The 144179-nt window shown below is 45.5% G+C and overlaps 3 protein-coding genes, 1 long non-coding RNA gene and 8 other non-coding genes across 13 annotated transcripts; 3 read left to right on the top strand and 9 right to left on the bottom strand.

The window, feature by feature from the left end:
* The first annotated feature begins 46246 nt into the window (after positions 1-46246).
* On the top strand, positions 46247-77811 carry LOC141173159 (tubby protein-like). Its single transcript, XM_073657794.1, has 15 exons — positions 46247-46504; positions 52926-52961; positions 55846-55897; positions 56968-57130; positions 58765-58878; positions 60656-60766; positions 62277-62375; positions 62665-62826; positions 66829-66950; positions 67224-67400; positions 72065-72177; positions 72958-73072; positions 74418-74516; positions 75746-75917; positions 76482-77811. Exons 1-15 carry the CDS (start codon positions 46497-46499, stop codon positions 76613-76615), a joined length of 1677 nt encoding a protein of 558 aa, XP_073513895.1. The 5' UTR covers positions 46247-46496; the 3' UTR covers positions 76616-77811.
* Positions 77812-78289: 478 nt separating this feature from the next.
* Positions 78290-91129, top strand: LOC141172351 (trans-1,2-dihydrobenzene-1,2-diol dehydrogenase-like). Its single transcript, XM_073656468.1, has 7 exons — positions 78290-78422; positions 82385-82496; positions 83507-83670; positions 89099-89351; positions 89431-89555; positions 90520-90670; positions 90753-91129. The coding sequence occupies exons 1-7, from the start codon at positions 78333-78335 to the stop codon at positions 90860-90862; spliced, it is 1005 nt and encodes a 334-aa protein (XP_073512569.1). The 5' UTR covers positions 78290-78332; the 3' UTR covers positions 90863-91129.
* Positions 91130-98122: 6993 nt separating this feature from the next.
* Positions 98123-111798, top strand: LOC141172350 (trans-1,2-dihydrobenzene-1,2-diol dehydrogenase-like). The gene is made up of 7 exons (XM_073656467.1): positions 98123-98340; positions 102408-102519; positions 106007-106170; positions 106395-106647; positions 109234-109358; positions 109967-110117; positions 111653-111798. The coding sequence occupies exons 1-7, from the start codon at positions 98251-98253 to the stop codon at positions 111751-111753; spliced, it is 996 nt and encodes a 331-aa protein (XP_073512568.1). The 5' UTR covers positions 98123-98250; the 3' UTR covers positions 111754-111798.
* A 1695-nt stretch (positions 111799-113493) lies between these two features.
* LOC141172352 (uncharacterized) lies at positions 113494-118614 on the bottom strand. 2 transcript variants are annotated; one of them, XR_012252459.1, is made up of 10 exons: positions 118521-118614; positions 116699-116745; positions 116451-116511; positions 115483-115521; positions 115229-115288; positions 114741-114773; positions 114313-114386; positions 113978-114165; positions 113816-113863; positions 113494-113630 (listed from the first exon to the last, which is right to left on the bottom strand). It is a non-coding gene; the product is annotated as an uncharacterized lncRNA (long non-coding RNA). The 2 variants fall into 2 exon arrangements; XR_012252458.1 differs by lacking the exon at positions 113978-114165 and having other exon boundaries at positions 118521-118610.
* LOC141173268 (small nucleolar RNA SNORD34) lies at positions 113697-113772 on the bottom strand. Its single transcript, XR_012252628.1, has one exon. It is a non-coding gene; the product is annotated as a small nucleolar RNA SNORD34 (small nucleolar RNA).
* Positions 113940-114008, bottom strand: LOC141173277 (small nucleolar RNA SNORD50). The gene has a single exon (XR_012252636.1). It is a non-coding gene; the product is annotated as a small nucleolar RNA SNORD50 (small nucleolar RNA).
* On the bottom strand, positions 114451-114542 carry LOC141173272 (small nucleolar RNA SNORD35). Its single transcript, XR_012252632.1, has one exon. It is a non-coding gene; the product is annotated as a small nucleolar RNA SNORD35 (small nucleolar RNA).
* LOC141173276 (small nucleolar RNA SNORD50) lies at positions 115042-115111 on the bottom strand. The gene has a single exon (XR_012252635.1). It is a non-coding gene; the product is annotated as a small nucleolar RNA SNORD50 (small nucleolar RNA).
* Positions 115349-115436, bottom strand: LOC141173271 (small nucleolar RNA SNORD35). The gene has a single exon (XR_012252631.1). It is a non-coding gene; the product is annotated as a small nucleolar RNA SNORD35 (small nucleolar RNA).
* LOC141173274 (small nucleolar RNA SNORD50) lies at positions 116161-116232 on the bottom strand. Its single transcript, XR_012252633.1, has one exon. It is a non-coding gene; the product is annotated as a small nucleolar RNA SNORD50 (small nucleolar RNA).
* LOC141173270 (small nucleolar RNA SNORD35) lies at positions 116570-116657 on the bottom strand. The gene has a single exon (XR_012252630.1). It is a non-coding gene; the product is annotated as a small nucleolar RNA SNORD35 (small nucleolar RNA).
* On the bottom strand, positions 117313-117384 carry LOC141173275 (small nucleolar RNA SNORD50). Its single transcript, XR_012252634.1, has one exon. It is a non-coding gene; the product is annotated as a small nucleolar RNA SNORD50 (small nucleolar RNA).
* Positions 118615-144179: the final 25565 nt, after the last annotated feature.

The following is a 144179-nucleotide window of genomic DNA, read 5'->3' as shown; positions in this document are numbered from 1 at the left end:
AGTTAGAACTGTAAGATTCACTACGTGAACCACTGGTGTTTTGTGGAAAAGCACATGTACACTGCGTTCCAAATTATTATGCAAAAAGTGTTTAGGAGTGATAAGGGAAGAATTTGTTTGTTTGTCAGTTAAACTCATTGATGGTGATGTGTGTCAGGGCTCTTTATATCACTGTAAGCAATTGCAGACACCTGTGCTAATTAGTTTGGCAGGTGTGTCCAATGAAAGGCAAGACTACTTAAGAAGGCTCTCTCACATTATTAAGCAGCCTACATTTTCTGCCAAAATGGGAAAGAAAAAGGATGTGTCGGCTGCTGAGAAGCAACAAATTGTGGAGTGTTTAGGTCAAGGCATGACTACAATCAACATTGTGCGATGATCAGGATGAAGTGTCTTGGCAATCAAGAAGTATGTAGCTGATTCACAGTACACACGTGTGCGTGCTGATAAGGGCAAATTGAGGACTCTTTCCTACAGGCAATTACGTCAGGCTGAAAGAGCAGCGGCCAAAAAGCCTTGTCATAGCAGCAGACAAGTTTTTGAAGCTGCTTGTGCCTCCAACGTCCCCCGAACAACAAGATGCAGGGTCCTTCAGAGGTTTGCAGCTGTGCATACGCCATCCTGTCGACCTCCTCTATCCACTTCACACAAGCAGAAACGGCTCCAGTGGGCCAAACATTACATGAAGACTGATTTCAAAACAGTTTTGTTCACGGATGAGTGCCGTGCAGCGCTCGATGGTCCAGATGGATGGAGTGGAGGATGGCTGGTTGATGGACACCCCACGCAAACACGGCTACAGCGCCAACAAGGAGGAGGTGGAGTAATGTTTTGGGCTGGAATCATGGGGAGAGAGATTGTCGGCCCCTTTAGGATCCCTGAAGGCGCTAAAGATGAACTCCATAATGTATGTGGATTTTCTCAAACAGCACTTCCTGCCATGGTTCAAGAAGAAGAACCGTGTATTTCACAGCAAGATCATTTTTCTGCATGATAATGCACCATCTCATGCTGCACATAAAACATCTGCATCTCTGGCTGATATGGGCATAAAAGGGGACAAACTTATGGTGTGACCCCCATGCTCCCCTGACCTGTACCCCATTCAGAACCTTTGGAGCATCATTAAAAGGAGTGTCTATGATGGCGGGAGGCAGTTCACATCTAAGCAACAGCTCTGGGAGGGTATTCTGTCCTCATGCAAAACAACTGAAGCAGAAACCATCCAAAACCTGACAAATTCAATGGACGAGAGAGTTCAGAAGCTCCTTTCGAACAAGGGGTCCTATGTGAAAATGTAACATCACCTAGAATAAAGTTTTGAGTTGAAAACTGTTTGATTTCAGTTTCTAACAACCTGCTAATGCTTATAATTTCAAAAATGACCATTTTTTTGGTCTTTATTAAAATGAAAAGGTTGATCGAAAAGTTTGGGGGATCTAAGAGTGTGGCAACCCAGTAGTCATGATTACTTCGAATTCTGACAATATGAGGGTCATGCTGCAGGTAGTGCAGCAAGAAGGCACTTATGTGTCTTGCGCATCTCGGAGCCCCAAAATTATTTTCCGGGCTAGATGCAGCTAAAAATTATTTTAAATTTTAAATCTGGTGAAGCTTTAGTATAGATAGCCTAATAGGATCAGTGCTGCACACTGCTACAAAGCCCAAATTATTTTCCAGTCAAGATACAGATAAACATGATTAGTAATTTGAAAGCTTAAAACGGTTGGTAGGGTGATTTTAACCAATCATCAAGCTTTTACTCTCCCCAGGATGACACAGGGGTAGAAAAGTCGCTTCGGATCCATGATTTGTTCATCTTTATGAACGTGAGTCTGTCTACATTATCAGTGGAGAGCCGCGTGCGCTTATCTGTCAGCACACCACCAGCAGCGCTGAACACACGTTCAGACAGAACGCTGGCTGCGGGGCATGACAAGATCTCCAAGGCGTAAGTGGCTAGCTCCGGCCATTTATCCAGATTGGAAGCCCAAAAAGAGCAAGGGTCCAGTGACACAGTCGTGGCTTCAATGTTTACTTGGAGATACTCCTGTACCATCGTCTCTAGGCGTTGACTATGTGTCAGACTTCTTGTCTCCTGTGGCCTTGCAAAGGATGGGCTAAAAAAGTGGTGAAATGATTCCGCAAAATTGATGTTACCAGCAGATACTGTGGTTCTGTTACGGTTTGAGTGCTGAACACTTGACGGTCCCACGGTTGGCAAGTTGGAACTGTGAGATTCACTACGTGTACCACTGGTATTTTGTGGAAAAGCACATGTAAGATTCTGCAACAGTCTCTGCTGATACTCCTGCATGCGTGCATCCCTTTCTATGGCAGGAATAATTTCTGCAAATTTACTTTTGTACCGGGGATCTAACAGTGTGGCAACCCAGTAGTCAGGATTATTTCTAATTCTCACAATTCAAGGGTCATGTTGCAGGTAGTGCAGCAAGAAGGCACTCATGTGTGTTGCGCATCCAGGAGCACCAAGTCCCTGTTGTGTTGGTGGCGAGGTAACAATCATGCTTCCTTCCTCTGTCCTCTCCCCCCAACCTCGCACAACAGAAATGTGATCGTCCTCCACTTCTTCCTGGGCTCCTGCACCTTCCTCACTAGTTTGGCTGCTACCATGCGCCCTGGTAAAACCATCTCCCCCACCCTCACATGCCTGCCGCCTTGGTGCTGCCGACCGTCTGGACCTTGCAGATGTTAGCCCTTCCGCATACAACTCCTCCTCCTCTACTTCCTCCACCTCCTCTTGTGCCACCACCTGACTCCGAATTCTGTTTAACATGTGCTCCAGCATGTAAATCACCGGGATAGTCATGCTGATAATGGCATCGTCAGCACTAAACATCTTCGTCGCCATTTCAAAACTGTGCAGAAGGGTGCATAGATCCCTGATCTGAGACCACTCCTCCAGCGTGATTTGCCCCACCTCTGAATCTCGTTGGCCCAGGCTATACGTCAGAACGTATTGCACCAGGGCTTGTCGGTGCTGCCACAGTCGCTGCAACATGTGCAGAGTTGAATTCCACCGGGTAGGCACATCGCATTTTAGCCGGTGAAGTGGCAGGCCCAACGACTTCTAAAGAGATGTAAGTCGCTGAGCTGCGGGATGCGAACGGCGGAAGTGAGCACACAGCGACCGTGCCCTCTGCAGAAGGCCATCTAGTCTGGGATAGTGGGCTAAAAATTGCTGGACAACCAGGTTCAACACGTGAGCCATATGACGCGCCCCTGGGCCTGTGTCGCGCTGCGTTGCGCACGCGGGAGCTTACCCGGAGCCGGATCTCTTGAGGGTTGTAGTCTCGTGGCGGTGATCCGGTCCGTGCCCAGGGAGTCAGACTAAGTGGCGCTGTATTAGCGGTAGATGTTGGACGACTACGCCACCCGTTGAGTGCAGCTAAGGAGCTGCTGCTGCAGGGCAGACCGCTGAGGCCGGTGGTAGGATTGTGCAGCGTGATAGTATAACCCCCAACGGGAGGGGTATGGCCTCAGGGCAGCCGACGTGGATGATGGGGGAAGCAGGAACCACTCGGAGACGGTACGGTGTAGTTCCGGGTCTTTACTGGTGACAAAGATAGACCCTCCCGGAGTACTGGCTAGCGATTGGGGCCTGGTCAGTCCTCGAGCAGATGGGATCTCCCCTGGCCAGGCGGAGTTGTAGGCCTCCCAAACTAACGATACTCTTCTGGCTACCTTGCTAGAGGCGGGTATAAGTAGCCCACGTCCCTGAGTGTACCGTGTGGTGCTCACCCGTATGGCCGGTGACTCGGGGCCTTCTAGTAGCTTCCGCTCCACGACGGCGGTGCTGGTCCCACGCGTGTGACCGTGCCTTCGGGTTTCTGGGCCAGAGGACCTGAAATCCCCTGCCGGTCGGTTTCTGCTGCTGGGTAAGATTAGTCCCCACAGCCTCGGACGCCGGGTCCGGTGATAACTTCTCAGTCAGGGCGAGCTCTGCAGCTGCCAGCCCCTGACTCCTTGTAACACTGCTCCCACAGAGCTCCTGTTGTTCTTTTCCCATAGCTGCTTAGCTGCTTCTCTTCTCTGTCTCTACTTCTGGCATGGCCCAGGAGCTGGGCCCAGCCGGAGCCACAGCTCCCTGTCAGCCCTCCTGGCTGAACTCTCCCTTTGAACTTCCCAACCCTGCCTCAGCCCCAGGTTTATATAGGGGAAGTCCTTCCCCTCCCAGGACTGGGCAGGAGGTGTGGCATGCATAGGATTCCTGACCAAGAGACCTCCCACCTGCTCTCAGACATAACATTGCATTACTGTGGAAACCAGACCCCTGGGGTGCCACACATACAAGGCACGTGTGTGACATTGCCCCGGCGAAGGGCCGCACCCAGGTTTGCAGCATTGTCGCACACGGCCTTCCCTGGTTTCAGGTCCAGTGGAGACAACCATTCATGAAATTGGTTCTCCAGAGCTGACCACAACTCCTCAGCTGTGTGACTCACATTTCCCAGACATTTCAATGTAAAAACCGCCTGATGACGTTGAGCCCTACTGCCAGCATAGTAAGGAGGTGTGCAGGATCCCTTCTGCGCAGTTAGAAAGCTTGTGGCATGACCAGACAGGCTTTGGGTGCAGGTGGAAGACCGAGAGGAGGTTGAGGAGGCAGAAGCAGTGGAGGACCTTTGACATAAAGAGGATTGACGCACAACTCGTGGGGACGGCAAGACTTGGACAGCAGCCCCTTGTCCTGCTGTCACCATAGTTACCCAGTGCCCAGTCAGCGACATGTAACGCCCCTGTCCATGCCTACTCGTCCAAGTGTCTGTGGTGAAATGCACCCTGTCACACACAGAGTTTCTCAAAGAAGCGGTGATGTTGTGTGCGACATGCTGGTGGAGCGCAGGCACACCTTTCTTTGAGAAGTAGTGCCGACTGGGCATCTGGTACTGGGGCACTGCGACGGACATAAGGTCTCGAAAATCCTCTGTGTCCACCAGGCGGAAAGGCAGCATTTCTGTAGCCAAGAGCTTGCAGATGGTGAAATTCAACCTCTTAGCTTTCTCATGGCTAGGAGGAAATGGTCTTTTACTTGTCCACATCTGAGGGACCGAGGGCTGGCTATTGTGCTTAGACGGGGTTGATAAGGGTGTCCCCGGCAAACTGCCGGTCTGTGAGGAAGATGCAGGCGGACATGTTAGGTTGCCTTGATCCAAAGGTGGTGCTATCGATGTCGGACAGCGCTCAACACCAGCTGGTGTTCCCACCTCCACAGAAAATGATGACCTGCCAATCACGCTGGCTGTTGCGGGTAAAGAGGTGGCAGGTCTGCGCCCCAAAACAGGTGTGACTGCTGTCCCCCCAGTCACAGAGGATGAAGAGGCCGCGGATGCACAAGATATGGCAGACGGTGGTTGGCCCGGCCGGCTAGGCCGCATTGTAGCACACTGAGCTTCCCACTGCAACTTATGCTTCATGTCCATGTGCCGGTTCATGCATGAAGTACTCAAACTATGTATTTTTTGGCCTCTACTTAGCTTTTGCTGACAAATGTTACAGATAACACGAGTTGGGTCATCTTTATCGATCTGAAAAAATGCCCAGGCTATGCAAGGCTTAGCACCCATGCGACCTGAAGAGCCACCACGACTTGTGGTGAGAGGCAGAGTTGTGTTTGAGGATGCAGTTGTTGACGTGCTTCCAGTACTACGTCTCTGTCCAGGAAGGCGCAACCTGACCTCGTCGTCACTAGCATCTTCCTCCACCTCCTCTGCTGACCTCATCTCTTGGCTGACTGTGGGTTGACAGTAAGTGGGATCTCCAACCTCATCATCATCACCCTGTGTGTTATCACACCCGTCGTCCTCAGAGCCAACCTGTTCCTGCCCTGACAAAAAACTAAAGTTGTCGCTCCAATCAGGTATTTGAGTCTTATCATCGTCTTCCTCATTGTCTCCACCAACAGGAGTTACAGTTTGGGAATGAGGGTCTACATTATGGTCAGAACCTTCTGCGTCTGGTCCTGGATCCGACTCATAAAGATTCTGGGCATCAGTGCAGATCATTTCCTCGTCTGGATTCACAGAAGCGCTGGAGTCGACCTCTGATTCCCAGGCTATAGTATGAGAAAACAGCTCTGCAGACTCAACCATCTGTTCTACCTCATACTCAGACGGGCAGCTGGAGATTTGGGAGCTGTGAGGAAGCAAGTGCGATTTGGTGACACCTTTGAGGACTGGAGTATTTGTGATGTTGAAGTTGATGTGGAGGAGAGCCCACTTAAAGGAGCACTTGATATCCGTTGAAGCACCTGCTGTTTTTGTGCCTCATCTGGAATTTGTAACGATTGGCGTGGCCGTAAGAAAGGGATCTTATCACATTGTCCGCTAAAAGAAGTAGACATTTTAGTTTGGCTGGAAGATGGTCTTTCTTCTGCAGATGTTACTGTTGCTTTAACACCTACCCCACGGACACAACCTTTTTTCCCCTTCCCAACACGCCTATTCCCCTTTCCACCAGCAGCAGGCCTTTTTCCACTCATTTTGGTGGTTAACTAATTCACAACTCTGGAGTTGTTTGCACAAAAAAACAATGGATGGTAACCGAGCAGAGCTGAGTGGCCAAACTGTGGTATTAGGCCAAAACTATTGGCTGGGTTAGATGCAGAAAAAAATTATATTCAATTTGCAACCTGATGGAGGTCAGTATAGATGGACTAATACAACAAGTCCCACACACAGCTAGAAGCCCAATATTATTTCAGAGGTAGATGCAGAAAAAAATATATTCAGTTTGCAACCTGGTGGAGGTCAGTATAGGTGGACTAATAGAACAAGTCCCACACACTGCTAGAAGGCCAAATATTTTTTCAGAGCTAGATGCAGAAAAAAATTATATTCAGTTTGCAACCTGATGGAGGTCAGTATAGATGGATTAATAGAACAAGACTCACACACAGCTAGAAGCCCAATATTTTTTCAGAGCTAGATGCAGAAAAAAATTATATTCAGTTTGCAACCTGATGGAGGTCAGTATAGATGGATTAATAGAACAAGACCCACACACAGCTAGAAGCCCAATATTTTTTCAGAGCTAGATGCAGAAAAAAATTATATTCAGTTTGCAACCTGATGGAGGTCAGTATAGATGGATTAATAGAACAAGACCCACACACAGCTAGAAGCCCAATATTTTTTAAGAGGTAGATGCAGAAAAAAATATATTCAGTTTGCAACCTGATGGAGGTCAGTATAGATGGACTAATACAACAAGTCCCACACACAGCTAGAAGCCCAATATTTTTTCAGAGGTAGATGCAGAAAAAAATATATTCAGTTTGCAACCTGATGGAGGTCAGTATAGGTGGACTAATAGAACAAGTCCCACACACTGCTAGAAGGCCAAATATTTTTTCAGAGCTAGATGCAGAAAAAAATTATATTCAGTTTGCAACCTGATGGAGGTCAGTATAGATGGATTAATAGAACAAGACCCACACACAGCTAGAAGCCCAATATTTTTTCAGAGCTAGATGCAGAAAAAAATTATATTCAGTTTGCAACCTGATGGAGGTCAGTATAGATGGATTAATAGAACAAGACCCACACACAGCTAGAAGCCCAATATTTTTTCAGAGCTAGATGCAGAAAAAAATTATATTCAGTTTGCAACCTGATGGAGGTCAGTATAGATGGATTAATAGAACAAGACCCACACACAGCTAGAAGCCCAATATTTTTTCAGAGCTAGATGCAGAAAAAAATTATATTCAGTTTGCAACCTGATGGAGGTCAGTATAGATGGATTAATAGAACAAGACCCACACACAGCTAGACGCCCAATATTTTTTCAGAGGTAGATGCAGAAAAAAATATATTCAGTTTGCAACCTGATGGAGGTCAGTATAGATGGACTAATACAACAAGTCCCACACACAGCTAGAAGCCCAATATTTTTTCAGAGGTAGATGCAGAAAAAAATATATTCAGTTTGCAACCTGATGGAGGTCAGTATAGGTGGACTAATAGAACAAGTCCCACACACTGCTAGAAGGCCAAATATTTTTTCAGAGCTAGATGCAGAAAAAAATTATATTCAGTTTGCAACCTGATGGAGGTCAGTATAGATGGATTAATAGAACAAGACCCACACACAGCTAGAAGCCCAATATTTTTTCAGAGCTAGATGCAGAAAAAAATTATATTCAATTTGCAACCTGATGGAGGTCAGTATAGATGGATTAATAGAACAAGACCCACACACAGCTAGAAGCCCAATATTTTTTCAGAGCTAGATGCAGAAAAAAATTATATTCAGTTTGCAACCTGATGGAGGTCAGTATAGATGGATTAATAGAACAAGACCCACACACAGCTAGAAGCCCAATATTTTTTCAGAGCTAGATGCAGAAAAAAATTTGATTCAGTTTGCAACCTGATGGAGGTCAGTATAGATGGACTAATAGAATGATGCTATGCCCAAAAGATTTTACTTCACTAGGTGCAGTAAAAAAATTGGTATTCTATACACAGGTGGTATATCTTGCAACACAGATAGGCTACTCCACTGACTAACACACTCTGCAATAGGCCAAAAAGGATTAGCTTTGCTAGATTCAGCCAAATGCTGTGAAAAAAACTTGCACAGCACTGGCACAGACCTGCCTGGCAAAAACTGATAGGAACTGATGTAACCTAGTCCTGAAAAGGACTCCAATTACAATTAGTCTTTACTCCCACAACCTATCTATTTAAGAGCACAGACCTGCCTGATAAAAGTCGTAGGAAATGCTGTAACCTAGTCCTTAAAAGGACTGCAATCACAACTATTCCCTACTCCCAAGCTATCTGTATATTTGTGCGAAAATTGGCTTGAAATTAACAAGGTATAGCGCATACAGCAACAGCGGTGCCGTCTAACACGCAGCTGCAGCAGTGAGAAAATGGTGGCGACGGGGTGCCCAAACTTTTTCATATGACTGTATCCTATTATATATTTGGATGTCCGGTCCTTTGTTTTTCTTGTTGACAATATTGTAACTGTGCATTTTTGGCTGCCACTCTGGCCCAAGAACCAACAAAAATACAACCAATTAACTTAAAGTGAATGTGTCACTGGGTTTTTTCTACCCCATCTGAGAGCAAAATGATGTATGGGGCAGAGATTCCAATGATATATCACTTACTGGGCTGCTGCAGTTTTTATGAAATCACAGTTTTCCCTGCAGCAGATCTGGCAGAGCTCAAAATGCGCAACTCTGCATAACCCCGCCCACTCCACTGATTGGCAGATTTCTGTGTACACTGTGCATAGGCAGAAAGCTGCCAATCAGTGGTGGGGGCGGGTTATATAGAGCTCATGAATATGGAGGACTACCTGGCAGCAGGTTTACTAGTCTTCTAATGATAATTTCCTATTGAAAAAACAGTGATTTAATCAAAACTACAGCAAGCTGCCCAGTAAGTGACACATCATTGAAACAAAGTCTCTACATTATGCTGCTCTCAGATTCGGTAGCAAAAACCTGATGACAGATTCCCTTTAAGTTATTAATAAAAAAAGACTAGACAAGTTTAGTTGGGATAAAGAATAGGTTACTTAAAACATAAATAAATAATTCAATAAATATTAAAAACCATGGAATAAATTAATCAGTCCTTAATCAAGTAAATAATCAACTGTGACTATCAAAAATAGACCAAGTCCTCCCAGCCTTAGCCAACTGATAGGCATCGCAACAAAAAGAGGGTGGGTGGCCAACGCTGGTGACTTGCTGTGCATGGACTATCCCGGACTTTGGTGAAACTGGGCTTTTATGCAGAAATATTCCCGTGCTAGCATTAGTTCTCCCATCAGGATAAAGATGCATCTTCCTGCACAAACAACAGAATCTTCTAAAACTTGCTGGTAGAGGATCACAGCTGAGACAACAGTGACTCTCAAATGATAAGTACCATTGCCAAAAAGAGTAGGAGGAGAAATTAGAACAGAAAGGGGAGCAGAAATACAGCCAAAGTATAGCCAAAATTCTTAAATACAGAACAAATATTGTAATGGGCCTGTAAGTTAAACTACAGTATGTGTTCCCCACGCTAACCTCTCTGGGGGGCCCTGCCTTGACATTAGTGTCTTACCAGATGTTGTTCCTTTTAAACCAGTGCCCCCACTGAAGAAGCTACGGCGTCGTCGGGGTTAACTTTACCATCCCTCCTCTGATCAACTTATTGAATTACTATATGTGAGTAGTCTCCACTGGCTTTAATGTTTTGTCATAACACACCCTATATGTAGCTACACTATATGCACAGCCTTAGTAATTAGTACATTTAATATGCATTAGCCTGATGCCTTTATACCTTGTACTTATCTGCTGACTTACTTATAGCATATAGGGGCTATATGCTCCAATATTTGAACTTCTGTTTGTAAAATATTCTTGTGTTGTGCTGCTACTTTGATGCTAATCTTTCCACATACTTAAAACAACCCCCCCTTTTTGCACTTGCACTTTACTTTGTTTCAGGGGAGTTCTATATGCATTTTTCATTCACGGATTAATTGGCAACAGCACTTTATAATAGGGTTCGTGCAATATTGGATCTATGAATCAAAATTGCCATGGATGGGCTAATTTTCATGTACTAATATAGCTATGTTGGAGGTTTGGTTGTTGTAATATTTGAAGGCACCTGTTTTTTATATAAAAATATATATTTTAAAACTATTGAAATAAATTATATTGATTTTATATGTGTCTATTTATCTTCCTTTAAACTTGGCCTATACAGCTTGAGTTTTTTTTTTTTTGTTTAAAATTACTCTGGGAGTGATAACCTTGACCTTGTTGAGCTATACCAGATGTTGTTCCTTATCTGAATGATCTGTTCATACTAGGTTTTGGCCTATTTGACACTACAGACGAAGGACCACCTATTACCAGGTCCTAGAGGGTCCTGTTCCAACTTCTACTACCTCATCTGAAAGAATCCACTTATTGAGTTGGATTTATACTACTTAAATACAAGGACTTCTATATGTGCCTACTCTAAGGAGAGCAGGATTGACAATGACAGATTGTGTTGCCCCACCAAGCTCTCGAATTCCACAGAACACAATATAGCTAGCTGGCTTTTCCGGTCATTGATTTGCACATATAGGAACTCTGTCATTGAATCTTCTCTTATGGCTGAAATTGGTCCTATGAAATGCTTCATATCCTTTACTCTTCCAATATCTGAGGTGGCTACAATACAGGAGACCATGGTCTTACTCGCTTCCTCTCAGTTGCCTCTGGGACCAACATCTTTCCCTGCTACAGCTTCTGACCTAGTGAATAATATTGGCCTCACTATGTAAACACCTGATATGCCCAACCAAATCCATCATCCAATTCCTATAAAAAATAGCAAAGGACCTATCATGGGTGTGTCAGGTGTAATAGACAGTCGCTCTGGATCTGACTGTAGAAGGTCACGGAGTTTGTCATTACAGACGTCTTCTTAATCCTTTTTCCTTTAAGACGCAGCGCCGATCTCTCTCCTGCTGCTGATTGACACACCCTTGCCTGGTAGTTAAAAATACTCAGTTTGCTCCAGGGAATCGCCGCTGATACTTCTATGTACCTTTGTGCAGGCTTGGAGCACTAGTGGTCGGCTACCTTCTTCTCTGGTGCCCTAGGAGGACAGAGGGCGTTACTCCTCTGGTGCCTGCTTAAGCTAAGTTTATCCCCTTTGTTTGTCTACCTTGTTGTCTTTAGTTTGTAGTGGGGCCTCACCAGTGCTCACCCTTCCCTCTCCCTATCTAGGGCCAATCTCTAGGGACATCCAGGGCTTAGGGTCCTGCTCGGCAATATGTGTGGAACCTACATAGGGACGGTAGGGTAGGCAGGGTGATATTTGATCTGCCTATGGGTCTCCACTCCCCCTTTCCCTAGTGTTTGGGCTTCCTCCCTGTCTTCCCTTCATGTTGCACTTTGTCTTCCCCACACCTTGTGTGACAGGACCTCTCCAACATTTAGCAATGGAAGACTGGGACTGGAACATACTAAACTTACTAAACAGGACATAGAAGGAAGATTGAAGCATCTCACAAAAAGGCATGGTAACCTAAAGAGAAATAAAAAATGTGAGTCAAAAAGTTGCTGATATAGACGAGGAACAAGACCACATGTCAAAGATTCTGGAGTTACACTAGACAGTCTTTCAGAAGCGTTCTTCACAAATTGCAGATATCGTCATACAACTCGATGATAACGAATATAGACACAGGAGGAACAGCCTTTTATTTAGAGGGCTATCAGAAGAAATTGGACCAGCACAATTTGAGGAGTGGGCACAGAAGTATTTTTGGTGACCTACCGCAGAGAACAAACTTTTGTATGCTGATATTTCCTCGAGTGTGTTCCTTGAGGATTATGGATGTGTGTCCCTTGCAGTGAATGCTGCTGACCACCATCTTTCCTGGACTACCGCAGAGAACTTCTCACCCAATTGAAAAAGAAGTCATAGATCTCTTTGCCCAAAACCTACCGACCTATCCATTTCTACAAGTAAAAAAGAACAATAGTGCTCCTCTAAGTGAGTATATCTCACAATAATAAGGTGACATGAAAACAGAGACAATTGCTCACCTGTAGGAGTTGTATTAGGGTTTAGGCACAACTCTAATGAAGCATATTAGATGCTTTCCTAGCTAAACCTCTTCATTATGATCCATGGTCCGCCAGTAAGATAAAAGTGGCATAATGGGGTAGCTGGGTGCCAGGAACGGTGGAAGATGGATAAGTATTGCCTGTGGAAACAAACAAAAATATTGTAATGATAACAGGCAACAAATTTCAAAAGTGGACTGCTATCTTCATCAGCCCCCATGAAGAAAGGCCCCTGTGATGATACAGCCTAAAATCTTAATTATGCCAGACAAGAACAGCATATCTTTATTTTTATGTTGACTCTTTAATCTGTGTTCTTCTTTAGTTGGTTAACACAAACTATTATTTATATAACCCTGAATGTTATTTTCTCTTTGATTCTGAAACAATAATGTGTATTTACAAGAGACCCTCTGATACAAACTATGTAAATAGATTAGCTAGAACAATGAATGTTTGCTACATATGTTAAATACCATTGTAGGGTGTTTGCCAGTCAATCTTGGGGGATGAGCTGTGGATACGCAAGCCCCGTGGAATAATATCATCCCTAATTCTTAACCTGTGAATGTGGACTTTAAAGGGCAACTGTAACTATTATAAAGGACATGTGTTTCTGTAGCAGTGAGGCTTGGGACAGAGAATCAAGAAACATCAGAAAGACTTTAAAAGGAGAATGAGAGACATCCTTCAGGATAGCAGATGGATTGCATGGCATCCAAAGAGAAACAGATTTGAATTCTATATGATTCTAGCCTAAGTGTACCAGCCCTGACTGGAAAGATTCAAATGTGCTCCATTAACCATCAGAGAGAAATGTATACATTATGGAGAGTCCAGGAGAGGATGAAGAAGTAGCCTGGCCCCATGGATATGTTGTTTTAGGGTTGCTAGGATGGACCCACTGGCCGCCTAGAACCCATGGAGACATTTGCAGTTGCCAGGAGGGACCCATCGGTCGCCTGGCCCCATGGAAACTCTCAGAGAGGCCAGATTTGGACCCTCGGGTCTCCTGGTCTTGTCCCTCGATGGACTGCTATCTTCCTAAGCTTACCGCTACAATCTCTCTGTGGGGGCCCACCAGAAGCGGGGGGCCACTGGTTGAGGTAGTCAGCCACGGAAGTCTCCAAAGACACGACTGTTCTCTCCCAGGCGGGCGGAGAAGGAAGGGTGAAACTGTGTAATGTTGTACCATATTGGGTATTTGCTGGGACTGTTCTGTGTGTTTATTGTCTGCTTTGTGGTTCAATAAAGTATTGCCATGCTGTTTTACCCTCACCCTGTGTTGTCTGAGTAGCGTTACGTCCACAGAAGACCCCGGGTCTTCACAGCCCCCAAGAAATGTGGGTCGCACAAATGATCAGTCTCCTGTAGACCACATGAACTGAACATTAAGATCCTCTCACAATTGTACAAGACCCCTGCAAAATTACATCAAATGTTCCAGGGGTGGGCAATTAATTTTCCCGAGGGGCCACATGAGAGACGGTGACTGTGGAGGCTGAACCAATAGGCTGAAATTAATTCTGCTCAATATTAATATCAATATATTAATTATAATTATTATATTAAGAATAATTATATTAATATTAATTGTATCACTTAATATTGGGCAAAATTAAGTGTGATGACATCCCCCTATATACCGTTTGAACCCGAATACAGCCCCTTCTATATATCGTATGAGCCCCCCACAGCCCCTAATATACCGGAAGATCCCCTACACTGCCTCACTATATACAGCATGAGCCCCATAAAGCCTCACTATATACAGCATAAGCCCCACACAGCCTCCCTATATACAAATGAGCCCCACAAAGCCTCCTTATATACAACATGAGCCCCACACAGCCTCTCTATATACAGCATGAGCCCCACACAGCCTCCCCATATACAGTATGAGCCCCACACAGCCTCTTATCTACAGCATGGGCCCCACACAGCCTCTTAGCTAAAGCATGAGCCCCACACAGCCAGCCTCCCTATGTACAGAATTAGCCCCACACAGCCTCCCCATATTTAGCATAAGCCCCATACAGCCTCCCCATATACAGCATGAGCCCCACACAACCTCCCCATATACAGCATGAGACCCACACAACCTCCCCATATACTGCATGAGCCCCACACAACCTCCTCATATACAGCATGACCCCCACACAGCCTCCCCATGTCCAGCATGAGAGCCCCACAGCCTCCTCATGTCCATCATGGGAGCCCCACAGCCTCCCCATGTCCAGCATGAGAGACCCACAGCCTCCCCATGTCCAACATGAGAGACCCACAGCCTCCCCAGGTCCAGCATGAGAGCCCCACAGCCTCCCCATGTCCATCATGAGAGCCCTACAGCCTCCCCATGTCCAGCATGAGAGACCCACAGCCTCCCCATGTCCAGCATTAGAGCCCCACACAACCTCCCCATGTACAGCATGACCCCCACACGGCCTCCCCATGTCCATCATGGGAGCCCCACACCCTCCCCATGTCCAGCATGAGAGACCCACAGCCTCCCCATGTCCAACATGAGAGACCCACAGCCTCCCCATGTCCAGCATTAGAGCCCCACAGCCTCCCCATGTCCATCATGAGAGCCCCACAGCCTCCCCATATCCAGCATGAGAGACCCATAGCCTCCTCATGTCCAGCCAAACACCACATACACATGAAAAAAAAAGAACAGCACATACTCACCTCGGTCCCGTTCCCCCGGCGCTCTGCCTCTGCTCCTGTCTCTGGTGCACTGACTCTCCCCAGTACATAGCTGATGCAATGAGATGATGTCATCTCGTCAGCTGTTTCACATGCTGATTGGTGGAGGAAGTGGTTGGAGGCCCCTCCTCCACCAATGCAGTCAGTGCGGATGGAGACAGCGGGCAAGCAAGCGGCCGGGTGTGGGAGGGCACGATGTGATCCATGTGACACGCCCCCTGGGCCGTGGAGTACTCGGCAGCCGGGCCTCTGGTTGCTAACGGATATCACGGTAGCTGGCCCGGTCCGTGACCCAGGGCGGTCAGTAAAAGTGGGGGATAGTTTATAGGGGATTTGGAAAGTGTTCGTGACGCCACCCGTGGAATGCGGCTAAGGGGTGCCGCCGCTGCGGAGCAGTCCTCTGGAGCTGGTGTTACGGCAGCAGGGATGGTGTGGCTCTCCACAGGTAGAGCTAGCTCCAGGGCAGCGTGGGGTGTAATGGATGGTGGAGCAGGGGAGAGACAGCAGGACGGTCCCGGAGGAAAGACCGATACTCACACGGGGGTAAGCTTCAGTACCTTTACTGGTGATGTTGCAGGCACGGTCCAGGGTACTCCAGGCGAAGGGCACACTTTTGGACTCTCCCCAGTGAGCGGGTATAGGGCCTCCTGATCCGTTGCTTTATTCTCTAAGCTTCTGACCTGCCTGGAGCTAGGCCTAGCTTGGTTACTGTCTCTCTTTGCACCTGCTGACCTGGTGGTAGGACCTTCTCTTTGGAGATCACTCTCCCTGGACGCTGGGACCTCCATGACTCCTAGCCCTGGTACTGTAGTCAGTGTTTGGTGAACCAGGGACCTGTAGTCCTCGAGGGGTTCCGGTGGTTCCTACTGGGTATAAAAGGTCCCTGTAGGCGTGGACCCGGTGTCCGATATATATATATCGGGGTGAGCCTGGTATGCTCTTCTGCCCCCTCGCTACTTCTTCCTTCTCCTCTCGCCTTTGGCCCACTCAAGGCCCTCACTAGGCCTTCACACGTGCTGTAGGCCTTGGCTCGCCTAAGCACAGCAGCCAGCACGCTGCCTCTTCGCTGCTCTCTGAGCGTCAGCACACTCTCTGCTCAACTCTGAGCTCTGTCCCTCTCTGTGTCTAAGCAGGAACTAATCTGAGCTGCCTGGCTCCACCCTCCCTATAGATATCCCTAACGGGCTCCCTCTGCTGGTCTGAGGTGGTAGGATGGAGGTGTGTGAATGTGTGAGGGCCTCTTGTGGAGAAGTCCATCCATGCACCCTTCTGGGTTCTGTGGCACCAATGCGCAGCAGGGCGCCACATCCCCCCCCTAGTAAAACTCAGTACTCCTGGACTGAAGCATTTTTCTCAAAACAGGTTAACAAACAACAATTCTTCCCTTTATGGGAGGCACTTTTCTTGAACGTTACAGGTAACATTATAATACAATAATAACAGTGAAGTTACAGCAAGTCCCGTAACCTGGTGTCCATTTCACTGATGAAGGAACATGAGGGACCCGCCTGAAAACCCTCAATGTAGGCCCTGGGCGTGGCTACAGGGCATAGGTGATCCAGGTGCTGGACCACGTCTTCCGCCGCGCCAAACAGGTTTTTGTTCCTTGGTCACTTAAGGGGCACTCCAGGGAGTACAAGTATGTATATGAGAGTTTTTTGGGCTGCTCACAGTCCTCAGCCACCGAGTTCTTGTACCCTTACGGGTAAGTAAATAAACACATATATTTTTCAGTTTATACAATAAACATTATGTAATACCCTACTGGGTAACTATTTACACTGTCAGTGTTTCTCTATTCACTCCATATACCTGACAGGGGTCTGGCCTTTTGTGCTACGTGTTGACCTACGTAGTACTGGAATGCGTGTAGTGTGGATGTTTGCGCTACTTTCCGCTCCATGTGTTGGTGGACTGCAAGACTGCCTTAACCTCTCTACGGGACTGGCAAGAACACTGGTTACTGGGCCTACTGGCTCTGCTTCTACCGGTGATCCTTCTTCCGTGGATTCTTCCTGAGCAGGCTCTTCTGGGGTACTTACGGGTCTTACTTGCAGTGGAGAGTCTTCTGGCTGTTGGTAGAAGTGTAGCACAGGTATTATTACCGCTCCATCCAGTTGAGGCCAATCTGCCGGGAAATCTCCTAAGACAGTATGGAGTACTTCTTCTTTAGGCTCCTCCAGTACGGTGAGAGGCACTTCCTCCTGGGACTTCAGCGGACTTGGGCACAACTTCAGATGGTCTCTTGATACCGTTGCAGTTGTTCTTCCTCCGTCTTTGCTAATTAGACAGGTTTTTCTATTATCGAATCTGGAATTCAACACAGTGTAAGGTTCCCTTTCCCACTGGTCGTCAAGCTTGTGGCTTCTTCTCTTTCGTTTCAGCACAACTTCTTCAGGTGTCAAGGGTTCGGTTGGTGCACTCTTGTTGTACTGTGCTTCCTGCTTATCTCTCACCCTACTTAGACTGTCTTCGACACAGGCCTGTACTCTCTTGTACTGCTCCTGTCGTGTCGCATCCCAGTCTTCAGTGGACATATCTGCCTCTGGCTCTACCACTCCAAGCTCCAGGTCCATGGGCAACTTTCCGGGTCTTGCTCTCATGAGGTACGCTGGAGTACAATTGGAACTCACAGGTATGTGATTGTACAGATCTACCAGGTCAGGTAGCTTGTCTGGCCACTGGTTTCTTTCCTCTAGAGGTAAGGTCTTCAACAGGTCGATGACTATGTTATTCATCTTTTCACATGACCCATTGGTTTGAGGGTGGTACGGTGTAGTCCGGATCTTCTTACACCAGTACAGATGGCAAAATTCATTGAACAGCTCGGCTTCAAAGGCTGGGCCTTGATCCGTCAGCACCTTATCCGGGTATCCATGGGGCCTGCAGAAGTAGGATGGAAACGTCCTTGCTGCAGTTTCTGCCGTCAGATCCTTGACGGAGGCTACCACCAGGAACCGGGAGTAGTGATCCACCATGGTTAGGGCATAAGAGTTGCCTGACCTGCTGGGTGACAGCTTGACGTGATCCAGAGAGACGATCTCCAGGGGCTGGGTTGTCTTGATGGACTGCAGGGGTGCCTTCTGGCTGCTGTAGTCTTTTCTTCTGAGGCTACAGGGTCCACAATCCCGGCACCACCTCTCTATGGAGCCCCGCATTCCAACCCAATAAAACCGATTCTTCAGGAGAGTTTCCAGCTTTTTCTAGCCAAAGTGCCCTGCTTGATCGTGGTAGGCCTCCAACACCATCTGGATGTCTGTCCTGGGCTCTACGATCTGCCATACCATTTCATGCGTCCTAGGGTTGACATACCTTCGGCACAGCTTCTCTCTATAGATGAACAGCCGGCTTCTCTCATTCCACAGTTGCTTGGCTTGTGGAGACGTGTCCTTCTCCAGGGAGGAACCTTCCTGGGTTATCAGTTCTTTGATACGGCTGACAACCGGGTCGCTGTCCTGGGTCTTCTTCCAACTGTGGTGAGGTAAAGGGTTTAGTGTCTTACCACGATACCTCCTGGAGGTGCGGTGCTCGTGGACCATCCCATTTCTATGGAAGGCAGGTAGCTCAATCTCCTCCAGGTCATCCACTTCTTCTTCAGTATCCGACCTGTGAGGCTTTCTGGATAGGGCATCGGCGTTGGCATTCTTGTGGCCTGCCAGGTACTTGATGGTGAACTGATAGTTTGACAGTCGGGCCATCCAACGCTGTTCCATGGCTCCCAATTTAGCTGTCTCTAGATGCGTCAAGGGTTTGTTGTCAGTATAGGCCGTGAAATTTGTGGAGGCCAGGTAGTGCTTCTGTGGCACCCCAGAGGGTCTGGTTGCCACAGTGGTATTGCCTCCCTTAAAAGAGGTAATGCCATGTCTGGAGGCAAGCAGTGGTTTCCTGGTCAGGAACATAATACATGCAACACTTCCTGGCTCCAGGCCAGCAAGGGGAGTTCCTCCCCTTGGCAACTGGTATCTGGGGGTGGGGTTAGTTTAGTCAGTGTCAGGGAGTTTAATTCAGGACATTGAAGAGAGAGGAGCTAGGGACTGGAGCTGGAGATAGCACGTCCTAGCCAGAATACACAAAGAACCGGACACCGGAGTCCGAGGCTGTGGGACCCTTCAGGACCAGCAGCAGATACCGTAGGGCAGGAGATAGCAGGTCTCCTGGCCCCATCAGACACCCGGAGGCTCAGCAGCACCGAGGGACCAGTAACGCTACGGAGGAGCGAGGCATCCACAAGGCCCGAGCAGCCAGCCATACGGGTGAGCACCGCACGTTACACTCAGGGACGTGGGCTACATCACAGCTACAAGCAGAATTGCCAAAGAGAATAGTGAGAACGGCAGGCCTACAACTACACCTGCCCAGGAGGGCTCTATGCTTGCTCCCAGACTGACTAGACTCTTAACTCTAGCCAGTACTCCAGTCCAAGCCTGTCTAATTGCTACCAGTAAAGACCCTGGGACTGCACTGCACGGACTCTGTGGTTATTTCTGCACCGCGACACCCTGCACAACCACCATCATCCACACACTTACCTAAAGCTAACTCTTCCTGTGGGGAGTTATACCACCTTTGCTGCTATACCACCGGCTTCAGAGGACTGTTCCGCAGCAACGGTCTCTATTAACCGCACTCCACAGGTGGCGTAGTCGGACATTATATAACCTATATACATCTACTACCCTTGGATTGACCACCTGGGTCACGGAACGGGTCACCGCCACGGTGACTACAACCCCCAGCATCTACAGGCCCGGCTCCGGGTACCCCACGGCCCAGGGGGCGCGCCAACTTTGGCGTAGTCGTCAGGATTACGTGCCCGTTACCACCGGGTACTGTGCGCCTTCACGAACTGTGTCACATACCGTGGTGAAGTTTGCCCGCCAATTGCCGCTGTTTCCCGCAATTTTCACGTCGCCGCGCGGGAAGAAGAGGGGCGTAACCGCTGGAAGCGCGCGAAGCCCAAGCCCCGCCTCATGCACTGACGCAGCGCCAGGTCCTGGAAGGAGCCCCAGCAAGCGATGACCCAGAAGCAAGCGACCCCAGGTCCTCAAAGGGGACCATCGCCTGCGGAACTGCGGCCTTCCAGTCCGGAGGACGTCCCGTGGCGACAACAGAGGAGGATTCCACCAAGCAGAGGGAGGAACAGTGACCGCTATGACCAGGACGGACGACCCATCTGTCACCGCTGTCACAAGCCAGGACATTATGCAAGGTACTGTAATTTAAACGAGCAAAACCTGGGGCAGAGGGCCAACCCCCAGGCGTAAGACCACCAGGCCCACACAACTGGCGAGACAAGTATGTGGGGGGACGACCGGTCCTACCTGTCGTGCTTGACGGCATCCCAATGAGCGCGTTGCTGGACACTGGATCCCAGGTGACCACTATCCCCTACATTCTTTACAAGCGATACTGGACTGATTCGGACATTACCCGCCGTCCAGATGAACATTTAAGCATCTATGCCAGCAGTGGTCAGCCCGTACCTCAAGTGGGGTTTAAAGAAGTGACCATAAAGGTTGGCAAAATGGAACTGCCAGCGCAAGGAATGATAATTGTTGACATTGATCGCCGAGAAAGTCACCCCATGATAACCTTAGGCACTAATGTCATTGAAAATTGTCTTTCAGAAATTATTGTCTTGTTACAGTAGGTTGCGGAGACTGCAAGTTCCAGTCAGCAGCGGGTTCTGCAGAGAGAAATCAGAGCCCTGATGAGAAGACAACAGGTGGAACTGTCTGGTGGTGAAATCAGCAGTGTCAGGATGAGTGACCCATTCTCCATTGCCATGCCCCCTAGAAGTGAAATGTTGATATGGTGTCGGGCAGCAATCGGTCTCAGGGGTTGAGATTACCAGGCCCTGATAGAGCCTGTATACTCTGACAGTAGGCCCACCATTTTGACAGCCAGGGGGTGGTTGATGTCCACCATGGGAGCGTGTCAGTCTGCATCCTAAATATTGGGGAGAAAGAAGTCCATTTGCCCCGGTATGCTACTCTTGCCAAATTATTTACCGTCAGCAACAATTCTATAAAAACAGTGTAACCCTTACCTCCATCCAAACTGGCGGAGGATAATGGCTCCAAGGGACAGATGGAGGACTGGTGTCAAAAGCTACACGTGGGCCCTAACTCCACCCCTCAGCACGAAAAACATGGAGTATACCGGGTGGTCCAGGAGTATGAAAGGGTCTTCAGCAAACACCCGCTCGACTTCAGGCAGGTGAAAGGGGTTCAACACCATATCCCCAAGGAAGACCATCCACCCATTAAAGAGCGGTACCGGCCTGTACCCCCTGCACACTACCAAAATGCCAAAGGGATGTTACGAGAGATGAAGGAGGCTGGGGTGATAAGAGATAGTTGTAGCCCCTGGGCAGCTCCATTAGTTCTCGTAAGGAAAAAAGATGGCATGATGAGAATGTGTGTAGACTACAGGCAAATTAACCGCATTACACATAAAGATGCATACCCATTACCCAGGATTGAGGAGTCACTAGCTGCATTAAGATTTGCTAATTATTTCTCTACTTTGAATCTTACTAGTGGGTATTGGCAGGTTCCTGTAGCAGAGGCGGATAAAGAAAAGACCGCATTCACAACGCCGATGGGCCTCAGCGAGTTCAATTGCATGCCATTCAGGCTCTGCAACGCCCCAGGAACCTTCCAGCGGTTGATGGAGTGCTGTCTAGGACATAAGAACTTCGAGACAGTCCTGCTGTACCTGGATGACGTCATAGTATACTCCAAGTCCTATGAAGATCACCTGAAGCACCTGGCAGAGGTGTTTGAAGCCCTAGCTGGTTTTGGCCTGAAGGTGAAGCCATCAAAATGCCACCTGTTGAAGCCCAAGGTACAGTACCTAGGTCATGTAGTAAACGCTGAAGGTGTAGCACCAGACCCTGACAAGGTCACAGTAATCAAGGACTGGCCAAGACCCTCCACTATCAAGGAAGTGCGGCAGTTCCTCGGGTTGGTGGGCTACTACTGAAGATTTATCCAAGGCTTCACCAAGATGGCTGCACCCATGCAGGACCTCCTAGTAGGCCAGTCCAAGAAGGCCAAAAACCCGAAGCCTCCATTCAAATGGGATAAGCCGGAAGACGAATCCTTCAGTAGGCTGAAGATGGCTCTCACAGGAGGCGAGATCCTGGCCTACCCTGACTATGGCCAACCCTTCATACTCCATACAGATGCAAGTAACGTGGGGCTAGGAGCGGTGCTGTCCCAGATACAGCAAGGCAGAGAAAGAGTGATTGCCTATGCCAGCAGGAAGCTCCGGCCCACAGAAAGGAATCCCGAAAATTACAGTTCCTTCAAGTTGGAGTTCCTCGCCGTAGTCTGGGCTGTGACAGGGCGCTTCAAGCATTATCTCGCCTCCTCAAAATTCACCGTCTTCATGGATAATAACCCACTGACGCACCTGGACACTGCGAAACTTGGTGCCCTGGAACAAAGATGGATGGCCCGACTGTCTAATCATGAGTTCACCATCAAGTACCGGGCTGGGCGCAAGAATGCAAACGCCGATGCGCTGTCCAGGATGCCTAACTTGCCAGATGGGGGAGAAGACCCGGAAGGGCTGGAGGAGATAGAGATCCCCGCATTCCACCGTCATGGAGTAACCCAGTGATCCCATTGGGTGAAGAACAGGTGCTAAGCCAACAGAGAGGCCACGTTCAATCCATTGCCCCACCATGGATGGGCAGAGACACAAGATAGTGACCCGGCTGTCTGCCTAGGCAAGGAGTTGCTGACACGAGCTGACTCGTACCCTGATCCAGATGCTCCAGAGGAGACCAAACAGCTGTGGAAGGAGAAGGGCAATCTATTCATCTATGAAGGGAAGCTGTGTCGAAGAGCCATCAACTCCCGGACACATAAATTGGTCTGGCAGGTGGTAGTCCCGAGGCAGGATGCGTCAATGGTCTTGGAAGCGTACCACGATGGAGCAGGACACTTTGGTTGGAAGAAGTTGGAAGTCTTGCTACGTGAACGGTTCTACATGGGCTGGCATGTGGAAAGCAATCGAGAGGTGGTGTCGAGAATGCGGACCATGCAACCTGAGGCGAAAAGACCGTGACAGCCAGATAGCTCCCCTGCAGCCCATCATCACCAAACAGCCACTTGAACTGGTAGCCTTGGACCACGTGAAGCTAGCCCCAAGCAGGTCAGGCTATGTCTACGCTCTCACCATCGTAGACCACTACTCCCGGTTCCTGGTAGTAGTGCCAGTAAAGGACCAGATGGCTCAGACAGCAGCCAAAGCATTCCAACAGCACTTCTGTCGCCCGCACGGTTACCCAGACCGTGTGCTTACTGACCAAGGTCCAGCCTTCGAAGCGGAAGTATTCCAAGAATTCTGCAACCTGTACGGCTGCAAGAAAATCAGGACAACGCCGTATCACCCCCAAACCAATGGGTTGTGTGAGAAGACGAACCAGGTGGTGATAGACCTGCTGAAGATTTTGCCCCTTGAGGAACGCAGCCTGTGGCCAGAAAAGCTACCAGATCGGGTGGACCTCTATAACAATATCCCAGTAAACTCTACCAACTGCACGCCAGCTTACCTAATGAAAGCAAGACCTGGTAAGCTGCCCATCGACCTGGACATGGGAGTCCTAACACCAGAGACAACCTCACCAGATGCACATTGGGACACTGAGCGGCAACAACAATACCGCAAAGTGCAAGAGTGTTGAAAGAGGTCTGTCCCAAGCAAGACAAAGACAAGAGAAGACTTACAATCAACACGCACCTGCTGTTCCATTGTCACCTGGAGAACAGGTCCTTAAGAGAAAGAGGCGACTCCACAAATTGGATGACCAGTGGGAGGTAGAGCCGTACACCATCCTACCCTCGAGTCATGATAACACCAAGGTGTGCCTCATTAGTAAGGATGGAGGAGAAACATCAGCAACAGTTTCAAGAGACCACTTGAAGAAATGTCCCGAGCAATTACAACACACTAAAGAAGACCAAGATAGCCCTCAATCCACAGAGGAAGTGGAAGAAATGGTCAAAACAGTACTCGGAGAATTTCCCCGGTCGTGGACACAAGTGAACAATGCAATTGTTGTGCCAGTCCTTACCTTTCTCCAACCAGCCCCTCAAGAAGCTGCAGAAGTCCCAGAAGAGTTGGAAGAACAGTCGTCCCCAGAGGCAGAAGTTTCATCAACAGCAGACCAGGAAAATCTACCCTCTGCTAATAGTGAACCTGTCGTACCCACGGTAAGCCAAAGAATCCGTAGGAAGTTGCCCAACCTTCCAGTGTCACCTCAAAATACTAGTGGGCGCCACTGAGGGTTCGACCGCCATAGGGATGCTGCACCTCTCCAATGGGGTGTGGTGTTCCTCCTTCGAGGTAAGAACGGTGCAATGATCAGGACCCCACCTCAACATCCAACACCACACGTCTCCCACCAGAGGGGGCTAGTAAGCACTAGTGTGCTGCCCCTTCTGGGAATTGGGAGACTGGGGAACCAAAGATAGGGGGAACCAATTAGTGGGTGAGGGTGGAGGACTCACATTTAGTTACACTTAATATTTCATATTTAATAAACAGCCATCTTGGGCTCATGGTTCTTTGATTGTGATCTCCATCCCTGAACGTGGCTTCTGGGTGAACCTGCAGCGGATGGAGACATGGCCCTCGCACCCTGGCCTTGAGTCGAGGGGCAGGTTGCAGTTAACGTATGTCTCAACCCGGTCAAGGACCATAACCAAGAAGGCCCAGAGCTTAGGAGTGTAGCTCCACCGCAAAAGGATCCCAGGGGGATGCAGACGGAGCGGTATACGCCACCTGTCCTCGTTATTCTGGCCTAGTCAGAGGGATTCCGGCTGCAAGAGGGGTACCGGCCCCCGACACCTGACTTTGCTACTCTACGTCCTAGTCAGGGAAGCCCGGCAGGCCCAGAGGATCCCACCAGGTAACGAAAGGAGCGTAGCTGCCACCAGTACCCTTTTTCTGAGCGTAGTCCAGAGGGAGACCCGGCCTATTTACACGCACAGACAGGAGAGGACTCAGTCTGAAGTCTAGGAACAGTCTGGTGAGGGGTCCTGATTAAGCACTTGAATTACTCGGAGGTTGTCGGACCCCCGTCCCTGGTGACCGCAGAACTCCGCGAGGAGCAGGGAGAAGACTTGCAGCTGTACTCTCCAACGTGAGTAAAAACCCTGGAAGTCAACCCCTATGGCCTCCGGACTCTTTATTTCTGCACCGCACCGCACTACGCAGCACCAGACCTCCTACACTACAACCCTCTCCATCCTTCTCTCTGCCCTGAGGCCCTGCTCCGCCTGTGGGGAGTAGTAACAACTTTGGCTGCCACAACATCCCGCCTCAGAGGACTGCAGCAGCGCTGGTGGCCTTCACCAGGTACCACAGGTGGCGTAGTCGATAGCAACCACTCAACCCTGATAGCCCATTACATCCTTTTTAATGTGACGGCCCTGGACACGGAACGGGTCCAGGCCACGGCTGCAACCCACCAAAAACATAGGACCCGGCTCCGAGTAATCCCCCATCTTCCCAGGGTTAGGGCTGTGAGCGTCACACTAGTAATGCAGTTCACACTGAACCCACCACACCAGGGGTAGACACAAGGGACCAGGAGAGAGCAGTGACAGATAGTGTACTCCGTAGATCCACCAGAAGTACAAGAGGTCAGCCCCCTGCTCGTTGGAGAATTTAAAATGCAAAGTTTAAAGTGTAATAGTATTGAAATGTATGCTGTATATAGTTACCTGTAAGGGTATGCCAGAGACATTGCAAAATTGAAATGTTTAATGTGTGTTTATCCAGTTACCCGAAAAGGGTACAAAGACTATCAGGTTATGGACGGTGAATAACCAAAGAACTTTCCCTTGTAAATAGTTGCACTTGTTAAAGTGCCCCTTATTGAAAGACCACTGAACAAAAACCCGTTGGAGGTGGCCGAAGACGTGGTCCAACACCTGGATCATCTATGCCCTGCAGCCTCCCCAGGGTCTCCGTGGAGGGTTTTGGATGGGTCCCTCAAATTACACCTTGCACAGTGGAATGGACACCTGGTTGCAGATTATACTGTAACCTATGAAGGACTGTAATGTTTGTAAATATTCTAATGTACCTGTTATTTTGCAAAAAAATATGTTCAGTCCCGGAGTACTGAAATTAACTAGGGGGGAATGTGGCACCCCAGAGGGTCTGGTTGCCACAGTGGTATTGCCTCCCTTAAAAGAGGTAATGCCATGTCTGGAGGCAAGCAGGGGTTTCCTGGTCAGGAACATAATACATGCAACACTTCCTGGCTCCAGGCCAGCAAGGGGAGTTCCTCCCCTTGGCAACTGGTATCTGGGGGTGGGGTAAATTTAGTCAGTGTCAGGGAGTTGAGTTCAGGATATTGAAGAGAGAGGAGCTAGGGACTGGAGCTGGAGATAGCACGCCCTAGCAAGAATACACAAAGAACCGGACACCGGAGTCCGAGGCTGTGGGACCCTTCAGGACCAGCAGCAGATACCGTAGGGCAGGAGATAGCAGGTCTCCTGGCCCCATCAGACGCCCGGAGGCTCAGCAGCACCGAGGGACCAGTACCGCTACGGAGGAGCGAGGCATCCACAAGGCCCGAGCTGCCAGCCATACGGGTGAGCACCGCACGTTACACTCAGGGACGTGGGCTACATCACAGCTACAAGCAGAATTGCCAAAGAGAATAGTGAGAACGGCAGGCCTACAACTCCACCTGCCCAGGAGGGCTCTATGCTTGCTCCCAGACTGACTAGACTCTTAACTCTAGCCAGTACTCCAGTCCAGGCCTGTCTAATTGCTACCAGTAAAGACCCTGGGACTGCACTGCACGGACTCTGTGGTTATTTCTGCACCACGACACCCTGCACAACCACCATCATCCACACATTGCCCTGAAGCTAACTCTTCCTGTGGGGAGTTATACCACCTTTGCTGCTATACCACCGGCTTCAGAGGACTGTTCTGCAGCAGCGGTCTCTATTAACCGCACTCCACAGGTGGCATAGTCGGACATTATATAACCTATATACATCTACTACCCTTGGATTGACCACCCGGCCCAGGCGGAACGTCACTTGAATCGTTCAGTGATGGCCCAGACCAAGGCCAGGAGCTCCAACTTGAAGGAGCTATAGCTTTCTGGATTCCTCTCGGTAGGACGTAGCTTTCTGCTGGCATAGGCAATCACCTTCTCTTTGCCATACTGCTTCTGGCTTAACACAGCTCCCAGTCCCTCGTTGCTGGCATCAGTGTACAGCAGGAATGGTTGGCTGTAGTCAGGGTAGGCCAGGATTTCTTCGCCAGTCAGGATCTCTTTCATCACTGCAAAGGACTCAGCCTGCTGTTTACCCCACTGTTGGATTGTCCTATCAGGAGATCTTGCAAAGGTGCTGCCTTCTTGGTGTAGTCCTTTACAAACCTCCGGTAATATCCGACCAGTCCCAGGAACTGACGTACCTCCTTGAGATTCTTCGGTTCCGGCCATTTCTGAATGGCAGTGACCTTCTCCGGGTCTGGTGCTACTCCTTCTGGACTGATGATGTGCCCCAGGTACTGAACCTTCCGTTTGAGCAGGTGGCACTTGGAAGGCTTCAATTTCATCCCATACCAGGACAACGACTCAAATACCTCCGCCAGGTGCTTCAGATGGTCCTCATACGTCTTGGAGTACACTATCACGTCATCCAGGTATAGCAGCATGGTCTCGAAGTTACGGTGTCCCAAACAGCACTCCATCAATCTCTGGAATGTTCCAGAGGCGTTGCAGAGTCCGAACGGCATACTGTTGAACTCGCAGAGTCCCATCGGGGTAGTGAAGGCCATCTTCTCCCGGTCCTCCTCAGCAACTGCTACTTGCCAGTACCCACTAGTGAGATCAAGGGTAGAGAAGTAATTTGCAGACTTTAATGCAGCCTGGGATTCCTCTATACGGGGCAAAGGGTATGTATCTTTATGTGTTATGCAATTTACCTGTCTGTAATCTACACACATCCTCATGCTTCCATCCTTTTTCCTGACCAGGACCAGGGAAGCTGCCCAGGGGCTACAGCTATCTCTTATTACCCCTGCCTTCTTCATGTCATGCAACATTTCCTTCGCTTTCTGGTAGTGTGTGTTATGCACACGCCCGGACTGACTGGCGTGTGCGGGTGTTGTGGTTCCACTGGACCATGGACCGGAGAGTGCCTGGAGGGGCGTGACTAAGTATCTGGCCGATCCGACCAAGGTGGCACGACGGCATACGACGCCAGTGCACCAGGGAGAAACCGGGCAGAGGGACCAGGTGCTACTCCAGGTCAAACTCCGGACACGGGGGTTGACCCACACTGGGATTACTGGAGCAGGCAGGTTAGGCTGGCACAGACTGGTGGATGTAAGCAAACACGGCAGGTATGCAGATGGGTGGATACAGGCGAGTATGCAGGCAGGGAGGTACTGGCCGAAAGGACGGGCTGGAGCACAGAGAGGTTAAGACCCAGTACAGACTGGGTCACAGAACCGCAGATGCGGTAGACAACCACAGCAGAGAGGGAATGCCCGAAGCGGTGGGCAAGAACAGAACAGGATGGGGCTGCAGGAGCAGCGAGCACAAGCAGGGCAGGACAGGACTGCCGGAGCAGCGGGCAGAAGCAGGGCAGGGCGGAAACCGCAGAAGCAGTAAGCAAGATAAGAGCAGAGCAGAAACCGCAGGAGCGGCAAGCAAGGCAAGAGCAGAGTGAAAACCGCAAGAGCGGCAAGCTAAGCAGGAGCAGAGCGGACACCGCAGAGCGGTAAACAAGGCAGGAGCAGAGCAGAAACCGCAAGAGCGGCAAGCTAAGCAGGAGCAGAGCGGACACCGCAGAGCGGTAAACAGGGCAGGAGCAGAGCAGAAACCGCAAGAGCGGCAAGCTAAGCAGGAGCAGAGCGGACACCGCAGAGCGGTAAACAAGGCAGGAGCAGAGCAGAAACCGCAAGAGCGGCAAGCTAAGCAGGAGCAGAGCGGACACCGCAGAGCGGTAAACAAGGCAGGAGCAGAGCAGAAACCACAAGAGCGGCAAGCTAAGCAGGAGCAGAGCGGACACCGCAGAGCGGTAAACAAGGCAAGGGGATAGGACTCTGTTCACAAAGAACAGACGGAGAAGGAAAGGCAGGACCAGAAGCACGCACAGTACTTACATAGAAGTAGCGAGCGTACACTAAATTCACAACAGAGGTACAGAGACGACGAGAAGGAATTTAGGAGCGAGTTCAGACTCTGCAGAAAGATGCAGAAAACAGACATAGAGGGAAAAGGGAGACAAGGTTAAAGTAGAAACGAGGCACAGACAACAGGGAACAGAGGAACGGGAACAGAGACAGCAAGGCAGGAACACAAACAGGACTCTGTTCAGACGGGAACAGATACCGCAAGGCAGGAACACAAACAGGACTCTGTTCAGACGGAAACAGATACCGCAAGGCAGGGACACAAACAGGACTCTGTTCAGACGGGAACAGATACCGCAAGGCAGGGACACAAATAGGACTCTGTTCAGACGGGAACAGATACCGCAAGGCAGAGACACAAACAGGACTCTGTTCACACGGGAACAGATACCGCAAGGCAGAGACACAAACAGGACTCTGTTCAGACGGGAACAGATACCGCAAGGCAGGGACACAAACAGGACTCTGTTCAGACGGGAACAGATACCGCAAGGCAGGGACACAAACAGGACTCTGTTCAGACGGGAACAGATACCGCAAGGCACAGACAGGCAGATCTAGGAATACGGCCCCTAGAAGGCGAAAGAACAGGCAAGAAGCGTGTTCACAAGAACAGACCACAGTTCAGACACAGAACTGGAAAACAGGCAGGAAAACAGGATAGGACCTGGCATGTCAGAGACAAAAAGCCAACTGACAAGAAACAATGCTCAGGCGCCATCTTGAGGAAGAAGGTGGTATAAATACCCAAAGATGGACAGCAATAGGCTGAAGGTGCAACAGGGGCGTGTCCACAGCAGGTACAAGAAACAGGAAGTTCAGCGGGCGTCGCCCTATGCAGCCAAAACAGACAAACAGACAGCAAGGAGGGAAGCCAGAGAGACATTCTGGACAGGAGATCAAGTGCGCGCTCTTGCACAGTGGGAGATGGACCACTATGCAAGGACGCCGCCAGGTATGTTACAGTACCCCCCCCCTTACGCCCCCTCTTCTTCAGGCCTGCCGGAATCTTCCGCAGGGAATTCGAGGGCCAATTCTTCACTTCGAAGAGATCACTTCCACTGTCCACCGGAAAAACTGGTCTCCTCTGGGTAGCTAGGATGCTACCTCCCATCCAGCCACCCTTAGCAACAGACGAAACGGGTGGAGTACCAGGAACAGCACACAAGGAAGTCTCTCTCCACATATTTTCAGGTGGCACCCCAGAGGGTACAGGAGACAACTGGAAGTCCTCCACTGGGTTGGAGGGGGACAGAGACTTGGGGGTAATCTATGCTTCGAGGTACATCTTGTCAAGCTCACAGGAAGAAATAGACGGGTTATCAGGTACATAATGAGGAAAAGTCACTGTCTCTTTGTTATCTGGTGGTACCCCGGAGGATTCAGGAAACAACTGGAGGTCCTCTGCCGGGTCAGAAGAGTGCCGAGGCTCAGAGAAAACATCTGCTTCAGAGTACACTAGGTCGGACTCACTGGACGAAGCAGGCGAGGTATCGGGTACCGAGTATAGGAAAGTCTCTGTCCATTCACCACCAGGTGGCACCCCGAAGGGTTCTGGAGACAACTGGAGGTCCTCCGCCTGGTCAGAGGGGTGTAGAGACTCGGGAGTAACCACTGCTTCGGAGTACACTAGGTTGGACTCAGTGGACGAAGCGAGCGAGGTATCAGGTACAGAGTATAGGAGAGTCTCTGTCCTTTCACTACCAGGTAGCACCCCGAAGGGTTCTGGAGACAACTGGAGGTCCTCCGCCTGGTCGGAGGGGTGTAGAGACTCGGGAGTAACCTCTGCTTCGGAGTACACTAGGTTGGACTCACTGGACGAAGCGAGCGAGGTATCAGGTACAGAGCATAGGAGAGTCTCTGTCCTTTCGCTACCAGGTAGCACCCCGAAGGGTTCAGGAGACAACTGGAGGTCCTCCACCTGGTCGGAGGGGTGTAGAGACTCGGGGGTAACTACCACTTTGGGGTACCCATTGTCAGGCTCACAGGACGAAACGGACAAAGTATCGAGTACCGGGTGTAGAGAAGTCTCTCTCCATTTGTCATCGAGTGGTATCCCGGAGGATTCAGGAGGCAACAGGGGGTCCTCCGCCAGGTAGTAGAGGTGCACAGACTCTGAGGTAACCACAGCTTTGGAGCATCCTTGGACATGCACACCGGTTAAAGTGGGTGAAGCATCTGATGCCGGGTGCAGGAAGTTCTCCTGTGTGGAGTCTGGATGGGCAGAAGTCTCTTCGGGCAGGAGAACTGGTGCACTACCCAAGCACATTACCCGTTGGGGCTTCTCCGGGATACAGGGAGATGAAGCTTCAGTAGGGACTTCAAGGTTGGGGTCAGGAGGTCTCAGGGAGGACAGACCCTGGCATGACGGCTTGCCTCTACATCTAGCACGTCTGGACTGCCTCTTGAGGTTGGGAGAAGTATTCCGGAAAGCGTAGTCACCCTGTGAGGATTCTGGGTGGGCAGTAGTCTCATTGGGCTGGAGGACTATTGCGCTACCCACACACATTACCCATTGGGGCTGCTCCGGGATATTAGGAAGTGAAGCTTCAGGAGGAGCCTCCGGGTTAGGATCATCGAAGACCATTAGAAAGGCCACCAGGAAGGCCATTAGGTCCAGGAGGATCGGATCCTGTGTTTCATATAGGGGGTTGATCCATTCCAAGGCATCACCCGCCAGGTAAGACATAATGAATGCCACCTTAACCCGATCGGTGGGAAAACATAGAGGGTAGAACTTGAAGTGTAGCATGCATTGCTCCACAAATGCACGACTTTGTCTTGGATCCCCATAATAACGTAGCGGATCCGCAGGAACGAGAGCAGATAGATCCATCTGGACGGGTGCGTAATTCGCCTGGAACTCAGCTAAAGGAAAAAAAAAAATTGATTTATTTATTTTAATGCATGTATTCGCTGGAAAAACTTCTCAGAGAGCGAAGGCCGTGGGGCTCAATGGGAACCATGGCCTGAGCATGCTGTTATGCACACGCCCGGACTGACTGGCGTGTGCGGGTGTTGTGGTTCCACTGGACCATGGACCGGAGAGTGCCTGGAGGGGCGTGACTAAGTATCTGGCCGATCCGACCAAGGTGGCACGACGGCATACGACGCCAGTGCACCAGGGAGAAACCGGGCAGAGGGACCAGGTGCTACTCCAGGTCAAACTCTGGACACGGGGGTTGACCCACACTGGGATTACTGGAGCAGGCAGGTTAGGCTGGCACAGACTGGTGGATGTAAGCAAACACGGCAGGTATGCAGATGGGTGGATACAGGCGAGTATGCAGGCAGGGAGGTACTGGCCGAAAGGACGGGCTGGAGCACAGAGAGGTTAAGACCCAGTACAGACTGGGTCACAGAACCGCAGATGCGGTAGACAACCACAGCAGAGAGGGAATGCCCGAAGCGGTGGGCAAGAACAGAGCAGGACGGGGCTGCAGGAGCAGCGAGCACAAGCAGGGCAGGACAGGACTGCCGGAGCAGCGGGCAGAAGCAGGGCAGGGCGGAAACCGCAGAAGCAGTAAGCAAGATAAGAGCAGAGCAGAAACCGCAGGAGCGGCAAGCAAGGCAAGAGCAGAGTGAAAACCGCAAGAGCGGCAAGCTAAGCAGGAGCAGAGCGGACACCGCAGAGCGGTAAACAAGGCAGGAGCAGAGCAGAAACCGCAAGAGCGGCAAGCTAAGCAGGAGCAGAGCGGACACCGCAGAGCGGTAAACAAGGCAGGAGCAGAGCAGAAACCGCAAGAGCGGCAAGCTAAGCAGGAGCAGAGCGGACACCGCAGAGCGGTAAACAAGGCAGGAGCAGAGCAGAAACCGCAAGAGCGGCAAGCTAAGCAGGAGCAGAGCGGACACCGCAGAGCGGTAAACAAGGCAGGAGCAGAGCAGAAACCACAAGAGCGGCAAGCTAAGCAGGAGCAGAGCGGACACCGCAGAGCGGTAAACAAGGCAAGGGGATAGGACTCTGTTCACAAAGAACAGACGGAGAAGGAAAGGCAGGACCAGAAGCACGCACAGTACTTACATAGAAGTAGCGAGCGTACACTAAATTCACAACAGAGGTACAGAGACGACGAGAAGGAATTTAGGAGCGAGTTCAGACTCTGCAGAAAGATGCAGAAAACAGACATAGAGGGAAAAGGGAGACAAGGTTAAAGTAGAAACGAGGCACAGACAACAGGGAACAGAGGAACGGGAACAGAGACAGCAAGGCAGGAACACAAACAGGACTCTGTTCAGACGGGAACAGATACCGCAAAGCAGGAACACAAACAGGACTCTGTTCAGACGGGAACAGATACCGCAAGGCAGGGACACAAACAGGACTCTGTTCAGACGGGAACAGATACCGCAAGGCAGGGACACAAACAGGACTCTGTTCAGACGGGAACAGATACCGCAAGGCAGAGACACAAACAGGACTCTGTTCACACGGGAACAGATACCGCAAGGCAGAGACACAAACAGGACTCTGTTCAGACGGGAACAGATACCGCAAGGCAGGGACACAAACAGGACTCTGTTCAGACGGGAACAGATACCGCAAGGCAGGGACACAAACAGGACTCTGTTCAGACGGGAACAGATACCGCAAGGCACAGACAGGCAGATCTAGGAATACGGCCCCTAGAAGGCGAAAGAACAGGCAAGAAGCGTGTTCACAAGAACAGACCACAGTTCAGACACAGAACTGGAAAACAGGCAGGAAAACAGGATAGGACCTGGCATGTCAGAGACAAAAAGCCAACTGACAAGAAACAATGCTCAGGCGCCATCTTGAGGAAGAAGGTGGTATAAATACCCAAAGATGGACAGCAATAGGCTGAAGGTGCAACAGGGGCGTGTCCACAGCAGGTACAAGAAACAGGAAGTTCAGCGGGCGTCGCCCTATGCAGCCAAAACAGACAAACAGACAGCAAGGAGGGAAGCCAGAGAGACATTCTGGACAGGAGATCAAGTGCGCGCTCTTGCACAGTGGGAGATGGACCACTATGCAAGGACGCCGCCAGGTATGTTACAGTGTGCTGGTGGTATGGGCCTGTAACGTTCTTTGATGGGTGGATGGTCACCTGTGGGTATATGGTGTAGTACCCCTTTAATCCTCCCAAAATCAAGTGGGTGTTTGCTGAATACCTGTTCTTATTCCTGGACCACCCTGTATACCCCTTGTTTTTGATGGACAGGAGTGGTGTCAGTCCCAACATGGAGCTGTTGACACCAATCCCCCACCTGGGTTTCCGAGTCGTTATCCTCCACTCTGTCTGGTGAGGTTAAGGACTCCACTGTGTGTATAGCGTTGTTATTTACAGTGTACTGTGGCGCCCCTGAGGGTTCAGTCGCCACAGGGGTACTGCACCTCAGTAGAGGTGTGGTATCTCCTCTTCCAGGTAAGGATGGAGCACTTCTCTGGACCCTACTTCACCATTCAACACTAATCCACTCCTGTCCTGAAGGGGGCCTAAATGCACCAGGGTGCTGCCCCGGCCCGGGATATAAGAGATGGGGGGAACCAAAGTTAGGGGGAACCATGTAGTGGGTGAGGGTGGAGAACACACTTTTAGGTTACACTTATTCATTCATATTTAATCAACAGCCATCTTAGGTTCAAGGTCTTTTGATTGTGATCTTCATCGCTGATTGTGGCCTTCTGTTAGAACTTGCAGCCTATTGAAGATACAAGGTCCTCGTTCTCTGGTCTTGAGACGAGGAGTGGGTCAGAGTTAACCACTGCCTCTACCCGGTCAAGGTCCCTACCTAAGAAGACCTGGAGGGGAGCAGAGGAGACAAGCTCCACAAGCAAAAGGATCCCAGGGGGATGCAGACGGAGCAGCACACGCCACCTGTGTTTCTTACTCTGGCCTAGTCAGAGGGACTCCTGCTGCAAGAGGGGTAACCGGCCCCCGATATCTGACTCTGTTACTTCACGTCTCAGTCAGAAAAGCCCGGAGGCTTAGTGGATCCCAGGAGGGATACGGACGGAGCGGCATACACCACCTGTAAATCTCTACCGGCGTTTATCCAGTGGGACCCGGCCTTACACCTAGTTCTAACCACACATACAGTCAGGAGAAGACTTAGTGGGAGAACTCACCAAGGAGAGGAACACACACCAGAGGGGTCTCGACAGGGGCTCCTGATCTACCTGGAAAGTGATGGACCCCCTTCCCGGTGGCCACAGTACGCCGCGAGGAGCAGAGGGAAGCTTTGTGACTAAAGTACATCTTAATGTGAGTAAAAACCCTGGATGACTTCACACCCCGCTTCAGCCTGTTATTTCCTGCGCGGCACAGCACCCACCATCCTTCCTCACACTGCCCTGAGGCCTGCTCCGCCTGCGGGGAGCCGTTCTATCTTAGCTGCCTGTAACACCGGCCTCAGTGGACTGAAGCAGCGCAGGTGTCTATCACCGGAAACTGTAGGTGGCGTAGTCGGAAAATACCACTCAACCCTGAAAGCCCATTAAATCTTTTATGTGACCGCCCTGGGCACGGACCAGGTCCGGGCCACGACTTCAACCCCGAGACATCTACACTGACCCGGCTCCGAATAGCCCCATTTCTCAGGGAGGGCCTCACAGTACAATCTAGCAACAGTGGCATATCGTGGTAATTTGACTTCATCCTCTCCATAGTTTAGGAGGCGTACGGGCACCCTCCCATTGCGTACATCCACTACCCCTCTGGCAGGTAAGAGTATAGGTCTGTGCTCCGAACTAGTGGGCTCCAATACCGCCTGATAGTTCTGTCCTTTGAGACCTATTGCTGCCCTACACCAAATCAGCATTTCACTCATCAGGGGAATCACAATGGGTATCGGGTCTGTCACCCGTACATTACCAATTTCACCACCTGTTAGCTTTACCTGTTGCTGGTACATAAGGGCTCGGATCTCTTTCTGGAGCACCCTCCTCTGCCCTGGCTTGGCAGTGTCAGCCATCTGTTGGAGCAAGAATAACACTTCTCCCAAACAGTTACCAACAACATTAGTACCAAGTATCATGTACAAGTCTGTATCATCAGGATTAGTCTCTACAACAATTAGTCCCTGGTCCTTCGGTTCCACTCTTCCCACCTTTACTGCCACATCCTTAACTCCGACTAGGTTAAGGGGAAGGCCATTGGAGGCATAAACGGAAAGGTTTGGAGCTGGCGGGTGAAGTTCGTCTATGGACCAGGACCTTTTGTAGAGGATATCTGGCATGATGGTTACCTGAGATCCAGTGTCCAGCAGGCACGTGTCGCGATGCCGTCCAGCACAATGGACAGGAAAGGTCTTCCTCCCACGAACCGATGGTACCAGCTTGATGGGCCTGCTTGATTTACTCCTGGGTGTTGGCCCTCGGCCCCAGGGTTTGCTCATTTAAAGGACAGTTCCGCGCTGTGTGGCCTGCCTTCTGGCAGCGGTAGCAGATAAATTCTCCTGGAGGGTGACGTTGGTCGTTGGTCCTCCTCCGGGGTGGCGTTGTCCTCCTCCGGGGTGGCGTTGTCCTCCTACGGGGTGGCGTTGTCCTCCTTCTTCTTCTCATCCAGGGGACATCCTCAGGGCTTTCGGCGAGTAGTATCCTTCCTTCCGGCTCGGGCTCCTCCTGTAGCTGCAGGGTGCTCAGGACAGTGGCCAGGGTTTTACTTAACTGGCGCACTTCAGAGTGCTAGGGGGCACTGTTTGCAACTTTGTTTCTGCCATTAGTGAAGGAGCAGTGGGTGCTGCGGGCACTGGGGTGGCCCCACCCTGGTAACACTGGATAGCAGTATCTGATGTTTCCAGGGGCTGCAGACCCTTTATAGCCATGTCCTTAAGGGTGTCAAAGGTGCATCTGGATGGTCTAAGGCCCACCACCGTATAGTCCTGCTCTCTTCCTGGGACCTCAACCCCTCACCTTCCACTGGTTTCGCCATACGTTGGATATTTTGCGACATCTTCACGAGAGACTGCAGTTTTCTTCGGATTATATATCTTATATTTTACTCCTCATCGGAGTTATTTATCATTTAATGTTGTTCTTTCAGTTTTTTCAGTATGTATGTTACCAGTACTAATACCAATATTATTTGTTTGTTTTTTATTCACATGTACAATTTTATTTAAAGCCCCTGATGAAAACCCCTGTGGGGTTGAAACGTTGGGCAATCATTCACTGAAGAACCAATAAAAGAAATTGAGCTTTAATTTACAATCTTCTGACTTGCTTCATCTTTATGAGTGCCGGAACCTTGCTTACTTTATAATTCGGACTACGTTGTGTTCCGGGCACCTATCCTACACAGTTGAGCCCGGTCATTAGATTTTGTTGAGATATACCTAAAAGAACTAAGGACTGGGACAAAAATGGGACACCTCCTAACAGAAGTTGTTGCAGAGCAAAAAGACAAACTGACAAAAAGTACTAGAGGTCCCAGAAGACCAAGCAAACTAGACAGAGATAGGCACCGAAGCACCTGGCTAGAGAGACAGGCAAAAAAACACTGAAGTCCAGCAAAGCCAGAAGGGCGGAGCTGGAATATATAGGCAGCTGGTCACGTGACCGCAAAACACAAGATGGCAAAAACTAACAGGAGGGTTCTAACAGTACTCCCTCTTCTATAAGGATCCTCCGGATCCTCCAGGCCCAGGCCTATCAGGAAACCTCCTGTGGAAAGCTTTAACAAGCCTAGGAGCAGAGACATCATCTGTCCTTACCCAGGAGTTGTCTTCGGGACCGAAACCCTTCCAGGAGACAAGATACTGTAATATCCCTCTATGCCATCTTGAATTCAAAATACGAGAAATTTCATATTCACCGTCTTCCACCACAGGAGGAACTGTGACAGTGGCGTCCCTATTAGAAACGTCAGCCTTTTTCAACAAGGAAACATGAAACACAGAATTAATCTTCCAGGAAGTAGGGACATCCAACCTGACAGCAGATGGGTTAACAACCTGAAGCACTTTAAATGGACCCACAAACTTAGGACCCAGTTTTTAGAGGGAATCCTCAACCGCAAGTTCTTTGAGGACAACCAAACCATGTCACCCACAGTAAACAAAATCTCTTTACGTTTCCTGTCAAAATACTTCTTGAACTTCTTGTTAGCCTCTTGCAGGTTACAACGTACATTAGTTCAAACTCTCTCCAAATCACCGGAAAAATTCTCCTCCTCCGGCACCGCCGACCCCAATTTGGAGAACGAACCAAAAGACGGATGTCTCTCAGTGCAACAAGAAAAAGGAGAACACCCAGCAGAGGAGGATGTATGATTGTTAAGAGAAAATTCTGCGAGAGGCAGAACCTCAGACCACACCTCTTGATTGTCCGCCACAAAACAACGCAAAAACTGTTCAACATCCTGGTTCTTTCTTTCAGTCTGTCCATTAGATTCAGGATGATAACCAGATGAAAATGACAAATGGACTCCCAACCTGTCACAAAAAGCATGCCAAAAGCGAGCCACAAACTGAGGTCCTCTATCAGAAACAATATCCGTGGGAACGCCATGGAGCTTGACAATCTCCTTAACAAACGCCTTAGCGAGTGTCTTGGCGCAGGGCAACTTAATGAAAGGAACAAAATGACACATCTTACTAAAACGGTCTACGACCATCCAGATGACAGTAAAACCCTCGGACTCAGGAAGATCAGTAATAAAATCCATAGAGAGATGCGTCCAAGGCACACTAGGAACCTCCAGAGGGCAAAGCAACCCGAGAGCAGGAGTATGTGAAGCCTTTGACCTAGCACACACAGTACACTGACGCACCCACTTGATGACTTCCTTCTGCCATCCAGGCCACCAAAAACTGCGACTGATAAGTCTCTTAGTCTCCGAAACTCCTGGATGACCTGCCAACCGAGACTCATGACACTCCACAAACAAATCTCTCCTAAAGGCTCTAGGCACAAACAACCTCCCATGGGGAGTGTTAGATGGAGCATCATCTTGAGCATTCAGAATCCCATTCTCCAAATCGGAGTCCAATGCCGCCACCACAACTCCTTTCTGCAAAATGCTCTCCTCCTCCTCGGCACTGACTGTAGGAGAGAAGCTGCGAGATAAAGCATTGGCTTTAACATTCTTAGTACCAGGGATATAGGTAACAGAAAAATGAAACCGAGAAAAAAAAAGTGCCCACCTAGCTTGACGGGCATTCAAGCGCTTGGCAGCATCCAGATAGATCAAATTCTTATGATCTGTGAAAACCTGAATAGGAAATCTAGCGCCTTCCAAAAAATGACGCCAGTGTTCAAACACAAGTTTAATGGCCAGCAACTCCCGATTTCCAACATCATAATTCAGTTCGGTTTCCGAAAATTTTTTCAAAAAGAAGGCACAAGGATGTACTCCACCCTTGTTCTCCTGAGACAAAACTGCTCCGACCCCCACCGATGAAGCATCGACCTCGACCAAAAAAGGTTTGGTCTCATCAGGCTGTATAAGGATAGGGGCAGAACTGAACCTCTCTTTGAGATACTCAAACGCTTCAATGGCTTCAGTAGTCCACTGGGTCGTATTCGCACCTTTCCTGGTGAGATCGATTAGAGGTTTAACAATTACAGAAAAATTCTTAATGAATTTCCTGTAATAATTGGCAAAACCCAAAAACCTCTGTATAGATTTCAAACCAATAGGCCTAGGCCATTCCTGCACAGCCTGAACCTTCACAGAGTCCATCTCAAAGCCCTCGCTGGAGACAATGTAGCCCAAAAAACTAATTTTCTGCACAGCGAACTCACATTTCTCCAGCTTAGCAAAGAGTGAATTATCACTCAATAACTGCAAAACTTCACGTACACTCTGCCAATGGGACTCTAAATCTGGTGAATAAATCAAAATGTCATCCAAATACACAACCACATTCTTACCAATCAAAGGTCTCAGGATGTCATTAATAAGGTTCTGAAAAAATGCAGGTGCATTGGTAAGACCGAAGGGCATCACCAGATTCTCAAAATGACCTACCAGAGTGTTAAAAGCAGTTTTCCATTCATCACCCTCCTTCACACGTAACAAATTGTATGCCCTCGGAGATCAATTTTAGAGAACCACTTGGCTCCCACTAACTGGTTAAACAAGTCAGGAATTAACAGCAATGGGTAGGAATTGCGTACAGTAATCTTATTAATTTCACGAAAATCCAGACATGGACGTAAACCGCCATCCTTTTTTTTAACAAAGAAGAATCCAACTGCCACAGGCGACTTAGAAGGTCTAATGTGACCAGCAGCCAGGCTAGTCTCTATGTACTCTTCCAAGGCCTTTCTTTCAGGGATAGTCAGATTAAATAAGTAACTTTTGGGAAGAGTAGCACCTGGAACAAACTCAATGGCACAATCATAATCCCTATGAGGAGGTAAAACTTGCGACTCCTCCTCCGAAAAAAAACTCCAAAAATCTTGAATAGGTACCGGTAATTCCCCTTTTTCCACAGCCGCAATGCGACCATTACAACATTTATCATAGCACTTCGGACTCCAAGACTTAATCACACTAGTAGACCAGTCCAACAAAGGATTGTGCAGTTTTAACCAAGGCAATCCTAGAACAACTGGAGAGGGCAAATTTTCCAAAACAACCAAGTCCAAAATTTCTTGGTGAACACCATTGATAGTGAGAGGAAATGCAGCAGTCTTGTGAGTAATACATTTCAAAGGAGTGTTATCAATTGCAACCACAAAAATAGGAGATGACAAAGGTTTGGATTTCAATTTAAGTTTTTCCAAAAACCCTTTATCAATCACATTAAGTGTTGAACCACAATCCACAAATACCTGAAATTCAATCAAATCTCCCTGCAGAGTAGTACACCCAGAAAGGAACACTCCTGCAGAGCGTAAACAAGCTATACGGGAGTAACTGACCTTTTTTTTTTCTTTACTTAAACGACGCTCACAATACTTAATCAAATGATCAGCTTTACCACAATAAAGACACAAACCTTCGGTGAATCTCCAATCTCTTTCTTGAGAGCGGAGTGACATTGCCCCAACCTCCATTGGTTCTCCGCTGTCAGAGCAGATTTTCTGGAAACTAGGACCTGAAGTTACAGGAGTTTTTACATCATTGACCCTGGACCTTATTCTCCTGTCCACACGAACAGCTAACTGCATAGCTTCCTGCAGAGTCTCAGGTGCAGGGAATGCAATTAGCAAATCCTTAACCCTTTCACTCAGACCAGCAAGAAATAAACTTTTCAGCGCCAAATCATTCCACTTAATTTCTGAAGCCCACCTTCAAAAGTGTGTGCAATAAATTTCAACATCATCTGACCCCTGATTCAAACGTCTAAGTTCTGATTCAGCAGATGAGATTCGATCAGGATCGTCATATAATAGCCCCATAGCAGAAAAAAAATCCTCAACAAAACTTAAACATGGATCATTAGGTTGGAGAGAAAAGGCCCACCCCTGTGGTTCTTTGCGCAAAAGTGACATAATAAAACCAATGCGCTGTGATTCATTCCCAGAGGACCTCGGTCTCAAATATAACAAACAATCATTTTTAAAGGAAAAAAAATCTTGCTGTTTACCATAAAAAATATCAGGCAGTCCTACCTTCGGTTCCACAAAATGCGCTCCAGGACAGCTACTCACGTGTTTCTGAAGCTCGGCCACCTCCAGAGACAAGTCCTGCAGGCGATGAGCCAACTCCTGGACGGAAACCATATTGATCCCCGAATTTGTTTCCTTTTAGTTTTTTTTTTTTGGGCTGGACTTACCGTTATGATCTGCAACATAAACTAAGGAAAGAAAGGGAAAAGCTGTCCCTACAGTAAGACTAAGCTGAATCCCTACGATGTAGCGGGCAACCTATTCCATGTGAACAGACCTGCCTTCGTCATCGGCTAGTCTGAACGGAGACCTATAGAATAAAGGGAGGGGTCCCAAAAAGAACTAAGGACTGGGACAAAAATGAGACACCTCCTAACAGAAGTTGTTGCAGAGCAAAAAGACAAACTGACAAAAAGTACTAGAGGTCCAGAGGACCAAGCAAACTAGACAGAAATAGGCACCGAAGCACCTGGCTAGAGAGACAGGCAAAAAAACACTGAAGTCCAGCAAAGCCAGAAGGGTGGAGCTGGAATATATAGGCAGCTGGTCACGTGACCGCAAAACACAAGATGGCAAAAACTAACAGGAGGGTTCTAACAGTAAGCTTCAGTACCTTTACTGGTGATGTTACAGGCACGGTCCAGGGTACTCCAGGCGAAGGGCACACTTTTGGACTCTCCCCAGTGAGCGTGTATAGGGCCTCCTGATCCGTTGCTTTATTCTCTAAGCTTCTGACCTGCCTGGAGCTAGGCCTGGCTTGGTTACTGTCTCTCTTTGCACCTGCTGACCTGGTGGTAGGGCCTTCTCTTTGGAGATCACTCTCTCTGGACGCTGGGACCTCCGTGACCCCTAGCCCTGGTACTGTAGTCAGCGTTTGGTGAACCTGGGACCTGTAGTCCTCCAGGGGTTCCGGTGGTTCCTACTGTGTATAAAAGGTGCCTGTAGGCGCGGAACCGGTGTCCGGTATATATATCGGGGTGAGCCTGGTATGCTCCTCTGCCCCCTCGCTACTTCTTCCTTCTCCTCTCGCCTTCGGCCCACTCAAGACCCTCACTAGGCCTTCACACGTGCTGTAGGCCTTGGCTCGCCTAAGCACAGCAGCCAGCGCGCTGCCTCTACGCTGCTCTCTGAGCGTCAGCATGCTCTTTGCTCAACTCTGAGCTCTGTCCCTCTCTGTGTCTAAGCAGGAACTAATCTGAGCTGCCTGGCTCCACCCTCCCTATATATATCCCTAACGGGCTCCCTCTGCTGGTCTGAGGTGGTAGGGTGGAGGTGTGTGAATGTGTGCGGGCCTCTTGTGGAGAAGTCCATCCATGCATCCTTCTGGGTTCTGTGGCACCAATGCGCAGCAGGGCGCCACACATTAGCCACTGTTTTCCAGCCCCTCGGCTCTCTCGGTCCGCGGGCCAGACTGGAACAACCAGAGGGCCGAATGTGGCCCGCGGGGCGCACTTTGCACAGATCTGAAGTGTTTCCATCATTCTCACACTTGTGTTGTTGGTAAACTTCAGGCCCAGGTTTAATATTATGCAGATGGTGTAGCTAATTTCCTATATGTCTATTATGGTAGATGTCCTGACTGTCGCACAAACCTCCAAATGATCCCTGATGTTCCATACTCCCCAGACCCATTTTTACTAATTAAAAGGGGTCTTCTGGAGCACTTTATTCTTGCAATGCAACAAACTATTCCCAAACTATGGAAATCTTTATCACCTTCTTTCAGTCTATTATGGGTTAATGTATTAATGTTCATGGAGGAGATTAAAGTTGATGATGAAAATAATGCAAAAGATATCTTTGACACATGGCATCCTTGGTCGGAGTTCAAGAGGTTGTCCACTACTTTTTCATTCATTACTTATCCACCACCCCCACGATGAGCTGTTATCGGTGTCAGACATAAATACCACAGCCGATCAGACATTGATGACCTATCCTAAGGATGGGTCATCAGTGAAAAAGTAGTGGACAACCTTTTTCAGGTCTTGTCTCATCTTCTCTCCCTGGTTGATATGAAGTTCTCCCCATTATATTTTTTTATCCCCTTTTCTTTTTTGTTTTGTCCTTTCCTTTTCTCTATGTCTTTGTTCATATAATCTGAGATCTGCCACATAAACCGATTAACTTTTATTAGACTTCAAAAAAATAATAGTTTTCGAGCCATCAATAGATAGATAGATGTGGGTCATATGCACAGTTTGCTCCATTCATTTTTATGGCAGAACTCATACTTTGCACTGACGAGGGGCAGTACCCCGACATACAGTGTCTGCAAATTGAGTTTCTGGTTCTGGCTTATGTCCTAAGTCATGTGATAAGGCTCGTTAAAGGGTCACTATTGACTTTTAGGATTGCTTCTTCCTGTAGGTGGCACTAGAGTTCTTCTCCTCTTCCCCTCTGAAGAGACAATTTGCATATTTATCAGAGGAGCATTGCGGCTTTAAAAGTCTCCTCACCATGACATGCTTAACATGTCACTCCCTGCAAGGAGAAATGTTACCCCTTAGATACCGGTCTGATGCCTCTCACCCAGCCAAACCAGAACTCACACCTTGCACTGACGAGGGGCAGTACCCTGAAACACAGTGTCTGCAAATTGAGTTTCTGGTTATGGCTTATATCCTAAGTCATGTGATAAGGCTCATTTAAGGGTCACTATTGACTTCTAGGATTGCTACTTCCTGTAGGTGGCACTAGAGTTCTGGTCCTCTTCCTCTCTGAAGAGACAGTTTGCATATGGCAGCTCTGAAAATTGCCATTTTCTGAGTATGCATAGAAATAAATTGAGAGAACCATGAATGCACAGCTAACGCTCCATTCCTAACAACATGCACCAATACATTGCAAAATTGTAGAAAAAAAATGCATGTACTGTGTATATAACTTATTATGTTAGAGAATTTGGAATGGGAATAAAGTATCGTATTTTTCTGACTATAAGACACACTTTTTTCCCCTCAAATTTGGGAGGAAAATGTGGGGTGTGTCTTATAGTCCGAATGCAGGCTTACCAGGGGTTTGCGGTGGTGGAGGAGCAGGGTCCCTTTCTCAGGAAGCCAGCGGCAGCAGAAGTGTGGCGATGTTGCGGGCCCGGTGTTGGCGGTGAGTAAAGGGAAGTGCATCATTGCTTTCTCAGCGGACATTTTCCTGAGGCCGCGGGACGCTTCCAGTGGCGTGTGCGCTGATTGGGATCTCAGCCCAGTCGAGATCTCAATCTGCTCATGCTCTGCCTCCAGAGGCCATTTCCCTGAAGCTTGCGACTTCAGGAAAATGGGCACCAGAGGCAGAGTGTGAGCAGAGTGAGATCTCGGCTGGGCCGAGACCCCAACCTGTGCACGTGCCGCCAGAGGCGGACATTTTCTGGTGGCCCATGGCTTTGGGAAAATGGATGCCGGGAAGGCAATGATGCACTCCGCTCTGCTCACCGCCGACAATGGGCCCTCAGCATCCCCACACCTCTGTGCTGCCGCTGACTTCCTGAGGAAGGGACCCTGCTCCACGCAACACAGTCTGCTCCGCCTCACCGTCAACACAGGAGAGCAAAAAAATTCTGCAAAATAAAAAAGCATGCAGACCACAACACTCACAGAGAAAAAAATCTAAAAGTTACATCTCTTGGAATGTGAGATTTTATTATGCAAAAGTATTAAAACATAAAAACGATACAAATTTAGCTTTTCCATAATCTATTCACCCAAATAAATAATTTATTTATTTATGGTAAATAGATGAAAGCAAGCAAAAATAATTTCAGCATTGCTGTTTTTTTTTGTTCCATCCACTCAACAAAATTAATATAATAAAAGTTAATAAGTGATCTGCACCCCGAAATGGTGCCATTAAAAAATAAAATAGATATAGAAAAAAAACAACCCCTCAAAAAACTATAAAAAATGTTGGAACAAAAAAGATTGAAAAAAATAGGTGTTTCCGGTGTTGTAATAAAATGGTTTAGGGAACCAAACATTCTAGCCATGGTTACAGGGAAGCTGCCGGGAAAAGGTGAACAAAAAGTATTTACCAAAAAGATTAAAAAAACAACTTAATCTTTGAAACTGGAAATTTCATGTTGCAGAATATTGTAGGTTTCGGTGGTACTAATGTCTGACATTTCCATTTTCTGGGATTTCTTATATCTTTAATTGCTTATATATCAGGTTCTTTCTCTGTCTACTACGATGCAGGTTTTTGCAGAGATGTGTTGTGTGACCGGGCTAATAAGCCAAGCTAACAAAGCTGATTATGAGAATCCCAATTTACTGATGTCCATGCCGATAGGAAGATTACACATGCACCGTGTCCTCTCTTTGTGCCGTAATAGCATCGCCTTCTTCCAAGCCTGTGCTGCCACCAGGTACCTGACAACCAGAGATACGAATACACCCGAACCCGAGATTTCTTATATCTCTCATCCAAGAGTGAGTTGTTTGCAGATGTCTTAGGATACTGGCTTCATTGTGAGAGATGGAAATGTAAGTAATATTTTATTTTCCTAATAAGTCTAATTAGTGTTGCATGCAGTCAATAGAAGATGTCTCCTTCGGCTTCATTTATTGCCTCAAGGAACCTCAACAGGTGGTGATGAGGATTTCCCGTAGAGGTAGCACATGCTAATAACTAATTTAGTGAAATCTTCAAGACTTGACCTGTTGGAGAAATGTGGGTTTAGATGAAAAAGAACAGAGTACACGCTTCTAAAAACCTATAAATATATTGAATGTTTCACCTAAGGTTGTCTTGAAAGGGTAATCTATCCAAGGTCTTCTTCTGACATATCACTTTCGACACTGGTGGTTTTATAAGCGTAAGCACATACGGCTTCCCCTACATTAAAGCACAACAACAAGGGTGCATCCAGTGTCGGGCAGGGGTCCCAAGGGCCCACCAGTGACATTGATTCTGGGGACCCACTGTTCAGCTTCACGCAATATTACTTGACCCTTGTTCACAAATTTGTCTATGCTTCTATATACTAGTAGACTGGGTAGTTTGTTAAATGAATGATGAGATGCTGCCCTCGTCTGTACAAGTGATTAGGGTTGTAAGGGTTGGGGACCCCACTCTTCCACAGGGGTCCACTTAATAAAGTCTATTTCATCATTACATCGACTTGGATTCCTCTGGTACATTATTCTGACAGGCGAGCAGCGCAGTCTGATGCCCCATTCTCTTCACCCAACAAAGGAACAAGGGTCCACTGAGGGATTCACCTGTGCCCTTGTGGGCCAGTCTCAGCCTGGGTGTAGCTAACTGCTGGTAGGGTTTGTGCCCTGAGTGCGGAGTGCTGGGGGTAGTTCAAAGTAGGGTTTCTGAGATTTCTGGTAACATAACTATGTGACTATGACCAAAGGGGTTGATTTTATTTTGAAGAATCATGGGGGTTCAGACTAATGAACCACCACCAATGCTATTTTCTGATATGTCTATGTTGACCTTGTCAATAGATTTTCTTTTAGAGAGCATTTAAACTTTTTTTTTATATTTAATTATCCTTCAGGCATTTCAAAGTTATGATTTTGTTTGTACTATACTACATTAGCCTATCAGTCTTCTTTTTCTCCCAAACTCTGTGCTGAAATGTTGTTTCAACTCTTATTTCATGCTCCTTTACAAGCTGCTTTCATCTGCTGCTCAGCAAAGATCAGTACACTGCATTCAAGCAGTTCGAGTGAGTACAGGACATTACCCGTCCTAGTCTCCTTGCTCCCAAACTGGGGAATTCCCATACACAAACGAAATACCGTGCACAAATTTTTGCTGAGCAGCAGATGAAAGCTGCTTGTAAAGGAGCATGAAGTGGTCATGTGAACTAGCAACTTAATATAACTCAAGCACAAAAAAGCCCTGTTACCACATGGGATAGCACATATAATATATAATTCTAAGTTTATTTTTTCGTAATTGTTGCAAATTTACCAATGTCTCAAATGGGCTACTTTAGTATAATATCTGGTGCTGGGGAGCAGATTTGCTTTGTATTCCAGCGATACGATGAATGATTTACAAGAAGTTACAGACTAAGTCCATCGGGGCTGAGCCGCCCTTGGCTAATACATAAGCAGCTTTGGTGCCCATCTTAATCCCGTGCGTCCGGGCAGGTGCTACAGCAATCAATATTAACATAACTGTATTCAGGTGAAATTAATGACAATATCAGCGGCGACCAATGAGATGACGAATCATCTGCTGAAAATTAATTATCTTCTCCCGGAGGAAATTACTGCCTTAGTATAACTCATTACCGATGTAAACAGAAAATTATTAACACAGCAAATAAAAGACCAAACTGTTATTGTAGATATTGCTAAGGATATGCAAATTATAGGGAAAATATAGATTACTTTTTGCTGTACTGACATTAATGATTCATCGATGTGAGTCTTAAATACCTACATTTTTATATATTCAGTTAAATCTAATAAATATACAGTATATATATATTTAAAAAGTAATTTCATTTTTTTTCCACAAAACTTTATCCCCTACAACATGGACCGTGGCATTACTGTATATAGCACAAGCCATCAGATGATCACAGCTTCAAGTCCCCTAACGGGACTAACAAGAACAATGAAAAGTTTAAAAAATTGTTTTAAAAAATATAAAAAAAAAAGTCTATATAAAAGCTCAAATCACCACCTTTTTGACCCATTAATAGTAAAGAATAAAAAGAAAATACACATATGTAGAATATTCGCGTTCAAAAAATCTATCAAAATATTAAAAGCAAATTAACCCGTAAATAAAAAAAAAATCAAGACCGCCAAAAATGTTTTTTTGGTAGCTGTAATTTCACAAAAAATGCTGTAACAAGCGATCAAAATGTCATATCTATCCCAGAACGGTATCAATAAAAATGTTGCCTCGTCCTGCAAAAAATAAGCCCTCACATGGATCTATAGACTGAAAAATAAAAACATTACGGGTCTCGGAAAAGGGCGACACAACCCCCAAAAATTTTTTATGCAAACTTCTATTTTTTTCACCACTAACATAATAAAAAAACGAGATATGTTTGGTATCGCCGTAATCGTACTGATGAGCAGAATCATATTGCAAGGTTATTTTTACCACAAAATGTACACGTAAAAACAATTCTCAAAAAAACAATGTCAGAATTGAGGTTTTTTTTCACAATTTCTCCCCACTTGGAATTTTCTTCCCATTTTTCAGTACATTATGTGGTAAAATTAATGGTATCATTCAAAAGTACAACTTGTCCTGCAAAAAACAAGCACTCATTTGTCTATGTGGACAAAAAAATAAGAGTTATGGCTCTGGGAAGAAGAAGAGGGAAAAACGAAAATGCAAAAAATGAAATTGGCCGCATTGTGAAGGGTTTTGCTGATCCTCAGCCAGGGGCGTACATAGAAATCATGGGGCCCCACAGCAAAAGTTCTAATTGGGCCCTTCCCCCCAACAAATTAATAATAATAATTATCGGGATCACAGAAGAGCAGATCTCACAACTTTTCAGCCTTCACATAGTAATTTTCCTCCTGCTGAAGTCCTAGATTCTTCTTTCATTGCCCCCATAAAGTATTATGCGAACAAAAGTGCCCCCCAAACACAGTATGATACCCCCATGGTGAATTCCTCCACATGCACAGTATAATGACCCTACTGTACCCCACCTCAACTCCCAAGGCAAAGTATGGAGATCCCAACACAGTGTGATCCCCCAACTGTGACTCACACACAGCCCTCCATGCAGTATAATGGGCCTACATACAGTATAATGGCCCCACACTGTATAATGGCCCCCACTAGCCCCCCAAACAGTATAATGGCCTGCACTAGCCCTCCAAACTGTATAATGGCCCCCACTAGCCCTCTAAGCTGTATAATGGCCCCCATTAGCCCTCCAAACTGTATAATGGGCCCCACACAACCCTCCATACAGTATGATGGACTCCACACACCCCTTCATACAATATTATGGACCCCACACAAACCTTCAAACCGTATAATTGCTTGCATACAGTATAATGGTCCCCCACACAGACTTTCATATAATATAATGTACCCCCATAATCCTCCCTATAGTATAATGCACTCCCCATGGTCCTCCATACAATATATTGCACTCCCCATGATCCTCCAAGCAATATAATACACTCCCCATGGTCCTCCATACAATATAATGCACCCCATGGTCCTCCATACAATATAATGCACTCCCCATGGTCCTCCATGCAATATAATGCACTCCTCATGGTCCTCCATAGAATATAATGCACTTGCAATAGTTGTCCATACAATATAATGCTCCCCAATGTTCCTCCATAGAAAATAGTGCTCTCCCCATGGTCCTCCATAAAATATAATGCACTCTCCATAATCTTCCATAGAATATAATGCACTCCCCATGGTCCTCTATAGAATATAATGCACTCCCCATGGTCCTCCATAGAATATAATGCACTCCCCATGGTCCTCCATAGAATATAATGCACTCCCCATGGTCCTCCATACAATATAATGCCCTCCCCATGGTCCTCCATAGAATATAATGCACTCCCCATGGTCCTCCATAGAATATAATGCACTCCCCATGGTCCTCCATAGAATATAATGCTCTCCCCATGGTACTCCATACAAAATAATGCACTTCCCATGGTACTCCATACACAATAATGTACCCCCATGGTCCTCCTTAGAAGATAATGCTCTCCCCATCGTCCTCCATACAATATAATGCACTCCCCATTGTCCTTCATACAACATAATGTACCCCATGGTCCTCCATACAATATAATGCACTCCCCATGGTCCTCCATACAATATAATGCACTCCTCATTGTCCACCATAGAATATAATGCACTTGCAATGGTTGTCCATACAATATAATGCACCCCAATGTTCCTCCATAGAAAATAGCGCTCTCCCCATGGTCCTCCATAAAATATAATGCAGTTCCGATGGTCCTCCATACATTATAATGCAGTCCCCATGGTCCTCCATAGAATATAATAAATCTGCACGGTCCTCCATAGAATATAATGCACTCTCCATGATCTTCCATAGAATATAATGCACTCCCCATGGTCCTCCATAGAATATAATGCACTCCCCATGGTCCTCCATAGAATATAATGCACTCCCCGTGGTCCTCCATACAATATAATGCCCTCCCCATGGTCCTCCATAGAATATAATGCACTCCCCATGGTCCTCCCTAGAATATAATGCACTCCCCATGGTCCTCCATAGAATATAATGTTCTCCCCATGGTACTCCATACAAAATAATGCACTCCCCATGGTACTCCATACACAATAATGCACCCCCATGGTCCTCCATATAAGATAATGCACTTCCCATGGTCCTCCATACAATATAATGCCCTCCCCATGGTCTTCCATAGAATATAATGCACTCCCCATGGTCCTCCCTAGAATATAATGCACTCCCCATGGTCCTGCATAGAATATAATGCACTCCCCATGGTCCTCCATGCAATATAATGCCCTCCCCATGGTCCTCCATAGAATATAATGCACTCCCCATGGTCCTCCCTAGAATATAATGCACTCCCCATGATGCTCTATAGAATATAATGCTCTCCTCATGGTCCTCCATAGAATAAAATGCTCTCCCCATGGTACTCCATACAAAATAATGCACTCCCCATGGTCCTCCATACAATATAATGCACTCCCCATTGTCCTTCATACAATATAATGCACACCCCATGGTGCTCCATACAAAATAATGCACCCGCCATGGTTCTCCATAGAACATAATGCTCTCCCCATGGCCCTTCATACAATATAATTTTCTCCCCATAGTCCTCCATACAATATAATGCTCTCTCCATGATCCTCCATACAATATAATGCACCCCCCATGATCCTCCATACAATGTAATGCGCCTCCTATGGTCCTCCATACAATATAATGCACCCCCATGATCCTCCATAGAATATAATGCACTCCCCATGATCCTCCATACTCTATTATGGCCACCACTGGTCATGGTCACTGATTAAAAAAAAGACAATACTCACCTCTCCTCGGTCCACCCAATGCTCCGGTCTCCTGAGCGTGTGGTGTGAAGTGGCACACATCCCAGAGTAGCGGGTGCGCTGTAATGACACGCTGTTATCACGCCCGCTGCTCTGACACGCCAAGGAAAAATGATAGGGGTGGAAGCGTCTGCTGATGCTCCTTCCACTATCATCATTGTGGACGCTAACGGGCAGAGGGGGGGTCGAGTGCAGGCGCTGACACCGGTCCCCCCAGCTTACGGGCCCATAGCCTGTCACGTGGCCCGCTGCCATTGGTGGTACGCCACTGTCCCCAGTGGACCACACATCAAAGGTGCTGAAGCGCATCAGTAATGGCACAGCTCCATGCATAGTATAGTGGCCATGAGAGGTACTGCAGGGTCTCTCCAATACACATGAACGAGAGAACGCTGCATTTATGTCCACACAGCACAGATGTGATATATGTGCATGAGTCCTAAAGTTGGGGATAAAAAACACATTTACTAGCAACTTCCATAGTCACGCAACTTGGGATCCCACAGTTGGGATCTCTTTTGTGTACAACGGTTTTCTGCAACCGTTTCCCTTTTTTTGATATGGAGTTTCATTACCCCAGAATCACCTAAAATTTTCATGAAAACAGAGCTGCAAATGTTCATTTAATCTGCAGCACCACCACAAGGGAAATAATCCATTGCATACCGTCCTATGAAATGGATGGTCTGTCCATGTCGTGCACAGAGCGATGCTCTTTGTAGCTGTTCTCTGCTTTGGCTAATTGATGAAAATCTAAATCGTAGGACTCTCTTCTTTTGACTTAAAGAGTTTCCTAATAGGGTATTTAAGACAACCCCCTTTGATTATCACTATTAATATAATATATATGTTTTTTTGATACAGGCCAGAAAATAGTTCAGCTGTTGACCTACCAATCAGGTAAATAAAATATAACTGTGTAATTCCTCAGATACTATCTGTACATCTACTTTACAACTCTTATATAGGGCTAATTCTATCAATTTATATAAGTATTAATATGATTTTTTGCTCAGCGCACTACATTATGTACATTGCGGCTGTGGATGAAGGATAAGTGACACAAAAACAGTAACAATGGAGAAGGAAAAGCTATTCTGCATGATTTCCTTCCATCCCTCCTTCATTCTTTCTTTCCTTCCTTCCCTCCTTCTCTCTCTCCCTTCTTCCTTTTTTCTCTTTCTTTCCTTACATCTTTCCCTTCCTTCTTTCCTTAATGCCTTCTTTCCCTCATTCTTTCCCTCTCTCTCTCTCCCTCCTTCCTTCCTTCCTTCCCTCCTTCATTCCTCCCTTCCTTCTTTCCATCCTTCTCTCCCTCTCTCTCTCCTTCCTTCTTTCCTTCCTTCCTTCCCTCCTTCCCTTCCTCCTTCATTCTTTCCTTCCTTCCCTCCTTCCTTCCATCCCTTCCTTTCCCCTTCTCTCCCTCCCTCCTTACTTCTTTCCTTCCCTCCCTCCTTCATTCTTTCCATCCTTCCCTCCTTCCATCCCTCCCATCCCCCCTTCTCTCCCTCCATCCTTCCTTCTTTCCTTCCTTCATTTTTTCCTTCCTTCCCTCCTTCCGTCCCTCCCTTCCCCACTTCTCTCCCTCTCTCCCTCCTTCCTTCTTTCCTTCCGTCCCTCCCTCCCCCTTCTCTTCCTCTTTCTCCCTCCCTCCTTTCTTCTTTCCTTCCTTCCCTCCCTACTTCATTCTTTCCTTCCTTCCCTCCTTTCTTCCTTCCATCCCTCCCTCACCCCTTCTCTCCCTCCCTCCTTCCTTCTTTCCTTCCTTCCTTCTCTCCTTCATTCTTTCCTTCCCTCATTCCTTCCGTCCCTCCCTTCCCCCTTCTCTCCCTCTCTCTCCCTCCTTCTTTCTTTCCTTCCTTCCCTCCCTCCTTCATTCTTTCCTTTCTTCCCCCCTTCCTTCCATCCCTTCCTTCCCCCCTTCTCTCTCCTCTCTCTCTCTCCCTACCTCAATCCTTCCTTCCCTCCTTTCCCCCTCTTGCTGGTCACCAAATGAATGGGGGAAAGCTGAAATAATTGGTGCAGTCATATGTATGAGAGACCAGGATAAGTGACACAAAAACAGTAACAATGGAGAAGGAAAAGCTATTCTGCATGATTTCCTTCCATCCCTCCTTCATTCTTTCTTTCCTTCTTTCCCTCCTTCTCTCCCTCTCTCTCTCCTTCCTTCTTTCCTTCCCTTCTTCCCTTCCTCCTTCATTCTTTCCTTCCTTCCCTCCTTCCTTCCGTCCCTTCCTTTCCCCTTCTCTCCCTCCCTCCTTACTTCTTTCCTTCGTTCCCTCTCTCCTTCATTCTTTCCTTCCTTCCCTCCTTCCATCCCTCCCATCCCCCTTCTCTCCCTCTGTCCTTCCTTCTTTCCTTCCTTCATTTTTTCCTTCCTTCCCTCCTTCCGTCCCTCCCTTCCCCACTTCTCTCCCTCTCTCTCCCTCCTTCCTTCTTTCCTTCCGTCCCTCCCTCCCCCTTCTCTTCCTCTTTCTCCCTCCCTCCTTCCTTCTTTCCTTCCTTCCCTCCCTACTTCATTCTTTCCTTCCTTCCCTCCTTTCTTCCTTCCATCCCTCCCTCACCCCTTCTCTCCCTCCCTCCTTCCTTCTTTCCTTCCTTTCTTCCCTCCTTCATTCTTTTCTTCCCTCATTCCTTCCGTCCCTCCCTTCCCCCTTCTCTCCCTCTCTCTCCCTCCTTCTTTCCTTCCTTCCTTCCCTCCCTCCCTCCTTCATTCTTTCCTTTCTTCCCCCCTTCCTTCTGTCCCTCCCTTCCCCCCTTCTCTCTCCTCTCTCTCTCTCTCTCCCTACCTCAATCCTTCCTTCCCTCCTTTCCCCCTCTTGCTGGTCACCAAATGAATGGGGGAAAGCTGAAATAATTGGTGCAGTCATATGTATGTGAGAGACCAGGTGCCAAGACAAACATTAAGGAAGACCTATCACCAGGTTAAAAGTGTCCAATTTTTGCTCTTATTTTATTCTCACTGTTCCCCTGAGTATGCCTGTTTTTTTTTTTTTTTTAAATACGCTATAAAGTTCCAGAGAAATAGGCATTTTTTGCTTAGCACCAATTTTTATGGGGCGGTGCTCTCAGGATCCTCATGGGCGTGTCTTTAGGCTGCTCAGCATAATTATCCTGTGAGTCACGCCCCCTTATAAAGACTATAAAAAGTTGCACTAAATAAAAAGATAAAATTAGAGCACAAACTGACCACTTTTGACCTGATGACAGGTCCTCCTTAAAGTGGCCTGTTTTGGTCAATCGATTTCCTGGGATTCAGACCCACTCCAAACACACATTGATGGCCTATTGGAAGGATGATTTTATTAGTTGAGATCCGTGGGGTCTAGTGTACTGAATACTCTACATTCAGGTGACTTGGATAGGACCCCCGACAATTATGGATAGATTCTAAATGTAAAATCCCACAAACCCATGTTCACACAGTACATTATTTTTTATTTCCTTTAAATACCCCAACAATTTTTGTAGATATTTTCTCCCCTATAAAAATCTCAATATTGAACCTATATGAATATCAAATACTCAAACAGTAAATGGATCCAACATATGCTGAACAAAAACAGCACCGATGGAGCCCATTGACTATAGTAGGGTCCTTGGGTTTCCATTAGGTTGTCCATCATGTTAATGAAACAAAAAATTAAAAATAGTGTAGAAAGCTGAACTTTTTCTTTTACTGTAAATGGCTTGGATGCAGGTGTGAACAAAGCCTTAAAAAGTGCAGCAGGTGGTTTGGCCAAATAATATATTTTCTGAACAATATTTTTTTCCCTCAATGCAGTAAATTTCAAGATGATGGACATGACATGCGTCAACAAAAATTGGAGAAGCAGGTAAAATCATGGATGTATGTTTGGAGCGGTGTAGGGTTGTGTTATCAACGCGTGTTTAGAGAAAACCGACCCACCATCCAACTATACAGAACTAGTATACATCCACCGGTGATCTGCTCTGCTTTTTTCGGCACTGTTGTAGCCACTCTGTTATGGGTTAACCAAAAGATTCTCTGGTGATCCAGTCCACCCTTGGTTTGGACAATTCTTGGTTCCTGTTTGATATGGTTCCTATAAGTGACTAGAAAACATCATGCAAAACAATTTACATAGCTATAAACACAAGTAATACTTTGTGAATACTGTAGACCCTTAGTTAAAGGAGAATACAAATTATTTTTTGAGATCAGATCAGATTGATCAGCATGATATAAAAAAAATAAAAGAAGTAGTTCTAACCTTTACTGATGCCCGCAGCTTTCGTTCTGAGGTTCACCTGTTCCCTGCTGGTCTCCACTTCCTGATTCCATCTCTACATACTCCTATTGGCTGAGAATGCCCTCTCATCCAATCACTTCCCACAACAGTGACTGTCTCAGCCAGTGATTGGCCGAGCATTTCCATGCCTTTCTAGTATGCTGTGAAAGGAAGTAGAGGCCAGTAGGGAGTGGGTAAACCTAAGATTTTGAGTTGGATGAGATCATTGTGCCTAGTACTATTATTATTATTATTATTTTTATATCAATTTCAAACCTTTTTCCGAATCATTTTTATTTCTTTGAATCGTCATGTTACTTTTTATTTCACTAATCAATAGTACATGTGAAAATAAGCAACTTTGTAATACATATATTAACTGTCAACTCCTATCTCAGCAATAGGAAAATCAGTAATCACTGAAGACAGATTTTACCAGTGAATTGAGAATTTTGAGACTGAAAATCAGTCCAGGAGGAGAAAGAAGCAGAATTCTATAATCGGATATATTATAAAGTTTCTTATTTGGGAAACAAAAATTAAAACACCTCAATATTGCAGACAAATAGACTGAACTGAACATTCAATACCAAATAGGGATTTTTTCCATAATAAAATTACCAGAATCATTATAAGAAATATTTTCTCCCAAGCGAAATATTCATGAGAAGAAACAAAGGAGGAAGCGCCTGGATCCTCTGATGCTTCAAGCCAATCCAGATATGAAGGTAAAGCCACGGAGGTGTCCAAAGTCTGAGGAGCAAGTACTACTGGTGGAGTCATGTACCGTGTCCAGCATTTATTCAGGAATGGGAGGTAAAAACACTATGAACTATAACCCTAAACTGCCCCTCCGATCCACAGATCAAATGTAATGTGATGGGGTATCAGGATCAATAATAACTGGGGTCTTCCTTTTGCTTCCCTTCGAAAAGTTAACAATCTCTTCTTCTTTAGCCCAATGTTGCTACCACACTTTTTTTTGGGTAGTCTGAGAATCTCACCCTATTCTTGGAGTGACCAGCACTGATCATGACTGTTGATCCAAAAGCAGATGTAGTGTCCAAGACTAATGTGATTGATTCAGTTGAAAGTTGGTGGATGTGTACAGCAGTGCTCCATCCTTGACATGGATCATGGGCTATCATCTAGCCAATAGGCCCCATATATTGCATATGTGCACCATTACAAGGCATTCTTTTAAATTAGATTTTTTTTAGGTTATAAAAAACTAGAAGCTATTCCAGATATGTTAAGAGACCATATGGCACAGACATGTAGACTTATGTGTGATGTAACACAAGAGTCAATACAATGATCCATCTAGGAGGGATAGGTCCTTGGAATTTAGGAACTTTTAGGTATGAAAAAAAAAGTTAAACAAATATATGGAAGGTTGGCGGGAGAAGAAGATGAAAATGAAAAATTAAAGACCACAATGAACATATTGTAAATGTCCATAAAAAAAAACAAGTGATCACATAGCCGGTAAGATAAACTATGATCCAGCTCACCCAGAATTAAGTTTCCAGCAATCCTTAGCTCGGTTTATTGTAAATTCGGATTAAAACAGGACATTCCTAGTAGTAGAAAACAAATTATATAAAAGCTTTCCTGCCCGTTTCAGACTAAAACTAAGTCCATGAGTAAGGACTATTTTCTAGTCTGAAACGCGTAGGAAAAGTTTCTATTTTAATATACTTACATATTGTAGGGGTTCACTCTCTCTGGTAGGTATTAGGCATTATGCCTTAGGTAACATTCATACAGGCAATGCAGTTTTGTTCCAAACATGTTCAGTTTTTATAGCTTTCCACAGGTTGCACAGCACCAATACAACAAACTCATAAACATAAATCCCTAGCCTTCTCCAGATGCTAGCTACACAGAACAGACCCTGGCTACTCATACATGGCTGAACTATACCCAGCCAAGCTATTGTCCATAGAAATCACTGATACTTTTAGTTTGGTGCATACGGCCTGTGCAGACTCTTCTCATCGAGATTCTGGCCTCTCTTCAGCTCCAAGACACATCCAGTCTGGTCAGCTTCCCCCCCAGCTGACTGACTAAACTACGGATAACATCAGCTAGCCTGGCTATATACAGAGCCAGCCAGGTGCAAATAATCAGAGCCTGTAGAGCTAGGATTTAACCCTAGCCAACCTGGCTTTCCTATATATATATATCCTGTTTTTATCAAAATTTACAATAACGTTTTTGAACATTTTTAATCCAAAAAATGGCTGAATTCCTTCTATATTCTACTTTGATCACATAGCCAGTAAAATAAGGTGAACAATATCGATATTAGGTAAAATTTACAAGGATAATTATACTGGACAAACCTCCTATTAAAATCTTCTTCCCATATTTATTACTTATTTGCATTACTAATGAGCTCTTTATACATTACCTTTGTTCTTCTACTCCATTACAACAATTTGAAGGTATTACCAATCCCTTGCTCTCAGAGGGAATGCATGAAAGTGTTTGCTACAGTCCGACCGGAAGGAATATGAAGGCTGATTGCAAGACAAAGAAGGAGCTGCAACACCATGGAGGTATACCATTTTCATCAATGCCAATGTTAATCGCATATTTATATCAGCACCAAAAAACATTAAAGGTGTTGTCCATATTTGGGGGCATTTTTTTTTTTACTTAAATGCATGTGTTGTGAGAAATAAATACATTTTTAAATTGGGTTTCATTATAAATGTTGCACCATTTGTCTTTTATAGGCTCTTTATTTCCTTACACGTCCAACTTTGGTCCTATATTAGCTAAGAGGAGTTCAGAAAAAGACAAATGTTTAACGCCCATCAGAGTAAACTCACTGACAGACTCTCAGCCAACTCATTCTACTGCCAGCGATAGACAAGGTTACACAGAGGCCATAGAAGAGAAAAGGTGCAACATTTTCTATGAAACCCAACAGTAAAAAATATTTTTAACCCCAAATACATGTATTTAGGTAAACAAGGGAGTTCAAAAGGGGACATCCCATTTAAAGGGACTGTCCATTTTTTTTAAACTTAGTGCCCACTATGTGTTTTTCAAGCTTTTTTGCAGAGGAATTTCCGCAGCGAAAATGCTTAAAAAACGCTTGGTAATACGTGCCCTATGATCCCCAATGATAATCCGCATGTGCTGTGAACATGCTGTGGAAATTTCCGCTGTGGATTATCATCGTGGAAAAATCTGCAGCATGTCCATTATTTTTGCGGAAACGCGGCATAATTGCCGCCATTGACTTGCATTGAATTATCCGCATGACTACATGTGCACATGCGGATATTAAGCGATTCAATGTGCGGATGGTACCCGGGTCTGGAGGACAGGAGACTCTCCTCCAGACCCGGGTACCATAGTACCTGTTAAAAAAAGAATTTAAAATGAAAAAAAACATTATACTCACCTTCTGATGGCCCACGGTCTTCTCTCCGGTGCGTCCTGGCTCTCCGGTGGCTCGCGATGGTGTAAAAGGACCTTCCATGACGTCATTTAGTCATGTGACAGGTCACGCGACCGCCGACATCAGCTGCGTCGGCGGTCAAGTGACCTGTCACATGACTAAATGATGTTATGGAAGGTCCTTTTACATCACCACGAGCCGCCCAAGACAACGGACGCAACGGAGAGAAGATTGGAGGCCATCAGAAGGTGAGTATAATGGGGTTTTTTTTATTTTTTTTACCATTTTTATTCTTTTTTTAACTATTAACTTGGTCACACTATATGCCGGTTGCATGGATTTATATAGTGTGACCAAGTTGTCAAGCACTTTTCCAAATGACGCTAAAATCGCTTGGAAAAGCGCTTGATAACCTGCATGCAAAAATGCATGCAAAAACGCTTGACAAACGCTTCTACCTGGCAGGAAAAACGCATGTAAAAAACGCATGCGTTTTTCCTCCCAGGGAGATGCAGAAAAAATCAGCAGCATTTCTGCATCGTGGGCACTTAGCCTTACCCCTATATTCTCAGTTCTTTGTATCAAAACAAACTGTGCCTTGATTACCCACCCTGGGTCCAGCGCTGAGCCTCCGCCGCTGTCCTTGTCTCAGTTCTTTGGTTGAGGCATGATGTCACGTCGACAAAACTGCAGCCAATCACTGTACGGTTTACATGGGCAGAGCCGCTGAGCTCCGCAATTGGCTGCAGTGATGTCAACATGATGTCATCACTGTATTCAAGCAATATAAATCAGAGCAGCAAAGGAGACAACGCAGCGGACCTGGGGAGGGTGAGTAAAGACCAGTTGTGTTTTTTTTTACAATGAACTGTATAGGTGAAAGTTTTATGAAGCTGGAAAAACTCTTTATTTCTTTCTTATAGAGATTTCAGATGAAGATCTGGAGGAGACAATTCTTGAAGACACCAGACCCTTAACGAGCAGGAAAGAACACCTCCAAGCCAAACCGAAGCAGAAGACCAAAACCAAGGCAGGTACGTGTCATGATAATGCCTTTTAAACAGGGTGATGATCCCCCCAACAATCGTGTCTTCATGTGAATGCTTTTATTTTTACAAGATAGATGTGGATCCCACCAATGTCCCACCAATGTCGCCCACATCTATTTCAAGAACGGGTCCCTGTCTTATAGGGAATGGGGAGGTACAGTAGCTTCGCATGCAGCTCTCACTATTAACTTGAATGGGAGTTTGAAAAATTGCCAAAAAAGTTTGGTAATAATTCAGAACTTCCTTAAAAGTGAATGGAACGACCAGCGTGAGTGCGGCCACCTCTTCATTCATGGTTGAGTGAGATGGACCTGATTTTTGAGATAGATAAGGGTCCCAGTGGTGTGACCCCCCCCCATCTATCAGCTATTTATGGCATACAATGATCAACAGTGATGCATATTTTGATTAACAGATTATTAATTTGATGTTTGACCTTTATATACATTTATGGTTTTATGGTTTCCACCCCCAGTTTTCATTAACATTAGGAGTAAATTATTAATATTTAGGATTATAAATTTAAAGGGTGCCCCCCTCAAAAAAATCAGACCCCCATATGGAGCCACAGTACAGAATCCAATTTTTGTGGATGAATTATACTTAAACCAAAGAAACTAGATTTGTTCTTGTTAATTTTATTCACTGATGACATATAAAAACGGATCTCATGCGAATGGGATACAGATGACAAATGGATGACAATACAGATAAAAAAATTGTCTGTTATTTTTTTTTGGACCAAAATCAGATGATTATTTTGTCATCTCAGCTTAATCCATAGCTTCCAGAGCACCTAGATAAAACTAAGGACTCGATTCATCATTTGCATTTTTTTAAGTCACTTTTTTTTCCAGTCTTGCAGTTTTCATTGCAAATTTTTGCACCAAATTGTTCAAAATTGGTGCACATGGAATTTTTTAAAATGCTATTTTTGTTGTCTTTGACCTAATTTTGCGACTTTTTAATGCAAAAAGTAGCATGCGTTGTAAAATGGCGCAGAAATGTGCCAAAATAATCAGTGTGCATCAAATCATTCCAGGAAGGTAGGAAGCAACTTTTTAAAAAACAAAAAAGAGCATTTGTTGAATCAATTTAAAACATCTGGAAAAGCGATATTGACATAAAAAAAATCATAAAAATAACTGAACAGATGAAAATTTAAAAAAGGTGGAATTTTTTTTATGAATTTGTCATGAATCAAAAAGTCACTAAAAGAAAAGTATTCATGCCAAAAAATGGATGAAAATGCAATGATGAATCGGGCCTATAGTTTTGCAAAGTGTAGCAATAGTCTGTGCAGTTTTTATAAGACATAAAAATATGAATTGCATTTCTAAGGCCTTTTCTGCATCAAAAAATGTTCTACCACCATATTGTGCATAGCGTTCTTACCATTCTTATCTACTGCTGTCTTCTGTTTCTGGAAGAAGGCAATTTTATATCTGAAGATATGTCCATGTATTATCACTGTACGGTTTTTTATTATATCCAGGAAAACATGACGCGAAAGAACCCAAGAAACCATCACCCAAGGTGTCAAAGACTCGTAGAGCTCATGATTGTGAGAAAGAGAACACGCCACAAAATAAAGGTAGCACACGTTATGATAATATTGGTGCTGACTCGAGTATTACTGAGCCATATACATGAGAAAACATCTTAACACTAATTTTGGTGGGGCCAGCCACCAATCTAACATGTACTAAGGACCTCCTAAATCTTCTTCAACATTAAAGGGATGATGGTTTTTGGCAATGTTGGGAGTTCACTTTTATGTGGGGTAAACACATTTTTTGACAACACTTATCTCAGTTGTATGGCCAGCTCATATCCGAGATATAATAATGTTGAAACAACTTCCCATTTCAAAATTTGTATAGGTGTCGAGGTACAAACCCAAGATATTATTCAAGAAATAACATCTGATAAGATGGTTGCCTTCAAGAATTCCAGTGATGAAGAAAATTCATTGAGCATAGGAGATCGAACAGTCCCTCCTGCACCCATCAAGCAACGTCATAAAAAGAAGCCACAGAAAACAGGTATATATGGGTTCCTTTAACAACGACGTTCTTGTAAAAGACTCAGGCCTAAAGACAGAAATGGGAATGTCCATGGTGGAGACAACGGGAAAGTCCATGATATAATTCCATATTGTAGCCACTCTACTATATTGTTTATTGACCACGATCCCTTGACAACATAAAGACATGAGGAACATTATTCTTCCACCTAAGTCATCTTAAAAAACATTCAGACGTGAAGAACATAAAGGCCGCCATACACATTAGATTAAAGTTGGCTGAACCTGCAGATATCAGCAGTATTCGTCTAATGTGGATAGGGGCCTCCGAACCCTCCCTGGACTGATGAAGTTGGATGAGAGAAGGATCTGGCCTGATGGATTTTAATGGCTGATCCTTTTGTCCTCCTTGGACATAAGCCTTTGCCAAAGTAGTCTTGCAGCAGCTCTCTCATTAAGAACAAAGGAGCGCTCGGCTGAGCTATCTAATGTGTATGGGGGCCTTTAGTTTTCAGGGCTGACCATTCTCTTTTTTTGTAAAACAGTGTAGTTGAGGGTACCCGAGTAACGTACATCACTGTTAGGGATGAGCAGACACGTGGAAGTTCGGGTGCGGCTGAGCTTTAGTGCAAAGTTTGATTCGGGTACCAGAACTTGACCCCGAACCCATATACAGTACAGACCAAAAGTTTGGACACACCTTCTCATTTAAAGATTTTTCTGTATTTTCATGACTTTGAAAATTGTACATTCACACTGAAGGCATCAAAACTATGAATTAACACATGTGGAATTATATACTTAACAAAAAAGTGCGAAAGAACTGAAAATATGTCTTATATTCTAGGTTCTTCAAAGTAGCCTTTGCTTTGATGACTGCTTTGCACACTCTTGGCATTCTCTTGATGAGCTTCAAGAGGTAGTCACAGGAAATGGTTTTCCAACAATCTTGAAGGAGTTCCCAGAGATGCTTAGCACTTGTTGGCCCTTTTGCCTTCACTCTGCGGTCCAGCTCACCTCAAACCATCTCGATTGGGTTCAGGTCTGGTGACTGTGGAGGCCAGGTCATCTGGCGCAGCACCCCATCACTCTCCTTCTTGGTCAAATAGCCCTTACACAGCCTGGAGGTGTGTTTGGGGTCATTGTCCTGTTGAAAAATAAATGATGGTCCAACTAAACGCAAACCGGATGTAATAGCATGCCGCTGCAAGATGCTGTGGTAGCCATGCTGGTTCAGTATGCCTTCAATTTTGAATAAATCCCCAACAGTGTCACCAGAAAAGCACCCCCACACCATCACACCTCCTCCTCCATGCTTCACGGTGGGAACCAGGCATGTAGAGTCCATCCGTTCACCTTTTCTGCGTCGCACAAAGACACGGTGGTTGGAACCAAAGATCTCAAATTTGGACTCATCAGACCAAAGCACAGATTTCCACTGGTCTAATGTCCATCCCTTGTGTTCTTTAGCCCAAACAAGTCTCTTCTGCTTGTTGCCTGTCCTTAGCAGTGGTTTCCTAGCAGCTATTTTACCATGAAGGACTGCTGCACAAAGTCTCCTCTTAACAGTTGTTGTAGAGATGTGTCTGCTGCTAGAACTCTGTATGGCATTGACCTGGTCTCTAATCTGAGCTGCTGTTAACCTGCGATTTCTGAGGCTGGTGACTCGGATAAACTTATCCTCAGAAGCAGAGCTAACTCTTGGTCTTCCTTTCCTGAGGCGGTCCTCATGTGAGCCAGTTTCTTTGTAGCGCTTGATGGTTTTTGCAACTGCACTTGGGGACACATTCAAAGTTTGCCCAATTTTTCGGACTGACTGACCTTCATTTCTTAAAGTAATGATGGCCACTCGTTTTTCTTTACTTAGCTGCTTTTTTCTTGCCATAATACAAATTCTAACAGCCTATTCAGTAGGACTATCAGCTGTGTATCCACCTGACTTCTGCACAACACAACTGATGGCCCCAACCCCATTTATAAGGCAAGAAATCCCACTTATTAAATCTGACAGGGCACACCTGTGAAGTGAAAACCATTTCCGGTGACTACCTCTTGAAGCTCATCAAGAGAATGCCAAGAGTGTGCAAAGCAGTCATCAAAGAAAAAGGTGGTTACTTTGAAGAACCTAGAATATAAGACATATTTTCAGTTGCTTCACACATTTTTGTTAAGCATATAATTCCACATGTGTTAATTCATAGTTTTGATGCCTTCAGTGTGAATGTACAATTTTCAAAGTCATGAAAATACAGAAAAATCTTTAAATGAGAAGGTGTGTCCAAACTTTTGGTCTGTACTGTAAGTCAATAGGGACCCAAACTTTGGTGCTGTAAAATGGTCTTAGTAAGGGCTAGGACTCTGCAAAAGTAAGAAAAATGGGGGCAAGAGCAGGAAAATTGCCATGCAAACAAATGTGGATAGGGAAATTACTTAAAATAACACACAATAAAAAATATAAAAAATAATAATCTTAAACCATTAGGCGGAGGTCCAAGTGGAGGAGTAGAGTAGTGCCTTGTGTTTTTAGCTTACTGTACTCGTTTATAAATTAATTAAAAATGATGTGGGGTTCCCCCTATTTTTAATAACCAGCCAAGGGAAAGTAGATAGCGGTCAGCTGGTCTTATTATGCTGGGAAAAAGTGAATATCCATGGAATATCTGCCCCCAGCTGTCTGTTTTGCCTTTGCTGATTATTAAAAAAAAATGGGGGACCCCCTAAAATAAGGATGTGAGGTCCCCACTATTTTTAATAACCAACTAAGGCAAAGCAGACAGCTGGGGGCTGATATTAATAGGCTGGGAAGGGTCATGGATATTGGCCCCTTTCCAGCCTAATAAGACCAGCCTTCAGCCACCCCAGAAATGGTGCATCTATTAGCCTCGGCTCTTCCCGATTGCCCTGGTTTGGTGACAATCAGGGTAATGGGATTGTGGGGTTGATGTCAGATGTGTAATGTCCGCTGATATTAAGCCCACAGGTTAGTAATGGACAGGCTTCTATCAGACACCCCCATTACTAACCCAGTAAGTAAGAAGAGAAGAAAACACACTGAAAAAAATCTTTATTTGAAAAAAACCTCCCCAACAATTTCCCTCTTTCCCCCATACATTAAAAAAACAACAATAATAATAAAAAAATAACAATCCGAAGGGGCTGCCGTAATACATAATATGGAGATCCCACGACAATTCCAGTCTTCTTCATCCAGTCTATGACGCTCCATTCAGAGAATGCAGCTCCATTGCCAGTCTAAACCTAACCCTAACCCTAGGCATGGCTGTGATGGTGTCGGAAGTGCCCACACCGGAAAATCTTGTTGATTTGCTACGCTTCAACAAGCTTTACTAGTCTGCTAAAACTGAAAAGTAACACAGACATACAGTAAGAAGTCCATGTTCGGGGTTCGGTACTGGACATTAGGTATCCGGTACAAGCCCCGAACTTTACAGTTTAGGTTCGCTCATCCCTGATCACTGTTTCAAAGTTTTGGTAGAATTGAGCATACATTTTCTATTTGGCCTAAAGGACAAGTTTGATAGGGGGGGCAAGATTTTTAAAAGTTCGATTCCCCCTCTTTAAGGGGTTGTCCGCAGGATAGGTCATCAATATGAAATTCGTGGGAGTCCAACACCTGGTACCCCCATCAATCAGCTATTATTTTCCCTGGTGGACATTGGATGTAAATATTTTGAATGCAGCTCATTCTTTTACATAGGAATCATTTTGCAGTACGATGAATAGGTCATCAATATGCTGTGCCTGGACAACCCCTCTAAAGAAACGTTCCATTGGACCTAACCTATGTCATAATTTTTGGCTCATGTCCAGTATAAGCAATGAATAGAAGTGAAATTTCCTTGTGAAGGGAAGAAAGGTATTTTTGGTTAGAATTTTTGCAAAATATGTTTATATTCTGTAATAAGTTCATTGTGAGACCTCAACTACCGTATATGTATGAAATTGACCTGTAAATCCAGCCTAACAATGTGCCATTTATTCTTCTTGATGATGACCTCAGCGAAATCCAGAAGAAGACGGGATTCCAATGAAGGGGATACCAATGAAGATAACGACTTTGATGAAGATTCAGATATCCTTAGCAGTGTTGTATATACAAGACCAATGTCTTCCTTGAGTAAAGTAAGTTTTAGGGAGAACCCAATATCTCTCCTGAGATGTCTGGAGCATCTTCTGCAACATCTCTGTGATGTTCCATCCCTCATTTATTCCTCTTTGAAATTTATGAATAAATGACAACTGGGTAGGAGGTGTATCACTACCCATCTGACACTTTCAACACTGATTGGACAGTGTCAGTCTGTGTAGGGACAGCCCCCGACTAGTAACAGGTCCACTTTGAAGATAGATCAACCCTTATATTGTAGCATAACCTAATGCAGAGCCTCTTCTTAGGAAGAAGACCCCGAGATTGCTGCCTGCTTAGAAATTGATGATCTGAAAGGTTTTGCTTTACGCCCAGCTCCTCGGAGTATGACTTTTCAGTGCCGCATCACCAGGGACAAGAAAGGAGTAGATAGAGGACTCTACCCCACCTACTACCTTCATTTAGAGAGAGAAGATGCTAAAAGAGTAAGTAATGAATAAATGTGCTCTTCCTATGGGTTTTCACTGTGAATTTCTAGAGGGAAATATTTAAAATGTATTTTTGCAAACTTGATTAAAATAAATAGATTTAATGGAAATCTGTCAGTAGGATTCCCCCTCCTAAGCCAACTATATGGGCTTGCAGATCATAAAAAGTTGAATGAAATGATACTTTGATATCTGCGATCCGATGTCTTATTCTGAGAAATCCATGTTTTCTTAATATGTAAATGATCTGTTAAGATCTATGGGCCGGACATAGATCTCCCCGAGAATCTGCCTCCAGAGCTTATTGTAAATGAAAGGGGGCATTACCAGTGTGAGACATGTAGATCAGGAGAGCAGACTGTCAGTCATTATATGTCTCACACTGGTAATGCCTCCTTTCATTTATAATAAGCCTAGGAGGCAGATTCTCTGGGAGATCTACAGTACAGACCAAAAGTTTGGACACACCTTCTCATTTAAAGATTTTTCTGTATTTTCATGACTATGAAAATTGTACATTCACACTGAAGGCATCAAAACTAGGAATTAACACATGTGGAATTATATACTTAACAAAAAAGTGTGAAACAACTGAAAATATGTCTTATATTCTAGGTTCTTCAAAGTAGCCACCTTTTGCTTTGATGACTGCTTTTCACACTCTTGGCATTCTCTTGATGAGCTTCAAGAGGTAGTCACCGGAAATGGTCTTCCAACAATCTTGAAGGAGTTCCCAGAGATGCTTAGCACTTGTTGGCCCTTTTGCCTTCACTCTGCGGTCCAGCTCACCCCAAACCATCTCGATTGGGTTCAGGTCTGGTGACTGTGGAGGCCAGGTCATCTGACGTAGCACCCCATCACTCTCCTTCTTGGTCAAATAGCCCTTACACAGCCTGGGGGTGTGTTTGAGGTCATTGTCATGTTGAAAAATAAATGATGGTCCAACTAAACGCAAACCGGATGGAATAGCATGCCGCTGCAAGATGCTGTGGTAGCCATGCTGGTTCAGTATGCCTTCAATTTTGAATAAATCCCCAACAGTGTCACCAGCAAAGCACCATTACACCATCACAAGTCCTCCTCCATGCTTCACGGTGGGAACCAGGCATGTAGAGTCCATCCGTTCACCTTTTCTGCGTCGCACAAAGACACGGTGGTTGGAACCAAAGATCTCAAATTTGGACTCATCAGACCAAAGCACAGATTTCCACTGGTCTAATGTCCATTCCTTGTGTTCTTTAGCCCAAACAAGTCTCTTCTGCTTGTTGCCTGTCCTTAGCAGTGGTTTCCTAGCAGCTATTTTACCATGAAGGACTGCTGCACAAAGTCTCCTCTTAACAGTAGTTGAAGAGATGTGTCTGCTGCTAGAACTCTGTGTGGCATTGACCTGGTCTCTAATCTGAGCTGTTGTTAACCTGCGATTTCTGAGGCTGGTGACTCGGATAAACTTATCCTCAGAAGCAGAGGTGACTCTTGGTCTTCCTTTCCTGGGGCGGTCCTCATGTGAGCCAGTTTCTTTGTAGCGCTTGATGGGTTTTGCAACTGCACTTGGGGACACTTTCAAAGTTTGCCCAATTTTTCGCACTGACTGACTTTCACTTCTTAAAGTAATGATGGCCACTCGTTTTTCTTTACTTAGCTGTTTTTTTCTTGCCATAATACAAATTCTAACAGTCTATTCAGTAGGACTATCAGCTATGTATCCACATGACTTCTGCACAACACAACTGATGGTCCCAACCCCATTTATAAGGCAAGAAATCCCACTTATTAAACCTGACAGGGCACACCTGTGAAGTGAAAACCATTTCCAGTGGCTACCTCTTGAAGCTCATCAAGAGAATGCCAAGGGTGTGCAAAGCAGTCATCAAAGCAAAAGGTGGCTACTTTGAAGAGCCTAGAATATAAGACATATTTTCAGTTGTTTCACACTTTTTTGTTAAGTATATAATTCCACATGTGTTAATTCATAATTTTGATGCCTTCAGTGTGAATGTACAATTTTCACAGTCATGAAAATACAGAAAAATCTTTAAATGAGAAGGTGTGTCCAAACTTTTGGTCTGTACTGTATGTCCAGCCCATAGATCTTAACAGCTCATTTACATATTAAGAAAAATGTGGATTTCTCAGGAATAAGACCGGATCGCAGATATCAAGGTATCATTTTATTCAGCTTCCTATGAGCTACATGCCCATATAGACGGCTTAGGAGGGGGGATCCTACTGACAGATTCCCTTCAAGTTTTTTAAATAAAAAAAATTACGAAAATCATGTATGCCTCAGCCCAAGTTTCCATAGCCCTCCCTTTACCTTATCAGTATGTATGTTCTGTCATCCAGAACATTGAACATTCTGTCTTACCCTAGAAACTAGAGAATGGTGGCCTCATTTAGATGTCCGTGTTTCACGTATGTGTCCTATCAGTGTTTTTCATGGATAGAACTCACGGTCTATGCGTTTGTTCACATTTTTTGTGGACGAATTAGGGATCCAATTTTCCCTTTCAAATGAATGGGTCCTACAAAAAACACATAGCATGTATCATCTGAGTGTTGTCTGTAATTTACTGTTTAATGGGTTAGGAGAAGCTCTGAATTTTTTTTTTGTGCATATGATATGAGAAAAATGAAGGCCAGATGGTAAAAAGTGGATGAAAAATGTTATTTGTTAGAAGAAAGATAACTTTCTAACCTAAATATCATGGAATCTCCAAACAGCTGATTGGTAAGGGTGCTAGGAGTCAAATCCCCTACTGATCTAACTTTGATGACCTAAGGAGAAATCATCAAAATATCATAGAAAACCTTTTTAATCCCAATGATAAATTTACTTACTTACTTGGACTTAGACTTACTTGGAGGAAATGTATTTCCATTCGGTCTTCTGTTACTTATTTAATCACTAGACCCAAAAGTTATATTAAATACAACATTCATTCAGAGAACTTGTGTTTATGAATGACTAAATATAACTATTTAAAGAATTACTGTCACCACTTTAAAAGTGACCAGTTATTGCTCTTATTTTATTCCTGTGACTCCGCTGAGTAATCAGTTTTTTTTTCTTTTTTTAAAACCCCTCATGCAGTTCTAGAGATATAGGCCTCAAAGGATCCTCGGGGGCGTGTCTTTAGGCTCCTCTACATTTTTTCCCTGTGAGCCACGCCCCCTTGCTAAAGACCATAGAAATTAGAAATAATAAAAAGATTTATATCTCTGCAACCTTACGACGGATTTAAATAAAAAAAAACTTAAGGGAGCAGCAGGAATAAAATAAGAGCAAAAACTATCAACTTTTGACCTTGTGACAGGTCCTCTTTAGAGGTACCGTAATATCTCTATATAAAGGTAAACTCAAACAGCTTTTTTTTCTGGAAAGAATCACCTTTTATGGGATATTTTTTTAGAAAATTCTTGGATTTTTGGCTCATTAAAGCTTAGACTCCTAAATTGGCCTAGGTTTACAAAACGAGATTATTATTATTTATTATTGTAGCGCCATTTATTCCATGGCGCTTTGCATGTGAAAAGGGGTATACATACAAAAACAATTACAATGATCTTTAACAAAATGTGACGGCGACTGGTACAGGAAGAGAGAGGACCCTACCCGCGAGGGCTCACAGTCTACAGGGGATGTGTGAGGATACAGTAGGTCAGGGTAGAGCTGGTCGTGCAGTGATATGGTGGAACGGTGGTTACTGCAGGTTGTAGGCTTGTTGGAAGAGGTGGGTCTTCAGGTTCCTTTTGAAGGTTCCCACGGTAGGCGAGAGTCTGATATGTTGGGGTAGAGAGTTCCAGAGTAGGGGGGATGTATGGGAGAAATCTTGTATGCGGTTGTGGGAAGAGGAGATGAGAGGAGAGTAGAGAAGAAGATCTTGTGAGGATCAGAGGTTGTGTGCAGGTAAGTACTGGTAGACTAGGTCACAGATTTATGGAGATGACAGGTTGTGGATGGCTTTGTATGCCATGGTTAGGGTTTTGAACTGGAGTCTCTGGGCAATGGGGATTCAGTGAAGGGATTGACAGAGAGGAGAGGCTGGGGAATAGCGGGGGGACTAGTGGCAAAATTAGTGGTAAATAAGTTAAAACTGGACCTTTCTAATAGGATTCCTACCCACAGGTTAGACCAGCAGAAGTTCTCACACAATAATTGCTGACCTCACTCGTGAAGCAGTAAGGTCACCATTTTTGGCCAGCCTATAAATACTGTATGTAAATTGTTTCAGAGGCAAAGACAGAAATTTGGGTGCATACATAGCCTTTTATATGAGGTTTGAGTGACTCTACTGTAGAATGGGAAGTGCCCAGTGAATCTTGGAATCTTTGGGAATTTTGTTATAGCCAAAGCATCATTGTATAAATTTTTATCCAAGATACCATAATTTAAAGTCACATGATAGAACTTATTTTGAGTCTCAAGCTGGTTCGTTTGTGGTCAAATATGGAAGAAAAGAACCATAAGAAGCAATTAAATCCACTATGCCAGTGATGCCAAGATCACAGTTGGGTTGTTAACCTAATCTGGTTGTTAGTGTAACTGTTTGCCTTCTGCACCATACAGATTGGGTATATATCTTTCCAACAACTTCTCATTCGGAAACTTTTAATTCGAGACTTTGAATATAGTAATGTTTCTTATCATCTCCTTTTTAAAGCTTTTTCTCATGGCTGGAAGGAAGAGAAAGAAAAGCAAGACCTCAAATTATCTCATCTCAGTAGATCCCACTGACCTTTCCCGAGGAGGAGAAAGCGTGATTGGAAAAGTCAGGTGACTGATTACATGTACAACTTCATCAAGTGGAAAATTACTGCATAATTTCCACTTCCATCTTTTTCCTCTCTAGAGTCTAAGGGGTAATATCTCTCTTTGTGGAGAGTGACATGCCTAATATGCCAGTGTAAGGAGACATATTGGCCATGTAATACTCCTCTGCATGGCCAGTAAGTCTCCTTACACTGGCACGTCAGACATGTCACTCTCCACAAGGGGAGACATTACCCCTTGAACCCCAGTCAGAGGCCTCTCATACAGCCAAATCAGATCTAATGCTTTGCACTGAAGAGGGGCAACACCCTGAAACACATGTCTGCAAACTGAGAATTTGATATCATATGACAAGGCACAGTAGAAGGTCGATATTGACTTGCTACTTCCAATAGGTGGCAGTAGAGTTTAAGTCATCTTTCTCTCTGAAGAGACAATTTGTATATTTTATCTCTAGAGAAACTGTATTTTTGGAAATCAAAAAATTATGACAAATGGATGGACAGGAGATGACACGAAAAGTTCTTATGTTCGGAGTGGACAACAGGGACCATTTTGATTTTTTTCTATGGGACCGCCTCTCTTCTGTGCCTGTCACCATGACCAGAGCTTAATTTATTAGTTAAAACCTGTATTAATAACCCAGAACAACATTTAATATTCTGTTGTCTGACATTGGAAATCAAAATCAATGCAAACCACCAGAGCAGACTTTGATATTCTTAATGGCCATAACTCTAATCTAGATCCATATTTTTTATCTTACAATACTTATGATGCCAGGTCAAACATGCTTGGAACCAAATTCACAATATTCGACAATGGAGTAAACCCTGACAAGCAGCCCTTTGTGCAGGAGAGGGAATCGCTCCGGCAGGAATTGGTGTCTGTATCTTATGTAAGTGACTCTGTTTTTTTGGAAAGTTTCCTATTAGGGAAAAGTAACATCTTTCTCACCTTCCATCAGCTTGTAGCTTTCTTACTTTCTCAGTAAATGTTCAAAAACATCCTCAGTCAGCAAAATGTCTGTCTACTGTAAAAATGTAAATCATAAACTGTGAATAGGAGGGGAGAAGGGGGATGCAGCTGCAGTTTTTCAATGCACTGTTTGATCGAAGCCCTGAGAACCACTACTTTACCTGATGGCATCTGCTGCTCTTCTTTTGATAAGCCGGCCTGGTGTCACGCAAGGTGTGGGAAAGACTTAGTGCAACACAAAGGTAAGCGGGAAAGGGAGCCCAGACTCTAGGGAAAGGGGAAGTGGAGACCTCCTAGGCTAATCTACAATCACCCTGTTTCTACTAACGTCCCTATATTGGCTCTTCACCAATCACCGCACACGAACCTCACGATGTCTTTCCCTGGCGTTTGGCCCTGGCTAGGGAAGGGAGGGGGATGAGCTCTAGTTGATCCCCACTGACAACTAAAGACAACAAGGGGGAACAAACAAGGGAAGATAGCTTAGCTTTTAGTTGACTTCAGAGAGATGAACACTCGTCCTCATAGCTCCAGAGAGGATGAAGTAATGCACTTGCTCCGAGTCTTCACAAAGGGGAATGTGAGTATCGCCAGCACCTCCCTCTAGCAGACAGTAGGTATTTATACACCCAGGCAGGGTGTTAATTAGCCAGAGGAAGGTAGCCACTGGGTCCTAGAGAGACAGCCTCTAAGAAGGTGTCTGTAATACCAAACGTAGAGATCTCCTGCAACCAACTGCAGGGCGACTGTCACTTCTGACACACCTGTGACACCAGGCTTGACATCACATGTCATGATCACACTGCAATGATCAAGAGAAGAGCAGCGAATGTTGCTAGGTAGGAAGCAGTTCTTAGGACTGCCGTCCAACGGCCACAGATTACTGACCTGGCTGATGGATTGGGTCCTGTGACTCGATTCCCACCAATTCTATTATTAATATTTGCTCTATTAGTATGGATTTTTGCTATATTACAAAGTAATGACCCTTCATTCAGTGTGCACAGGCCTTAACGCATGTGGTTTATAGCTTTGTCCCCTTCTCTTAATATGAGCAGAATTAACTAGTTTATAACATAATCGTCAGCATTGTTAAATCAGCCTCGAAATGCCCTTTAGACCGTGCCATTAACAGTTTGTGGTGTAAGAGAAGAAAGGAGAAAACACTTTGAAATGTGCTGATCACACATCAAGGTGGTGAAATATTACACCTAGAGACCATGAATAGTTGACATTTCATCTTATTCCCCTTATCGTTCAAACAGGAAACCAATGTGTTGGGTTTCAGAGGACCCCGGAAAATGTCGGTCATTATTCCTGGGATGAACCAGGATAGTGAAAGAGTATGCATAAGGCCACGCAATGTGAGTCCGTCTGGAGTTATTGTGGTGTTCTCATGGTGAAAGTTTAGTTATCTGTACATTTTTTTGTTAATTTTTTGGGTCTTGGGTCAAGAAAGTATATGAAAGTGAACTTAAAGAGGTTGTCTGGTGAATACAAGTTATCACATACGCACGGAATAGATGATAACTTGTTGACAAGTGGGTGGCCGACCACTGGGACCCTCCCTAATCAGTAGAGCTAGGAACTTTTATCATTATTAGAATGAAGCCGCAATGCCCATGCTCAACCGCTGCTCTATTCATTCCCTTTGGGACTGACGATCGTTGTTCTTGGTTTTCTCCGGCAGCAACATACAGAAAGAATGGAGCGATGGTTGGGGGTTCCGACCTGCTGCTCTATGTTGTAATGGCAAAAACAATTTCCAGATCTGCCGATTGGTGCAGGTCCCATTGGTCACCACTGATCCGAATGTTAAGACCTATCTTCTGAATAGGTGATAACTTGTTTTCCCTGGACAAAACCTTTAAATTTTTCCAAATATAATACCTATTACATGCCAGTTAGAGTTGGTATGAATCAATTTGCACCTCCCAGTCCATGGGCCATGATAGTGGTCTGTGGCCACTAGATGGGAGCAGGAAAACCACTTCTTACCTGACGGTCCGAATAATCAAAAGATGAGCCTCGGATGCCGTCAGGTAAGAGGTGGTTCTCCCGTTTCTGTCCAGCAGCCACAGACTACTTTCGCAACCAATAGACTGGAATGTGTGAATCAATTTGCACCAACTTTAATGTCAATGAATATGTCTGCCAAGCTGTCAAGTCAGTAAGGCACCTTCAAAAATGGCAGGGTTCTTGTGCTTGATTTCATTGGAGAGGTAGCCATGCATGAGTAGTCATTCTTTTCCGAATTCAATAAAATGCGATGGAAGACACATGGAGGTTTGCCAAACTAAAGCAGAGAGTGCTTGAATGGCCACATCTCTCGCAGGAAATGGGATAAGGTCCTCATGGTTCTCAAGGCTAATTATTACCAGGCTCCAGTTGACAATGCAGGAAGCACCCATCATTGTCCTAACAATTCAAGCAGAAGTTCTCTCCAGAGGAATGCTCCTGATATGTTGAAGACCTTCACCACCTTCATTTTTTTAAGCTTTATAGCTCATCTCTCCTGCTTTGTGATCCATGTAGAATATTCTTGAGTAGATCATGTTCTCGAATATTGTTGTTTTCTCTTTTCTATGTGAAGGAACATGAGACCCTTTTAGCTCGATTTCAAAATGGAAATATGGAAAATATCTCAGTTCTCCACAACAAAGCACCATCTTGGAATGAGGAGACTCAGTCCTACGTTCTGAACTTCCATGGACGTGTCACCCAGGCTTCTGTGAAGAACTTCCAAATAATCAGTGCTGATGACCGTAAGTTCATGCTTAGACCAGAGGAATATTGAACACTTTCTGTACCCCTTGAGCCTCATTCATATATCTATTTTTTATGTACATGTTGTAGAACAAGTACCTATTATAGTCTATGGAGCTGCTCACATGTCCATGTTTTCTTGGTGACCAAGAGTCCATTTTTGATCTAAATCATTGATCAAACTCTCCTATTCAAACCAATAGGTTCATAAAAATCCTTTTGTCATACAAGTGCTGTCCTTTTTTTCCCCTTTAATGGGCAGGAGAAGCTTTAAAATTTTTTCATATAAGAAAATCGGTTGGCACAAGTTAGGGTAAAAATGGACACAAGGACCAAAAATGAATGAAAATCAGATCCAGCACACAGATAAAAAAAAACTATGTTTATTTTTTAAAAGTATGAGAATGTGTGAATGAGGACTAAGAGTATGTGCACGCAGCATCTTTTTGAGGCAATATCGAATGATTGATGCCTCGTGCAGCCCCAGAGCTGATGTTCTATTTTGTCACCTTGACTATTCTTTTTGTATGTATTGTTTTAATAATGTTTTTTTTCTGATGCAGCTGAGCACATCGTGATGCAGTTTGGCCGTGTCGCAGAGGATGTTTTCACCATGGATTTCAGTCGTCCACTGTGCGCCCTACAAGCATTTTCCATCTGCCTGTCCAGCTTTGATAGCAAACTCGCGTGCGAATAAAGTCTAGATAAATCAGAAAACTAAGCTGTCCATGGAAATCAGGGGACTTGTCCACCCTCCTTACATATCTGCTCCAGTAAATACTTTGTACAAATCAACAATACTGGCAAATATAAGAAACTTTGTGATATATCCTACTAGAGAATTTCGCTTCTTTCTCCACTTATCAGACACTTCTCCCTCTTTCTTCTGAACTTTACATCCACTTTAAAAAAAAAAAATACAACTCAAATCCACTTTACTCAACATAAGATGGACTGCCAATTCAGTGAGGCGTCAGGTTACAGAGTTTATTGAAGTCTACGGTGAGGTGAGGTGGAAGAAGGAGTGAGAGGCACTGACACAGTCAGAGAAAGACATCTCTGCTACAACTTCTCTAGAAAGTAATTTATCTTAATGCAGAGCTGGATTCATATCTATGCTGCTCAGTATGGCAATATAATTTCCTCCACACTGATGCTGCTCTTTTCTGATTGCTAAAAAAGGAAAAAAGATATCTTCGGTGAGGTGTAAGAAGGAGTGAGAGGCACTGACACAGTCAGAGAAAGACATCTCTGCTACAACTTCTCTAGAAAGTAATTTATCTTAAGCCAGAGCTGGATTCACATCTACACTATTCAATATAGCTGTATAACTTCCCCCACTCTGATGCTGCTTCTTTCTGTGTGCTAAAATAGGAAAAAAGAGCAGTAATCACTCTCTATATGGGAGACATCATAGCAGCTAGTAACTGAAAGTTACAGAAAGACCATGAAAAGAAGAAAATGGTGAAAATGCAGAAGATAAGTAATTTAATGACCAAAAAAAGTGTTATTCTTCATGAACACACACAAGACAGCTTATTCTGAAAAGTTATTGGAAAGTATAGTTTTCCTTTACGTTCTAGTTTCCTTTATGTTTTCTTAAAAGGTGATTGCAACCTCTAAGACCTTCTTCGTCCAAATAAACTTTGCAATATATTAACCTCTAAAATTCTGTTTTACTCAAGCACCACTTATCACCAGGGTCCCCAAATGACCTTGTTGCCCAGTGACTTGTAGATGTCACTAAGGGCAAGTAGTTATTTTTTGCTGGTGCCTCATCGATTGGTAATGTCAAGACCCAGTAGGGGACTTTAGTGACTGGCGGTGTTGGAACAAAATCCAATTTTAAAGGTAAATATGATACCGAAATTATTTTTTTTTAAGAGTGCAATTGTGTAAAAACGTAGGGGTTGCAGAATAGTAGACACAGTAATATGACATGTATGGAAATTTCTATGCCACCGGCAATAAGAAAGTGAATTTTATAAATAAATTAATAAAACCTATGCAAATATTAGTCTAGTATTTATGTGTAAATGTATCAGCAACCTGAAGAATGTAGAAGAACATGTCTAGTTTTTTTCCATGTTACATTTTAAGCGGCTTAGGTCTTTTCTACATCTTCTGCATGTTTTTCTTATACAATACGGATGACATAAAAATCAATACAAAGTTACAAAGTAAAATAAAGTTTCAGTGTTTTAAAACATGTAGAACAAGTAAATAGTGCCCTCTGCTGGCACCACCAAGTGCAGGTCATGTCGAGTCTTGGATTGTGAGTTGTGACGTCAGCAAAAATTTTACTGGTGGCAAACTAGAGCCTCCCATCTGCCAACAATATAAACCCAAGTAATCAGGTGATGGTATGTGAGAATCTCCGCTGGATCTGAAGAGCTCGGATTTCTTCTACTGCAATGGCCACAAAATGGGGCATCTGTTCTGCAGGGAAGATAAGCAATGACTTCATGGTAGCTCTACAGACCCTGCCCGCTGAGGACCACCAGGTGAGGTCTACGAAAGTTGGCATAAGGCTATTTCCATTTTTTTTGAATAGTCCCATTTCTTAGTGAATGGAATTATTTCTGGAGAAGTTTTGGCTTAGACTTTATCGAATTGTGTTTGTTTCCGGTGATCTGTTTTTGGTTTCATACTTCTCATGTTGCAGAAATATATGTGAAGTCCTAAAGAAAAAAAAAGTTGACAGCGTAAGGGCTGATAATTGGCGTAACAAGAGTTTGTTTTCTGGCTAATCGCATCTTTTATATGGCCTAATTATTGGGGGCAGAAAATAATTTAGTACATATAGAGGAAAGGTGATGCGGACAATATGTGTTTTGTATAAGGACTGAACGATCATTGGCTCGTGTAAAAGGAGCCCTTTAAAATTCCATTCGTCATGGATAGAAATCTGCCTGTGTAAACCTCATTGTCTATTAGAATGAATGTATGACTTTACAGTAGTTTCGCTCACATGTGCCCTCACGGGGAGTTCCAGTGGAAGTCCAATTCCAGGTGTTATACAGCTGTTTAATTACGATATGCCTCTAGATATAATTCTGGAGTGGTTTTCTCAAGCTGAAGCTTAAGGAGCACAGGACTCCCATTCCCCAGGTTTCTGCTTTGCCAGGGGGGAGCAGTATGCTCCTGAACTCCTGAGCATTGACCATTTCGAGCTGAAAACCTTTAAAGGCTGATAGAGCAGGCAGCATGGGAGAAGCCTAGAAGGACTGAAAGTGGCTGGATCCTGCCAGCTTCAGAGCAGTGGGTAAAGCGTAAAGCCTACTTGTGCCATGTGCTCCTTGCGCAGGAAACTGGCCACACTGGGACTGGAAAGTGGCCGGCAACTGCAAAGTCGCTTGTTTTTACAAGCACTTTGCAATTTTACCCATTTATGAACTTGAGACTACATACACATTAGACTAATGTTGGCTGAACCTGGGCTCAACTCATGGTCTAATTTGTATGGAGGCCTCCCAACTCTTCCCAGACAGATGAAGTCAGGGTAAGATAAGGATCCGGTGTGTCCGATTCAGACTGCTGATCTTTTTGCTCTTGTCAAAAGAAGTCACCGGCAGATGAATCTAGCAGAGGCTCTCTCGTAGAGAACATAGGAGTACTCAGCAGAGAAGTCAGAAGATGCAGCTGCCAGATGGACAATTGGCATCACTTCACATTATCGACGTTACTGATTGTCATCCCTTCACATTATGTCTTACATTGGATTTTCAGACATTGGTAAGCTGTCTCACTTATTATATGACAACCCAAACTGTAGTTAAGCATTTTTTCACCCTTTAGAAAAACTTCAGTTTGCAGCCCCTAGACCAGCCCCTAATTTTCCTGGCCAAGGTAAAGTGGCTTGTCAGTGCCACTCCCAGTAATGGCAATAGGTTTTATTAGACCTATTTCATTCTGTGGTTGTATTACAGCATACTATACATTTAGTGCATCAGTTCTGCCTTTTATGTTCCATAGAGGATAATGCACATCATACCTAAAATTTTGCGGTTTTACCCCTGAAAAATAACTCTAAAGAGACTTCCTTTGTCACTCTCATATTGAGGATTGAAGCACGGTTTCATCATAGTTCTAAAGGGAAAAAGAGCTAACACTTCATTCCAACTCCTATTCAGCTATAACCCCCTGGTGTGAACAGGTAATTGAAGTGGGTTATCCTATGGAGAGCAGACACAAAGTCTTTCCCATGTTTTTTAGCACCTGTGCAGATAAGGCTTCCTATGTTCAAAAGAACTACAGGTAGACTCTTTGAAGCAAGATTCCAGTTATGAATATAGTGTTTTTGTGACAGGTGAAGTTCCTATAGCATTGTTCCCCAACTCCAGTCCACAAGAGCTACCAACAGGTCATGTTTTCAGGATTTCCTTAGTATTGCATAGGTGATGGAATTATTGCCTGTGCAGGTGATGCAATTATCACCTGGGCAATACTAAGGAAATCCTGAAAACATGACCTGTTGGTGACTCTTGAGGACTAGAGTTGGGGAACACCGTCCTATAGTTATGGGAGACATATTTTTGGTGTTGTGACAAAGTAATGTACATAACACATTTACTTACATCACTGTGAGCTCAGCGTATCAGCCCCAAATTAATATCGGGCAGATGGACAAAGTTGGATATGCCATGTTTCCATCTATAGAAAGCTAAAATCACGATTTGAAATATGGCATTAATATCTCCTGCCTGGGACCTCCAGGGGAGCAGATATCCTAAAAGTTGGGGATCTCTTAGTCAACAACGGGAGGTATGTGGGAGTGACGTTTATCTAATAAAATCAGATTCTGAATTATAATATATTGTTCAGTGCTGGAAGATGAAGCTTGCTGAGGGATTGTTCTATTATCCTAATCGGGGTGCTTTCCCCCATAAAAGATTTGAGCCATTCCTGTGACCACAGGTTTAGTACTTTTCTTTTGTTATCCCTTTTTATTTTATGTATTTGTATTATACTGAATTGTTTTGTCCCCTTTGTAATATCTTTTGTATATTTTTAAAAACACTGCCTACTTTTTGGATTAAATATATAATATTTAATTGCTTTGTTCCTCTTGCTTCATAAAGTGCATACCTGAAGCCTCATGAGGTTGTACGTTAACAGTCACGGGTGTCCAATTGGCTTGTATAAAACATTGGTGGTGACAGCTAGTTTTTCTGGGTTATTGAGGAACTTAACAGTGACAGTACCAAAGTATATATATATTCCATGCGTTGGAAGCTGATGTGCATATACTATACGTTCACTGGGAAGCACAGAATAACCAGAGTACTAGTGAAAGCAGCCGTGGCCTCGTCCATCAATTGCGTTATTGCCCTGATGATTGGAGGCAGCGGATTGCTTGTTTGTGAAAAATTGGTGGCAGCGGTGGGATATCTGTGTGGTCCCTTGGCTGTTCCCTAACAACCTTTCTTTTAATTTGCTGCCCACTGCTTATTATCTATAGCTGGTAACAGAGACACCAAGACAGATCACAGGAAGTGGGGGGGGGGACTATCAGTATGTCTGGCAGGCTACCTCAGCTCGTACAGACAGGCTCTGCTAACTTTCCCAGCATATCTCCTGAGTTCAGTGAAAGTTAGTAAATCCTCTCTCCTGTAATAAACTCTTTCTTGACACCTTGTGTGATAATTTTTGGGGTTTTGTTATTTTAGTGACTAGTATTTCTTGCCAACTGTAAACTATTATTCTACTGCTTCAAAATGGATTGCTACTAGCCGCCATACTTTACTACATCCCTGTACAATACCTGGATCAATTCTAACCTGAGCACTATACAAATGAGGTGAGTACGTTTGTTCAAGAATTTAATTTGCCTCAAATTTAGAAAGAAAGAGATCAAACTCTCTTGAATACGAATTTTTTGCAATTCACTTTGAGCACATTCAGCATTTGTTGAATGCCGGAAAAAGGGTTAAAAAAAATTATACTCACCCCACCGGTCACCTATCCCATTGACACCACAGTCTGCTGTCTGGTCTTCCTCGCCATCCAGACTCTTCCTTCTGTTTTCCCCCCAAGTGACATCCTCCTTGACCTTCTTCATTCTGAGCTGGAGCTTTCAGTAAGGAGTAGGTCTTGGATGTCATGGTGCATGGCGTGATGTTACAACGAGCGTCACCTGAGATTTAGACAATGCCTCATGTGATACACATTAAGTTAGAGACCTACTCAGCTATGAAATCCCCAGCTCAGAGTGAAGAAGGTTGAGGAAGATGTCACGTGATAGGGAAGATGGATTGATAAGATTGTGCTATACATTGCAATACATGAGGAATACAGGGGTTCAGAGTCCACTGTTCAAAGCTACGATCACACACGAAGGTGATGCATGAATGTGATTTATTATGTCAACACGTTTCAACTTTTTCAAACATCTTCATCAGGACCAAACCACACTACACAACATCCAGATTTAATACTAAATTATCCACTTCTTTGTTCCCTTTAGGCTGTGGCTGTTGCAGCAAAAGATCTGAAACGCGTTAAAGAATTTGCCAAAATTCACAATATACCAAAGGTCTACAGCTCATATGAAGAACTTGCCATGGACCCAAATATTGGTGAGGAACTGCTCTGCTATGGAGCTAAATAAAATACAGCGATAATGGACACCACTGTGCACCGGGCAAGGTGCAGGACAGCGCACTCCACATAACAATGAGTCTATATGGCATCTGATAGGAAGCATCCCCCCAGCTGATAACCATCCAGTCTATAGTGGATCAATGAAAACCTTCATATTTCAATTTTTCAAGACCATGTCCAGTTTTCTGCCATCTACGTGAGGCTTAGTGGTGATTGGCAGATGATTACAAGGAGTGGAAAGGACAGATAAGTTCCAAAAGCAAACAGCTGCACCTGTGACTGCCACTCAACCACTTTTGACATAATAGGTTTTTGTCGTTATATAGGAATTGATATTCACACATAAATTCATTAGGATGACTTCTGTTGGATTTCCCTAAAGTGCTAGATATGCCAATCCCAGCAATGACAAGAAGCAGCCATCTTTTGGCCTCTTTTAGGTGTTGGTCCACAACGTACCAAGGCGGAATCATTCTGATCTCTAGAAGAGGCCATTCTTCCATTGCACCAAGCAGAATATATTTATGCTGTTGCTTAGTAAAAAGATGAGCCAAAAAAAAAAATAAAGAGCAAATCAATTCTTAGAACCATAGTCTAACGACCACGTTAGTAATCCATGGCCACTGAATGCGAGCCCTGCAAACCACCACCTAACTGATGGCATGCCTGGCACCTCTTCAAATTGTTTGGCCAGCATGATGTCATCGTGATCATGTATGACGTTGCGCCAGGCCTACTAATCAGAGGGAGGTTCAGGGAGGTAGGAGGAGGATTGCAGGGCTTTTCATCCATCCATTGATACAACCATGTTTCCACAGACTGAGACGCTCATCTCCACTGGACTTGGATTGAAGGGCCCCAGTGAACAGTTTTTTTGCCCCGAGTTTTCCTTTGACCATGAGCAGTATAACACCATACTTGAAGCAAAGTAAGACTCTACAGAAAACACAGCCTCCATAGTTCCCATAACTGTTCTTTGTTGCAGATATCGTCTACGTTGGTGTCCTGCATACAGTCCATCGAGAAGTAGTGCTGATGTTCCTGCAGAACAAGAAAAATGTCTTGTGTGAAAAACCACTGGCAATGAACTCATCAGAGGTTAAAGAGATGATTGCAGCTGCAAGGAAACACAATGTATTTTTTATGGAGGTACTTTTTGTTACTTATATGGCACCAATATACTCTACGGCATTGTACAAAGACTACCGTTATTCCCTTTAGTCTCTGTCCCTAATGAAGATCACAATCTAAGGCAGGTCATACACATTAGTCTTTGGCTGAATAAACCAATTTTAGGTAATCGGTGAACCATCTGATGTGTAAGAGGTCCTCCTTAATGTTCCTCAATATATGATTTTGAGGATATAAGAATTGGGCCAATGGAATTCAATGATCGATCCTTTAGTGGGTAAATATGCCCAGGGGTGGACCTACCGCCGGTGCAGCCGGTGCAACTGCACCGGGGCCCGGCGGTACAAGGGGGCCCTTCCCTGGCAGCTAATGATGAGGGCAATCTGGCCTGCTTCTCAGAGCCCCAGGCTCCGGGGGGCCCATGGACAGATTGCCCTCATCATTTGCGGCAGGCAGGGAGCGATCCCTCCAGCTCCGCGGCTGACAGGAGGTAAATGGAAGTGGAGCGGAACTGGAGGGATCCGTCCTCACCTCTGCTTCCTGACTGGCACTTCTTCCCTGATACAGGCCCACTCTGCTTGATGATGTCATCATGCAGCGTGGGCCTGTGTCAGGGAGGACGTTAACGGAGACGAGGAGGATGCTGCTGTAGGGGAGCAGGCTGAGAGGTAAGTTGTGTGTGTATTTTTTTATATTGAAAAGCTGGAAGAGGAACAAGAGAATGAGGGAAGGTGGGGAAGAGCAATGATGGGACTGGGGTGAGCAATGATTGACTGGGGTGAGCAATGATTGACTGGGGTGAGCAATGATGGGGCTGGGGTAAGCAATGATGGGGCTGGGGTGAGCAATGATGGGGCTGGGGAGAGCAATGATGGGGCTGGAGAGAGCAATGATGGGGCTGGGGTGAGAAATGTTGGGGCTGGGGTGAGCAATGATGAGGATGGTGGAGATGGGGAGAGCAATGATGAGGATGGGGAGAGCAATGATGATGATGGTGGGGATGGGGAGAGCAATGATGAGGTGCTGGGAGAGAGCATTGATGGAGATGCTGGGAGAGAGCAATGATGTGGATGATGGGGATAGTGGGGATGGGGAAAGCCATGATGGGGCTGGGGAGAGCAATGACGGGGTTGCTGGGAGCGAGCAATGATGGGGGTGCTGGGAGAGAGCAATGATGGGGGTTTCACTTTGTACTGTAAAGCCTTGTATATTTTCCGTGTGCACATAGTCTTACAGTTAATTGGGGAGAGTCACAGAGACTGAATAATTTATATTATTGGGCAGCGGAGATTATAGTAAATGGGGGGCACAGTGCAGCTTATCACTTTATATTTTGATTACTAAGTGGCTAATAGTATGTTAATGGGGGGTACATATCTATATTCAGGAGCGCAGTGTGAGGGAGACACATATATGTATACAATATATGTGACCTTGTTTTTTTCTAGGCTGGAGATCATCGTGACAAGACGAGTCGTGGCTGGGAGATGTGGACATGAAGAGCTGACCAGATGGAGAAGAAGCAGCAGAAACTGACTCTGATCAGATGAGACTTCAGCGGTAAGTGCCTGGATGTAGATATTATTCTGTATCGGCACTGTGTGACTTGGAGTGATAATGTTATCTGTAAAATCCCTTAGACTGCATTCTCACATTTGTGTGAAATGTCTGTGTGCTGCCAGATTTTTTTATCGGATGGTCCACGGACTCGTAGAGTTTTATAGATCTGACGCGCACCCTGGGCCGTGGGGTACCCGGTGCCGGGCCGGTAGATGCTGGGGGTTGTAGTCACAGTGGCGGTAACCCGGTCCGTGACCCAGGGCGGTCAATCCAAGGGAGATTATATGTATAGGTTTTATTAAAGAGTCCGACTACGCCACCTGTGGAATGCGGCTAAAGGGGGGGGGGGGGCGGCGCCGCTGCGGAACAGTCCTCTGAAGCTGGTGGTATTTCAGCAAGGATGTTATAACTCCCCACAGGAAGAGTTAGCTTCAGGGCAGGGTGTGGATGTTGGTGGTTGTGCAGGGTGTCGTAGTGCAGTAATAACCACAGAGTCAGTATAGTGCAGTCCCAGGGTCTTTACTGATGACAATTAGACAAGCCTGGACTGGGGTACTGGCTAGAGGTAAGAGTCCGGTCAGCCTGGAAGCAAACATAGAGTCCTCCTTGCCAGGTGAAGTTGTAGGCCTCCCCTTCTCACTATACTCTTTGGCTTTGCTGGTTGTAGCTGTGCTATAGCCCAAGTCCCTGAGTGTAACGTTCTGTGCTCACCCGTATGGCTGGCAGCTCGGGCCTTACTCATGCGTTGCTCCCCCGTAGCGGAGCTGGTCCCTCTGTGCTGCTGAGCCTCCGGGCATCTGATGGGGCCAGGAGACCTGCAATCTCCAGCCCTACGGTATCTGCTGCTGGCCTTCAGTGCCCCACAGCCTCGGACTCCGGTGTCCGGTCCTCTGTGTTTCTCTAGCTAGGACGAGCTACCTCAGCTCCAGTCCCTAGCTCTTGTCTCCTCCATGTCCTAAACTCAACTCCTCACACTAAGACTAACTAACCCCGCCCCCAGATCCCAGTTGCCAAGGGGAGGGGACTCCCCTTGCTGGTCTGGAGCCAGGAAATTGTTGCATGTTTAGTATCCCTGACTAGGGGATCCCTGCTTGCTTCCAGGCATGGCATTACCTCTTTTTAGGGAGGCAAAGCCACTGTGGCAACCGGACCCCTGGGGTGTCACAGATCCATTCACACATCCATGAAAATTACGGATCTAAGAATGAGATCTGTGAGGGTCAGAGAATGTCCTGTTCTGATCTGATTTTGAGGATTAGAATAGAACATGCTCAATGCGTCTGTAAAAGCAGGCAGCACACCGACACTGCACACGGACACAGGAATGTAGCCTTATTATGTATAGTATAGTCCCTTAGTAAATAGTGTACTCACTTATTATGTATAGTGCCATCCTTAGTTATATAGTTTCCTCTTTTATTATGTCCCATCCTGTCCCTGATTACGTACCATCCTCTCTAGTTATATATGGTGCCGTCTCTTATATAGCTTCCTCTGCTGTTATGTACAGTGCTCTTGACGCGCCCCCTGGGCTGTGTGTGGGGGAATACCCGGAGCAGGGTCTCTGTGTAATGCTGGGGGTTGTAGTCTTCGTGGCGGCGACCCGGTCCCGTGGCTCAGGGTGGTCAAACCAGTGGCGGATCTGTTTACTCGGTTTTTAATGTTGAAATGTCCGACTACGCCACCCGTGGATTGCGATCACTGAGAACCGCCGCTGCGGGGCAGACCGCTGAGGCTGATGTTGGGTGCGCAGCAGAGGGTAGTATAACTCCCCATGGCAGGAGTATAGCCTCAGGGCAGCGTGTGTAAATGGTGAGGGTTGTGGTGCATGGGCGCAGCAGAAATGACTCAGAGTCCGTGCAGTGCAGTTCAGGGTCTTTACTGTGGGTAATGAAGAAGGCCCTGCCGGGAGTACTGGCTAACATTAGAGGCCTGGTCAGTCTGTGAGCGAACAAGAGTCCCCCTGGCCAGGTGGAGGTGTAGGCCTTCCCGTCTGTCTGCACTCTTTCTGGCTACCCTGCTGTAGTCGTGTAGTAGCCCACGTCCCTGAGTGTACCGTGTGGTGCTGACCCGTATGGCTGGTGACTTGGGGCCTTTGGTACCTTCGGCTCCTCGATGGCGGTACCGGTCCCTTGCGTGTGACTGAGCCTCCGGGCTTTCTATGGCCAGAGGACCTGAAATCCCCTGCCAGGTGGTTTCTGCTGCTGGATGTGGATATCCTCACAGCCTCGGACTCCGGTGTCCGGTTCTCTGCGTCTTCTGCCAGGATGAGCTCTATCAGCTCCAATCCCTGGCCTTCAGCTCCTGTCTCCTACAGAGCTCCTTGCTGCTGCTCTGTCCCTTGCTCTGGAACTAACTAACTAACCCCGCCCCAGATCCAGTTTATAAAGGGCAGGTTCCTCCCCTCCCTGAACTGGGGCAGGAGGCGTTGTATGCAATAATGCTCCTGACCAGGAAAACCCATGCTCGCTCTCAGACATGGTATTTCTACCACTGTGGCAACCAGACCCCCTGGGGTGCCACACTCTCCCTTACATAATGTATTCTTGTTATTTTTGTCAGTCACAGCGCCCTCTTTTATTACATAGTCGTCTCTTGTTAGATATAAAATGGCTGCTGATGGAGAAGCCGGTGACCAAAAGATCAGTCCATCAGCTCCTCCATCAGAAAAGAAGCTTTCCCTTGTTCCATCAGCCATCATTGCATTATATATCTAACAAGAGAGGACGGTAGGTAATAATGAACAGGGCGCTATAAATAATCCAATATGTAAGGGACGGTGTTAAACAAGGGAAGACACTGTGTAATAAGGGAAGGCAGTATACATAATAAAGGAGGCTATGTAAGAGATATATATGTGTGTGTGTGGCTATATATACATCTGTAGCTTTATCGCCATAAAAGGTGGGGGGCCCAGACACATTTCTTGCACAGGGGCCCCAAGTTGTCAGTGTCCGCCCCTGGATAAGCCACACTGCTGCCGGATGACTCTGAAAGCGGCTCTTTCATAGTGAACACATGAACGTATGGCCGATAAGAGCGTTCCTGTGTAAAGGGGAGCTGTGAGAAATAGATGTTTGTCTGCCAACTATCTAGCATGTACGGCCAGCTTATGTTTCTAGACTCTGACTTCTAGTGACCGTGGGTCTCCTGCCAAATCCTTATCTTTCCTGTCATCTGCGATAGGCGGAGAGTAAGGAGACCTTACACAATGGATGGTGGTCCAGTTCTGTCAAAATCAGCGAGTTCAGCTGACAAAGATTTAAGGTGTACTACCGGCATAATTTGCACGTTTCAGACACCCACACTATAGTCAATTTCAGCTATTGTTGTTTGATATTGCTGGGCATTATTTTCATTCTTTGTAGCAGTTTTTTAGCGCTTTTTCAGGCAAGTTCTATGTAGAACCTGTCTGAAAAGGCATCTTAAGGAAGTTCTCCCTTTAGAATCTTTAAGACTAATCATCAGCCGAACACTCGTTCCTGATCACTGACCCATGTAAGCATGGCAGTAATCAGCTGATTAGAGAGCAAACGATGATCAGATCTTTGATTGCAAAATAAAAATGAATTCTTGTTGGACAGGACTATTATATTAACTATTGCTCATTCCAGTAGAGTTTGCATTGGCCCATATACAAGGACCTTTGAACAAGCGCTGGTCAACTTGACCTAGTTCAGTCAAAAACTTCAATATACCATTTCCCCAACATCGTTCACTTTTCCCCACACCCCTCACACACTGAGCTGGGTTCTTCATAGTTGCTTTATTTAATCCTTTGACTTACTACGACATGAGATGTTATGAATGCATGGATATCGAAACTGGGGCAACTTGGCTGCAGAGGACAACTAGTAATTTCCATAATTTCCTATTTGCACCTTAGGCAATGTGGAGTCGCTTCTTTCCTGTGTATGAGCAGATCCGCACTCTTCTATCTCAGAAGGCCATAGGGGATATCAAAGTCGTACGGGCAGAATTTGGCTCCAACCAATATCATGTTCCCCGGGCGGCGCAGAAGGAGCTGGGCGGTGGAGCTCTCCTGGACATTGGCTGTTACTGTCTCCAGTTTGCGTTGATGGTATTCAATGGCGAAAAGCCAGAATCTGTGACCGCTAAAGGCTTTCTATATGAGACTGGTATGTCTGGATAGAACAAGAATTAATTTAAAAACAACACAAAAACTACAATTGTCGCTTATTGCTTCTTATATTTTAGGGGTTGATGAAACTGTGACTATTATTCTGCAGTACCCCGGTAAAAGACAAGCCATCCTCACCTGCACTATGATGGTTGGGATGCCAAACCAGGCTGCCATTTGTGGTTCTACGGGCATGATTCAGGTATTGCCTCTGTCGTTGATTCAGATGTAATGTGTTCATATGAGAAAAATGAATTAATGTTTCTTAGAATTTCACAGTCCCATGGTGCCTCCATAGGGTTTGCCTATCTCTTAACTTTAAATGAGTTGCCCTAAAATAACTTTTTTTTTTAACACTAAAGACCCATCAACAAGATGAATGATAAACATATAATAGGTCAAGACTATTTTTTTGGAACCTCTATTATTACTGGGCAGAAGGGTCGGGAAGTTAGAGTCCCATTAATTTTTAGGAAGAGTGGCTGCACTTGTGCCGGCTGAACTTGTGCTGGACTTGAGGCTCCTAGCTCTTGGTAAAGGTGTCCATGAGATCAGATGAAGATCTGTCTTTAAAACCAGGTCTGAAAAGAAAAGTAAAGTACAAGAAAGGTTTGTTGTGGAAGAGTCCTTATCAATGAGGCTCAACCGATTCTCGCTACATAGATGACGTCACGAAGAGAAGGATCAGGCATGTTGAACTACAATGCAGATCCTTTTGTTTTCCCATGAGATAATCCAAGACTAGAGATATCTAGAAGTAGGTAACTTCTCTGAGCCCATTGAAAACACATGCATTCTTGGTTTACATATATGGGGCAGTCAGGAGAGAAGACTGTTGGCAGATTGAGCACTCGGCCAACTAGGCACCTTAAGATTTTGGTTACACCTGCTCATAACAAAAGCCTTATCACTTTGCTGGATATTTTGTAAGATGGCTTAAAATGATTCCCGACAGACCCCTGTAAACTATAATGGGGTCTGTTGAAGCAGATTTGATGTTTCCAGATAGAATAGAGGTGCATGCTTTGTTACTAATGTTGCCAAAAGTGATTGAAGTCTTCACAAAAGTCGTGATGGTGCCACTTTTGCTGTCAAAATTGAATGAAGGCTTTTTGGAAGTCACGATGGAGGTACTGAGTTCATATCTCAATGTATGGTCTCCTCAGGTTCCCTCATGCATGTGGTGTCCGACGACAGTAATCATAAATGGGAAAGATACCAAATATCCTCTCCCGCAGTCTACGAAAGCCATGCACTTTACAAACAGCACAGGACTAAGCTATGAAGCTGAACATGTACGCCAGTGTTTGATCAAAGGTAACACCCATGACCATGCGTCTATACATTCCACGGATAAGTCCGATATTCTCGGCTCTAATGACTTCTTCTGCTGTTTCAGGATTAAAGGAAAGTCCACTAATGACCTTGGCTGATAGTGAACTTCTGGCCACCATAATGGAAGAGATTCGCAAACAACTTGGAGTCCAATTTCCCCAAGACAAAGTCTGATCCTTGTACACTTCATAGGTTCACAAGATAAATGTTTAATAAAAAAAATTGAATTTAAATAAAAGTACTAAAATTATTGTAAATTATTTTTACTGCTTATCCTGCAAATGTTTAGCAATTAACCATAAATTCGGGATGGCATATGTTAAACTCCCGAATACGTCAACCCCAATAAACACATCCATTGATAGGCCACCATAGTGTTAAGCTGGTCACGGCCCATAAACTGATGCTACTGTGCAGATGAAGTGTTACTATCTGTCTTTATAGCCAAAATTGAGTTCAAAGAGTAAGAAACTCATCTCCTCATGTAAGAATAGCCTACACTGTGCTCCATTACCTGCCCTACAAATCCCTCTAAACCTGCGCACCTGTTTTTGATCCAATCTTTGTTCTCAACTTTTTCTCCCTTGGTTTTTTATTCTTCTTCTTCTATCGATGACCACTCAGACTCATCAAAGCCTCCATCCATGTGGTAGGTGCCTTTTTGTGAATCTCATTGTCATGTTGCTTGCTTGGACCACCTCCAGGTGGATGTTTGGCCAAAATCCAAGAGCTTCTTCAATCGAGAACTAGAAAGGGTCCAAGCAATTGGCCACCCTTGGTTATGATGATAGTGAAAAATCACCTCACATATCTGGGAGAAATCAATGTCATAACTCCATAACTAAGTAGTTTCATTAATGTTATCACTCCTGCTGCGCTGATCCTCAGGTGGAACCTACAGGTTGGATGGTGGAGCGCGGAGCTGACGGCTCTATGCTCCATCTCTATGTTCTCAAGATGGAGATACAGTTGAAACCAGAACATACTATCAACCTCTAGGGACAACAGGACAGCTCCCTAAATCCGTGAATGTTTTGGTGGATCCTGGACAGTTGGGAGGTATGACACCATATCAACAAAAATGTTTAGTACAAGGCATTTAGAAAGTATTCACATGACTGTACTGTCTCCATATTTTGCTATGTTACAGTCTTATTCTAGATTGGATATTTAAAGGACTTGTCCCATGTTCCTATCTTCAGGAGCACACCACTTCCCAGCCTCCCACTTGCACCATGTGGTGCACTCCTGAATATTTACAGTTTTGACCAGCAGCAGTGGTGGCACTATGCTGGCCTGATTCCATGCTGCAAGGAGAGGTACCTTTCCCTTGCAGCATTGAAGAAGCACTGTAAGAGAATGAGAAGTCCTAATATTCTGAGCAGCCATGTTAAACCTAGCAGCCATCTTGTTCAGAAGTTTGAGTAAAGAGTTTTGCAGCTAATGAGATGCATGTCCTACACATGTCCTAATCACAATGAAGCGTTAAAATGATGTCACTGCCATTAGCAGGTATAGTGGTATACACAAAGGTTAATAGCAGCAGCTGCAGGTCAATGTGAGAGTAAATAAGTGGTGTTATAGGGTAGTAAATAATGTTATTGTAATTGTGGTATAGAAATTAGGACAATATAGTCGTCAATATGTCATTTCTTAAGTAAGGACATGGGGATTTATGGATTTAATGGAGTTTGGTAAAAATACTCATGAATATTGTCATTTTGCATTATCACATTGTTGTTCTAAAATGCACGTCCTCCCTGCAGTATGCTGTTATCATGTATACGCCTTTTGCCGCAATATGTAATTCCTTTGTTTAAGCTATGCATAAAAAGGCTCTGATACTGTTGTTCGGGGCCATTCCATCGCCATTCCATCTCCAGTCTACAGGCGGTCCACCGCCAAGGCCACACCATCACCAGACTGAAGCCACACCATGGCCAGACCATGGCCAGATATCTCAATGCTGTTTTGCTTACCTAGACACCTGCGAGTGTCAAGTGTATTTTCCCTGCCTGCATTCTGAACTGTTCTGCCGTGTACCTCTGAATAAACTTCATTCTCTGCTTTGAAGAATTATCTACACTGTTTTCCAAGGCTCTTTCAGCTCCTAGTAAGGACTTTCTTACAAGCACAGGGACCCTGGCCCAACGTCACCCTGGCCTCTCACAGATAAAACGTGCCCCAGTCCATATGTGCTGTGTGTGTGGTGCAGAGCACTCACGTTTTGGCTGCAGGCCTCAGCTCTCTGTAACACGGGTACTTTAGATGCAGCGATACAGAAACACAGAGCGGCCAATACAGGGTTAATAAACAGGGGAAGTTTATAATAACAGGGTCAATCTCCATGCAGGGAGTAAGGGGAAAAATATGGGGGAAAACAAGGGAAGTAGCAGGTAAAAGTCTTTAACTGACAGTTCACAGTTTAACTAGATATAGCAGAGTCGAACCGGTTGTAAACGACAGTTTTTACGCTTAGCTGACTCTTTTCCTCCACAAGGCAGTTGCCAGCTGAGGCCGGTGTTGATTTCTTCAGGCTTCCCCGCCCAAACAATGCTCTGTCTTCTGGCGGCAGTGGGCGATCTCCGGTTTTACCCTCTGAGCCCCTACTTCATAACACGGCACCTCACGTGCCCGGCTTCACCGACCCTGCGTCTCTTCTCTAGTCGGCTTGACTCCTCCGGTCCACTGCACTCAGCTCTTGCTCCCAGTCCTGGAGCCAGGAGCCTGGACCCTCTCACACTGCTCTGCTGAGCAGGACCCAGCTCCGCTTTCCTGCGCAAACGTCCTCGTCTCTTCCTCTCTCTCCCCACGCCACCAGTCTCCCGGTCACCTGACCTCCCAGCTCTCACTCTGGACACGCCCCCAGCTTCCCAGTCACCTGACTTCTGTGCTCGCAGTCTGTCTTCCCCCTGCAACCAGAGGCACGGCCCCGGCAGTTCCGGATCCCTTGCTCTGAAAGTACTTACACCCCGGTCTTCCTCCTTACACTCCCGCTCTCCTTTAACTCGCCATTCCAAGGGCAAGAGTTTCTTAATCAAACGTTCACATTCTTGGACTTCCTGGACGATACGGTACCATATGAATTGATCTTGTTCGTAACCATGAGGAGGCACTCCTGCTGTTGTCCATTCTGACCGGCGTAACTCAGTCTGACCGATGCGGGGTGCAGGGTCACTCGGATTCTCAATCTCCGCCTGCCCAGTGGCTTCAACCGATGTTGTTCCCTCGCCGCCTGCACTGGGGACTGCAGGTAATCAAGTGCTGGGGCTTGGAGGTTGAATCAACAACTCTTCTTCGTCCATATCGTGGCTAGGGGCAACTGTGACAGGTCCCTCTCTAGAAGCAGGTGATTCTTCTCCATCCTCGTCATCTTTAGATGGACAGGGTCGCAGCATACTATGATGAACCACTCTGGTAGGGGCTCCTTCAGCCCCGTCGGGTTGAACTTCATACACAGGTCCTTCAGAGCCAATCCTGTGTTTCACTCGGTGCAGGGTCCGTTCCCACCGCCTACTCAATTTGCCCCGGGGCCGCCTGTCCCGAACCAACACCCGCTCCCCGGGCCTCAGAGCTGTCCCTCGAAGAGGCAATGTCTCATGATGTTTGTACCAACCGTAGAAGGGTCTGCAGTCGATGCCGATGTTCCCAGACCCAGGAAGACACCCCCGTCCGTGTGTAGTCCTCCTCGGGGTCCAGCTCTAACTTGGTAATCTCTCGCCCCTTTCGCCAGAACAGCAAGGTATAAGGAGTGAACCCCGTCGTACTATTCACTCGGTTGTTGTAGACCCACACTAGCTCGGCCACAAACTCAGGCCACCGTACCTTCCGATCTTCCTCCAACGTGCGAAGCATTTGGATCAGTGTCCTATTAAAGCATTCACAGGCCCCATTTCCTTGAGGGGGGTAAGGAGTAGTCCATGAATTCTCAATCTTGTAATACCGGTGCAGCACTTCTATCACCTGGCCTTGGAAGCAGGCGCCTTGATCGGAATGAATCCTCTTTGGGCAGCCGTACACCCGAATGAAGTCTCGGCAGATGGCCTGCGCAGCGGACTCGGCGGTCTGGTCTCTGGTCGGGGTCACTACCGCAAACTTTGTGAAGTGGTCTGTCATTACCAGGCAATGTTCATATCTGAGATGCGCCGGGCCAACAGTCAAATAGTCGATCATCAGCACCTCCAAGGGGGCAGAAGTCACAATAGTTTGTATAGGGACCCGCTGCTCCGGGGGCTTAACCAGCTCACAGCTCCGACATCTTCTACAAGTGTCTTCTATTGTTGCTCGCAGTCGGGGATGATACACCAGCCTCTGCAACCACTGAAACGTCTTTGCTGGTCCGAAGTGAGCCCCTCGTTCATGAGCCTCCTTAGCCATTACTCCGACCAACTTCTCTGGAATCACCACTTGCCAGAATCACCTCTCGTAGTAGCTGCACCCGTTGGTACAGCAGCCCGTGTCGCAAACACAGTCTCTCCCATTGTCCCAGCATCTTCAGTGCTCCTGGGGACAGGTACTCCTCTCTTCTCGACTGGGGACTTGCCGCAAAGCCACCCATTGACGTAATTGAGCAACTTCTCTGTCAGTTTGTTGAAGTCGGATCCAGTCATCTCTTGGCCGCCCTAGCACTTGTTCTTCCGACGTCTCTCCGATATGTCCCTGCGCCGCGGCCAGCGGTCCCATGAAACTTCGGAAGCTAGGGGTCTCATCCGCCTCCAAATTTTCATCGCGGTCATGATTAGGCTGTTCATATGTCACTCTGGAGAGGGCGTCGGCGTGAGTATTCTCTGCATTAGGCTGGTAGGCGATCTTATACCGGTACCTGGCCATTCGGGCCACCCACCGCTGCTCCAGGGCCCCCAATTTCGCATTCTCCAGGTGGGCCAGCGGATTGTTATCTGTTCTCACCAGTACTTCGGACCCGGACAAATACTCTGCAAACTTCTCGGTCATTGCCCAAACCAGAGCCAGCAACTCTAATTTGAAAGACTATAATTAAATTATCCGGGTTCCTCTTGGAGTCGTGAAGGGAGCGACTGGCGTATGCAATCACGCGCTCTTTACTCTCCTGTACTTGAGATAACACGGCTCCCAGACCATGTAGGCTCCCATCAGTGTGGAGTATGAAGGGTTGGGAGAAATCCGCATAGGCAATATTGGGGCCTCGATCAGGGCCATTTTTAGGGCACGGAAGACCTCTTCCTGGCTGCTTCCCCACCAAATCGCCTGATTCTTGAAGCCCGCCGGCACTCCCTTAAGTAGCTCCAGCAAAGGGTTGGCTATGCGGGTGAAGTTCTTCACGAATCATTGGTAGTACCCGGCAAGTCCCAGGAAGGCCCGAACGTCCTTCACTGTGTTCGGGGTAGGCCACTCCTGTACGGTGGCCACCTTTTCCTGGGTGGGCCTGACACCTTCACCGGACACAGTATGACCAAGATATTTGATCTGTTTGCGGAACAGGTGGCACTTCTGGGGCTTCACCTTTAGGCCATGACTCTGTAGGCGACTCAGTACTTGCTCCAGTCGCTGGAGGTGCTCCTCGAAGGTGGCGGCATAGACAATTATGCCGTCAAGGTAAATCAGTGTCGCCTCGAAGTTTAAATCGCCCAGGCACCTCTCCATCAGACGCTGGAATGTCCCGGGGGCGTTAGTCATGCCGAAGGGCATCCAATTGAACTCGAACAGTCCCATGGGTAATATGAACGCCGTCTTCGCACGGTCATGTTCGGCCTGACTCCTGTGCTCGCAGTCTGTCTTCCCCCTGAAACCAAAGGCACGGCCCTGGCAGTTCCGGATCCCTTGCTCTGAAAGTACTTACACCCCGGTCTTCCACCTTACATCTCTCCAGGTTTCCGGATCCAGGAACAGCCGCACATAAATTAAGGGACACCCGGATCAGATTAACCAGTCCAACTTTAGTTAACAGTCCAAGTTCCATAGATGACAACATGCAGTATTGGGCACAACCTTCTTCTTCGCTTAGGTTCATAGCACAGTACATTTTCATATTTTCCATTTGTTGAGCCTGAACTATCCCTATGCTTACTGGCTCCTTCAGCCCCAGGGATTTTCCGTTCAGCTCCGCCGTATCCACGAGATCTGCCACGTTCCCCTCATGCGTTTCCCAGTCTGGCTTCCACTGTATGGAAGGGTGGTCAGCACTCTCCATAGCCACTGACACGAGCCTTAGGCTCCGGATGTTCCAGATACGCAAGATCCCATACCGCCAGAACAATAGGTACTTCTCATGCCTCCGACCCACTGCCCTTAAACTTTCCTTTTTCTTTCTCTAACAATGACTGACTAAAATCAGGAAGTGCTTTCCCTTTTCATCTGACTTTTACTCCTCCCATGCTGTGCTGGTCCCAAACAGTTTAACTGTATCCTAACCTATTTCTATATGTCACTAACTAATAAAACCACCACTGCTTATCTTTCTACCTAACTTTCCCTGTAAGCCATACATGATGAACTCTAGCCCGTGGGCCAAATCTGGCCTGCAGGATGCATTTATTTGGCCCGCGACACCAGAACCACCACCCTTATGCGGGGCCCATTATTCTGTATGGAGGACTGCGTGGGGCTCATTACTCTGTATGGAGCACTATGTGGGGCCCATTATTCTGTATGGAAGACAATGTGGGACCATAATTCTGTATGGAGGACTATGTGGGGCCTATTATTCTGTATAGTGGACTATGTGGAACCCATTATTCTGAATGGAGGAATATGTGGGGCCCATTATACTGTATGGAGCACTATGTAAGGTCCATTATACTGCATGGAGGACTATGTGGGCCTATTCTTCTGTATGGAGGACTATGTGGGCCCATTCTTCTGTATGGAGGACTATGTGGGGCCCATTATTCTGTATGGAGGACTTTATGGGCCCATTATACTGTATACTGGTTGGTCCGCGACTTTGTCCAAATTTTTCATTTTGGCCGTCTGTGTGTTTGAGTTTGACATCTCTGCTCTAAGCCCTATCCTAAGCTTTATGTCCTAAATCTAATTCTATACTTTCCCTATGCACTACACATTGTACATTACATGAACCACATAAATCAGTACCTACAACATTCTGTGCAATTTTTACATCACTCATAAAAAATGCAATAAAAGCACATGTCACAATACACACTTTACTACTGTTGTCTTCGGGGTCGGGTATATGACAGTCCCTGTCACACCTTTACAGGGTGGGGTGCAGCTTCATCCGCACTTTGGGCACGTGCCGACCTCTACGTGTGACCCTACTTTGGGTTGTTTGCAGGACTGCAGCTGCCACTAAGTAGGTAGAATCAATCACTAGCTCTACAAAACGCTACAGTGTAGCCCTGGCCCTTAAAGGGACTCTGCCAGCACAGAATGACTGTTCAAAGCAAGTACAGGTGCATCAAGGACAAAGTCCCTTTAACACACAGATGGCTGGGTGACACAGCGCGCGTCACAGTCCACACTGGATCGCTTCCTGGCTGCAGACTGGGAGTCACTCCCCTTTGCTGACCTATGTCTTTTTTCCCTGACTCTGACAAAACCCGGATTTAGTCAGCGAGGCAACGATGGCCACAAGATGGGGCATCTGCTCTGCCGGCAAAATAAGTCATGATTTTGTGGTGGCTCTGCAGACGCTGCCGGCTCAGGGTCATCAGGTGGGTGCAGATCAGGGAGTACGAGAAGTAACGGGGCGCGAGCTCATCCGAGCTGACGTGAACTTTGCACAGCTGCCATCTCTTGCTGTGACCCGCAGAACGATCTTCATGTTTCCACCTTTGACCCCGCTGCAGCCCCTTCACCCAAATCTATAGGTCACACATCCAGAGCTTATAGAATGTGAATACCATGAAGCTTTGGAGCCCTAAGGCTATGTTCCCACGATGAGCTTTTGATTCATTGTTTTTCGCTGCGTATTTTAGAAAAAATACAAGTAACCGATTTTACTTAATGGATGCAGAAAATCCTCGACACCAAAACTCATCATGGAAACCTAACCTAATGCAACGGACTGCAGAGAACACCGGCTCATTCAGACGTCAGTCATTTTTTCCGCCTGCATGTAAAAAAAAAACGGACAAATTTTCATCAGTCTTTCAGTTTTTACCATCAGAGTTTTATCAGTTTTTTTTTTCTTATGTTACATTATTTAGGGCCCTTACTGTATGGAGCATAATATGGGGCCCATACTGTATGGAGCATTATATGGGGCCCATACTGTATGGAGCATTATATGGGGCCCATTATTCTGTATGGAGCGTTATATAGGGCCCATTATTCTGTATGGAGCATTATATGGGGCCCATCATTCTGTATTGAGCTCTATATAGGGCCCATTATACTGTATGGAGGACTATTTGGGGCCCATTATACTGTATGGAGGACTATGTGGGGCCCATTATACTGTATGGAGGACTATGTGGGGCCCATTATACTGTATGGAGGACTATGTGGGGCCCATTATACTGTATGGCGGACTATGTGGGGCTCATTATACTGTATGGAGGACTATGTGGGCCTATTATACTGTATGGAGGACTATGTGGGGCCATTATTCTGTATGGAGAACTATGTGGGGCCCATTATACTATATGGAGGACTATGTGGGTCCATTATACTGTACGGAGGACTGTGTGGGGCCCATTATACTGTATGGAGGACTATGTGGTGCCCATAATACTGTATGGAGGACTATGTGGGCCTATTATACTGTATGGATGACTATGTGGGCCTATTATTCTGTATGGAGAACTATGTGGGGCCCATTATACTATATGGAGGACTATGAGGATCCATTATAATGTATGAGGACTGTGTGGGGCCCATTATACTGTCTGGAGGACTGTGTGGGGCCCATTATACTGTATGGAGGACTATGTGGTGCCCATAATACTGTATGGAGGACTATGTGGTGCCCATAATACTGTATGGAGGACTACGTGAGGCCCAGTATACTGTATGGAGGACTATGTGGGGCCCATTATATTGTATGGCGGATTATGGGGGGCCCATTTTACTGTATGGAGGACTATGTGGGCCTATTATACTGTATGGAGGAATATGTGGTGCCCATAATACTGAATGGAGGACTATGTGATGCCCATAATACTGTTTGGCGGACTATGTGGTGTCCATTATACTGTATGGAGGACTATGTTGTGCCCATAATACTGTACGGAGGACTGTGTGGGGCCCATTATACTGTCTGGAGTACTGTGTGGGGCCCATTATACTGTATGGAGGACTATGTGGTGCCCATAATACTGTATGGAGGACTATGTGGTGCCCATAATACTGTATGGAGGACTATGTGGGCCTATTATACTTTATGGAGGACTATGTGGGGCCATTATTCTGTATGGAGAACTATGTGGGGCCCATAATACTATATGGAGGACTATGTGGGTCCATTATACTGTACGGAGGACTGTGTGGGGCCCATTATACTGTCTGGAGGACTGTGTGGGGCCCATTATACGGTATGGAGGACTATGTGGTGCCCATAATACTGTATGGAGGACTATGTGAGGCCCAGTATACTGTATGGAGGAGGACTATGTGGGGCCCATTATATTGTATGGCGGATTATGTGGGGCCCATTTTACTGTATGGAGGACTATGTGGGCCTATTATCCTGTATGGAGGAATATGTGGTGCCCATAATACTGAATGGAGGACTATGTGGTGCCCATAATACTGTATGGCGGACTATGTGGTGCCCATTATACTGTAGGGAGGACTATGTGGTGCCCATAATACGGCATGGAGGACTATGTGGGGCCCATTATACTGTATGGAGGACTATATTTCTCTGCTGTATCTGTGCATCATGAATCGTGGTATGTGTTAAAGGGGCCCACTGAGACTGTTTCACCCTGGGCCCAAGAAAACCTGGCGTCGGCCCTGTCTATACACCATCCCTACTGAACAAACCATCAGCAGATTCGGTTTTCAGTACCATCTCTATGCTGATGACACCCAATTATACACCTCTACTCCTGACATCACCCATGCATTACTACAAAATACCAGTGATTTTCGTTGCGCTGTCTTTAACATTATGTCTTCCCTCTATCTAAAACTAAATCTCTCAAAATCTGAACTCCTCTTGTTTCCTCCCTCCACTAACCTACCTGTTCCCAATATTGCCATTTCTGTGTGTGGTTCCACCATTACTCCCCAGTACTATGCCCACTGTCTTGGAGTCTTATTTTACTCAGATCTTTCATTTACTCCCTACATCTGATCACTCGCCGGCTCATGTCGCCTACACCTCAAAAACATCTCTAGAATTCGACGTTTTCTTATCTTTGACTCTGCGAAAACTCTTTCTGTTGCTCTTATTCATTCTCATCTGGACTATTGTAAATTCTCTACTAATCGGTCTCCCTCTTACTAAACTCTCCCCTCTCCAATCCATCCTGAATGCAGCAGCCAGGATCATATTCCTTTCCAGCCACTACACTGATGCCTCCACCCTGTGCCAGTCATTACACTAGTTACTCATCCGATTCAGAGTTCAATATAAACGTATCACTCTCACCCACAAAGCGCTCCACAGTTCAGCACCACCCTACTTCTCCTCCTTCATCTCTGTCTATCACCATACCGGTACCCTCCATTCTGCTAACATTCTCCAGTAATCCAAACCTCCTATTCCCGTCTCCAAGAGTTCTCGCGAGCTGCCCCACTTCTCAGGAATGCACTACCCAATTCAATTAATTCCAAATACCCACAGTTTTTTTTTTGCCAGCATCACAGATCAAAATTACCCATGCAAGTCTATGAGTCCATGAAAATCTTAGACAGCACATGGATGGAAAATGTACCATTAGTGATATTAGTGATTTGTGACAATCACTGATGGTAAAAACGGACACTGACCAAATTCTGAAAAGACTTGTACCGTTTTGTTTTTTTTTGCGTCTGGAAAAAATCACTGGCATCTGAGATTTAAAAATGAAGTTTGTAATCTTGTTTTTAATGACACGATTAACCCTTTAAGGACCAAGGAATTTTTATTTTTTGTTATTTCCTAGCCTTCTTCCAAGAGCCATAAACATGTGAAGGCCTGTTCATTTATTGGAACGAGTTGTATTTTCCAATGGCACAATTTATTTTACTATATACGCTAATGTGCTGAAACTTGGGAAAAAAAAATTCCAAGCGTCATGAAATTGTAAATTTATTTATTTATATATATATATATATATATATATATATATATATACAGTATATATCTATATATATATATATATATATATATATATACAGTATATATCTATATCTATATATATATATATATATATATATATATATTTTTTTTTTTTTTTTTTTTCAGAATGTTGTTAAAATTTTTATCCTTGTAACATTTTTATTTTTCTGTTGATGGGGCTGAGTGAGGGCTTCTTTTTTGCGCGATGAGCCGTTGATTTTACTTATATCAATTTTGTGTATATATGATGCTTAGATTTATTTAATATTATATTCTTTTTTTAAGAAGGTGAAAAAAAAACAGCAATTCTGGCATTTTGATTTTTTTTTTCTCTTTACGGCGATTAACAATCTAGTTAATTAATTCCATATTTTTATAGACTTAGAATTTTTACGAATGCAGTGATATCAAATATGTTTTTTCCCCCTTTATTTTTAACAGGGATAAAAGGGATGTTCTTATTTCCATGATAATTCCTTATAGTTGATGATTTTACTGTGACCCTCTCAGGTAGCAGCGGTGGCGGCCAGAGACCTGGAACGTGCCAAGGGATTTGCCCAAAATCATAACATTCCTAAAGTTTATGGTACATATGAAGAACTTGCCAAAGATCCAGATGTGGGTAAGTAGTGAAATCTCTGACACCAGTACATTGTGCACTGTTAGGCTATGTTCACACATGTTGGGTTTTTTCAGCGTTTTTTGCTGGAGATTTTAATGCAAATTTTCAGCTGCAGTACCAACAAAGTCTATGAGATTCCAGAATTCTTAGTTCACACATCATGGTTTTTTTTGTTCAGGACTTTGTGCCTTTCATGTTTTTTTGGAAAATAGAGCATGTCACTTCTTTCAGCGTTTTTTCACCCATAGGAAGTAATGGGTGGTGAAAAAAAAAGCATCAAAATTTGTATCAGTGTTTTTGATGCCAAAATAGGATGGGGTTTTTTTTTTCACAGAAATTTATGTACATGCATAAAAAGAGACTGAAGGACAGTGAAAAAAACGCATCAAAAACGCATCAAAAAAGCACCAAAAAAAAGAAAAATCCTGAACAAAATGCCCTTGAAGATCAGGTTTCGCAGCAGATTTGTGACGCCAAAAAAAAACATGATGTGTGAACATAGCCTAAAGCTATTTTCAAACGCAGAATTTTTTTGGTCTATGTTTCTGTTAGAACCCTCCTGTTTGTTTTTTCCATCTTGTGTTTTGCGGTCACGTGACCATCTGCCTTTATATTCCAGCTCCGCCATTTTGGCTGTGCTGGACTTCAGTGTTTGACTGTCTCTCTAGCCAGGTGCTTCAGTGCCTTTCTCTGTCAGTTTGCTTGGTCCTTCTGGGACCTCTAGTACCTTTTTGTCAGTTTGTCTTTTTGTGTTCTGCAACAACTTCTCTGTTTAGGAGGTGTCCCATTTTTGTCCCAGTCCTTAGTTATTTTAGGGACCCCTCCCCTTATGCTATAGGTCTTTGTTCAGACTAGCCGAGGACTAAGGCAGGTCTCTTCGCTAGGAACAGGCAGCTCGCTACATCGTAGGGATTCAGCTTAGTCTTACTGTAGGGACAGCTTTCCCCTATCTTTCCTTAGTACATGTTGCAGATCATAACAGTAAGTCCAGCCCAAAAAACTAAAAGGAAAGAAATTCGGGGATCAGTATGGTTTCCGTCCAGGATTTGGCTCAACGCTTGCAGGGATTGTCTCTGGAGGTGGCCGAGCTACAGCAACACGTGAGTAGCAGTTCTGGAGCGCATTTTGTGGAACCCAAGGTAGGACTGCCTGATGTTTTTTATGGTAAACAGCAAGATTTTTTTTCCTTTAAAAATGCTTGTTTGTTATATTTGCATTTGAGACCAAGATCCTCTGGGAATGAATCACAGCGCATTGGTTTTGTTATGTCACTTTTGCGCAATGAACCACAGGGGTGGGCCTTTTCTCTCCAACCTAATGATCCGTGTTTAAGGTCTGTAGAACAATTTTTTTCTGCTATGGGGCTATTATATGACGATCCTGATCGAATCTCATCTGCTGAGGCAGAACTCAGGCGTTTGAATCAGGGGTCAGGTGATGTTGAAAATTATTGCACACACTTCAGGAGATGGGCTTCAGAAGTCAAATGGAATGATCCTGCGCTGAAATGTTTCTTGCTGATCTGAGTGAAAGGGTTAAGGATCTCCTAATTGCATTCCCCGCACCTGAGACTGCAGGATGCCATGCAATTAGCTGTTCGTGTGGATAGGAGACTGAGGTCCAGGGTGAATGAGGTAAAGACTCCTGTAATGTCAGGTCCTAGTCCCCAGAAAATCTGCTCTGACGGCGGAGAACCGATGGAGGTTGGGGCGATGTCACTCCGCTCTCAGGAAAGAGACCGGAGGTTCGCCGAGGGATTGTGTCTTTATTGTGATAAAGCTGACCATTTCATTAAGTATTGTGAGCTTTGTATAAGTAAAGAAAAAAAAAGGGTTAGTTACGCCTGTATAGCTTGTTTACGCTCTGCAGGAGTATTTCTTTCTGGGAGTACTACTCTGCAGGGAGATTTGATTGAATTTGATTGAATTTCAGGTATTTGTGGATTGTGGTTCAACACTTAATGTGATTGATAAAGGGTTTTTGGAAAACCTTAAATTGAAATCCAAACCTTTGTCATCACCTATTTCTGTGATTGCAATTGATAACACTTCCTTGAAATGTATTACTCACAAGGTTGCTGAATTTCCCCTCACTATCAATGGAGTTCACCAAGAAATTTTGGACTTGGTTGTATTAGATAATTTACCCTCTCCGGTCGTTTTAGGTTTGCCTTGGTTAAAACTGCACAATCCTTTGTTGGACTGGTCTACTAATGTGACTAAGTCTTGGAGTCCAAAGTGCTATGATAAATGTTGTAATGGTCGCATTGCGGCTGTGGAAAAAGGGGAATTACCTGTACCTATTCAAGATTTTTGGAGGGTTTTTTCGGAGGAGGAGTCGCAAGTTTTACCTCCTCATAGGGATTATGATTGCGCCATTGAGTTTGTTCCTGGAGCTACCTCTAGTACCTTTTTGTCAGTTTGTCTTTTTGTGTTCTGCAACAACTTCTCTGTTTAGGAGGTGTCCCAATTTTGTCCCAGTCCTTAGTTCTTTTAGGGACCCCTCCCCTTATGCTTTAGGTCTTCGTTCACACTAGCCAAGGACAAAGGCGGGACTGTTCGCTAGGAACAGGCAGCCCGCTACATCATAGGGATTCAGCTTAGTTTTACTGTAGGGACAGTGTTCCCTTATCTTTCCTTAGTACATGTTGCAGATCATAACAGTTTCTCTATTTCAAAGTTATGCCCCCAGATAATAAAGGTGCAAATTTTCCCTTCAATCAACTGGCCGTATACCACACCACATCTGACAAAGAATTATTCACCTCATTCATGACAACTTAGTAGAGCCACCCTGGCTGTTATGACCTGCTGCAAACATGAAACATAGCCAGACACCAGCTTCTGCCCACGTTCCTGAGGAATCTTAGCCCATTTCTCTTGAGCAATGGCTACCGGGTCAATATAATATTCTTGGGTTTGCTACAACCGCTTTCATGAAATTCCACCAAAAATTTTATATGAGGTTCAAGTCAGACTACAGAATCTCCCATGACTTCTTCTGAAAGGAACATTCACTAGCTTTGTATCTTTTTCCGATCCTTATCCTTGCTTGTACAAGGCAATGATCTCTTCTTTTAGATTTTTTGGACAACTCCCAAGAATATTATTGGCCTGGAGGCCATTGCCCATAAAGAATGGACTACGATCCCTCAAGGACGCTGCCAGAAGCCGGTGTGTTGTCAGACATCACACCGGCAGCAGGTTATAACAGCCAGGTATGCTCTACGACAGAAACTTGTCATGTATTGGGTGAATAATTCTGAGACGGCAATAATCAGTAAAGGTGGCATTTTGTGTTGAAGTTTGAGAAACCACTTATTACATGAGTTGTGTTGGGATATTTACAATGTTCTTGCTTCATTGGTTTATCGAAAATGGCAGTTTTTAAATTTTGCTGTTTGCAATAATTTTGTAATTGTACCATAATGTTTAATTCACATACTAAGATGATCATCCTGATTTCTCATCTGCATTTCCTTCTTGAGATATCGTCTACGTTGGGGCCATCCATCCTGCTCATAGGGACTTGGTTCTTCTGTTTTTTGACCAAGGAAAAAATGTCTTGTGTGAAAAACCGATGGCCATGAATCTTACAGAAGTTAAGGAGATCATCTCAGCTGCAAGGAAACACAATGTCTTCTTAATGGAGGTTAGTTTATCCATTCTCGATCTTCTTTTTGGACCATGATGCCAGTAGTCCAATCCTTGACTAGAGGCCAATGATAGGCTGCAGATGTCACAGGCTGGCCGCTTGTACACTAAGACCTGGTAGACAGCCAGAGCCTTACTTACTGTGTGTGTTTTTTTCAAAACCAGACAACCCTTCCATCACTGGTAATTGTGCATTGTATTTCCGCTCTTGTTGTTGTACAGGCTTTCTGGAGCCGTTTTTTTCCAGTCTATGAAGAGATCCGTTCTCTGATTCATAAGAAAGTTATTGGAGAAGTGAACGTTGTCCGGGCAGAATTCGGTGTAAACTTGCTTGCTGTGGCGCGGTCAGTCGAAAAAGAACTTGGTGGAGGAGCAATTCTGGATATTGGTTGTTACTGTATCCAGTTTGCCTCCATGGTATTTAATGGAGAAAAACCCGAGTCTATAACTGCCAAAGGATTTCTGCATGACACCGGTAAGCTTCTCTCACAAAATAAAATGTCAGACTGAATGTAAGAATTAGAATTTAGATCTTACTAGAATAGATCTTAGCAAGTGATGGTTTTCCGTGAGGATTTGTCATCACTTAATGACCTCTGAGGACCAAACTCAACCAAGTCAAAGACAAAACAGGCTGCAGTGTTGTTTTAGATCTGCATCCTCTTCACTTTTACCCACTGTGGCTACTCGGCTCTGTTGGGGACTGCAGCTGCCCCCTTCATCGAAAAGATACCGCGCTGCAGTAGGTGGCCAGAAACGTTCCGGTGCAGAGGAAAAAGGCGATCTGTTTTGAGCTTTGCAGCCCTTTTATTCTTTGAATCAGTAAAGGTTGATCCCCAGAATTCATTCAGTGATGGTAATATCTAAAGACTTTTTTTTATAGGAAAGCTCCAGCCAAATCTAACAATGTGCTATGGCTAGTATAGGGGCTGAAGAAGCAGGGCATGACATTGGGATTTTCTATATCGCATTCTTTGTCTACCTGTTAAGGTGCTCTTACTCCTAAGATAAATTTCCGGCATATCGAGCATTCTGTCAACCATTCTTATTGTCTTCCCCAGCTATGTGAGGCTCACACTGTATTTATGGAGGCTATGATGGAGCTCACACTGTATATATGGAGGCTATGTGAGGCTCACACTGTATATATGGAGGCTACAGTGGGTACGGAAAGTATTCAGACCCCTTTAAATTTTTCGCTCTTTGTTTCATTGGAGCTAGTGATGATCGAGCACGCTCGTTGCTCGAGATTTACGAGCATGCTCGGGCAAGCACCTATTATCTTCAGCGTGCTCTGGCTTTAAGTTTTCGTCGCTTCGTGAACATGATTTGCGACTATATCACAGCTTTAATACATGTAAGGAATGCCTGTTTTTCCAGCATTTCTCACATGTATTAAAGCTGTCAAACAGTCGCAAATCATGTACACGGAGCAACGAAACTTAAAGCCAGAGCACGCTGAAGATAATAGGTGCTTGCCCGAGCATGCTCGTAAATCTCGAGCAACGAGCATGCTCGTAAATCTCGAGCAACGAGCATGCTCGATCATCACTAATTGCAGCCATTTTACCAACTCTAAAAAGTTCATTTTTTTTCTCATTAAAGTACACTTTCACCCCATCTTGACTGAAAAAAAAAAGTAGAAATTTTTGTAAATTTATTAAAAAAGAAAAATTGAAATATCACATGGTCTTAAGTATTCAGACCCTTCACTTAGTATTGAGTAGAAGCCTCCTTTTGAGCTAGTACAACCATGAGTCTTCTTGGGAATGATGCAACAAGTATTTCACACCTGGATTTGGGGATCCTCTGCCATTCTTCCTTGCAGATCCTCTCCAGTTCCGTGAACTTTTTAGAATTTACCAAATGGCTGCAATTAGTGATGATCAAGCATGCTCGTGGCTGCAACGAAACAAAGAGTGAAACATTTAAAGGGGTCTGAATACTTTCCATACCCACTGTATATATGGAAGCTATGTGGGGCTCACACTGTATATATGGAGGCTATGTGAGGGCTCACACTGTATATATTAGGCTATGTGGGGCTCATGCTGTATATAGGAGGCTATGTGGGGCTCACGCTGTACATAGGAAGCTATGTAGGGCTCACGCTGTACATAGGAGGCTATGTGGGGATGCTATATTTCAGAGGTTATGTGATGCACACACTCTATATAAGACGCTATGTGGGGCTCACAACGTACATGGGAGGCTGTGTGGCAGCTCACGCTGTATATAGTGAGGCTATGTGGGCCACATGCTGTATATCAGAGACTATGTGGGGCACACACTGTATATAGCAGGCTATGGTGGGACTCACACTGTATATAGTGAGTGTATGTGGGGGCTCATGCTGTATATAGGAGTCTATGTGGGGGCTCATACTGTATATTGGAGGCTATGCGGGGGCTTATACTGTGTATTGGAGGCTTTGTGAAGGTTCATACTGTATATTGAAGGCTATGTGGAGGCTCATATGGTATATTGGCAGCTGTGTGGGGGTCATACTGTTTGTAGGAGGCTATGTGGGGGCTCATACTGTATATTGGAAGCTATGGGGGCCTCATACTGTATGCAGGAGGCTATGTGGGGGCTCATATTGTATGTTGGAGGCTATGTGGGAGTTATACTGTATATAGGGGCTATGTGGGAGTTATACTGTATATAGGGGACTGTGTGCGAGCTCATACGGTATATAAGGGGATGCCAGCATACTTAATATTGAGCAGACTTAAGTAATACAATTCAAATTAATAATTATAATTAATATGCTAATATTTATATTGAGCAGAATTCATTTCAGCCTATTGTTTCGGCCCTCCACAATAGTCACAGCCTCTCATGTGGCCCCTAGGGAAAATGAGTTGCCCACCCCTGATCAAACCCAATCCTTCTCTCATCCCTTTCCCCGATGAAGGGACATTCAGCCGGACTCATCAGTTTTTTCTTATATCCAAGGTGTAGCCTAAAAATGCAAAGCCGAACCACAGTTTGCCGGGAATGTTCCTTCACGTGAAAGCGAGGTATATGATCGAACCTAATTTGTTTATCAAATCATTAGGTGTTGATGAAACGGTGACAATCATTCTGCAGTATTCCGGGAAACGCCAGGCCATCCTCACCTGCACTATGGTGTCCGAATTGCCAAATCAGGCCGTTATCTCCGGCACCAAGGGAATCATCCAGGTAAGCAATGGCTAAATGTGTATGATCATTTTTCCAATGATCGTATCAGTTTATTGTGTAACATAAGGACTTGGGATCTATTGGATCAGTAAGTGATATATCCTGTAATGGTTAGGCGCAGGGTACACATCAACACTTATTTTTAAGCAGGGAACACTGCTTAAAAATACTCTTGATTCTCAAGAAAGGGAGGCATTTCTAATTTTATAGTTTATTGTTTGCCTAGATTAATGTCCACCCCTTGCGGTCTCGGAGGCAAGCACTACTCTGAAGCAAGATCCAAACACTTGCTGGCAGATTACATGTGACAGCTGTACTGCACTCCACAATCTACTAATTATCTGGCGTCTAAAGCGGACACACCCTCTAAGTTTAGTTAATTGATATGCGTGTGTCTGGTTGTTCATAGACTGATGTGTGGAACATTTAGGCTCCGTTCCCACCATGAGCTTTTGGATTTTCTACACCCATTAACTAAACTAGGGTACGTACATTTTTTTCCCAAAAATACGCAGCGTGAAAAACTCATGGTGGGAATGTAGCCTTCTGTAAATAATATAGATTAGATTTTTAGATGCATAATCTAATTGTCATTTTTTCCTCCCCAGATCCCTTCTTCTATGTGGTCACCAACATCCCTAATAGTTAATGGGAAGGAAACTAAATTTACTCTTCCTCTGACTACAACACCCCTGAACTTCAATAACAGCACAGGTCTGAGTTATGAAGCAGAACATGTGCGACAGTGTCTGCTGAAAGGTAACAGGAAAGCTCCTAGAAGTCATCACTTATCTTCTAGGCCAAATGTGGTCATGAGGTTGGTGATCATCCAGTAGATGGTTCTTTCTTGACTCCACCATACATTGGCCGGGCATTCATTTTTAATGGGGAGAGAGGAGAAAGGCGCTGGCAGAGACTTATGTCCCCTGAAATCAAAAGTAAACGACCTTGACCTTTCATGCTTCAACATCCAGGGGCCCCATGCACACCAAGTGGTGGGTTCGGCCAACTTTCATCCAACTTGTACAAGTGTCTATACACAAGTGATCTAGAACCATCGAATGGTTGTTAATAGAAACCTAAGGCTTTGTTCACATCTGCTCAGTTTTCACCAGACAAGGGTTTAGAAACAGGGTTTGTATAAAACCATAGTGGGGGAAGAAAAAAAAAAATCCCAAAATGGCATCTGTCCATCCTTCGCTCTGACTACATGGAGCACAAATTTTTTCCTTTGAGCTCCAACTAGATGTTTAGATATCCAGACAGATGGACGTGCAGTGAAGGGTTATGGGATATGTACTTTATCCATACCTACCTTACGACTTAAAGGAGTTTTCCACTGTCAGAAAAACCCTATTCCCTAGCCACAATTTGTTTAATAAAAACCTCCCAAAAAGCTGTGCTTTACTCCTCCTCTCCAGGTTTAGCGCAGAGTCTCCACCGTTTTTTCCTAGTGTCTGTTACTGTCTGCAGCATTGACGTTACATCTGCACCGCTGCAGCCAGTAATAACTCAGCAGCTCTGCCCAAGAAGACTGCATGAGCCACTAAGCTCACCGATTGAAGTCACATCAACAGTGCAGCAGCCAAACAGCAAGCACCATAGACTCAGCATTGGACCTGGGAAGAGTGAATAAAGCACATTAAACTAAACTGCAGCCAGAGGACAGGGGTTTTCTGGCTATGATCACAACACATTTAGGAAGCCTTTACTGTATTTGGTGGGACAAGTGGATTCCTGTAATTGTCACTATGGGATCTGTCATGATACAATTCTTTTTTTTCTACATGACTACAAAAATGTATGTTAGATGGCATATATTAGAGGTCAACTTAATATAAAATCTAAGATACCAAATGTGATGTGAAGCCCATGATGAAGACCATGGCTGTAATTATGCCACCAGAACCACCCAATGTCATCTAGCCCACCGTCAACGCCAAAGCCCTTTCCTGTATACAATTTAGTATGGTTTCCAATGTGATTTCCTTGGCCAGAAGGCCTCCTAGATCCACATTTCTGGCCAAAAATGGGACCAGATCCAGATAGGGGAAGGCAGCTCTGACAAACTGCTGGTTGGCCACAGTATAGTGGGTATTAAAGGAGGTCCATCATGAGATCTTTACACGGGAACTCCTGGGGTAGTAGCCCTCTCTGATCTAATGAGGCATATGGACAGGAACGGTCATTATCAGGCAGAACCTAATGGAAAGAGCTTCCATGTCATTTGAAAACTTTGGATTTAAGTATCTGCAACTTGCCATATTCAGCCATGTATAACTTGTCTATTTCAGGATTGAAAGAGAGCCCCATCATGAGCTTAGCTGAGAGTGAGCTGTTGGCCAGCATCATGCAAGAGGTCCATACTCAGCTCGGCATCTGTAAGAATGAATGACTTTACCAGTCCCAATTGTATCAATAAATGTGGATACTGGTGTGATTGTTGAGTATTAAGTGTTTCTCAGCCAAAAAAAAAAAAGTGTGGACTTCACTGTGACCAAGAGTTATGGGGTATTTCCATCTCCAAGACCCTATCCCAATATGTAGTAGGTGTAATATTAGCAAATACCTCCAATTAGAAATGTAGAGTAGTTCTTATGATTCACTGTCTTTCCTCATGTGCAGGCCCTTAGATCTCCATGGTTATGACAACTAGCTGTTTGCCATCAGTGGTTGTAACCATGGATATTTAAGTCCTGCACATGAGGAACAAGACCTAGCAAATCAGAAGAACTAAACGTTTGTAATTGGAGGTATTTGCTACCATTACTCCTACTACATAGTAGGATAGGATCCTGGAGATGTGAATACTGTGTTGAAACCCTACAATCCTGAACAATCACCCCCTGGTGACCTGTTCAGACATTGGTCTGGCCTCATTGATTCTGAGAACTAAGATCTACATTATGGGATTCTTACATTCTAAAATCAAATAAATGGGTCTCTACTTCATTTAACCAATTTTTTTGGACAATAATTTCTGCTCCTGAAGACAGGGAATACGTTAAAGTGGGAATTTGTGTTTCTACAGACTAAAAGAAAGTCAGCCTATATGACCCAGATTGGCAACGTTGACCTGTATCCGTCACCAATGCTACTTGATATGCCCACATTTAAGGGACTGCATGTAAAGTTAACTATAACTCCCATAACTAGGGATTAGCAGACCCAACGTTCAGCAGCGTACAAGACGTCACAAACTTTATCACATGGAATGAATAAGGCTGAGAAATGAAAAATATCAACTTGTGTGATCAGTGGTTGGGTGGAGCTTTGAACCCCTCCACCTTAAGTTTTTCTGTTTCCCCTTCTTCCCAGAGCCATAACTTATTTTTCATCAATATGGCCGTGTGAGGGCTTGTTTTTGTGGGAAGAGTTCTACACCATTGGTTTTACCATATAAGTATACTGAAAAAATTCAAGTGCAGTGAAATTGCAAAAGTGCAATTTCACAATTGTTTTTACCATGTTCACTAAATGCTAAAACTGACCTGCCGTTATGATTCTCCAGGTAATTATAAGTTCTTAAGATACCAAACACGTATAGGATTATGTGATAAAGAATTGGACAGCACAGTGGTTAGCACTGCAGCGCTGGGGTCCTGGATAAAAATCCCACCAAGGACAACATCTGCAAGGAGTCTATGTTCTCCCTGTGTTTGTGTGGGTTTCCTCCCACCCTCCAAAGACATACAGATAGAAAATCTAGTTTATGAGCCCATACTGGGACAGTGATTAGGTCTGTAAAATTGTCTGAATTTGCGGAATATGTTGGCACTATACAAATAAAAACATTAGTGCTCATGCTCATTTTGCCTCTTTTCCAGATCAGGGGCCAGGTGACTGCTTATTTTTGCGTGCCGAATTGTTTTTCTTGATACCATTCTGGGGTAGATCTGTTTTTGGTGGATTCCCACCAATAGACTTTAAACCCTAAAGGAAAAAAAAAAAAAAAAAAAGTGGCTATATGGAGCAGACATTGAATCGGCTGGGCTTTAAAGCCTGGTAATGTCTATTCTAGTGTCTGCACAAAGATGTTTTGCGAGAGGCTGGCTGATTTTAGGAGCAGCTCAATTTTCTCACTTTTCTTTGAGAGCTGGAAATCCATCTCAACCTTTAATGAAAGGCACCACAGTTTATTCCATATATATTTTATTTAGTTTCAGCAGATAAATGCACAAAGTACAGCATGCAAGACGTCCTCTGCAGCATCTACACAGCAGAGCCCCTGCACCAGATTGGCCGATTAAACGTCCTTTTTTTGGAATTTTCCTAGGAGAAAAATATAGTTGAAAGTCAATATTCAGCCACTGTCAGGACATCATTGGCAGAGACCTCATCTGTCTCAGTGTATCAGGGTGTTCTCACAGCAAATCAAACAATGTAGGTAAATTACAAAGCATCATTGACAGGTTATATGCAAGTAATTGTGGAGACTGTCAAATGCTGCAGCTTACCATAAAGCAGACGGGCCAGTAAGGAAAGCGCCATAATCCTAGGAGACCCTGGAAGGAAAAAAAAACAAGCAAACGTTAGTGACCTCAATTCACAACATCAGGATGCTTAGAGGGACACGGACAGGACTCAGCAGTCAGATCCATAGACAAGTGTCATCATACACTCAGGTTCGGGATAGACTCATCATAGTTCGGGACTCTACAGATTCATGGCCGGGTGGAGACTCTGGATCCAGCACAGGCTGCTGTGTTTAAACCAGAAGTGGGAAGTCACTGCAGGACCGCTGCAGTCAGTGATTAGCAGTTGTGGTCTGGTGACTTTTGCAGCAAGGAATCAGTCCATGCTAAATCTAGGTAAAACAGGTGGAGAGCATTGCTTGGCATGTTGTAAAAACTTCAGTGGCTTAAAAAATATAAACTGTTGCCCCAATAACCCCCTTTAAAAATTCAAGCAATAAAGTTACAAGAACTTAAATGCATCAGATTGAAGAACATACCTGATGGAGACCGCAGCTTCCCATCCTCCAAATAAGCCCCATTTCAGGTTCTCCTTGGACTCTACCCCAGGCACCTAAAAGCAAAGTCAGAAGTCAATGACAATACAAGTGGTTTTCCAGACATCCAATAAGACTTCTACATAGGCATCAGCAAAGCCATTTGGCGTCATCGTCAGAGCCTCTTCACCAGTGAGACTTGGAAGACCATCGTGAGTAAAACATCATTTGAACTGCACAGTTCTGCCTCTCCAATAATGGGGTGTTCCAGCTTCACTCATTTCCACATTCAAACATGTCTGTTGAAGCCACTTCTGCAGCCCTGCAACAGACGGCCGCCCACCGGCCCAGCAACAGATGGTCGCCCACCTCTCCCAATGCAGAAGTGAGTGGAGCCAGAATATCCCTTTAAACAACCAGCATAGAATTACCTTTGAGCATTTCTTTCATCCTCTGCCATGAACCTGTGGAAATATAAATAAGGATATTAGTTTGAACAAAAAATTGTGTAATAGACCTAAATGTAAGAGTAAGGGATGGCTCACAAATATTTCTACATAGGAGCCACCTGAAATGTCTGCCCTGTATTCTGTAGCCTAACACTTGTCTATGGCTATGTTCACATGTGTTTTAGGAGAAAAGCAAAAACTTTTTTTTACAGTACTAGCAAAAGTGATGAGACTTCAGAAATCTCATAAAGATGTTTAATGTGAACATCCCCCCCTTAAGGCAAACTCAGTAGTCAGATCCGTAAGAAGTTGTGTCATCACAATTCAGGTTCGGGATAGACTCATCATGGTTCGAGAAAGGCAAAAAACTGACCCATCAGATCAAGTACGACAATTATTTCCTTTAGAAAACCAGATTTGGCATTACAGATGGTGACTCCTACCGCATTTTATATCTTTATCCTTCATACCTATAAGTTGTCCAGCTCGGTGAGGGTCTCATTCAGCTTCCGGTCATCTTGTTACACAACCTATAAAATAAAAAAACCAGTCACAACCAGGATATAACATCCCTGATTTATGTAGTGTTGTGCGCAGCGTCAGTAAAGCCAGTAGGCTGTGTCGTCAGGACCTCGTCTGAGGCTCCGAAGACCATCGTGAGAATAAACATCACATGCATTAAGACGCTATTATCTAGTAATCTGTTCAGCAATGGATGTCTTACCTCCGATCTCATGATGTTCTTGTATGGCCATGGATTTGCCTAAAATAAAGAGCAAAGTTTGTTTCTATGGCTGTGCAGACTCCTGAGGCTCAGGTCAAGCAAATATATCAGTAGGAAAGGAAGGCAATACATAAGGGGGTATGAATAGGCATCTAGTAAGTGCTTTGCTGAATGACACCTATTGTGTGTACTTTTTTTGCTAAAAAAGTTAACTTAATTGGTCTGTCCTCTATAGCTTTTGTGGAACTAAAGCCAGATATAGAATGAGTAAACTGAGAATCTGTCGGAGAGCCCGTTCTGATGGGAGTTTTCGACATCAAGGTGCAGCTGAGCCTTAGAGGAGCCCAGAAAGGGGAATTAAAGAGGTTGTCCAGTCCAAATTGATAAGTCTGCAGTCACTGACTACAGACTTATGACCTTCCACACCCCCTCCCAGCACACACACTGGGTCAGGCAACCCCTTTAACAAAAAAAAAAAAATAAAAAAATAAAGCTTGCTGGCAGATTCTCAGTAAACTCATTCTGGAGCCAGCAATAATGACTAAGAGAAAAACTGCAAGATTTAGGCAAAAAAAAATACATATACACAATGTCATTTAGCAGGGCAACCCCTTTTAAGCAGCAACCAAGCATACCATAGTAGCATCAACCCTCTCCAGAGTGTCCTCCGCAGCACTGAACTCAGCAGTCAGATCCGTAATAAGACGTCTCATCAGACAGGTCAGGTTCGGGATAGATTCATCATAGTTCAGGCACCACGAGGAGGCGCTATATAAAACTAGCAAGTTTCAAAACAGCAAAGATACAAAAAAAATAACCTTCCCCCTCCGGCAGGAATCACAGCAACCTTGGCGAGTAGGAATGTAGATAGAGCAGCTGTGCTCCTGCTCAAACACCACTTCACACAGTATGGAGACAGCCGAGGTGACATACACCCCATTACATACCCCCAGGACGTTCCCTCATACCTGGGAGTAATCCTGCTCCACGACATCTTAATCAGCTTCTCAGCTCACCATGGGACAAAACCTGCAAAATAACACCATGTTACCACTGGAGCTTTGCACTGATGACATATACAGGGTCAGGCACAGCATCAGTAAAGCCAGTAGGCAGTGTCGTCAGAGCCTCATCTAAGGCTTGGAAGACCATCGTGAGAATGAACATCATCTGCATGAATGACCGAGGAATGGAATGAATGAGCCGAAAGCCTCACCTCAGATCCCACAATGATGACTCTGCGTTGTGCGGCCATAATTGTGCCTATTAAAATAAATACGATTATAAACAATAAGTGTACATATTCAGGCCAAAAACACAATTCATACCATCATCTTAGAGGGAATCCGTCAGCAGTTTATTATGTAGTGGCAGAGACCCTGATTACAGTTATTTATCACTTACAGGGCTGCTTGGTTTAGTTTTGATATTCTTCCGATAAATAATGGATCAATAGACTACTAGCTGCCTTGTACCATGTAGTCCTCTTGCTGTTTGGCAGCTTCCTGTGCATAGGCAGAAAGCTGGCAGTGGGGTTATACAGATCTTAGCATTCACAGCTCTGCAGCAGAGAAAACAGATCTTATCAGAATTGCAGCAAGCGACACATTGCTGGAATCAGGATATCTGCCCCTACATCACACTGCTCTCCGATTATATAGTAAAACATATTCCCTATAAGCAAATATGCGCACAACTAAGCTGGTGCTATGTTCCACAAAACCTCTAGGTGGCAGCACAGGTACACATGTCCATGAGGCGGGCAGTATATGCAAAGTATTAGAGAAGGCAGAATCTAGTCAAGAGGGTCAACCAGACTGGACGACCATGAACTCAGCAGTCAGATCCGTAGTAAAGAGTCTCATCAGACAGGTCAGGTTCGGGATAGACTCATCATAGTTCAGGTAACTAGTGGAGCCTGGCATCCTGCTGAAAAGGACATCTGGGCGCAGCATTACAAGGAGTCCCGACAACCTGGGGGTTAGCACATGGTCTCTGGTCACAATGCTGCTCCCAGGTGTCCTTTCTAGCTAGATGCCAAGCACCATATACCCCCTATATCTGGTCATCTGCACAGCAGCACTGTGAGGGCATCCTGGAATTGTCCCAGCAGGGGGCACACAGACCAACACACTATAGCTGCATAATTTAATAAATATATATATATATATATATATATATATATATATAAAAAGGGGGTCTGACTAACTACAATGCTTTGAGTATTCAGGTTACATGCCTATAGGGTTGAAAAAAAAGGGGCATTCATTGGTTTATGCTGCCTCTACATGTAAAATCCTTCTTTCCCTGCAATCAACAGAAGCTAAATGTGCAGCAATCTCTCCACAGGTGGTGGAGCGCCACATGCCTGAGTCCCATCGGCCTGAGGTAGGCCAAAAATGTACAAGAGGGGGCATAAACATTTAATGGAGGCCAATTATCTAAAGTGTATAGAGCGGTCTCAACCCCACCCAAGGGCCTGATGAATGATTGGACAGTTGGATTCCAACATGTGCCATCCTTTACTTATGGGTGAGATGAGATCAGACATCAGCCAGCAGCTTAGTCCCTTGCACTTGTGGTCAGACATGCTGCAGACGATAGACCGACCAAAAGTGGATCAGTCACCAGATTTCACATTGCAAACACACATACATACCATTAAATCTATTGCATACCTGATGAGGCTGGTGTACTGACTTTGAAAAATACAAATAAAGGCTGTGTGAGAGCCAGACACTAAAAAGGCTCATAACATTAGCCACTCTTAACATGGGTTAGCCAGAAGTAATAATACCAGCCCCATCAGGCAGGAGATATATGTACATATATTTTAGACCAAGAAGGCCTAATTATTGCACGCCCCCCTGCATGAATTAAGTAAAGTTTCCTACAAACTAGTTCTAGTCCTGACAGTAAGCAGTTAAGTTTTTCCATACAGATACAAACCAGAACAGTCCCAGCTCTGCTACATCACCCACAGGAGAAACAGACAACGAAACCAGCAGACATGCCACCCTGTGAAACCAGAGACTCACCTTCCATCAGAGCACGCTGCAAAGAAAGAGGAGGTTCCGTTGCTACGGGGCTGCTTAAAAGTGCCTACAGGGCGGAAATGAGGTCATCAACCTGGTAGTGGGCGTATTTGCTACCCGTCATTGCAATGAGGTGAAGCTCGGAAGGGCGCGGCCATTTTTGGACTTTGTGGGCGTTGCCTCTGACGTGACTTCAACTAAACGCTAGAGGGCTAGACTGTTGTAGTCTATGTCGGCCGTGCGGCCATTTTCGTGGAGCGCAAGCAGACATGTTTAGCTGTACGTTTTATATGTAATAGTTTTACAGAAGAAACGTTTTATATTGCAGACTAGCAGACAAGTCTTGTTTTTTTTGCCTACAGTTGAGGGGTCGGGGGTGTTTATGTTGTTACATTATATATATATATATATATATATATATATATATATATATATATATGGAAAATGTATTTCGGGCTGAAAATCATTATTGCTGTTGGGATTCATCACAAATTAAGCAGCATTTGTGCTCTGTGTTGCACTGTGTAGTGCTGGCTACAGAATGAGTGAACTGAGAATCCATCAGTGAGCTCGTTTTTACAGTCTGAGAGGCGAGTTTGTAACTCTTTTCTGTGTTTTTCTGAGCTCCTCTCCGCTGGTTTATGACCACAGACCACATAAAAGTTAAATGTGGGGGGATATAAAGAGCCTGTTAAAGCTAAATGGTGCAACATTTTTAATGAAACTCAATTGCAAAAATTATTTTTTAGCCCAAAATACATGGATTTAAGTAAAAAAAAAAAAAAATGGCCAACCCCTTTAACCAGTTCAGGGCTGGACCATTTTCCCCAGTTCCTGGATATATCATACATGCGCTTTTGTCTGCTCTAATTTTTTTGTCTCTTTTATTTCAGTGATATATGGGGCGTGAATTCTATGTACGGTATTTTTTTCTGCTGATATTAGGGGGAAAATTAAAAACAAAAAAAAAGGAAATACCCATCTATCTTTCACACTTTTAAATTAATTATTTTTTTTGATGACCCACATAGGACATCCCTTTCCTTATAAATTATTTTCATTTATTAAACACAATTTTTTTTACCACAATTCGGACTGGCAGTGGGTTTTTTAAAAATTTTTTAATTTTTTTTTAAATTTATGTTTTAATTTACTTTACACACTGGACCCCCATCAGGTATACCTTTGTTGGGTATTTTCAACATATTAGTCCATTCTTTTTTATTTCTGAATTCCCCTGTAACTGGGCTGGTATTTTGGCCCCGGTTACAGGATAAATTCAGCATCCTGCCTGCATAGCAGTGCTGACTGGGTTTTCTAGGACCCAGCATCTCTTGCTCTCTCTGTATACACTGCTCTTCTTCAGCATGATGTATACAGTGATCAGGAAGGCAGAGGTGGTAATAAACCACGTCTGCCTTCTCTATGAAGAGTCTGGCTGTGTCTGACAGCCGATTCCCCATCCCCTCTGATGCACAATCTCCTGCTAGCTGCTTACTCTGCATTAACGTTTAGAAAATCAGTGTATAGTGTGGACCACCCGGATGTTTAAAGTCTATGGGTGGTCCAGATGTAGTTCGAAAAATGTTATCCAGCCCTTGCAAAATGTTTCCCTAAAAACTAAGAACTAATTAACAAATTGAATGAAAACCTATCAGGTGATTCACCCTGTCCAAAAAAACAAACAAAAAACATGTTTAACCCATTAACAACCAGGTCTTAAAGGGTTTGTCCCTCAGCCCTCACTTCCTCATTGAGAAGAGGTAACATCACCTTCCTAAGCTTACTGATGGATTCTCAGTTCACTTATTTCACAGCCAGCAATGTTCAGGGAAAGGCAAATAAAGCAAAATATTTAATGAAAGCTGATTGCAAAAATTATTTGTAACCCATAAAGCATGCACTTAAGTAAAATAATAAAAATAAAATAAAATAATATATATATACACATTTATATATATATATATTTTTTTTTATACAATATAAAAAATTATATATTTAATATTAATATATAATAATTATATATAAATTATATATATTATATATATAATATATATACGGTATGTATATTATATATATTAATATTAATATATATTAAATATATTATGTAAATAATATAAAATATACAAATATATAATATACATTTATATGTATAATTTTTATATAATATAAAAAAATATATATTTAATATTAATATATATTAATAATTATATAAAAATATATACGTATATAATATATATAATATTCTGTATGTATATTATATATAATATTAATATTTAGTAAATATATTCTATAAATATATGATATTAAATATATGAATATATAATATATATAATATAAATGTATATATAGAATTTTTTATATAATATAAAAAAATATATTTAATATTAATATCTAATATATATAATTGTCTTATCCCGTCTGTCTGTCTGTCCAGGAAATCCCACGTCGCTGATTGGTCAGGCCGCGGCCAATCAGCGACGTGGGATTTCAGAACAAGATGGCGGCCGTTAGCGGCTCACCCTCACACGCACACACGCTCACCCGCACACGCTCACCCTCACACGCTCACACGCACACCTTCACACGCACACACTCACCCTCACACGCACACCCTCACAAGCTCACCCGCTCACCCTCACACGCTCACCCTCACATGCTCACCCTCACATGCTCACCCTCACACGCTCACCCTCACATGCTCACCCTCACATGCTCACCCTCACACGCTCACCCTCACATGCTCACCCTCACATGCTCACCCTCACACGCTCACACGCACACCTTCACACGCACACACTCGCCCTCACAAGCTCACCCGCTCACCCTCACACACTCACCCTCACATGCTCACCCTCACATGCTCACCCTCACACGCTCACCCTCACATGCTCACCCTCACATGCTCACCCTCACACGCTCACCCTCACATGCTCACCCTCACATGCTCACCCTCACACGCTCACCCTCACATGCTCACCCTCACATGCTCACCCTCACACGCTCACCCTCACATGCTCACACGCTCACACGCACACCTTCACACGCACACACTCGCCCTCACAAGCTCACCCGCTCACCCTCACACACTCACCCTCACATGCTCACCCTCACACGCTCACCCTCACACGCTCACACGCACACCTTCACACGCACACACTCACCCTCACACCCTCACAAGCTCACCCGCTCACCCTCACACGCTCACCCTCACATGCTCACCCTCACACGCTCACCCTCACATGCTCACCCTCACATGCTCACCCTCACACGCTCACCCTCACACGCTCACCCTCACATGCTCACCCTCACACGCTCACCCTCACATGCTCACACGCTCACATGCTCACACGCACACCTTCACACGCACACACTCGCCCTCACAAGCTCACCCGCTCACCCTCACACACTCACCCTCACATGCTCACCCTCACACGCTCACCCTCAACTGCTCACCCTCAACCGCTCACCCACTCACACTCACACGCTCATCCTCACATGCTCATCCTCACACGCTCATCCTCACACGCTCATCCTCACACGCTCATTCTCACACGGTCATCCTCATATGCTGACCCTCACACGCTCACACCCTCACACGCTCACCCTCACACGCTCACCCTCACACGCACACCCTCACCCTCAGACACTCACCCTCAAACTCTCAGACGCTCACCCTCAGACGCTCACCTTCAGACGCTCACATGCTCACCCTCAGACGCTTACCCTCACCCTCAGACGCTCACCCTCAGATGCTCACCTTCACATGCTCCCACCCTCACATGCTCCCACGCTTACCCTCACATGCTCCTACGCTCACCCTCATACACTCATCCTCACATGGTCACACGCACACCCTCACCCCCTCACCCTCACACGCTCACCCTAAGATGCTCACCCTCAGACGCTCACCCTCACACGCTCCCACGCTCACCCTCACAAGCTCCCACGCTCATCCTCACACCCTCACACGCACACGCTCACCCTCACCCGCTCACCCTCACACTCACACCCTCACACGCTCACCCTCACACCTGCACACGCTCACCCTTACACGATCACCCTCACACGCTGACCTCCACATGCACACGCTCACCCTCACACGAACACCCTCACCCGCTCACCCTCTCACCCTCAAACGCTCACCCTCACACGCTCATCCTCACACGCTCACCCTCACACGCTGACCTTCACACGCTCACCCTCACACGCTCACCCTCAGACGCTCACCCTCAGACTCTCACCCTCACACGCTCACCCTCACACGCTCACCCTCACACGCTCACCCTCAGACGCTCCTACGCTCACTCTCACATACTCATCCTCACACGCACACCCTCACCCCCTCACCCTCACACGCTCACCCTCACCCTCACACGCTCACCCTCAGACGCTCACCCTCAGACGCTCACCCTCAGACCCTCACACGTTCACCCTCACACGCTCACCCTCACACGCTCACCCTCACACGCTCACCCTCACATGCTCCCACCCTCACACGCTCACCCTCACACGCTCCTACGCTCACCCTCACACGCTCACCCTCACACGCACACCCTCACCCCCTCACCCTCACACGCTCACCCTCACACGCACACTCACACGCACACCCTCACACGCTCACCCTCACATGTTCACCCTCACATGCTAATCCTCACACGCTCACACCCTCACACGCTCACCCTCAAACGCACACCCTCACACGCACAACCGCTCACCCTCAAACGCTCACCCTCACACGCTCACCCTCACGCTCACCCTCACATTCACACCCTCACACGCACACCTTCACACCCACACCCTCACATTCACATGCTCACCCTCACGCACACCCTCACGCACACACTCACATTCAAACACTCACACGCACACCTTCACATCCTCACACGCACACCCTCACACGCACACCCTCACACACTCACATCCTCACACTCTCACATCCTCACACGCTGACCTTCACACGCTGACCTTCACACGCTCACCCTCACATGCTCACCCTCACCCTCAGACGCTCACCCTCAGACGCTCACCCTCACACTCTCACCCTCACACGCTCACCCTCACACGCTCACCCTCACACGCTCACCCTCACACGCTCACCCTCACTCTCACCCGTTCACCCTCACCCGCTCACCCTCACTCTCATACGCTCACCCTCACACGCTCACCCTCACACGCTCACCCTCACACGCTCACCCTCATACGCTCACCTTCACGCGCTCACCCTCACACTCTCCCACTCACCCTCACCAGCTCACCCTCACCCGCTTACACGCACACCCTCAGACGCTCACAACCTCACACGCTCACGCTCACACGCTCACCCTCACCCCCTCACACGCACACCCTCAGATGCTCTCACCCTCACACGCTCACTCTCATATGCTCACCCTCACCCGCTTACCCTCACCCGCTCACACGCACACCCACAGACGCTCACACTCTCACCCTCACACCCTCACCCTCATCCTCACACGCTCACCCTCACACACTCACCCTCACACGCTCACCCTCACATGCTAACCCTCACAATCTCACCTCACACTCTCACCCTCACATGCTCACCCTCACACGCTCACCCGCTCACCCTCACACGCTCACCCTCACACGCTCCCACGCTCACCCTCACACGCTCCCACGCTCACCCTCACACACTCACCCTCATCCTCACACGCTCACCCTCACACACTCACCCTCACGCGTTCACCCTCACAATCTCACCTCACATGCTCACCCTCACACGCTCACCCGCTCACCCTCACATGGTCACGACCACATGCTCACCCTCACCCGCTCACCCTCACCCTCACATTGTCACCCTCACACGCTCCCACGCTCACCCTCACACGCTCCCACGCTCACCCTCACACGCACACCCGCACACCCTCACCCTCACACCCTCACACGGTCACCCTCACATGCTCACATGCTCACCCTCACACGCACACCTCCACACGCACACGCTCACCCTCACACGCACACCGTCACCCGCTCACCCTCACACGCTCACCCTGTGCTAGCTGGTCATCTCCCTCACACGCTCACCCTGTGCTAGCCGGTCATCTCCTGGCTGCTCGCAGCAGAAGTACCCCGACTGGCGGCCTCGCACCCTGGTCCTCCAAAATTCATGGGCCCCGGGGGGATACATTGGGGGGTTAATTTAAAGTAGTGCACAACCCATTTAAACACTGCTTCGCTGATTAGTCGCGCCCGGTCGGCCGCATACGTATTCTAGAATACCCGATGCGTTAGAATCGGGCCACCATCTAGTATATTAATAATTAGGCATACATTATACAGTGCCTACAAGTAGTATTCAACCCCCTGCAGATTTAGCTGGTTGACACATGCGGAATTAACTTGGCATTGTGACATTTGTACTGTAGATCAGCCTGGAAGTGGGAAATGCACTGCAGCAAATTTTTTTTTTTTTTTTTTTAAAACGTTAAAAGTTAATTCAGAGTGTCATTTATTATTCAACCCCTCAAACCACAAGAATTCTGTTTGGTCCCCCTAAAGTATTAAGAAGTAGTTCAGGCACCAAGAATAATGAGCTTCACATGTGTGGATTAAAGATCTCTTTTGCCAGCCTTTTCTGACTATTTAAGACCCTCCCCAAACTTGTGAACAGCACTCAGACATGGTCAACATGGGAAAGACAAAGGAGCATTCCAAGGCCATCAGAGACAAGATCGTGGAGGGTCACAAGGCTGGCAAGGGGTACAAAACCCTTTCCAAGGAGTTGGGCCTACCTGTCTCCACTGTTGGGAGCATCATCCGTAAGTGGAAGGCTTATGGAACTACTGTTAGCCTTCCACGGCCAGGACAGCCTTTGAAAGTGTCCTCCCGTGCCGAGGCCAGGCTTGTCCGAAGAGTCAAGGCTAACCCAAGGACAACAAGGAAGGAGCTCCGGGAAGATCTCATGGCAGTGGGGACATTGGTTTCAGTCAATACCATAAGTAACGTACTCCACCGCAATGGTCTCCGTTCCAGATGAGCCTGTATGGTACCTTTACTTTCAAAGCGTCATGTCAAGGCTCGTCTACAGTTTGCTCATGATCACTTGGAGGACTCTGAGACAGACTGGTTCAAGGTTCTATGGTCTGATGAGACCAAGATCGAGATCTTTGGTGCCAACCACACACGTGACGTTTGGAGACTGGATGGCACTGCATACGACCCCAAGAATACCATCCCTACAGTCAAGCATGGTGGTGGCAGCATCATGCTGTGGGGCTGTTTCTCAGCCAAGGGGCCTGGCCATCTGGTTCGCATCCATGGGAAGATGGATAGCACGGCCTACCTGGAGATTTTGGCCAAGAACCTCCGCTCCTCCATCAAGGATCTTAAGATGGGTCGTAATTTCATCTTCCAACAAGACAACGACCCAAAGCACACAGCCAAGAAAACCAAGGCCTGGTTCAAGAGGGAAAAAGTCAAGGTGTTGGAGTGGCCTAGTCAGTCTCCTGACCTTAACCCAATTGAAAACTTGTGGAAGGAGCTCAAGAATAAAGTCCACATGAGACACCCAAAGAACCTAGATAACTTGGAGAATATCTGCATGGAGGAGTGGGCCAAGATAACTCCACAGACCTGTGCCGGCCTGATCAGGTCTTATAAAAGACGATTATTAGCTGTAATTGCAAACAAGGGTTATTCCACAAAATATTAAACATAGGGGTTGAATAATAATTGACCCACACTTTTATGTTTAAAATTTAATAAAATTCAACTGAGCAACATAACTTTTTGGTTTGTAAGATTTATGCTTCTGTTCATAAAACCTACTCTCGTTTGCAGTTTGAAGGCTCTAACTTATTTGCATCTTATCAAACCAGCTAAATCTGCAGGGGGTTGAATACTACTTGTAGGCACTGTATATTATATATATAATATATAAAGTGTATGTATATATATTAATATTAATATATAGTAAATATATTATATAAATATATAATATAAAATATATAAATATATATAATATATATAAGTTTATGTATATGTATTTTTTGTCTAATATAAAAAATATATATTTAATATATATATAAATTATATATATTATATATATAATATATATACTGTATGTATATTTATGTGCATAATGACCTTGTACAGTATATGGTTATTATGCCTCTGGTTTCCCGGTAGGTATTTACTCACCACCATAACTCATCCTCCTCACAGCAACATTCTACTCTCCGAAAGTCACAGGGAGTGGACCCTTCTCCTGGGATGGACCTCCACTTCAGTATCCATAGAAATATCCAAATAAAAGATCTAAAACACTAAAGCAGCTAAGTGTGAAAAAGAAATAATGTGCCAGCCTCAAAACTTTTGTCAATGACTGTAGGACTGTATACTTCTGGGGAACATTCTAACCTGCTGTTTTGCATTCATGCCGCCACCAGATGGCGCCAGCACATAGGTTATTTATTATAAATCTTATGTACAGGAGTTTTAGATACATTAAAGGGAATGCGTGGCAAATTTTTTTTAAATGCTTGGACTTCATGTTAAAAAGTTTATTCAAATGTGTATGAAATTAAATGGTGTAATTATTAGTTTTAAATAACTTTTTAACTCAGCCACAGGGGGGATTGCCATTTTTATTTGCTGGAGTGTAGGTGTCAGAGCGCGATGCTCACACACAGCAAATACTGCAGCCCCAGGTCATAGGAGACTGCGGTCTGTGTCCGACCCTATCTTCCATACTGTGGCCACATAAACTGTGAACTGGGTACACTCCATGGTGTGACATGTTCACAGCTGTAGGTGGGGCCTAGCACCTTTTTATTGCAGCCCAGCACTGTGATTCCACTTCCCCCTGAGACCTGTGATGACCGTGATCTGAGTGGAGCTGTCATGTCATTGCGACGCTCAGATCACAGGAATTACCAGTGAGCACAAATCCGGGCAGCAGCATTGCAGCGGTGTCTTCATTCAGTGCCATGTGCTCACCCCTGGATGGATGAAGTCTCTGCCGCAGTCCTGGCTCTAGGACTTGTGCCAACCAGTAATTATTGTCACCTGAGCACCACAAGGATATGCCAGCTCTGCTCAGATCACAGTAATTACTGGGGAGTCGTGTATCTAATCCTATGATGTGTGATACAGTCCGAAGAGAAATGTATCTCATCCTACCATGTGTGATACAGTCTACGTAGCCTTGTATCTAATTCTATAATGTGATACAGTCCGCTGAGCTGTGTATCTAGTTTTATCATGTGTGATACAATTCATGTATCTAAACCTATCATGTGTGATACGGTCCACATAGCCATGTATTATTTATTTATTTTACTAACTTATATAGCTCTATTAATTCCACAGCATTTTACAGACATCATGTATCTAATCATGTCGTGTGATACAGTCCACTGAGCCGTGTATCTCACCTTATTATATGTGATGCAATCCACATAGCCATTTATTTAACCCTATCATACATTCTGCAGAGCCATGTATCTAATCCTATCATGTGTGATACCGTCTGATGATCCATGTGCCTAATCCTATCATGTGTGATACAGTCTGATGATCCATGTGCCTAATCCTATCATGTGTGATACACTCCGGTGAGCCATGTATCTAATCCTATCATGTGTGATACAGTCTGGTGAGCCATGTATCTAATCCTATCATGTGTGATACAGTCTGGTGAGCCATGTATCTAATCCTATCATGTGTGAGACACTCCGTTGAGCCATGTATCTAATCCTATCATGTGTGATACAGTCTGATGATCCATGTGCCTAATCCTATCATGTGTGATACACTCCGGTGAGCCATGTATCTAATCCTATCATGTGTGATACAGTCTGGTGAGCCATGTATCTAATCCTATCATGTGTGATACAGTCTGGTGAGCCATGTATCTAATCCTATCATGTGTGAGACACTCCGTTGAGCCATGTATCTAATCCTATCATGTGTGATACAGTCTGATGATCCATGTGCCTAATCCTATCATGTGTGATACACTCCGGTGAGCCATGTATCTAATCCTATCATGTGTGATACAGTCTGGTGAGCCATGTATCTAATCCTATCATGTGTGATACAGTCTGGTGAGCCATGTATCTAATCTTATCATGTGTGATACACTCTGGTGAGCCATGTATCTAATCCTATCATGTGTGATACAGTCTGGTGAGCCATGTATGTAATCCTATCATGTGTGATACACTCCGGTGAGCCATGTATGTAATCCTATCATGTGTGATACAGTCTGGTGAGCCATGTATCTAATCCTATCATGTGTGATACAGTCTGGTGAGCCATGTATCTAATCCTATCATGTGTGATACCCTCCGGTGAGCCATGTATCCAATCCTATCATGTGTGATACAGTCTGGTGAGCCATGTATCTAATCCTATCATGTGTGATACAGTCTGGTGAGCCATGTATCTAATCTTATCATGTGTGATACACTCTGGTGAGCCATGTATCTAATCCTATCATGTGTGATACAGTCTGGTGAGCCATGTATGTAATCCTATCATGTGTGATACCCTCCGGTGAGCCATGTATCCAATCCTATCATGTGTGATACAGTCTGGTGAGCCATGTATCTAATCCTATCATGTGTGATACAGTCTGGTGAGCCATGTATCTAATCTTATCATGTGTGATACACTCTGGTGAGCCATGTATCTAATCCTATCATGTGTGATACAGTCTGGTGAGCCATGTATCTAATCTTATCATGTGTGATACACTCTGGTGAGCCATGTATCTAATCCTATCATGTGTGATACAGTCTGGTGAGCCATGTATCTAATCCTATCATGTGTGATACAGTCTGGTGAGCCATGTATCTAATCCTATCATGTGTGATACAGTCTGGTGAGCCATGTATCCAATCCTATCATGTGTGATACAGTCTGGTGAGCCATGTATCTAATCCTATCATGTGTGATACAGTCTGGTGAGCCATGTATCTAATCCTATCATGTGTGATACAGTCTGGTGAGCCATGTATCTACACTGTGTGCAGAATTATTAAGCAAGTTGTATTTTAGAGGATTATTTTTATTATTGATCACTAACTATGTTCTCAATCAACCCAAAAGACTCATAAATATCCAAGCTTAATATTTTTGGAAGTTGGAGTGTTTTTTTTTAGATTTGGCTATCTTAGGAGGATATCTGTTTGTGCAGGTAACTATTAATGTGCAGAATTATTAGGCAACTTAATAAAAACCAAATATAATCCCATCTCACTTCTTTATTTTCACCAGGTAAACCAATATCAGTGCACAAAATATAGAAATAAACATTTCTGGCATGCAAAGACAAAAACCCAAAAAATGAGTGATCAATATAGCCACCTTTCTTTATGATGACACTCAACAGCCTTCCATCCATAGATTCTGTCAGTTGCTTGATCTGTTTTCGATCAACATTGCGTGCAGCAGCCACCACAGCCTCCCAGACACTGTTCCGAGAGGTGTACTGTTTTCCCTCCCTGTAGAACTCACATTTTATGATGGACCACAGGTTCTCTATGGGGTTCAGAATAGGTGAACAAGGGGCCCATGTCATTATTTTTTCATCTTTTAGACCTTTATTGGCCAGCCACGCTGTGGAGTAGTTGGATGCATGTGATGGAGCATTGTCCTGCATGAAAATCATGTTTTTCTTGAACGATACCGACTTCTTCCTGTACCACTGCTTGAAGAAGTTGTCTTCCAGAATCTGGCAGTAGGTCTGGGAGTTGAGCTTCACTCCATCTGTGAAGTCCAGCTGTGCTTGGTATCACAGATCATAGAAGGGTGTATTGAAGGATTCCTCCACAAGAGGCCCCCATAACCATTCATACATCTCCACCTTCCACCTCAGACCACCAGAGGGAGCCCGTTAGAGAGATATAAAAGGAAAGGTGGAGCCAGGCAGCCGTTAGTCTGGACTGGAGTTGACAGAAAGTAAGTCTGTTGATGAGTTCCTGCAGAGCGAGACATAGAAACAGGTCAGTCTGCAGTGGAGCTCAGTGACTCAGCAATTCCTCTGGAGAGTTCAGTTGGTGTAAGCCTGAATACAGAGTTGAGTCCAGTTGAGTCGTAGCTCAGAATAGTGAGCTTTAGGTGTGCCGGCGCCATAAGATCGGTGAAGTGCGGCACTCTGCCGTTAGTGTGAGTAGCCTATTGAGGGTCCGAGTAGGCCGAAGGCAAAAGAGTAGAGAGTTAGTTCATAGGGGGCAGAGGAGCTTAATTAGCTCACCCCGAAGAAGAAGTAGTTACCGGACACCGGGTCCGAAGCTTGCCGGGATCTCCACGACCCAGTAAGATAAACCGGAATCCCTGGAGAACTACAGGTCCCAGGATCGCTAAAGTGCTGATACCTACCAGAGCCAGGAGACACCTAGGCCCCGTAGGTCGGGAGCGTGCACTCCAAGAGAAGGCCCTACCACAAGGTCAGCCAGCGCAGGACAGAGACAAAGTTAGGCCTAGCTCCAGGCAGGTCAGAAACTTACTACGCAGCAGCAAGAACCAGGAGGCCCTACACCCGCTCATTGGGGAGGATCCGGACATACACCCTTCACCCTACCGTGCTCCGGGGAGTGCCTGAATTTCCATCAGTAAAAGGTACTGATGTGACTATTGTGTCCGTCCCTGTTCTTGCTCTGGCCCGGCGGAGTCTCTTTGTCCTGCATCCCCGTCCTTATACTGCCCTGAGGCCCAGCTCTACCTGTGGGGAGCGATACCATCAAGCTGCCTTATCACCGGCCTCAGTGGACTGCGCAGCGCTGGTGATCCTCACCAGAAGCCACAGGTGGCGTCAAGAACTCTTTCTTTTATAAACTTTACAAATATCAACCCCCTTTTTAAAGAGCGGCCCAGGGTACGGGCCCGGGAGCCGACCACCGCGACATCCCTAAAGGCCAGGCTAAAGGCCCGGGTACCGAGTCATCCCAATTCCCCTGGGCTAGTCACATCCTCAACCCGAAAAGGTCGCAGAAGTTCATCTTTGATGATACCAGCCCATACCAGTACCCCACCTCCACCTTGCTGGCATCTGAGTCGGAGTGGAGCTCTCTGTCCTTTACTGATCCAGCCTCTGGCCCATCCATCTGGCCCATCAAGAGTCACTCTCATTTCATCAGTCCATAAAACCTTTGAAAAATCAGTCTTAAGATATTTCTTGGCCCATTCTTGACGTTTTATCTTATGTTTCTTGTTCAAAGGTGGTTGTTTTTCAGCCTTCCTTATCTTGGCCATGTCCCTGAGAATCGCACACCTTGTGCTTTTTGATACTTCAGTAACGTTGCAGCTCTGAAATATGGCAAAAGTGGTGGCGAATGGCATCTTGGCAGCTTCACGCTTGATTTTCCTCTATTCATGGACAGTTATTTTGTGCCTTTTTTGGCCCAACACGCTTCTTGCGACCCTGTTGGCTATTTGCCATGAAACGCTTGATTGTTCGGTGATCACGCTTCAAAAGTTTGGATATTTCAAGACTGCTGCATCCCTCTGCAAGACATCTCACAATTTTGGACTTTTCAGAGCCCGTCAAATCTCTCTTCTGACCCATTTTGCCAAAGGAAAGGAAGTTGCCTAATAATTAAGCACACCTTATATAGGGTGTTGATGTCATTAGTCAACACCCCTCCTCATTACAGACATGCACATCACCAGATTTACTTAATTGGTAGTTGGCTCTCAAGCCTATGCAGCTTGGAGTAGGACAACATGTATAAAAAGTATCATGTGATCAAAATACTCATTTGCCTAATAATTCTGCACGCGGTATAATCCTATCATGTGTGATACACTCCGGTGAGCCATGTATCTAATCCTATCATGTGTGATACACTCTGGTGAGCCATGTATCTAATCCTATCATGTGTGATACAGTCTGGTGAGCCATGTATCTAATCCTATCATGTGTCATACAGTCTGGTGAGCCATGTATCTAATCCTATCATGTGTGATGCAGTCTGGTGAGCCATGTATCTAATCCTATCATGTGTGATGCAGTCTGGTGAGCCATGGATCTAATCCTATCATGTGTGATACAGTCTGGTGAGCCATGTATCTAATCCTATCATGTGTGATACAGTCTGGTGAGCCATGTATCTAATCCTATCATGTGTGATACAGTCTGGTGAGCCATGTATCTAATCCTATCATGTGTGATGCAGTCTGGTGAGCCATGTATCTGATCCTATTGTGGCGCCCCTGAGGGTTCGACCGCCACAGGAATGCTGCACTTCTTTAATGGAGTGTAGTGTTCCTCCTCTGAGGTAAGAGCAGTGTGATGGTCAGGACTCCACCTCCACATCCAACACCACATTTCTCCACCAGAGGGGGCTAGAATGCACTAGCTGCTGCCCTCCTGGTTACAGGGAGACTGGGGAACCAAGAGCTAGGGGAACCATGTAGTGGGTGAGGGTGGAGGACTCACATTTTAGTGACACTTAATAATTCATATTTAATACACAGCCATCTTGGTTTTTGGTCATTTTTCTGTTTTATGATGGTTCTTTGACTGTTCTGCTGTGACCTCCTACCCTGTAAGCGGATCCTGTGTGGGCCTGCATCGGATGGAGACACAGCCCCCGTACCCTGTCCTTGGGACGAGGGGCAGGTTGCAGACGGGGAATGTCTCAACCCGGTCAAGGACCATGACCTAGAAGGCCCGAAGCTTAAGAGTGTAGCTCCACAGCAAATGGATCCCAGGCAGGATGCAGACGGAGCGGTACACGCCACCTGTCCTCACCACCTGATATATTCAGAGGGAGTCCGGCTGCAAGAGGGGTACCGGCCCCCGATACCCGACCTTGCTACTCCACGTCCTGGTCGGGAAAGTCCGGTAGCAGGGCCGGCGTCAGCACCCGGCGCACCCGGGCAAATGCCGGGGCCCTGAGCAGGCAGAGGGGCCCACTGGCGGTCGCGCACCCCGCTGGGCTATGGGCGGAGGAGAGCGGTGTCAGCGCCCGCCCTTCTCCGCTGCTTGCTCAGGGCCCTGGCAGCTGGATACTTACCTCTCCCCGTGCCTCCGCAGATCAGCTATCTTCCTGCTCTGCGCTCCCTGTGACGTCTCAGGTCAGAGGGCGCGGTGACGTCTTTACACCGTGCCCTCCCCTGAGCCGTCACAGGTAGCGCTGAGCGGGAAGACGCCGACAACGCTGGAGTTCAGACCCGAGCAGCGGGCAGCAGGTGAGGAGAAGGGAGGTGAGTATTTGATTTTTTTTTTTTTATGTATGAAGGCATGGGGCAGTATAAAGAGAAGGGGGGGTGGCATCCTCCATGGAGCATTATAAAGAGAGGGGGGGGCATCCTGCATGGGGCATTATAAAGAGAGGGGGTGACATCCTGCATGGGGCATTATAAAGAGAGGGGGTGACATCCTGCATGGGGCATTATAAAGAGGGGGGGGGGGTGACATCCTGCATGGGGCATTATAAGGTGGGGAACAGCCTGCATGGGGCATTATAAAGGGGGGCAGCCTGCATAGTGCATTATGTGGGGGGGAACAGCCTGCATGGAGCATTATAAGGGGGGGGCAGCCTGTATGGGGCATTATGTGGGGGGTAACAGCCTGCATGGAGCATTAAAAGGGGGGGGCCTGTATGGGGCATTATGTGGGGGGTAACAGCCTGCATGGAGCATTATAAGGGGGGGACAGCCTGTATGGGGCATTATGTGGGGGGTAACAGCCAGTATCCTGTATGGAGCGTTATAAGGGGACCGGTATCCTGTATGGAGCGCTATATGGGGGCCAGTATCCTGTATGGAGTTTTATAAGGGGACCAGTATCCTGTATGGAGCCTTATATGGGGGCCAGTATTCCGTATGGGGCCTTATATGGGGGCCAGTATTCCGTATGAAGCGTTATATGGGGGCCAGTATTCCGTATGGAGCCTTATATGGGGGCCAGTATTCCGTATGGGGCCTTATATGGGGGCCAGTATTCCTTATGGGGCCTTATATGGGGGCCAGTATTCCGTATGGGGCCTTATATGGGGGTCAGTATTCCGTATGAAGCGTTATATGGGGGCCAGTATTCCGTATGGAGCCTTATTTGGGGGCCAGTATTCCGTATGGGGCCTTATATGGGGGCCAGTATTCCGTATGGGGCCTTATATGGGGGCCAGTATTCCGTATGAAGCGTTATATGGGGGCCAGTAACCTGTATGGAGCCTTATATGGGGGCCAGTATTCTGTGTGGAGCGATTCACCGGTTTCTGAGCTATTGTAGAATTTACAATAGATATCACTCATGTAATGTAAGAAGTGAAATCTTTGCATTGTACTATATATATATATTTCTCTGCGGTATCTGTGCATCATGAATCGTGGTATGTGTTAAAGGGGCCCACTGAGACTCTTTCGCCCGGGGCCCAGAAAAACCTGGAGCCGGCCCTGCCCGGTAGGCCCTGAGGATCCCACCGGGTATCGGAAGGAGCGGAGCTGCCACCCATGCCCTTGTTCTGGGAGGAGTTCAGAGGGAGACCCGGCCTATCGACACACACAGACACGAAAGGACTTGGTCTGTAGTTTAGGAACACTCTGTTGCGGGGTCCTGATTGAACGCTGGACTTACTTGGAGGTTGTCGGACCCCCGTCCCTGGTGACCGCAGGACTCCGCGGGGAGCAGGGAGTCGCCTTCATTCCGCCATCTCTCAAGTGAGTAAAGCCTTGGAAGTTCACCCCTATGGCCTCCGGACTCTTTATTCTGCGCCATACCGCACAACGCAGCAACCGGTCTCCTCTACTACTACCCCCTCCATCCTGTCTCTCTGCCCTGAGGCCCTGCTCCGCCTGTGGGGAGTAGTAACAAAGCCGGCTGCCCTAACACCAGGCCTCAGCGGACTGCCGCAGCGCTGGTGGCCTTCACTAGGTACCACAGGTGGCGTAGTCGAGATCAGTCACTCAACCCGGAATAGCCCACACCATCCTTCTTTTAATGTGACGACCCTGGGCACGGAGCGGGTCCGGGCCACGGCTGCATTCCCCATCTCTCCCATCACAGGGCCCGACTCCGAGTCCCCCATCTCCCAGGGTAAATAAAAGGGCTTCCGAGAAGAGGCGTCACACTATCATGTGTGATACAGTCCGGTGAGCCATGTATCTAATCCTATCATGTGTGATACAGTCTGGTGAGCCATGTATCTAATCCTATTATGTGTGATAAACTCTGGTGAGCCATGTATCTAATCCTATCATGTGTGATACAGTCTGGTGATCCATGTATCTAATCCTATCATGTGTGATACACTTCGGTGTGCCATGTATCTAATCCTATCATAAGTGATACACTCTGGTGCGCCATGTATCTAATCCTATCATGTGTGATACAGTCTGGTGAGCCATGTATCTAATCTTATCATGTGTGATACACTCCGATGAGCCATGTATCTAATCCTATCATGTGTGATACAGTCTGGTGAGGCATGTATCCAATCCTATCATGTGTGATACACTTCGGTGAGCCATGTATCTAATCCTATCATGTGTGATACAGTCTGGTGATGCATGTATCTAATCCTGTCATGAGAGATACAGTCTGGTGAGCCATGTATCTAATCCTATCATGTGTGATACACTCCGGTGAGCCATGTATCTAATCCTATCATGTGTGATACAGTCTGGTGAGCCATGTATCTAATGCTATCATGTGTGATACAGTCTGGTGAGCCATGTATCTAATCCTATCATGTGTGATACAGTCTTGTGAGCCATGTATCTAATCCTATCATGTGTGGTACAGTCTGGTGAGCCATGTATCTAATCCTATCATGTGTGATACAGTCTGGTGAGCCATGTATCTGATCCTGTCATGTGTGATACAGTCTGGTGATCCATGTATCTAATCATATCATGTGTGAGACACTCCGGTGAGCCATGTGTCTAATCCTATCATGTGTGAGACACTCCGGTGAGCCATGTGTCTAATCCTATCATGTGTGATACAGTCTGGTGAGCCATGTATCTAATCCTATCATGTGTGATACAGTCTGGTGATCCATGTATCTAATCCTATCATGTGTGAGACACTCCGGTGAGCCATGTATCTAATCCTATCATGTGTGATACAGTCTGGTGAGCCATGTATCTAATCCTATCATGTGTGATACAGTCTGGTGAGCCATGTATCTAATCCTATCATGTGTGATATAGTCTGGTAAGCCATGTATCTAATCCTATCATGTGTGATATAGTCTGGTAAGCCATGTATCTAATCCTATAATGTGTGATACAGTCTGGTAAGCCATGTATCTAATCCTATTATGTGTGATAAAGTCTGGTGGGCCATGTATCTAATCCTATCATGTGTGATACAGTCTGGTGATCCATGTATCTAATCCTATCATGTGTGATACACTTCGGTGTGCCATGTATCTAATCCTATCATGAGTGATACAGTCTGGTGAGCCATGTATCTAATCCTATCATGTGTGATACAGTCTGGTGAGCCATGTATCTAATCCTATCATGTGTGATACAGTCTGGTAAGCCATGTATCTAATCCTATAATGTGTGATACAGTCTGGTAAGCCATGTATCTAATCCTATTATGTGTGATAAAGTCTGGTGAGCCATGTATCTAATCCTATCATGTGTGATACAGTCTGGTGATCCATGTATCTAATCCTATTATGTGTGATACACTTCGGTGTGCCATGTATCTAATCCTATCATGTGTGATACAGTCTGGTGATCCATGTATCTAATCCTATTATGTGTGATACACTTCGGTGTGCCATGTATCTAATCCTATCATGTGTGGTACAGTCTGGTGAGCCATGTATCTAATCCTATCATGTGTGATACAGTCTGGTGAGCCATGTATCTAATCCTATCATGAGAGATACAGTCTGGTGAGCCATGTATCTAATCCTATCATGTGTGATACACTCCGGTGTGCCATGTATCTAATCCTATCATGTGTGATACAGTCTGGTGAGCCATGTATCTAATCCTATCATGTGTGATACAGTCTGGTGAGCCATGTATCTAATGCTATCATGTGTAATACAGTCTGGTGAGCCATGTATCTAATCCTGTCATGTGTGATACAGTCTTGTGAGCCATGTATCTAATCCTATCATGTGTGGTACAGTCTGGTGAGGCATGTATCTAATCCTATCATGTGTGATAAGGTCTGGTGAGCCATGTATCTGATCCTATCATGTGTGATACAGTCTGGTGAGCCATGTATCTAATGCTATCATGTGTGATACAGCCTGGTGAGCCATGTATCTGATCCTATCATGTGTGATACAGCCTGTTGAGCCATGTATCTGATCCTATCATGTGTGATACCGTCTGGTGAGCCATGTATCTAATCCTATCATGTGTGATACACTTCGGTGAGCCATGTATCTAATCCTATCATTTGTGATACAGTCTGGTGAGCCATGTATCTAATGCTATCATGTGTGATACACTTCGGTGTGCCATGTATCTAATACTATCATGTGTGATACAGTGTGGTGAGCCATGTATCTAATCCTATCATGTGTCATGCAGTCTGGTGAGCCATGTATCTAATCTTATCATGTGTGATACACTCCGGTGAGCCATGTATCTAATCTTATCATGTGTGATACACTCCGGTGAGCCATGCATCTAATACTATCATGTGTGATACAGTGTGGTGAGCCATGTATCTAATCCTATCATGTGTGATACAGTCTGGTGAGCCATGTATCTAATCCTATCATTTGTGATACAGTCTGGTGAGCCATGTATCTAATCCTATCATGTGTGATACAGTCTGGTGAGCCATGTATCTAATCCTATCATGTGTGATACACTCCGGTGAGCCATGTATCTAGTCCTATCATGTGTGAAACAGTCTGGTGAGCCATGTATCTAATCCTATCATGTGTGATACAGTCTGGTGAGCCATGTATCTAATCCTATCATGTGTGATACAGTCTGGTGAGCCATGTATCTAATCCTATCATGTGTGATACAGTCTGGTGAGCCATGTATCTAATCCTATCATGTGTGATACAGTCTGGTGAGCCATGTATCTAATCCTATCATGTGTGATACAGTCTTGTGAGCCATGTATCTAAACCTACATGTGTGATATAGTCTGGTGAGCCATGTATCTAATCCTATCATGTGTGATACACTTCAGTGAGCCATTTATCTAATCCTATCATGTGTGATACAGTCTGGTGCGCCATGTATCTAATCCTATCATGTGTCATACAGTCTGGTGAGCCATGTATCTAATCTTATCATGTGTGATACAGTCTGGTGAGCCATGTATCTAATTCTATCATGTGTGATACAGTCTGGTGAGCCATGTATCTAATCCTATCATGTGTTATACTGTCTGGTGAGCCATGTATCTAATCCTATCATGTGTGATACAGTCTGGTGAGCCATGTATCTAATCCTATCATGTGTGATACAGTCTGGTGAGCCATTTATCTAATCCTATCATGTGTGATACAGTCTGGTGAGCCATGTATCTAATCCTATTATGTGTGATACACTTCGGTGAGCCATGTATCTAATCCTATCGTGTGATACGGTCTGGTGAGCCATGAATCAAATCCTATCATGTGTGCTACACTTCGGTGAGCCATGTATCTAATCCTATCATGTGTGATACAGTCTGGTGATGCATGTATCTAATCCTATTATGTGTGATACACTTCGGTGAGCCATGTATCTAATCCTATTATGTGTGATACACTTCGGTGAGCCATGTATCTAATCCTATCATGTGTGATACAGTCTGGTGAGCCATGTTTCTAATCCTACCATGTGTGATACAGTCTGGTGATGCATGTATCTAATCCTATCATGTGTGATCAGGGCCGGCCTTAGGGTATATGGCGCCCTGTGCGAAATCCCTCTTGGCGCCCCCCCCCAAAGAAAAAAAATTAAACTCATGTAGGTGAAAACAACAAGTGCATTTTTTATTAATCAAATGATCAAGTAATAACAAGCAACAAAAGTTGAAAAGTTTTAAAGCCGCCACCACGATAAGGTAGACTCTTCTGGCAGGGCCCTACTCTAACCTATTAAAATTTTCTTAAAATATCCAATACTCTTTTTAGATATATTTTTATTTAGTTTTCTTTAAGGGAATGTGTCATATACATTTTTTTTTAAAAATGACCAATAATACCACATACAGGGAATACTGCCACACCATGACCAGACCACATATTACCACAACATAGTGACCGAATAATACCACACAGAAGGGGGAAAAACTGCCACACCATGACCAGACCACATATTACCACCACATTACTAATATTACCACCACATTACTAATATTACCATAAGTGTCATTATGCACGGGAGCTCTATACATGGTATGTATAATGTAAGTGTCCAGGTAATCTAGTGATCACCAGTGACATTATACACAGGAGCTCTGTATATAGTGTCAGTGTACAGGTAATACAGTGATCATCAGTGACATTATACACAGGAGCTCTGTATATAGTGTCAGTGTACAGGTAATACAGTGATCACCAGTGACATTATACACAGGAGCCCGGTACATAGTATATAGTGTAAGTGTACATGTAATACACTGACTCACTGGTGACGTCTCTAGGTGAAGTCCTTCAGCTACGCTTTTCTCCTTCATCCAGCACAGACCGCCATTACGTCTTCCAGCCAGGACTCGTCTCTGCATAAAATAACACAGTTATCTAGAGCACATTCCCCAACTTCTACATTACGCAGCTGAATACAGACGTGTATCCACCATCAATATATGGTTAGTTATTATACAACCTACCATTCCAAATATAAATTGTAATCCACCACGGTGCCCCCATTAACTGTAAATAGGCACTTAATATATAATTTAATTAGAACCTCTACTCTTTCCGCCAATTTGTTACCAGTTACACTCCTGCATCCGCAACGCCCCCTACTCTATACTTCCTGCTCCCCGCATTCATTATTTACATGCACCCCCTGCCCCAATTCATTATATCATGTCCTGCTCTCCCCACCCCATCATCATTTACTGTCCCCCACCCCACATTCATTATGTGCAGCTCATTATCCCCCTACTCCCAATTCCCCCATGTGCAGCTCATTTTCTCCCAATTCCCCCATGTGCAGCTCTCACCCCCCCATGTGCACATCTCTCATCCCCCTCCCCCACATGTGCCCCTCTCTCATCCCCCTCCCCCACATGTGCACCTCTCTCATCCCCCTCCCCCACATGTGCACCTCTCTCATCCCCCCCATGTGCACATCTCTCATCCCCCTCCCCCACATGTGCACCTCTCTCATCCCCCTCCCCCACATGTGCACCTCTCTCATCCCACTCCCCCACATGTGCACCTCTCTCATCCCCCTCCCCCACATGTGCACCTCTCTCATCCCCCTCCCCCACATGTGCACCTCTCTCATCCCCCCCATGTGCACATCTCTCATCCCCCTCCCCCACATGTGCACCTCTCTCATCCCCCTCCCCCACATGTGCACCTCTCTCATCCCCCTCCCCCACATGTGCACACCTCTCATCCCCCTCCCCCACATGTGCACCTCTCTCATCCCCCTCCCCCACATGTGCACCTCTCTCATTCCCCTCCCCCACATGTGCACCTCCCATTCCCCCCACTCCTAGTAAATTGTATTTAAAAAAAAAAAAAAACTTGTTATACTTACCCCCATGCGATCCCTGCAGAATCCTCGTCCAAATCGATGACACCAGGTTCTCCTGACTTCCGGTCATGTGACGGTGCCGTCACATGACCGGAAGTCAGAGAAATCATGACAGAGATGTTCCGGCCCCGGCGCTTAGCATGGGGCCGGGGGCCCCATGAGGAGAGAGACACACAAGAGGGGGGCCCCCAAGGGGGCCCCTACCGGCCGGGCCCCATACTGGAGTCAGGGCAGTCATGCCCTGATGGCGGCCCTGCTGGAGGCTGAAGGGGCCCCCTCTCCCTCGGGGCCCCCGTTCAATGAACCGGCTGCACGGGCGGTAGTTCCGCCCCTGTGTGTGAGGAGGAGAGAGTGCAGCGCGCCCGGGTCCCGGCCGGACATTTCAGAGCAGAGAGGGGGCGCCGGCGCCTGAGCACAGAAGAAACGCTGGGCGCTCCCTCTCTGCTCTTCCATAAGAAAAATACCGACGGGGAGGGAGCCAGCGCAGCGCCCCCCTTCACTCTCAAGTTTGAGGCGCCCTGTGCAGTTGCACAGCTGGCACGCCCCAAAGGCCGGCCCTGTGTGTGATACAGTCTGGTGAGCCATGTATCTGATCCTATTATGTGTGATAAAGCCTGGTGAGCCATGTATCTGATCCTATCATGTGTGATACAGTCTTGTGAGCCATGTATCTAATCCTATCATGTGTGATACACTTCGGTGAGCCATGTATCTAATCCTATCATGTGTGATACAGTCTGGTGCGCCATGTATCTAATCCTATCATGTGTGATACAGTCTGGTGAGCCATGTATCTAATCTTATCATGTGTGATACACTCCGGTGAGCCATGTATCTAATCTTATGTGTGATACACTCCGGTGAGCCATGTGTCTAATACTATCATGTGTGATACAGTGTGTTGAGCCATGTATCTAATCCTATCATGTGTGATACAGTCTGGTGAGCCATGTATCTAATCCTATCATTTGTGATACAGTCTGGTGAGCCATGTATCTAATGCTATCATGTGTGATACACTTCGGTGTGCCATGTATCTAATCCTATCATGTGTGATACACTCCGGTGAGCCATGTATCTAATCCTATCATGTGTGATACAGTCTGGTGAGCCATGTATCTAATCCTATCATGTGTGATACTGTCCGGTGAGCCATGTATCTAATCCTATCATGTGTGATACAGTCTGGTGAGCCATGTATCTAATCCTATCATGTGTGGTGTAGTCTGTTGAGCCATGTGTCTAATCCTACCATGTGTGATACAATTCGGTGTGCCATGTATCTAATCCTATCATGTGTGATACACTCCGGTGAGCCATGTATCTAATCCTATCATGTGTGATACAGTCTGGTGAGCCATGTATCTAATCCTATCATGTGTGATACAGTCTGGTGAGCCATGTATCTAATCCTGTCATGTGTGATACAGCCTGGTGAGCCATGTATCTGATCCTATCATGTGTGATACACTTCGCTGAGCCATGTATCTAATCCTATAATGTGTGGTACAGTCTGGTGCGCCATGTATCTAATCCTATCATGTGTGATACAGTCTGGTTAGCCATGTATCTAATCTTATCATGTGTGATACACTCCGGTGAGCCATGTATCTAATCCTATCATGTGTGATACAGTCTGGTGAGCCATGTATCTAATCCTATCATGTGTGATACAGTCTGGTGAGCCATGTATCTAATCCTATTATGTGTGATACAGTCTGGTGAGCCATGTATCTAATCCTAGTATGTGTGATACACTTCGGTGAGCCATGTATCTAATCCTATCATGTGTGATACAGGCTAGTGAGCCATGTATCTAATCCTATCATGTGTGCTCCACTTCGATGAGCCATGTATCTAATCCTATCATGTGTGATACACTCTGGTGAGCCATGTATCTAATCCTATCATGTGTGATACAGTCTGGTTAGCCATGTATCTGATCCTATCATGTGTGCTACACTTCGGTGAGCCATGTATCTAATCCTATCATGTGTGATACAGTCTGGTGAGCCATGTATATAATCCTATCATGTGTGATACAGTCTGGTGATCCATGTATCTAATTCTATCTTGTGTGATACACTCCGCTGAGCCATGTATCTAATCCTATCATGTGTGATACAGTCTGGTGAGCCATGTATCTGATCCTATCAGGTGTGATACAGTCTGGTGAGCCATGTATCTAATCCTGTCATGTGTGATACAGTCTGGTGAGCCATGTATCTAATCCTGTCATGTGTGATACAGTCTGGTGAGCCATGTATCTAATCCTATTATGTGTGATACACTTCGATGAGCCATGTATCTACTCCTATCATGTGTGATACAGTCTGTTGAGCCATGTATCTAATCCTATCATGTGTGATACAGTCTGGTGAGCCATGTATCTAATCCTATTATGTGTGATACACTTCGATGAGCCATGTATCTAATCCTATCATGTGTGATACAGTCTGGTGAGCCATGTATCTAATCCTATCATGTGTGATACAGTCTGGTGAGCCATGTATCTAATCCTATCATGTGTGATACAGTCTGGTGAGCCATGTATCTAATCCTATCATTTGTGATACAGTCTGGTGAGCCATGTATCTAATCCTATCATGTGTGATACACTTCGGTGTGCCATGTATATAATACTATCATGTGTGATACAGTGTGGTGAGCCATGTATCTAATCCTATCATGTGTCATGCAGTCTGGTGAGCCATGTATCTAATCTTATCATGTGTGATACACTCCGGTGAGCCATGTATCTAATCTTATCATGTGTGATACACTCCGGTGAGCCATGTATCTAATACTATCATGTGTGATACAGTGTGGTGAGCCATGTATCTAATCCTATCATGTGTGATACAGTCTGGTGAGCCATGTATCTAATCCTATCATTTGTGATACAGTCTGGTGAGCCATGTATCTAATCCTATCATGTGTGATACACTTCGGTGTGCCATGTATCTAATCCTATCATGTGTGATACACTCCGGTGAGCCATGTATCTAATCCTATCATGTGTGAAACAGTCTGGTGAGCCATGTATCTAATCCT

The sequence above is a fragment of the Phyllobates terribilis genome, unplaced genomic scaffold (genome assembly GCF_046119375.1).
Source record: "Phyllobates terribilis strain yellow unplaced genomic scaffold, ASM4611937v1 Scaffold_12__6_contigs__length_324123572, whole genome shotgun sequence".
Classification (NCBI taxonomy): Eukaryota; Metazoa; Chordata; class Amphibia; order Anura; family Dendrobatidae; genus Phyllobates; species Phyllobates terribilis.
This window is presented reverse-complemented; position numbering and strand designations above follow the sequence as displayed.

Excerpts from the sequence above, each read along its gene's own strand:
- LOC141172351 (XM_073656468.1), top strand. The coding sequence starts at position 78,333 with ATGGCCACAAAATGGGGCATCTGTTCTGCAGGGAAGATAAGCAATGAC. Across the intron at positions 83,671-89,098 it reads ACAATGTATTTTTTATGGAG|GCAATGTGGAGTCGCTTCTT; the intron begins GTACTTTTTGTT and ends TTTGCACCTTAG. Across the intron at positions 90,671-90,752 it reads ACGCCAGTGTTTGATCAAAG|GATTAAAGGAAAGTCCACTA; the intron begins GTAACACCCATG and ends CTGCTGTTTCAG.
- LOC141173159 (XM_073657794.1), top strand. Across the intron at positions 55,898-56,967 it reads AACAAAAATTGGAGAAGCAG|CGAAATATTCATGAGAAGAA; the intron begins GTAAAATCATGG and ends TTTTCTCCCAAG. Across the intron at positions 57,131-58,764 it reads CATTTATTCAGGAATGGGAG|GTATTACCAATCCCTTGCTC; the intron begins GTAAAAACACTA and ends AACAATTTGAAG.
- LOC141172350 (XM_073656467.1), top strand. The coding sequence starts at position 98,251 with ATGGCCACAAGATGGGGCATCTGCTCTGCCGGCAAAATAAGTCATGAT. Across the intron at positions 98,341-102,407 it reads TGCCGGCTCAGGGTCATCAG|GTAGCAGCGGTGGCGGCCAG; the intron begins GTGGGTGCAGAT and ends TGACCCTCTCAG. Across the intron at positions 106,171-106,394 it reads ACAATGTCTTCTTAATGGAG|GCTTTCTGGAGCCGTTTTTT; the intron begins GTTAGTTTATCC and ends GTTGTTGTACAG.